At 38.1% G+C, this 105,215-nt stretch overlaps 3 protein-coding genes across 4 annotated transcripts; 1 reads left to right on the forward strand and 2 right to left on the reverse strand.

Annotated features, from left to right (window-relative positions):
- Window positions 1-1,359: 1,359 nt before the first annotated feature.
- Window positions 1,360-80,493, reverse strand: UMAD1 (UBAP1-MVB12-associated (UMA) domain containing 1). Its single transcript, XM_032111332.1, is given in 5 exon segments — window positions 1,360-3,122; window positions 19,829-19,870; window positions 19,873-19,916; window positions 73,349-73,467; window positions 80,444-80,493. Coding segments are annotated over 4 exon segments (426 nt in total). The 5' UTR covers window positions 73,431-73,467; window positions 80,444-80,493; the 3' UTR covers window positions 1,360-2,864.
- A 16-nt stretch (window positions 80,494-80,509) lies between these two features.
- Window positions 80,510-84,127, forward strand: RPA3 (replication protein A3). The gene is made up of 4 exons (XM_032111343.1): window positions 80,510-80,689; window positions 80,936-81,010; window positions 82,943-83,051; window positions 83,548-84,127. The coding sequence occupies exons 1-4, from the start codon at window positions 80,591-80,593 to the stop codon at window positions 83,628-83,630; spliced, it is 366 nt and encodes a 121-aa protein (XP_031967234.1). The 5' UTR covers window positions 80,510-80,590; the 3' UTR covers window positions 83,631-84,127.
- A 2,414-nt stretch (window positions 84,128-86,541) lies between these two features.
- On the reverse strand, window positions 86,542-99,335 carry MIOS (meiosis regulator for oocyte development). Of its 2 annotated transcripts, XR_004240658.1 has the most exons (12): window positions 99,251-99,335; window positions 96,974-98,340; window positions 96,678-96,776; window positions 95,505-95,762; window positions 94,501-94,670; window positions 92,784-92,849; window positions 92,029-92,187; window positions 91,114-91,266; window positions 89,755-89,959; window positions 88,555-88,684; window positions 88,178-88,343; window positions 86,542-87,725 (listed from the first exon to the last, which is right to left on the reverse strand). XR_004240658.1 is itself a non-coding variant. In XM_032111272.1 (11 exons), exons 2-11 carry the CDS (start codon window positions 98,268-98,270, stop codon window positions 88,247-88,249), a joined length of 2,634 nt encoding a protein of 877 aa, XP_031967163.1. In that variant the 5' UTR covers window positions 98,271-98,340; window positions 99,251-99,335; the 3' UTR covers window positions 86,542-88,246. The 2 variants fall into 2 exon arrangements, 1 of the variants encoding a protein (XP_031967163.1); XM_032111272.1 differs by having other exon boundaries at window positions 86,542-88,343.
- Between the last annotated feature and the right edge of the window lie 5,880 nt (window positions 99,336-105,215).

Consider the following 105,215-nt stretch of genomic DNA (forward strand, 5'->3'; position numbering starts at 1 on the left):
TGGAATTGCCCTGTCATCAGCAGAAGAGTCGCAGTTACTCAGGAAGGGAAGGAATTACCCCTAGGAGCTGCACTTCTGGTTCCTCTCCTTACCAGGCTGAGCAGAGAAAACCTAAAGCAAGATGAATTATCGTGTCATAACAAAAGGGTGGTTGTGGGGAGGAGGGCAGTTTCTCAAGCTCCAGTTTTATGCTGTTGTTCAGAACAACCCGCTCATCTTGCCCAGGAGGCTTCTTTAGTGCTTTTGTGAACATAACAGGTTCTCCAGCTAAAAATGCAATAAGCTGTGTGTTATTTTGAGATACTGTAATTGCTGTGGTGAATATGCTCTTTACATTTTTCCCCTTAGGTGTTTTAGGGTGAGACCCTCTCCTCTGTGACCACACAAGTGTATATATTTGCTGACTGTCGTATCATGGTTTGGATCACACTTCACAGAAAACAGCAGAAACTGGATCTGTAACTACTGCCTTGACTGACCTGCTGGACATGGCATTGTCTGGTTCCATTTCTGAGTTTGTCACCAGGGAGTTGTCTGTAGGAACTATCTCCCAGTCAGCCTTCTGTCAGGCTGCTTTGGATGCAGTGGTTCTTTGATTTACCTTTGAACACGTGCCATAAGGCATTAATCCAATTTTAGGGACGATCTCAAGCAAGGGAGAGGTTTGAGCCCCAGCTTGTACTAAAGAGAGGACAGTCAGGAGACACATTCCCAGTACTCTTGCTCATTAGTGGTATTTTGCTGGGTGTAAATTTCACACTTTACAGGGGGTGATTAGGGATGAAGGCCAAATGTTTAAACCTACTGTCCACATTTCTCATCATAGTGAATACAACCTCCTCCCTACTCTCCTTTGCTGCTCCTTTCCTTTTGAAAGGACAGCTGTGAGTGCAACAGATTTCAAATCTGACAAGATGTAATTATTTTAGATAAATCGTCTAACTTTAGGCAAAAAATGAATGCAAAAAATTACATGCCAAGTCAGCTAGCAAAGAAATAACCAGTATTGTGAGTTTGTTTGGTCTTCAACAGTGCTTTACAGCTCTGCTTCTAGACCAGCTGAGTTGCAGAAACATTTCAGAGTCAAAATGGACAACTTGAATGGAAACACCCTATTTGTGGACTGATCAAATTTTTAACTGTTGCATATAAAATAATCACTAAAATTATTTTAGTGCTTTTGGGTATGTGTTAACTAAAAAACTCAGAAAACAAAACAGTTCTGAACAACTTCATAAAACTAATTCTTCCTTCTAGGAGGCCTGAGTACTTCCCAGCTCCCAGCCATACTGTTCTCCAAGCAGTGTCATGGATGCTACCTAAACCACTGCAAGTCACCAACACAGCACACAGAATCCATCAGATGAGAGTGTGATATATTTTATTAGAAGGACACCAATTTTTAAATGACACTGAAAAGATTTTCAAACTGAATTTCCAAGTTCAAGTTCCCATGAAAGCTGAATGGTCAGAGCTGTAGTAAACAATACAGGTGAAACCATGTAATAACTCTCACACATAAAAATAACTCATTATTACTTAGCTTCTTTTTATTGGAGTGCAGCACAAATACTCCCCTTGAAACAATAACTTCAAAACATTTAAGAACACAGCTGTCAAAAATATTAAATACGCACATTTTAAAAAATCTAAACCATGAAAATTTAACAACCTAAGACATATTCACAATGTAATTTCTTCATCATTTTACAGTATTTGTATCAAATACTGTAAGACAATCCAAATCTGAAAATATATGTACCTTAAGCTGCCACAGAGCGTAAAAAATATAGGAAAATATCCACTAACATTTAGCACAATATATATATTGTACCCCAAGAGAGAAAGCAAGTGTGTGCCACAGATCATTATTCATCAAAAATCATGATGTGACATCAGAGAGCTGTTGCTGGTGGAACAGCAGCCCTGGTCTTAGTCGGTAAAAACATGCTCAAAGCTTGTGAGTGGGGACACAGTGGTCTGTGAGAACGCATGTTTAGGTATTTAGCAGTTTAATTTAGTTGGATAAGAAACAATGTTATGTTTTCCTGTTGTTAAACATTGCCATCTGTACCTCAGGCACACAAATTAAAAAAAGAAGGGTGTGACCATTAAAAGTACGTGTCCTGAGATTTCCTTCTTCAGGGGGCAAAGAGGTTAAAATGGAAAAGCTGATCTGTATATAAATCAGGAACACATGTGGTAATGAGAACAAACAGCAGCCAACAGGCACGCGGGGACAACATCTCCAGGCAGGCACAAAACGAGATGGACAAAATACCATCTACTGGAAAAGGGAAGGAAGCAACTGATTTTCACTTTGAAATTGGAAAGTTTAACCAATTCCGTTCAGTCTTAATGATTACTTAAGGGCTTGTAATTAACTCTGAGTTTTAAAACTTGGTTTCACTGAAAAGCTGCCTGTCCAGTAGTGCAGAGCAGAGCAGCATTGCTTTAGTGTTAATATTGGTTTCTATCTGTACAAAATCAAGAGGTGATCTTAATATGAGTAACAGGATCTATGTGTTTTGTAACAAATTGAAATAACAAAACAGTTGAGACATAGACTTCCTCTTAAAGTCATGAAATGTTTGTGTCTGCAGCCTACCTACGGGAAGTAGATACCAGCAGCCAGTCTCCTACTGAGGCTGAAACACTTTTGCTTGATTTCTTTGGAAATAAATGGAATATTTAACATACTAAGTTATAGTTCACTTAAAGCTAAGAAATATATCACAGTTGTGAATAATAATCCATTTGATATACCAGTGGCAGGCCCCCAAAATATTAAGTCAATTAAAGTAAGTCTTTATCTTCCCTTTAAGACTTGTTCCTTGACAGAGGCACAAGAAATAAAGAAAATATTATGGATCACAAAGCACTGAATTTTCAAGTGTAAAGTCATACCAAAATCTTGATAAATTATCATTGATGTCGTAGGTGAGCAGTCGGTCAGGAACGTCACTGTGGGTGCCCTGCACTGCTAACACATGTGGTGCGAGGGCAAAGGGGACGTCGCTCAGGAGGTCTGACATGAAAGGGCTGCTTTCCAAAGTCTGACTCCTTTGATTTCCCACCTCTGTTCTTGATACAGTCAACTGTGACCGGTGCCCTGTATTTATCTAAAGAGAACAGAAGAACAGAAATTTGCACACTACAAATCAGGCAGCTATGGCTTTGCACTTAGAACCACAAGGACCTACTAGTAAAGGGAAACAAAACAAACAAACAAATAAATAAAAGCAGTTTCAGAGTTCAGTTTAGGTAGATCTAAAATAGCAGTTCTTAGTACATGTTGATATAATTCTTTGGCTCCGGCTGACCAGAATTAAGGCTAAAACAAAAATAACACTTTTTGTAATGATTACTGAGATCACAGAATCACAGAATAAATAAGCTGAATTGGAAGGGAAATTAGAATCATTGAGTCCAACTCCTGGCCCTGCACAGAACACCCCAAGAGTCACGCCATGTGCCTGAGAGTGTTGTCTAAACGCTTCTTGAACTCAGGCAGGCTACCCAACATTACTCTGCATTTATGAAACCCATAAGGCTTGTGGGACTTTTTGTCATTATGTTCAGTCTTGTTTAGGGGAAATTACTTCATACAATTCCTTTCATAAACTGATGAAGCTCCATCTTTTGTTCCCCCTATGACTTTCCAGAAGTTGTCCAAGAAAGGCATGACTTTCACCATTAAGAACGCTCCTATCCCAGTTATTTCAAAGGATTAATGATGTTGCTTTCCAGTGTGAAATAGAATTGCATGACTGGCTGGTAAGTTCTATTATATAGGGAAATATATGCAGTGCCAAACATGTCCTTTATAGAAAAACACAGTTAAAACTTAAAAAAACCACCAACAACCCAAGAACCAAAACCAACAAGGAAATAAAAAAACTTGCCATACAGAAGTAGTCAACACAATTTAGAGAATAATGTTGGACCCAATAGGCTTGCAAGCTTTGATCCTGACCTACCAATATGACCTTACTAAGTGTTTATCCTGAAACCTTTACCATTTTAAGAACAAAGAAAAGACTATTTACTCTGCCTCTAGAAATCAAATATAATTTGTTTTACTATTTGTAGCAATAAGATCCTATGCAAACTGATACCTCTCACATTAGGCACCCATAATGATGCTCCCGATAACAGGCTCTGAGCAACCTGGTCTAGTGGAAGGTGTCCCTGCCCATGGCAGGGGAGTTGTAACTAGATGATCTTTAAGGTCCCTTCCAACCCAAACCACTCAATGATTCTGTGATCTCTAGGAGCAAGATGTTTGTTATGAGGATTTCTACTTTGACACATACAGAAATATTCAATAATGTGTTCGAAAGTGCCTAACAAGTCATGTCAGAGCTGTGAACACAGACAGGAATGTCTGACTTTGATGAAGTCCTGACTTCTTCTTTTCAACCCCCCCCCCCACTCAACATGCAGCCAGAAAAATCCAAAGCTTACACAGCTATTAGGGAAGGCAGTGCACTGAAAGCTTTAAACACTAATTTGGTATTCACCTGATCATAAGAGTGAAATGGATCCAGTCATATGGAGGTTGCTTGCATCCATGATTTTTAGGGGTGTTGTGCTGCTCAAGATCTGACCTGTGCTGAAGTTGAATGTCACAGATCATGGCTGTTCCAGAGAACCTGAGGGTGTTGCTGTCTGACAGAAGAGCAGTATGGGTGGTAGAGTGGTGCTTTGTCTTCTTGCCTGGAGTATTTAGCCAGGCAAAAAGAAACTCCATTTTCTTCCCAAAGAAAGGACTGGCTTTGACTTGAACATGACCTGAGTACTAGTCATTCCTTACACAACCCAACATTTCATCTGGTAGGGCAGATAAACCAGTGTTAAACCTTCTATTAACCTGCCAACAATGAGTCAACAATGACACAAATAATCTTGCCAGCCTGTGTCACTGCCAGCACTTGCCTTGAGTGGCAGTGGACGCGTGCTCCTCCACAGCCTGCTGGGACACGAGGGTTAGTGGTGCTGCATGCTCTCAAATGGACCTCACTTGGAAGCTTTTGTTCATACTCACAATGATTTGAAACCTAAGGCTTAAGATAAACTTCCCAAGATCTGTTACTATCATGTCACAGGATAATAATGTAAAATTTCTGAAGGTTAAGAAGTTCATTAAAAGGAATGACTGCTACATACAGCTACTAACCTTCCTGGTTATGATCCAATGTACAAGAGGAGCAATACTCTCCATGCTACTGTAATACTGGAATGTCTGTTACTACACAGTTCCTACAGCGACAGTTTACAGGTATTTCTTTATTTTCCCTGGCTTTCCTTTTCTCAGTTCTCCATTTTCAGATGTGGTTAACAGCTCTTCAGAAAGCTACATGCAGCAGCAGAGGCAAGAGCTAATAGAGAAGATTTCTTTTCTTCAGTAAGGGTTTCCTTACTGATTCTGGTATCTATAGAGGACAGAGAAAATAGGAAAGCTGGCAGAGAAGTCCAGAAGATAGCCTGCATAGTTCTCCTACTCTAACTTTATAAGCTGTGAGCAAAAAAACATGGCCGATAGTACTGTAAGTTCAGAAAAAACCCTAAAACCTCTTGTACTTTTATTTTCTAATCAATATAGTTATCTCCAAGATAAGATATAGTTATCTCCAAGAGGTATTAGCTTCTATGGCTGCTCATTGATAACACTTTGAGAGAAGTCTTCCTTCTTGCCAGGGCCCAAGGTATGCATCAGAACAAAAATCATAGACATCTTCTGGTATAGACATATTATCTTGCTAAGCACACTGCCAAACAATCAGAACATTTATTTATGTTAATATTTATCTGAAAGAACGCGCCACAGCACTTCAGGCGAGTCCCTAAATTCATTGCTGCTGTAAACTTAAAAATTTCTCTTAATTTCTACTCTGCACAAATTTATTACATTCCCTCTTGAAAGAAATAACTTGTGGATCATTTACTGAGGTGCTGGTACTTGCTTGTATTACATCGTTCCCATATTCTGAAGGGGGCCAGAAAACCCCAGATGAAAACCAGGGTTACATCTAGGAATCAATTAAACTAGATCTTCTAAGACCTTTCTGCCTCGCTCCCCTTCCAGATTTCAGGGAAAAATGATCCCTCACTCACTGTCCTATTCCAGTCATTCAGATGATAATCAGAAATCCCTAGAATCTAATGTTTATTTTGATTGGCAAATTATACTTTTATGAATACCTGTTTATATCTTAATTGTCCCCCAAGCTGGGTGAACACAATTTACAATGCAAATTAGACCATCACGTGGCAAAACTAACTTCAAAGAGGGAAAAACAAGTCAGAGCAAGAACAAAGCATCTTGAATCTTTTTTCCTCCATAAACCTTACATTTGTTAGAATGGTGCTAAATGGGCAGACCCAGAAATTAAAACCCCTTCTGTACACAGCAGATACCATGTACTGACAGTGACACAGCAAGGACCAGCTTTGCTTACTCCCAAGTCCCACTCCATATCTGAAAGCAAGACTGCAGTAAGGAAGGATGAATTACATCAGAATTATTTTACTGTGAAAGCATCATTTTACTAAACTCAGTCCCTGCATACTGCTAGTGAGGCTCTTAATAGTCTTAACAGGTTATGATACTATTTGAATAGTCAAAAGAGTATCACAAAGAAAGCCCAAAATGGTTGAGATAAACATAGTACAGGTAAGTCAGAAACAAAGCAAAATGTCAGGTCAGTTTAACAAATGCCATAATTTGATCTTAAATCCAATAATCTTTGGGTCTCAGTTTACTCAACCCCTCATGAGGAGGTCGTGGGCCTAATATGACAAGATCAGTTTACAACAGAAAGGGAAAAGGAGTCTAGATTTTCTATTTCAGTTTCACATTTAATCCACTACTGTCTCTCCCATGAAAACAGTTATTTTTAATTATCTTAAAAAGCTTGCATTCTCTTTTTAATTTATAACAAGTCCCATTTTATTTATCTATATGAAGAAAAACGTTCCTGTCCTGAAGAATTCAGGTAGCAAGAAGTAATTTTCCAGTTCTCCCTAGTGCAGTCATCACAAGCAGTCACTGCCCTTTGCTATGCAGGGCTGTTTCTGAGCATTCCTGCAGTGATATTTAGATGTTGGCCTCCTGTGCAAGACCCTGTCAAACCAGACAAGTTTTTGTGCTTCCAAAACAAGAAGATACCCTTTACATGGGCTAAGATGCATTTTGTTCCTGTGCTGGAGAACCCACATGAGTGAAAAGGCCTTGCTGAAGCCAGCCTCCCCAGCAGGCTTCCAGGGAATGTGGTGAAGAACTGGACACTCTGGTAGGGAACACCAGTCACCCATCGGTGCCGAGGTCACCCACACTGCTTCCAATGCAAACACCAGCACAAAATGATGTGATGCAACCGAGGTCAAGGTTAGGAAATGGCTTATGCTTTATGCATGCATTCTTCAAGCATATATAGAACTGCAAGTCCTAGAGAATTTGATATTGCACATTAGTCACACTGGTTTCTACTTAAATGCCTAACTTATTTATCCAGAATACAATCCATTCAGAGCATATTATCTGGACATTAGCTAAACTAAGCACTGCCAAATGCTATGACACACAATCCTGTTATGAGAAATATTAATTGAATGGACCGAGAAGATCACTGATTTACATTTCACCATACACCAAGGAGTCAAAAAATCAGTAAAAATTACATAAGGTACGGCAATAAAATTTAATTCAAATAAGCAAGGTGTCTTCTACATTCTTGGTTTGCAATCCAAAAGAACAGGGATAAAAGAAACACTATGTAAATATATATAGTAGCTGGCCACCAGATACTAATTGTGCTCTGATAACAATATATTATTTTGAAACTAACCAAGTATAAAATTATCCTCTAAAGTAAATGATTCCTTTTTTCTCTTCTTAAAAAAGATGTTTCTCAGCTGTTTTTAAAAAACGTCTAATTGGATGCATGTCTTTGTATTTCCCATAAAGTTTGCCAAGAGTCTCGTAAGGAAGAAAAAATGCACATTTTCCAATGTACTGAGAAGCTGGATTTACAGTGCTCTGAAGGAGAATCAAAGATTAGTGCCAGCATTATTATAATCCAAACCCTTGAACAAGGTTTTCTATCAAAAGTTATTCATTTAAAAAAATTTACGCTTTCTGTAAAAAAAGGGTTTTTTTCCAGAAACAGATCTATTTTTCTTTAAAAAACAGCCTTGAGAAACAAACAGTATCTTCAGTCTGCACTTTCAGAATATTTAGTAAATATCCAGCAATATAATACTTACAACAGACACCTGCTAAGCTACTGGTGGCAAAGAATTATCTGTGTTTCAGGCAAGTTTGTGGTATCACAGGAAACAGTGCATCATAAGGTATCTATGTAGTAATTACTGATGTACCTGGAAATGGAAATTGTCATATGGGATTGTTCCTCCAATGTGTTGGTTGATACTTTAGGATATTCACTGGACCTCCTCAGAAAATTTGTAGGAATTCTGGAATGAGTACCTCCAATTGATGACAACAACTCACTTTTCAAATAAAAATGGTAATGGCAAAGATGAACAGAGGGGGAAAGAAAAATTACTCACAAGGTTTGTATTCAAACATTTAAGCTAGGGGAAGAGAATCACAGAATCAATTAGGTTGGGAAAGACCTCTGAGATCATCAAGTCCAACCTACGGCCAAACACCACCTTCTCAACCAGAGCATGGCACTGAGTGCCATGGCCAGGCTTTCCTTAAACACCTCCAGGGATGGTGACTCCATGAAGTCCCTGGGCAGTCCATTCCAATTTTAACAACCCTTTCTGTGAGAAAGTTCCTTCTGATGTCCAAAATTCCTTCTGATGTCCAAACAAAGGTCAGTAAAACCCTGCTGGCGGTGGGCAAAGTGCACAACATGATAATTTCCAAGTACCAAAAAACCCCCAACCCAAAACATTAACAAAAAACCACCCCAACACACCAGTAAGTATGTGACCTACGTCCTTACAGAACTGTAATAAGGAAACAAACGCACCTGGACAAGCACGATACAGATGCCTGAGATGGTTCAGAAAACCACGTGTGAATAATGAGAGCTGCTATTCTTTCAAGGTTCACTTGAAATTTTAGTCAGCCCTCCCCTCCAGACACTCAAGAAAAAAGTTATTCCTAGCTGGGAGAGCAAAATTAGATGTAAGAAGAATTGCTGAAGACCTTGCAGTAGCTTTTTGCTATATCCAAATTTCTTCTGGTTGCTTGCTTGCTTTATTAGCAGAAATGCAGTGTCTGGGATTGTAACAGTGGCCAAAGATTGGTGCTGTCAGGGGTTGCAGCAGGGCAGACCTACAGGCTGAAAGCTTCGGGTTGAGTCCTTGGAGAGGCTTTTAAAAGCAAGAATGGTTCTCAGTGGAAATCAGCTTTCCCATTTGCTTTAGGCTCTTGTTTCCAAGCTTCTTATGACTCTCATTTTGTAATACAGAAGTAATTTGTCTTTCTTAAAGAGCTCCTGCTACAAGTTTATCAATATTGCTCTTCAGAGTAAAACAGAACCAATTTTATAAATAAGAGTTTAAGAATATTTTTACTAATTTGTGACATACATTTTAGGTATTTTTCTTTCTCCTCTATAGCATGCTTTTCAGCTGTTTCTTAACTAGAAGGAAATCAAGGTCAGGTTAATGCCACTGAAATCTTAAAGAAAAGAAATTCTAAAGAAACAATGAAAAGAGGTTCTGACATTCTATAGATTTTCTTTATTACAGCAAAGCTCCTCACGGAGTATCTTGGCCTGCAAAGAACAGCTGGGGAATATTCACTAAACCACACTTTCAGTATCAACAGTGATGTACACTTCTGGATCCTTATTGGCATTAAAGCAATTAGGAAAGTGTAATTACCAGAACAATTCTTTAGTGTAAACTTGCTGTAATTACTATGTGATTCTTGCCCTCTCAAACAGCCATAAAACTGTTAATCTCTGCAGAGGGGAAGAACTGCAAGGTTGCCATTTGAACTCTGGATACTCCGAATGTTCCATGGTTAACGTGTGTTACCTTAACTGTCCTAGTAAGTACTAGAGATGCCCATGAGTTTTATTTATGAGACACTTACAGAATGTAATTCTACCCAGAAAAGTATTCTTAAATACCACAAAAGACTTCATATCTAGTGTCTAAACCCACTACCTCATTTTGTCATCCTAGAAGAAAAAAGATGATTTTCTTCGTTACCAACTGTGCAAATTCAGAGCAGTACGAGATGAAGGTTCTGTTTTCACTCAATCCCCTATAATAACAATATGTCACAGGAAATATTTTGAGGGGCATTAGTGATAAATTTAGCAAATATATTGAATTCAATATAACCAAAATTGTACAGTGATTTTTTATTTCTTATTCCTAACTCCTATTATTTATTTCATTCAGTAATAGTTTGAAGAAAGAGAACCAAAACATCTCAAATGTGGGCATCTATAGTGAGAAACTATAACATTGTGAACAAACTGGCATAAGATGCAACATGAAAAGAAGACTGTAAACCTAAAAGAAAACAGAAACAAAAAGGAAGCAGAAAATGTTCTAAAGCTTTATTAAAAATTTTAAGTCTTAATTTCCCACCATTAACGAAAGTAATTATGCTCCTATCTTTCCTTTTATCCCAACCAATTTCATCACTTTTGGGTCTGATAATTGAAGACCTGTATCAACACTTACGCCTTCTCAATAGCAGGGTTCCTTTCCTTGCTGCCTCCCTGTTCCTCTCTGGAGGCCCCTGAGTTTTAGGGCACCATCGTTACAGGTGAATTTTGGACAACAGTCCCCTCTGTAACATGAATATTGTAATAAAAATTATCTTAGAAGAAAGAAAGGGGTGTGGGTTCAACAAGGAACAGTTTATCTAGCTCCTCTGTTCCTTCAAAGTACTATGCAAGCTATTCATAGCAAAGATCTCAACATAATAAGCAACATGAACAATATTTAGCACGTTGTGCTTCTGCCACTGCCAGGAAATGGTACTAACTAGGCCAGATTTTTTTTCCTTTCTTTCTGTAGCAGGTATGCTGGAAGATTAAAAAGTTAATGAAAATTACTATAGTAAGTGAACTGCAAGCCAGAAGAACTGTAATTGAAAATGCACACAGCTCTAGACATCCAGCACCGCATTCCACAGCCACAAATCAGAAGAGAAGGACAAGACAATATATTACAAAATGAACAGGCAAGTCTGATAAATGCTGATAATGGATTTGTTTTGTAACTTCAGTACCATCCAGAAGCACAAAGTATTTTCATTTATTTTGCTGCTATTTTCATTCATGATGTAATGCAAAACTCAGATAACTGACATTCAATATAGACAGAGAATATACTAAGAAATTAATTTAATACAAAACTTTAATTGCATAATTTAAAAAAATTTAAAACTAAAAACCAGTATTTAAATATTCTGTTTTAATTTAGCAGCTACATTAGGTCGATGTAGTTAGTGACAAGAAGATGTGGTATTTTCTCTACTGCTTCAAGCAAAAGATATCCTAAAGACTTTTGGGACGTTGATCTCCTGAACAGCAGAAGCTTAGACAAACTGGGTCTCTGCATTTATGTCTCTCTACCTCTTGTTCCCCAGCTATTGTAGAAGCTCCAACAGGGTAACCTGCTATGGTAAGAAAAAGATGACAGCTGCTCTGAGATGGTAAATGCCCATGGAGCAGAATGTCTAAAAAGAGGGCTAAGACTGCATTCTCTCATTATTGTACTAAGTGTATGAAAATCCAAGGATTTGAATGCAAAAGAAAGCTGTCTACCAAAAAAAAAAAAAAAAACAAAAAACCAACTTTGACAAATTAACATAAAAAAAAGTAAGAAAATATTTAGCAAACATAGTTTCACACAAAAATTAAGCCAATACATTCTTCAGCAAATTAGAGCAACTAAAATTGTGTAGATCAGAAGGTTGTTTTGTTGTCGGTTTTGGGTTTTTTTAAGAAGAAAAGGAAATCTCTCCTTGAGTAACTGAGGGAGTCAGCAACATCAATGAAATATCTCCCTAGAATGTCAATATCAATGAGAGGAAAAAGAGGGGTAACAATTTCTGTAAGAGGAAAGGAAAAGGAAATTATCTTGGATTTGGTTTTCAGAAAAGAAGATAAATAGAGTGAAGAGAAAAGAATTACTAGTCTGAACTCAGGTGAATCTTCTTTCAGCAATACCTGGGAACAACATCCTCAGCCATGCTTTCAAGAGTTTTGTTAAATAACTAAACCCCTGGATCTTAAATGGATTCTCACACAGATGCATGAATAAAAATTGCTGTACTAAGTGATATGTTCTGAGGTTTTTATCATGCTGCTTAAATTCCAAGCATGTGGCAAGACTAGCAATATGTCATGTTTACAAACTTAAAGTATTTTAATGCCAAAAAAAGTGAATTAAGCAAGTGTCATCTCACACAACTTTCCACCTGCTCTCTCCGCAGAGATTTGGGTCAGTAAGAGAAAGGAAGGATGGATATTTGATTTTAATTTCCTCCATAAACAGTCTGTAGCTGGAGCACTTGTCAACACCACCTTCAGTAAACAGGTTACCAGGAGCCAGAGTTTGTAAAAGCTTCAGTCTACAAACAGCAACAAAACTGAGTTGCTCTCAGCACCTACTGATCAGGATTTTCCGATTCAGGAATAAAAGTGTCATGACTCTTTAAGCAGCAAAAGGCAAAATAATTAATTAATTAAATAAAAATAAATTAATACTGGTCCACCTCTTTTAAATAAGGTGGCCTCTTTAACCTTCCTTGTTCTCTATGGATGGAAAATAATTGGATCACAATGAAAAAGAAGAAGGGTACATTTTTCTTTTTTTAAGATAGATCTGTTTTTATCTAGCAGGACTGCTAATCACATTACAACTCTAGAAATGCATTCTTAAAAATTTTAGTACTGTGGAAGAAAAGAAAATTGTAAACAAATAACTTACATTTTATTTTGTATTTTTAAAAAGTGCTTTAGAACAAAATTTGAATATGTGCTTCCCAGTGCACAGTCTTTCACAAAAAGAACAGGAGCTGTGTGACACTGAACTGTGCCATAAATCAAATCCCTGGACTGCCCCCAGTCATTTGTGGTGAGTTTTGTGTTTGGTTCTTCTTTTCCCTCTGAAAGTGGCAGTGCAACTAAGCTAAAGACATTGCTGTTTTCCTTACTTGGTGTTTTGAGTAATTGTTAACGAGCTGCCCTACACTACAGTCTTTCATCCACCATTTTATGCTAATACATCATGTTGTAAATATCACTGTACCATATTTGCACACAGTCTCATTGAGTGATGTATGATCTACATTGCATTTTAGATCAATTTTAATATTTGGAAAGCCCAGAAGGGTTTCTCCTAGAGGCAGGATGACTGACTGATCAATTTGTTGACAGCAGCAAACTGAACCAGCATTACTGGCTTTTATTATGTATTTGGGCAAGAGATACAGGATAATCAGGAGTTTTATCTGGGATTAAGCTAGTCAGAAGATCCCAAAATTAGAGAAAGGCTAAAAAATGTGATGGGAACATCTGAGCATCTAGTTTGAGCATCTCTTGCTACAAATAACCAATCAATGTAACTGAATAAGCAAAGTAATTAAATCAAACATATAGCGAGTTTCTGCCCAAACTAAATAGGAAGGTATGCAAAGTGTGCTTCTGCATACACATGCCTTGATCACCATTTGGTGTATACATCCCTTTACTAAAGCCTGGTTCTTCACGTGAAGAGGCTGCAAACCAGGCCAACTATACTATTTTATTAACTTTTTACATGTGGGTACATACTTTTCTGTTTATAGGCACTGAATTATGAAAATATACCATGCCTGTGTGTCATTCTTTTCCTACAGGATGTCATTTTGTCTTCTGTTGCTCAAACCTCACAAATTGTGCAATCTGACTGCGGCACTGACTCTGGACTCCACAGGCAGGCTGTGGGAGAGGGGGATGCTCCAATCCACTCGTTGTTTTTACATGTATTTGCTGGCCAGACAGAACATTCATGTCCCACCTTAGAGGTCTGTAAGAACTTCCGCAGTTCTTGTACTGAAATCTCAGCTGAAGTTAAACAAAGAGTTTAACAGTACTTCACACTTGCAAAGTGCTACAGAAAAGTGTAAGACAGCACTGCATTACATTTTTTAAAATTAACTGTTTCCTAAGTTCAGAGAGGAAGTTGGTGACAACCACGTCAATTCACATCTCTCAATTTCCATTCAAGTTCCCTATATCTAAAAATATAATGCTTTCCTTTTAAAAAAATTACAATGGACGTAGTATTAATGATGCTACTGTGATTGCTAAGTATCTGAACTAACCCCAGCTGTGTATTATGTTACACAGACAACAAGTCCAATTATTCACTTTAGAATTGAGAAAAACCCTACAAGGTGATAGTCTTGAGAAGCACCCTCGGGTCTTACTGGTTGAGCCTTGCTCAACAGCTTGCACAAATTGCAGTTTATAAAATGTTGTTTGTGAGGCCACTGCAACTAATCCTTTACGACATGAGGAGCAGACTTTCTCGCGGATAATCATGTTGCTTAAATTTTGCATGTGTATGTACGTATACCTAATATATTTATGCATAATGTGCATACAAACCCTCCCCTTCCCCCTGAGTTGTCCAATTGTTAAGGGCAAACAGAAGCCCACTGGTCTACATGTTCTGGAGATCTTCCTAGAATGAAAAGACCTCTTAAATATTTTGGTAAATTATCAAAGAGATAGCAATATGAACATTAAGATATAATGAAGCTTTACGAAGTAAATATATTATTGCACAATAATAGTTGTAACATGTAATATGTGTACTATGCAATATTTGATTTGGTTTTTAGCTGAATGGGCTATTTACCTTAGTTCTCAGTAAGATCACAACCATATCATGTGCCTTTCTTATCACATGGCAGCTCTACTTCATATGCACTTTCCATCTGTGGCTGCACATGGACTCCCCAAAGAAGTCCCAGCTATTTACTATACACGCAAAGGATGAAGGAAGCTAAGAAAGCTGATGTCCATTGCAGCTGCCAAGGCTGAACATGAGTCATCCTTCTTTAAAGGTAATGTTAAAACTGCACTTCTTACAGCTTATGATCATGCACGACAGTTGAGTAAAATATAAGATCTTTCTTCTAATGGTACCAGCATTCAGAGAAGAGCTTGATGACTTGCTGCAGACAATCTTATTCCAGTCCCTCTAAGAGTGGATAATTTCATTAAGTGATTATTGCTTACATACATAATTAAGAAGAGAGAAAATATGGACCAACATGCTTTAAGGGTTTTATATACAAAAAAGAAGATCTTAGAGTTAATATGACATATGACAAGCAATTAGGCTAACCAGGCCATGACTAGAATTCTACCTTAAGAAAGCTTTAAAAAAAAACCAAAGAAGCCAAGTTAAGCAACAACATTTTTGATAGATATGGGATTTTGTCAAAAGAGAGCAAATTAATCACAAATAATGTGATCACAATAATTTTGAAATATAAACCACTTTTTCTAAAGTAAATGTAGGGGAATTAAACTGATGCAACAAATCTACCCCAGAACACCCTTCCTGCAATTTTAAATATGGGCCCCCCTGAACCATAAACCAAGGGTTAATAAGTGAACAGAGACATGATCAGTAGCAACTCCTTTTCCAGTAACTTGTAAAAATAATCCAGACAAACTTGAGGAAAAAACAGTCAATAATAGGTCTGACAGAAGCAATTAATTTTAATTTAAAAAAAAAAGGAAAACAAGATAACAGTAATATTATTCATGCCCTGGAATTGTATCAGCTGATCTGCTCTAAAGGGTATCTTAAAAGTCTACCAACTTCAGCAATACTTGTTAATTTCACTAGAAGGGTAAAAAAAATTAAGTTATTTTTCCCCTACTCTATGGATTCTCACCTCTCATTATCTCTTCCTTGATATTTTATATCTCATAGTATTTCTGCCTTTTCAATTAACTCATATGTCCCCTAACGAGATATCTAGGAAACTGTTATTTATATCCATTCAGAATCCTTATACAGCAGCTGTATAAAGGATAACTTTTATGAGTCAATGCCAATTCAGACATAAAAATATTTTTCCTAATTTATTTAGATACTTGCCCAAAATGGTGCACACCTGTTTCTATATGCATAAAATCATAGAAAATTTTAAATTTACTTCAGGAACCATGGACTTTCTATCTGCTGTGTTCTAAGCTTCTAACAGAAAATTATGAAAAGAAAGGGCACAAGAATCATAACAGAACTATTACAATTCATAAAGGAAACTAAGTCCTAAGATGATAAGAATCACAGCAAGGTATATAATTAAGAGTGGCTATAACAACAACATATAAATTAGATAATTATGGATTAAGCAATCCCTTGGGGGATTCTCTCTTGCCCTAGAAAACGTGTAACAAGCTCCTTATATAGAAGGCAATAGCTATTAAGTATTTGAGGGAGAAGTAGGACTATAAGGAAAAACAAAAGGAAAAAAAAAAGAAGACACAGCAAGACAAAAATCCTAATTTACAATCTAAAGATGGTTCTCATTTTTGGTAGTTTATTTTAATACACTTACTGGTCCAGTTTTCCCCCATTAAATCTGCTGACATCTGTTGGCTAAAGAGCGCATGTCAGATTATCCAGAAGTGCAAGATCAAATACACATGAGCCGCTTCTTAAGGTAACAGTAGGGAGATACAAAACACTGCAGCGATTACCAGAAATGTAATTTTTGTTGTTGTTGTTTCTTACATCAATGTAATAATCCCAGGTGTCCTGGACACCAGACATACAATAATCTTCATAAATCCTAATTCAAAGCCATACCATCTGTCAAAAATATTTTTTATGTTTCCTAATAGATATGCTACATAATCGCTCTCACAGCAGGGCAAAAATACATGGTTGCACTAATTTGCTTTACCAATAGAATAGCTCATTATCAAAAATAACCCCACCACATTATTGGGCTTTCTAGCACTCTTCATATATCAAAACTAACCTTTCCATTCCACTGTTTTCTATTACCTCAAATTCCCAATGAAAGCAGAAGATTGAATTATCTGGAAATTGTACGGTAATGATGGAAAAATCACAAGCATAAATAAACCCCAAACCATAGTGTATCTTTCTATTATGATTGTGTTGCAGTTAAAATTAGAAGCTTTGTATTTCATGATCACTAATGTACTAATTTAGTCACTAATAAGACTAATTTAAGTTCTCGGCCCTGCAGAGCACTAACCGTTTTGGACCCAATCCAGAAAAGCACTTAAATGTCTCTGTGACTTTTAGTTCATGAGCCTGAAGCAACTTCAGAGGGATCAGACATCCTTGATTAGGCCCAGAGTACTCACTACCCTGCTGGACAACATGTCCCCCTAGGACTGACCAGCATCAGGAGATGACCCTCCCAACCCGCCGTCCATACTCATGGAGATGGAGAACACACTCCATATGGGATTGTTCAAAGCAGGAGCTTCTGTCTGAAGCAGAAGACAAAATGTTTGGGCTAAAGCTGGCCTTTGAGAACACCCTTCCTCCAAGAAGTTTTTAAATACCTGCAATTCCCCTAACACGCATGCAATATCCAAACACCTGAAAACAATGCCGACTGAGGTACGGCAAGGTTACAAGAGGTTCTGTTATAAGTTCCTAGATGTGGCAAGATGATCTTGATGTAAACTTCTATTTCTGCATTAGTTTAAATAATTTATACAAGATTATACAAAAATACACACTTGACAATTCAGTGATTGTACAGCAAACAAATCCAATAGTACCTAAGAAAATGGGAAATTCCAAAGATGGTGGCCATTATCAAAAAATACCCCAGAAGATAATTTCTTCAAAAAATCAAACTCAACTTCATTTCCCCTTTGAAAATCCATGAACAAAGTGTTACTTGATTCTTCTTTAAATCACATTTCCAAAAGCACTTTTCATATTCCACAAAGTTTATATCTAATAAGTAGTGAAAAAGTTTATATTTAAAAATAAAAGCAGGTTTCCAGCAATTGATGCAGTTGATGAACTAAACGCTCTTTTGTTAAGTTCTGCATGACAAATATCTGATGCCACTTTGCAGTCTAACAACTATATTTTAACATACTCTTCTATGTTTATCAATAATTTGTGGTCTAATACTAACAGGGTTATTATTACAATTGATGTTCTATGTCTCTATGACATATTGAATATGTAATACAATGCTTTTCCAGTTTCCATAAATTGGTAAAGTTCTCCCATAAATTTACAAAAATATACTCACCACTGCAAGGAGGAATATTGCTTTCCTAATGGCCAGAATTATCCATTTAATTTCCATGATTCACAATTATTCTACTTAATTTGAGAACTTGAGAATTCCTTTGAGTAAATGTGAAGTCCAAATACTGAAATCTAGACTGGAATGAATTGCCTAAATAATACCAAGTGCTGGATCTTAATTTAACTTACTCTGTCACAAGCCAGTTCATAGGAGTATTTTTATGACATATAAGTATCGTAATAGAAAGTTGAAAATAAATCTTTGTTTCATTTTCCCTGTAATATCTGCAATTTTATTTTGAAAACTTTGCTTCTTCTCTCTAACTCACAAAACTTAAAATCTATACACGTTCCTCTTTTCCTGAAATTCCAAAGAACTGAACAATAACTGGCAGTTCACCCATCCCCAGCAAGAACATCACGTTAAGGGAAACTACGTTTGTCCAGTAGGTAACTACAACATCAGTTAATTATACTGCCCAGATCTGCGGGACTTCAGATGCAAAGGACCTCGGCTCAGACATGCATGGATCTAAAGTCAGACTAAAACTTTGCAATTAGTTGGAACTAATCGCTTAGTTCACACTTCCACACTATCAGAAGGCAAACCACTCATTACTTACGACAAATTAAAGATTTCTGTATAGGACACAGTTTTAAATTTTAAATTAAAAGAGAAGACTACAGGCCACACATACATACTGACCACTCTTAGATATGGAAAAATTGTCACACACACCTCTACTATACCAAGGGACTTATCAATAATAAATATTGAAACAGCATTGAAAAGAGACAGATAGACACATATCTCACCAGTACCAAGGTGAAATATGGAAAAAAGAGAAAAGATAGGTTAACCAAAAAAAAAGAAGCACCACAAAAGCACAAAAAGTCCAAGCCAAACATCTCTCAGTCACCTTGCAAATATCTAAAATTATATGGCAATGGAAAACAGGCTCATACTTGGTACAAAAACATTTTCAGAGTACATGGAAAACAAAATATGTGTACAGCATATGCAGAAATATTCTGAAAAGCCCTCGCCTGTAAACATGTATCAACTAAACAAAAGAAAAAGAAGCCCAGATTTACAGCCACACAGTAGAGAAACAGAAAGGAAACACACAATAAAGACAGAACTCACATGTTTACAACATGTTACTCATAATGGTAGTTGAGGAAATAGCTGACTTATGTAAATGTGTGACATTTTCCATCACTACTCACCACACTAATGCTTCTATGCAATTCATTAATATTCTAGCTACAGTTTCATGCTTGCACAATTCAAGTATAAAAACAGATATTCAACAATACCATACAGCCCAGCCTTCTGCTATTTCCTTTTCAAATCCACAGCAGTGGGCTTGTTATTATTGCCATCTAATTAGTAGTGGTGCTGCTTTTATGATAGATGACAAGGAAGGCTGAGAGCCACTCAGCCAATGGAAGATGTGAATGTGGTGAAACCATCTTCTGCAGGACATTCACGTTTCTTAAATGAACTGCTATGGAGTTTCATCATGTGTGCATAAGGAAAATAGTCTCCTACCTGTGGAGGTTGATTGTACATCGGTCTGGTCTCTGGAAATAGAAAGTTTTATCCTTTGAGTCTCGACTTTGATCATCAACTGTGTCACCTACCAAAGTAAAAAAAACCCCTTTTAAATCACTGAGATCCTTCATATTTTACATAGAGTAAGAAAATCTCTTCAGTCTTCCTAAAATCAAATTATACCCTGAGAAAGGGGGACTCGGTTGCCACATTTATATTTACAATTTTGAACACGAGTAAAGAGAAAAAACATTGAGAAGTGATCTGCAAAACCCAGGAACAAATCTATGTCAATTATTTAAAGGAAAAAATTCATGGGGAAAAAAGGGAGAAAAGAAAAAAGCAGGGCCCCTATTTTTGCACACTTTAGGACCATTAAGTTCTAATAATTAGCAAAGGGTACATAGCAAAGTGACTATGTAGTGCAAAGGAGATAACCAGGTGCATATCCATCACATTCCAATCCAATGTCAGGCTAAAAGCACTGTTACTCTATCCTCATTCATAGCCTCATTTCCACACAGTTGATATCTGTGCATGAGTGCAGAAAGAGAGACAAAGCATTCTGAGAAATGGCCTGGTTTTGACTGTATGGGGACAAAGACTGCTGGGCAGGCTGGGCACAGATCTCCCCAATTGCATACATGTGGCTACCTCTGCCCAGGATTTTACCAAGAAGACACAATTCAGTTTATCCCAAAAGCTGCAGCTGGCACTCATCACAGCAATAAACTAGAGACAAGATTATTTTCACCTTTATTTTTAAGACAAAAGGTACATTATCAATTTTATTTAAAAGGTAGAGGTAGTAAAAAAAAGAACAAAACCAGAATTTGTTTCTCAGATGTTGCAAAACAAACATCCACCTATCCTATCTTCTCCAATTTTCTTTGTCAATGGGAAAGTGTACCAGAAGTTGTAAATATTTTGCAGATTATCTCCTTCTGCTGTTAGTACTAGTCAGTAAATAGTTAGCAAAAGCACAAAACTGAGAAAGACTGAAGATTTAGATACGTAATTCTGGTTTTATTTTTATTTGAATGCATACTGCTTTCTGTAATGGAGCACTTTCAAAATCTGTATCCTTAAAGAGTCCTATAGCAACAATTCAAAATGAAAAGGTTCTAGTTACTGTAACTGTTAACTTCTTTGTTAAACCAGTGGTTCTGGCTCTCCTGTTCCATTTTCTCCAGAGGTTTACTTAGAGGCTGTGCACCAGGCAGAAGCCTTTGGAAACAGCAGCCAGCTTCTGCCTATGCCCAATTAGGCTGGAAAGCCAATGATCCAGGTCTATGCATGTTTGTTCCATACTATCATGGACCCCCTGGTCTAACCAGTCAGGTCCTCAAGTACAATGCAATATTTGGTAAAGTTTTCTATGAAAACAAGCACTAGTATCTAGTCATTGTGTCTGCTTTTAATACCCAAGTATTATTCCTAGCTGTGTATGCAGAGAATCATCATCATCATCATCATCATCATCATCATCTTTGTCACAGGTCTTTAATGCTTATTAATTTCATTAATTTCATTCACTTTCCAAGACCTTTTCTGGAGTTGAAAAATGCTGCTTAGTAAGCTAGTAATTCTCTACATAAAATACTCCAAAGGACTTGTATTCACAAGAGCTCTTAAAAAAAAGGGGGTGTGGGAGAACAAAGGAGATGGGGATTCAGCTAATCTTCCATTCCACTCCCAGTACCTTGAAAAACACAATGTGTAACACCTATAAGATAATGAGGTAAATAACAGTCATGAAAATCACTAATATTAAACAATTAGTTTACATTTGTAATGAAGTAGAGGCGTGCAAACAAAAATTATTACAAGTCTTGTAAATGTACCCTGCCTCAGGGAGGTGTAAAAATGGTTAACAGATACACAAAGAGGGCAGTAATGCATACTTTTAGTACACTTGATGTGGCTGAGACTGCAAACCAGTTTAAATTGTAATAAATTTAGGCTAGATCAGTTTCTCCAGGAGTAAAACTACTTAAAACACTTTGAACAACCTAAGGAAACGGTTTCTCTAAACAGTGGTTAAAATCCAAAGGACTTCAGAGATAGGTTGAAGAAACATCTGTTGTGAATGGTTTCAATCATGCCAAGACAAGGAAGATGAATATTTGTGTTCCATTCTAGTCCTACATTCCATGAACATATAGGAGGAAAGACTCCACAGGATACCCTTCCCCAAGATCAGGGAACTTAGCTGTCTGATGAAGACTTGTGAAGGTGCGAGTGCACTGCAGCGAGTTGGACAACGACTGACCAAGCGTATAAGGGCAGCGCTCTGTGGGCAGTCGGTACCAAAGGGACATACTGGGTGAAGTTGGGTGTTTGCATAAACATACTGAAAGAGTTACACCAGAGATTCAACAAACACAGGAACCAAGGTTTTACTCCTTGTCTTTACAAACCATTCCTGAGAAAGCACTCAGAAGTTTTAATATGAAAAAAAACACTAAAAAACCACAAAATTCATGTGTGTTAATGCTACCCAGAATATACCTTTTCCCTGTGATTAGTTTTCCTTAAGATGAAAAGAGTCTTGGTTTGTAATCAGGACCAAAAGGTCAAAAATGATCACAAGAAAGGAAGAATAACGCATTTAGAGAGAAATGAAATTTTTTACTTAGAACTTTGTCATCCAGCTCCCAAAGTTCACAAGCTCTTAAGGAAGCCAAAAGTAGGAATACCTATCGTGTTTCACAATTCGAATTGCCTCTGTAAAACTGCACTTTAATGCAAAGTTTTTCTTTGTTAAAAAAAAAAAAAAAATAGGGAAACCCCCAATACCTTGCCAAATTATCAGGCATATGGTCCTGCAAGGATAAGCCATGACTCTTCATACAGACTTTTATTATTTGAGTTAATGGAATTATAACAGTGTAGGCAGCTGCCAAAGACACCAAGCTGTCTAAGACATCCAGTAGGATGGAATATTTTTCCAGATAAATTGGTATTTTCAGTGTACTTCTTTCACTGGTTTCTATCTCAAATATTCAAACAGATTAGTCATCCTTATTTCTACTAGCCCAAATAATTAATTAACTGTGACATACCTCCTCAGCTCTATCAATTACCAACCCTATCTAGCTTGCCATAGCTGTTTCATATTGTTTAGCCACCCACAATTTTTCTTTTTGTTCAGCATGCCTTGGTTTCCCATTGACCTACAGTCTAATCTCTTTCCTTAACTGGAGGTCATAGTTTGTCTTCCCTCTTCAGGCTCAGCCTTCAAAATTCTTCCCTCTGAATGTGGGTTTTCCTCTTCTCCTGTGCAACCCTGCAATCTCTTCCTACCCACCTACCAGTATGTGAGGAAGGGAGATGATGCCAAACACCCAAACAGAATAGACATCCATGAGAGCACAGACCTTTGGGTGCAGGAACTATGTGGGTTTTTTTGAGCACTTCAAACATTCTGGTTGATAGCTTTTGACTGGGAAAAAAACCCAAACAACCAAATCACCACTCCTCTCCAAACACTAGGAGAAAAGCCCCCACAAACAAACCCAAACAAGTCCTCTTAAACAATCTTGATGTAAATAGGTATACAATTATATTTTTGCCAATTCAGTTTGCTAAGCAACTGAGATCAGGCTCTGAGAAAAGATCACAAATACATGACCTTAGTAGAAAGGGCCCCCATAAAGTCTTTCATCAGAACTGCAAATATGTTCATAGATAAGGGCAGGGACCACGGTAATCACCTAGCCTAGCTTCCTGTAAAAATATAGGCCGTAAGATTTCTTGAATTAATTTGTTTGAACTAGATCAACTTTAAAGCTATATTTTAATCAGGAGATAAAAGACAAAATTATTTGTCTTACAAAACAATTAGATTCTGGCTCATACACTCCTTCATTTAAGCATTGTGTAAATTTTAGTCCTAAAACTCTAGAAAATAAATCTAAGTCATATATCAAAAAATGACATAGACTGTTTAAAGTCTCTAAGAATTAGAAATGAAGGGCACCTCATGCAGTGTAATATGGTCTAAGTATCAGTAGCATTATCTGTAATATGCAGAACATTACTGGAAAAATTTATCAGGAAAAAAATAATCATGCTCACTGCTGTAAAATATTCCCTTCCTTACCAATAGGAAAATACTTAAAGTTTGAAAAGAAAGTAGTAGGCATATTTATCCTACTGTCCAGATAAGTTTGTATTTCAAATCCTCAGTCTTGGGAGGCTGTTTTTAAGTTATATTAAGCCTCTTCCAGGCCCAAATAATCACTGTTGCACTGAAAGGTCAGACATACGTTTCTGCTTTCACTAAGCTGGTGCTGGATTTACACCAACATTCTCCAAGTTCCACTGGTATATTTTTCCAAGAACTGCAGCCAGGTGTTCCACAGGAAAGAAATACCTAGTCCAGTCCTTAGTATGTACTATGTATATCCTCCCTCAGAACTCAAGAGTTTTTGGTGTCTTCAGAAATCTGCATTCAGCTGCCTATCTGGACCTCAGCGAACTCTCATATAGAAAGGTTCAACCACAAGTTTGGCTTCTACTCAACAAGGAAGTGGTGTTTCTATTTATACTCTTTCCTTTTCCAGCATTTTGTTAACCTCAAGCTGTGTAGTCTCTTGATCAACAGACAGCATTTAAAAGCATAGCCCACCCTCAGTTTAATAAATTAAAACCAATTGTAAATGTATTTTAGAATCTTTTATAATGCAGACTGCCATTTGTCCTGGCCTGTGCAAAACTCCTGTGAAACACTGAAGCACGTACAACACAGCAAGCAATAACTAGCTACCAAATACATGGATTTTCAAATGTCACCTTCAGCTTCAAAAGGAAGACAGCTATTTTCCATTATACTTTAGTTAGTTGCTTAACTCTTTGTTGCCTGTCATTATCTTCTATATCCTGCATAGAGATGGTAAGAACAAAGAATATTCTGGCTTCTACTTGGCAGCAAAAAGACAAAAAGTTTTAGGAGAGAATTAGTAAGATCTGAAAACAGGAGAGATTGACTCTGTGGAAGCATCAAAGTTTTACTACAGTTTCTTTTCCCTCTTTCTTACTCATAAATCTTCCCCTCTCTCCATGAGATAAGGAAGAAAGGCCGGACACAGCAATTTTAAATTACCCTGCTCCAGGATAAACAAGCAGAACTTCAGGCTTCAGTCCATCAATACTGACAGTGCTTTCAGTCTCAGTAGGTATTTAAGAAGTACTGTAATTCTCTCTCAACATCTGAGTCTCGGCACTCTCTGTGATCCCATTTCCATGCAAAGGGGTTTGATAGCACCACTTTTTCAAGTCCTGCTCTCCTCTCAGCCTCCAGGCCTTTCAGCAGGGATGAAACGTGTTTCTGCTCAGTCTCTTCCAGCCCTGCTTGGTTCTCCAGCACTCACCTCCAGGGTCTCACAGCTTCCACTTACCAGCCAGTTTCCACCCAGTGAGTGAGCTGGGGACTGCACTGCAGTGGTGCCAAGGAACCTGGATGGCAGTACCCCAAACATAGAATCGTGCTGATTTTATGGGATCTAGACAACTACCAGAAGACAGGGAAGACAGAGGGAAGACCCTTAGAAGCACCGAACGGTTTGGGTTGGAAAGGAGCTTTAAAGATCGTCTATTCCACCCGCCCCGAATGGATTGTACACAACAAGCTGTAAGTAATTTAACAGTTTCCATTGGTGATCAACACATCAACCAATGATCCACCAGAATCAAATAAGGCACTGGCCAGTTTGCTGTCCTCTTCAATGGCTCATTGATCAATTGTTGGTTCCTCCATTTTTTTTAAAAGAGGGCTATCACTCAGTCTAGTATTAGTGCTATAAAACTACATATTAATCTTCATTTTCTTCCATGTGTACATGGCCAAGACATAATAGCCTTAATATATATAGCTGGCAAAACAATGAAGTCATCCTAGTTTCAGGTCACCTCATCCTGGTTTCATATTAAAGCTTTTCATATCAACAGCAGTTTCATTTCAACAAGCTAATAATATCCCCTAAAAAAAACCCAATATATCAGCAGAAAGATTCTCCACAGCTGCAACTTCCAGCAAAACAAGAGTTTAAGAGTTTATGCTGCATAAGGGTGACTGAGAAGGAAGTCTGTGTAAGCCCATGCTAAGGCAGAGGTCTGGTAAGTGTTTGGCAGCCTTACACTGAGTTTCAACGGTGCATTAAGAGGTTCTACAAATAAATCTTTGATTTGGAGTAGAACTTAACCAGTATCTTCTCTAATTCTCCCGATGAACCACAAGAAAAGTCTATATAAACCCTGTAGTGAGAATCCTGAAACTGATTTCTTCAAACTTGTAAAAAGGCAGGGGGGAATATGTAACAAGGTAAACATTACCCTGAATGGTTTTGCATTTGCAGACATGAAGCAACGAAGTTCAGCCCTTTCCCAATTAAGAAGAATAGCAAATCCAGCTACAGCACATGCCACTGAAGATTGTGGGAGTGGCACTCCACACTGCCACCCAGTCTGATTTTGGTATCCTGTCCTTCTGCAGGCAATCTTAATGTAGAGTCTCCATGTTCCTAAACAATTCTGTCAGGGTCTTCTCAACCTGCATCCCACTATCAAGATCACAGTGAAACCATAGATTTAAAACTTCCCTAAGAAAAATTTTGTTTCCCCAAACAAAAACTGTTCAGAAGATAGCAATAGAAAAACAATATGAGAGGCTCCTGTAGAGTTTCCATATCCCAGATCTACATACTTTTAAGTTTGCAAAAAGTGTTTTATTTCTGTGCTTTTCTGTATTTCCAACTTCTTAGAAGTTTGACTTCTTTCAAAGCTTTCCTGAATCCTATAACAAAGGACCCTTAGAGTTTAGATTTAACTCCATCTCCAGCCACTTCACCGAGGCTAAATCATTCCAGCTCCTCTGACCCCCACTGAAAATACTCTTTTAAGAGGTGCCCAACTCTTTCAGAAAGCTGGTGAATCCAAAGCCAAAGCTGTGTAACAAAATTTTGGTTGGAAGGAATCCTGGAGATCACACTAGTTCAGCCTCCAGTTAAGCGCAGGGCTAGCTTCAAAGTGAAAGGAACTACGTACCTCAGGTTGTCTGGCTGAATTTTGAGGCTCCAAAGACAGAGATTCCTCAGCATCTCTCAGTTTTATCTATCCCTCTACTGTATGTTACCTTCAGGTTCACAGTCACATTCAAAACAAGCTGTAGAAATTTGTCCATGAGCCACATGTTATTTTACTTCGGTTTCAAGTTATGAGACTTTCATGTCAAGCATAACGAAATGCCAGGAATTAATCTCATTCTGATTTTCTGGTGTGATGTATCCGTGCAAGTACTTTTCATCCCTTATATGTGCATGCCAGCCTTTCTCAGTAGTCCACCAAAACATGGAACCCCCTCACCACAGCATCTTTCCAGAGATCTCGTTTTTCCATTTTGCTATTTGGAAATTCTGTTCTAGAGTTCATTACCTTACATGCTGCTGCACCTTTCTTATCTAGTTGTGCTATCAGAGTGAGCAAGTGATGTGACTTACCAGCTACTCAATACAACCTTAGGACTGAAGCAATCAACAATATAGATCCAAGTAAGGGCTTATGAAATGTTCAGTCATTTTATGACGAAAAAGTTGAAAGAAAAAGCTAAATAAGAGAAATGTACATCCTCTAAGTCATCTGACCCAAGATTTGTGCTTATCTCTGTGTGTGTGCCAGTGCCTCAGGGAAACCTCAAAACTATTCATTACTGTTCCATGTTCAACTGATACTGTGTGGATAAGCCCCCCATGTATCTATTGTATGCTGGTATTTATCATGAACATTGGCCCTAAAAATAAGTATCAGCAAATCTGCATGGAAGGCATAGATGAGATGCCATAGGCCAGTCTCTCCATGCATTAAGTCACAGTTCTTGACATTCCTAGAGAACCTCTAAATCTTCCTGTCATTCACTTCATCTGTCAGTTAAGCCCCTCCTCTTCATATCAAAACAAATGTAATCTTCCAAGGCCAAGTGAATCACACCTTTCTGGGGAAGCAAACCATTTAATTTACTTTTTTGAAAAGAAAAGTTTTATAAACTGATTACCTCTCTTTTTATTTTAGACATAATCATTCAGTGATACCTGATTGTCATGGTCATCTAGACCAGCTTAATCATCCCACAGAACAAGTACATTATTCTAAGACTAGGAATAAATCAAAAAATAACTTAAATTTTTAGATACTTAGAACAGTTTAATGTTAATTCATATAATCTCTTTCCACTTTACTCTCAAATCTGCTTGCTGGTAGTGGAAGAGGTCTACACTTCACATAATCCAACTCTGCTGTATCAATAGGCTGGTGTGCAACAAGTGCAAAAGAAGCATCTGTTTGCAAGCAAAATTTTCTTCCAGGATTACAATCTTCCACTAGACCATTTTTCCAAGGGACGGAAATAAAGACAACATTGTTTCCCTTTATTTGTTCTGTTTCTGTTGCCTAACTTTCTCCTGTTTACCTTTGAGATAATAGAACAGTCACGATCTTCAAAATCCTTCCTGCGTTTTCTTATTTTGCTTGTGAGGATGATAAAACGTTTAATCTCAAAACAATAAAATTCTTTACCTTCTCAGTTCCTGATGAACAGCAAAAGGCTTTGGGGAAACGTCAGTAATAACAACAAACTCAGAGGAAGACAATAGCACAGCTCACACAGAGTAGCGCTGGCAAGCAACCTCCTCTTTAACATGTTTTAGCAGCATCATTTCCTTGTCACTACTTAATCCCATCTATAAAACCTGTCTCAGATTACAGGCTCAGTTGTTTTCCAAAAGTAAATAGATATATTATAACATTCCACTTTTCACTATGAAATTAAGATTATTTTGGTATCCTCACTTAACTATGACATTAAAACTCCCCTCCTCCTGTTTTATTAATGATGTGGTTCTAAAGGCAATCCTGTGCAGAAAGCAAACAGCACACACTGGAGCCCACTTTGATGAGGACAAAGATTTTCCTAGCACTTAAAAACCTGCTGTGGTCTGCCTGTTCAGTCTCTTGGTTACACTGTGTAACGTGCATTTCAGTAGGTCCAACATGCATTAAAATTATTTGCCTGTCAAAAACTGAGGTGCTGATAGCCTGATATTTACATACGAAGCTTGCTACATAATTGTAAATTATGTTAGAAAACAAACAATGCAAATTTAAGCTGGTTGCCTATGGAATGAGATTTACATGACCAATCTTCTGTCCTTGATAACATAGGAAAACGTTGTCAAATGTAGTTGAATCTGGCACAGAGATAGAAGGCTTGGAGATATTTAGATATTTACAGAATATAACCATCTGCAGCTGGGTAGTAAAAAGAGACTAGGAGTAATGCCCCAGCTGCAGAAAAAACCCATTGCTCTGTTATTCTTGGCCTGCTTGGTCAATTGGCAAATACTGCTGCGTTTGGTCATTGGGAATGAAGGGAAGGCAAGAGAGGCCACTGTACTAAAGCAGGGAAATGCTCAGGGCTGTTCTAGAAGGGCAGAAGGACTAGGGAGATCCTCAAGGAGGTCCTTGATAAACTATTCCGGGGAATGCTGTGTTTTATTCTCTCTTGATAGCATTTTGGCTACTTGAAACAAGAAATACATTTTTTAGAAAAAGGAAGAGGGGGAAAATCCCACCTAAAGTTTGTAAATCAATCATTCAGTTGACTCATATTACGGCCACCTTATATCTTTGTCCCATGATGCACTGAAATGAACTGATCATCACATACAGCCTTATCCCAATAACCAGCCCTCATGTGAGAAGCTGCCTACAACATTCATGTTAGCTGTTATGAACCTTTTGTCTTCTAGAAGCTCTGAAAGTACCAGAAAGCTGAATTAATACTTTGTGGGAGAGGAATTGATAATAGGACAGAACACTAATTTAAGGTAACTTTTATGTAGCATAGTTATGAGAAATCTCCACAGTAATAATCATTTCATACCCAAATGCTACTATCCTCTCAGAGACATGGAAACCCCTGAAACAAAGTTAAGCAGAATTAATCTAAAACATAAGGACCACACACAACGTTTTATAGATACCCTGAAACACACTTACGTCTGCATGACATACACACACAATACAACTGATGCAGAAAGTTAAATCACAATACCTAAGATTCTCTTAGAAGGCTACTGTGGTTCCAAAAAGATTCCCTCCCCACTTTTTTTTTGGAAGTTATTTTCTAGACAGCAGCCTGGAAATCTTATGTCACTGTGACTACATAATGTCAATTCTGAGCAGAAAACCTTATGGTACATCCACTGCTGCTTTTGCATTTCTGACACATGCTTGCAGACTATTCCTGAACAGCATGGGGTTTTTTTTCCCTAAAAAGTATAAATTCTCTGGATTTTTTTGTAGTAATAAGCACAACTTTATAAACATACCTAAAATTGGTACAGAGAGGTTTTAAATATTTTAAAAAAGGAAAACCTACAGCCAAAAGAAATCTCAACAAATTATTCAATAGGACAAAATATCTCTGCTTCCATAACTCCTTGAAAAACTGCTTTTGACTTACACTGTTAATTCCTTTATATTAGTACCATCTTCTAATTTCAGACTTATGAAGGGATCTGAAACTAACCAACCAAGTCTCCTCACAAACTAAAACATAAATCCATTTACCCTGTCCTGAGAAAGGACAGAAGCCTGCACAGTAGCTGATCTTTGGATCAGACCTCTCTCATGAATAACCAGCTCCACAATGATGATTAAAGGACTACTTAATTTTATTTATTTATTTAGAGCACATAGGTCAATAATGTGGATTAACTAGGATTAAAGTGTTATTTTCTGCTAATTTTTGTGCTTTAAGCTGGTTTAGTATTTCTGGGGACTTTATTCTAAAGCCAGCTTTGTAGAAGAAACTGCACCACAGAGCTTCTGGATTACTCTTGACTTGTGTGCAAACAAAATGGAAATGTTACATATTACAACAACATATTACTGCTAGATTCCTTGACTTTAAAGGCAACAACATGATTAGTATTAAATATTCACAGATTTTTAGTATGTCTGGCTTCATTACTTTAAAACCTTTCTACCTATTCAACTGCATTTTTGCATTACACAAACATAATAGTACAGATCTATTAGGAAAAAAATTTGAATTATCACCACAAAAAAGAACTAGAATAATTCTTTAAAAGTATCCAAAGAGCAGGGCAGAAGTTATTTTGGGGAGGAGAAAAAGAGATGAATAAAAATTCCTGAAAAGAGGAATTTGCTTTACAAAGTCTAAAAAAGCCCCACCACATTAAAACACCCATTTACAAAGATTAAAGATGTAGAAGTCCAGCTGATACGTTTTTGGCTGTATCATTCAGTGAAATGCCCAAATGTTTGCATGTACACCAAAAAGTGACATTAACACTGCCGACAAAGCAAAGAGAAAAACCCATAATAATTGTGCAGTACTTGAATAATTCATTTTAAAGAAAAAATCTGCCAGGACTCTGTACTATATTCCTTTTATATGTGGAGAAAATGAAGAAGGCAGAGCAGCTGTACGTTTTATCATCAGCTGCTCATGGTGTGAAACTGAGGGCTACAAATGCTTATGTTAAGTTATACCTACACTGTAAATCAGTGCCTTCCCTAAACTCTACATTGAAATGGAATTTTCCAGCTGAATATCAAAGATTTCAATTTGCAAAAAAAGTAGAGCCAAAGCACGCATGTAGGATCATGCCAGCTTCAAGAGCACAAAGGCAGATGGGCAGTTTTTAAAAAAGAGCATTTCTTTTTTCCTGACACGGCAACCACCCACCCACTTCTGCAGAGGCCCTGGGGAGCTGAAGGGGTGAGCCATGGTAGATTTCAAATTCTGCAGCCAAGGTTTCAGTGAAACTCCAGGCTTATGGGCACTTCAGATCCATGGTGATGTGTAAACTACATTAACAAGGGCTACCAGATCTTCTGGTAAAAACTTCACAATGTACAGAGATGAAGGACCACGCTCTTGGCTCAGGCTTACAAGCTTGCAACGCTTGGTAGACTACAAGTACAAGGGTTTCTGAGTTCCTCCAAATGCAACAGGCAAATTTTCCCAGAAACTAAAGTACAAAGTTTTCCATGTTCTGAGGCTCCTTATCCACTTGCTCAACATCAAGCTCCCAGACAGGTCTGCCCTGCACATGTAATTTTTCTGCAGAACTTTTTCATGCAATAACACGATTAGAATAGAATAAGTATCTGTTTCAAAACACTACACACCGAAAACAGACAAGGCTACCCTACAAAAACAAACTGCGTACAGCTGGTAACTCCCTTCTGGCTACTATTTGAAGAACTGTCAGTCAACCTGTAGTGTGAACATTATTACCTAAGGGTGAGCTTTCACAACATGGCTGAGTCAGGCTAACAGCGCAGTGCTGCCAAAGGGAGCAGTCCTGCCTCTCCTCTCAGTACGGGTGCTCCTGCTCTTTCTTTTGTGGTGGCCCCCAAATTCTCCCAAATGCTTGTGAGCCACCTGAGCTCACTGAACTGGCTAAAAAAAAAGATAAACACATACTCCCTATTTTGCTGGGTTAGTTTTCTGCCAGCTTAGTGAGCTAAATCAGAGATGTCAAATGAGCTAGCTGGCAGAGCTGGCACACAAGTGATGGAAAGTAATCCTGCTTCCAGGAGCAAGAAGCAGGGTGACCCTTTCTTTAGACAGTTAAGTGGCTCAGCTGCCCTGTGGAAGCCTACCCTATCATAGAATCAGTCCTGCTTTCCACCATGAAAAAGCAGGAGACAGTATTTCAGATCTAAATGTAGTCTTCACTCCAGACATGAGACAAATCAACACGGAAAGTTTCAAAAGTGTGCTAGACCTCACATATCAAAAACATGAAGAAGTTCTTAAAACCAAGGAAAAAACCAAAACAAGTTATTATATTAGGAAATGCTCATTTTTGTGATTACCAGTAGGCTGTAGGAAACTAAAGATTAATACATACTCCTAGTTTTCCTCCATTTTTTTCCTAAGGGTTCAACACTGCAACTAGCTTTCTGTCTTTTGCTTTCTCCTCACGAGAAAGTTGCATTCATTTTCACTCCATCAGCCCCAGGGAATCAGACACTTAGTACACAATGCTGAGTTGCTGTGTTTAAGAAGCCCTCTGTGGATGCAAACTGTATTAGTCTGGATGACAGCTCTTTAGGGACTTCCATAAACTAGCGTGAAAAACTACCATGGAGAAAGTAATTTTATGAAAAACCTAAAATGTGGCTTGGTCAATGCAAAGAATCCATCCAAGTATTTGAATTTCTTGCAGATATTAAAAGTAGGTGAGGTCATACAATTTTTGTAAATTCTGTTTTAAGATGCACTGACCTGAACCCTGAACATGAGGAATTTTGTGAAGATGAGACCTGAAACAGTCATATTGATATTCTTTCCCATTCCTAGCCATACTCCTTATCACCTCCTCTTTGAACTCAGTACTCAGAGAAAAGCACAAACTAATGTCACCCTGATGTCTCCCTACAAAACAAGCCAATGAACCAACCCATCCCATGCACACAGGGCTGTGTTACCACATACTGATTCAACTGGCTGCAAATTGGCAGATGAAATTCTAGGTCACAAAGACCTGTACTCCTGTATCTGATAGGCAGCTGCTACAGTACATTAATGGTTTTTCACAAAACAAGAGAGAATTAAGTTTCCATTATGCAGTTACTGCCTTATGTGTGCTCTACTCAGGATCAGATCACACTGAAATTTGCCCACAATCATCACACAGCCTGATATGTAGAAAAAAACAGAAGGAAAAAAAAATCCAGGGCTATAAACAACAGGACACCATTTTCTTCCCCAAAGATACGGCTCCTCTCTGTAAGACAACTAATTTCATATGTCCTTTAAGAAGAGGTGAGGACAACAGATTTAGTGACTGGAGTTTTACACACACAAATACTGCAATAGGGTAGAAAATGTACATGGTTGACAAATGCTGTCAAAATTTGTGACCTGTTTTTCCTCTCCACTCTGAGCTGTTTGCTCCTGCCATTCCCCTCCTCCATTCTGAGGGTAGTCGGGCTCCTTAGGGTGTCCACTCCTCTCTCTAAACCACAAGAACTCTTGCCACTGGCTGAAATTGCTCTCACCTTAGTCCTGGTTCCAGAACTGGCTCCCTATCAGATATCTGAGCAATGAGACACTCAGAGCCGATTGAGCAGCAATTGAGGATGCATTTCCATTCATACCTCCCATTTCCGTCTTCCCTCTTACCATACCTGCTCCATCACTCAACCCCTTTGAACTAATTCAGCTTACTAGAACAGCACAACACTAACCCAGAAGAAAGTTCACAAAATTGCAGAAGAATTAAATAGCTAAAGAGTAGAGTCTGAAGCAGAACAAAGGGACTGGCCCTCCTTCAGGGTGACAAAAGACCAGTCCAGCTACATACAGAGCTAGCCTAAGACAGGGTGATTTTCTCAACAGAGCAACTATTTCTGCATGCAATATGATCAGCCATGTTTAATTGTTGCCTGAATAAAGGTGATGTTGTGTGAGACCACGAGAGCTCATCTAATCACTCACCACCACTAAGAAAGGGAATTTCTGTTCCCCTCACTCAAAGGCCCTTCCCTTGCACTGACTCTGACAAAAAAACGAACTTTCTGCTTATTAACCCATCTTTTTCTGGGAATTGAGCCAATTGACAAAGTCCAGCAAACACCAGAGCTGAAGCAAAGTAAGATTCACTGAAGTGGAGGAAAGTAGGACCTTTGCTTTTGGGTGGTGGTGAGCTGATAAAATCTAGATTATCCTCACTTGCAAAACCACTACTGGCCAAAAAACTCTTAAATGAGGAAGATCAGAAATGGGAGAAGACAACATACAGGATTTCGCCTTTGAGATACCCCAAACTACTTAACTTTAAAACTTTGCGGTTAGAAAAAACTCCTTTGCATTACTGTTCTGCCCCAAAGGGATTAAATAGGAACAAAGGCCTGAAAAACAAGCAGTCTCAAACTTTCTAAGCAACGTGGAGGTTAAAAGATTGTGCCTGTTGTTTGTCAAAATGCAGGCGTAGTGTACAAATGCAGAGAATGTTTTGGGCTAACTTACTGGGAAAGGGGAATAGCTGCAACATAGATCTCTAAGGTAGGAGATCAGGCTTCCCACACAGGTATTGCTACCAGGCTTCCCCAAAAGGTGCCCAGGAGGCACCTATGTTAAACACCTGCTCCGCATGCAGGGAAGCATCTTTCCACACAGTGAGTAAATTGGAAAAATTGCTCTCAGATGAAGACATCTTAAGTCAAACACTCCTATAAACAACCTAATCCATTATTTCTTCACCATCCTCCAACACAAAGGGTACACTAAACCTAGGCAGCTGTTCTGAAAGTTTGCCATCAGAAGAAGAGCTCTGCTACAAGAAGTTTCAGACATGGGATGTGAGCATGCCTCTCAGATCACCCCAGCAATTGCAGAGATTTGGGAAGGAAGAAAAGGCTCTGGCACCTGTTAAAAGAAGGTCTAAGAGAAGTATTCTGAGTTTGTCTTGCTGGAATTTGTTTCTAAAGTAATAAAAAACATTGTGAAAATTAACTGGACTACAAGTGTGTCCTGAAGGACAATTTCCTTTTCCCTACCTGCTTCTATAATCAATTTACAATTGCAGTTGCAATCAAAAGTAATGAAAATACAATACATCTTTGAAATAGTGTATCTTTATTTTACTGTCCCAGAATCCCAAATAAACACTCAGGATAGACCACAGAATCATTACCACTGTCCAAATAGTCAATCAAACCTTTTCAAAACTTTGTCACAAGAGTTCTCACATTTAAGAAAGGGGCTCTCAGTTGCACAGACATGCTTATAATTGCTTTCTTTCACCATCTCACTTCTAATGCTTGGGTGTCAGGTGAGTATATCCAAAGCTCAAATCCCCAGAAGCACACCAGAGAATGGAGTTCAGAAAACAACCTGACCACCTCTTGATCTAGCACATGTGAGCTTAAAACATCCCTACCACCGCTCTCAGTGTTCTCAGAGGTCCAGCAGGAACAGGATTATTTCTGATCTCAGCCCACATGGCATGGATTTACCTACCTGTATTGACCTGAAACCAGGCTGTTCTTGTCTGAGATCTGCATTACCTACAATCCTCATAGCTTGCTTCCCACAAAACTAAGTGTCATTTGTTCTAATCGGTGCTAAGTGAACCAGAAATGAGAGAATGGCAGGGATCCAGCTGACTCATTAATACCAGTGTAACGGATTAACCCGTTTACATTGTCTTCCCACCCCCCCCCCAATTAGTCAGCATCAAAGAGGTTTGAGACTGCACACACTGGAAACATAAAATGGGACAAAGTGTTTGAAAACAAAGGAAGACATCTAGGAGCAACATCATATTCTGCCACAAGGCCCCTTATCTTCCTACTACTTAGGAATAGGGTTTTTTTTAAAGTTAAGCTAAACTTTATTTTAAGAGCAGCAAGGAAATGAAATAGCCCGTCTGAAGAAAGTGAAACATTCTGATATTAATAATAAATCCATAACAACTTGTCATGTGAATGAAAAGTGTATAGTTCAGCATGAAACATACAACTACCCACTCCAAGTTCAAAATAGTTATTAACTGTGACTATAAAATTACTACAAAACCTTAAAACTTTTATTTTTTTTAACATATGGGCAGCACTTTGATTTGTGATGCGAAACAAGATACTTTTGACTTAGTCAAACTGCTATTTGGAAAAATCCCTTCTAAAACAAACTGTCAGTCTGAAGTTTTACTTTATACAAGATGGAGCACTTATTTTCACAATACTTACCTGCTTGAACAAGTTTTTCTAAATGTGTAACTGCCACCAAAGATTAATGACTCCCCTCAGTGCCTCCAGTGGCCTCCTATTCAATTTGATAAAACACAAGTATCTTTATTTCTTAAAATAAGCATCTGTATGAATGTGTGACATGCATACCTGCATTCCAACAAACAATACAGCCCAGACAAATTTAAGAAAGAGACCTCAACTACATTTGCAATGGTGTTTTCAGAGAAGTGCGGCATTTCTCATGATGCAGTTATATACACACTTCGCCAAAACTTGGATTACTGTACTGTATAACTTGAATGCTAATGCTGAAGATTTAAACCCTGGTTTATGCAATATATGCTAGAACATCACTATACAGAAAATGTTTCATCATGGTAGTAAATTCTTGCCTGTATAAAAGCTTCTCATCCTTTTAAAAATTCAGTTACAGTTTAGTGAATATGCTGCTTTTAAGACATCCATCCAGCATTTATATTTGCTTCACATAGTGTGTCTCAATTATACTACAGCTGTCTCTCAGGGCAGAGCTGGCCATCTCCATCATGAACAACCACCACAGAATCTGAAGTTCTTGATTAAAAAGCAAATGGTTTTGTGAGCCAAGCTAAAACTACCGCAGCTGCTCCATTTCACAAACCAAGCGCCATTCAGCTGGGAAGAATGGCACCGACTCTGAATTGTTCTTCCTGAGAGTTTTCACAATAAAAACAAACCACACTACTTCCAAATTTTAAAAGACTGGGGGGAAAAAAAAAAAAAAAAGTCTTCACTATTCTGGAAACAAGTGTTTTCTTTTTACTCAGAGCTTTTGATTTCTACATCAATGTTCCTCTATGAATAAAAAAACAAAGCTAAAGCCAACCCCTCCCCCAGGCATGCACACACCACACGGCTTCCTGGAGATGCTTTTCATGACCATCTACAGCAAGTTTGCAGATGTATTAAACAGAAATTGCAATGCTTAACTTTAAAGAAAACCCCAACAACCCAAGATACTGGTAATTGATTGATCACTACTGATGCTGTTAAATATTATGGTCAGTGACAGGACAAGGAATGGAAATAATAACAACAAAAACAACTATTATTATTATTATTTACATACACTAACACAATTATAAAAAATTGTAATTTCTTTAATCAAGACAAAATACCAACCAACTCCTGATTCCTTCCTCTCCAAAAATACATATTTCATATTCTACAAAATATGAAATAAAACAATCTTATTCCAACAAAGGTGCAGCAAATGAAGTTGCAATATGGATTTTGAATAAAAGCCATGTTTAGTACAACTTACGATGCACAATGTCTGTATGTGCCACCTCATTTTTTAGGTAACCACAACAAAATGTAAGTGTTGATAACAAAAAAAACCAGTAAGACACCCAAAACATACTTACAGAAATGCTGAAATAGAATTTTCTTCTTCTGAATTGAAACCACTTTAATGAAAATATCAGAACCAAAACAATTACACAGGTTTCCTACAATATCCTAGTATCACTTTCTTGGTGGTCAGGCCAGGAAACACTTTGCACGTCAGTTAAATTTTATACTTCAGGGATACTGAATGGTTAGTCAGATTTTTGGTGTTTAGTTATTTGGCTATATTAAAGTTATTTGACATCCTGGCTGAAATAAATTGGATGTAGCTAAAAAGAGTTCCCATTTTATTTGAATGAAAATATTTGGGAGTTTTCCTCAAGCTTATGTTGACTGACTGATGTAAAAATAAGAATCAAGTCCTTAAAGTTGTTTAAATTCACACATTTCCGAGTAACAGAAAAAAAATCTGAGTTGCTTTAAGGATTTTTCTTTAAAATATTGTCTGTAGCTTTCCTATGACTATTTCATTTATTTTGCCTTTATCCATACTGTACTTGAGCCAGATTAGAAACACCAGGCTAAGGATACACCAGACATTACACAAGGCTTCACTATATTACAAATTTTAGCATACAAAAAGAGTAAAACCCAAAAACTTTGTCTACCGATTCATTCTACTTTTAGAAGCTGGAAAAGGTTTGATTTTGTGTTGCAAATTAATAAAGGCTTGAAGGTTAATGAGTGGTTTAGGCTACAAATACCACTGCAACATTTTTAGAATGATTACAAGCAAATTTTACACATTTGTTGGATATTTTAGATGAAGTCTGAAAGTAATAACTCAGAGTAATGATCTAACAACACTGAATAACCTTTGACTATATCTTTAAAAATATCTCAGTATTTTAAGAACTTGGTAGATTTGTCTTTGTAAGCCAAGACACTTGATATGAAATGGTTAACAGATTTGTAAATTGTTTTTACAGGATCTTTTTTAGTTGGTTCTGTAAACAAAAAAGAGGCACTCTTAAATATGAGACCAAGTAAATGTTTATCTGCAAATTATAGTTACTGATTTCAATGGGAACACTACTTTCACTTTCAAAACCTTGTATTTCACAGTACAAGACTGATTTGTTTGGGGCTTTTTTGATTGTTTGTGGTTTTGTTAGTTTTGTTTATTTGTTTTTGTTTTGTTTTGTTTTTCTTTAGACAAGTCCTGGTTTCCTGTCACAAAGTTATTGTGCTACTTCCAAGCTGTTTGGATTTTGGGTTTGTTTTCTTTTTTTCAAGTCTTCAAGGCAGTTAAATTCAGCATAAATCTCCAACTTCTTGAAGCAAAACTATTTATTTCATTTTGTAGGTTACTCCTTAGTACCTGACCAACTTATGTTCACTTTGGTAGGATTGCATATAAGACAGCATAAGTTGAAAATGCATACTTCTAGGAGCAAAAGTTAACAGCTTGAATCTACATTTGATTTTTGCTGTGCTTCCAGCTTTCAATTTCACTATTTGAGAACAGGGAAGATGCAGGTTGTCTGGCAGACAAAATGGCAAGGAAAAGTCTGCCATTTGTTGCTGCACCCACCAAATCCAGGATCAATGGACCTGATGCACTGGTGTTCCTCAGCCCTTCCTCCGACATGCAAATGTTTCTGGAATTCAGGTGTTTGTAGAGTTACATGCACTTCCTTAAACACCACCCCAGTTAAGAGATAGTATTTAAAACTTCCCCCAGTTTCCTGCAATTTTCAGTCCAGATTAAGAATGAGAAAAGTGAACCAAACCAGGTTCAATACGCAACAGTCCCTCCCTTCAGGCTGGTCTTCTAAGAAGAGAAACCAACATATTTCAACCAAATGACACAAGGATAGGAGTCTCGAATATTATTACATCTTCACAGACTTCATGAACGAGGCAACGGTGCCGACAAAAATTAATGTTCTGTCTAAAGAAAAACTTTCCCTAGAAGTCAGGGCTGCAGTAATTCTGGCACTCTCAGAAACAACAGTGTAGTTTCTACTCAGTAACTTCTTTTTGTGTTCTATTTTCAGAATGACTAACATACAAGGAGCAGGGGGGGAGTAAGGAGGGAATATACTGAGGAATATATTCAAAGTTTCTTAATAATTTCTCATTACACTAGATATGTTAATAATGCCTACTTGAAAAAGTTCTAGGATCCTTGCCTCCTCCAAACCCTCCAGTAATTTTACAGGGACAAAGTTACTTATTTGCTGGCTGTTCTCCTGTTTTGAATCCTTTTTTTCAATCATGGAAGGGCCAAGACCTTGTGAGCAGAAAAAAGGCTCACATGAATTCATCAGGGAAGAGGGTGAGGGGGAGAAAACCATTACAAATTTTTAAAGAAAAAGTCTTCATATGGAAGACTTGCTACTCCAGCAACGTTAGTAAGATAAATCAGGTGACATTCTTTAAAAACTCAAAAGAAAGCTAGTAAGGAGCTCATAAACTAAAGTAAAAAATCTAAGTGAAACCTCAAAACCCTTTTGAAGTAATATTTTCAAATATATATTCTTCATAATAGTTGCTTAATTTTTTTTTTTTTTTGCACATTTGGATGTGCAAAATAAAAACTAATCCCAGTCAATATACTTTCAGAAACATCAAAATGCATTCTGCATATACAGCAGCCATTGTTAGACATTTAGCAGGTCTGAAAGGTTGTATTGGGCATCACAAGGACATAAAATACCTGCTCTGAAATCTCAACTATTTAAGATTGACAGGGATTTTGTGACAAAGTGCAAGGCACAACCTGCAAAGTCTAAATCAAAAATAAGATCAGAATCAGAAATAAGCAGTTCTAGCCATATTTCAAGAGGAAAAAAACAAGTGTTTGGATTCAATTCCCACTTTGATAAAATACCCTGGTATTAATGGAATCAACTGCATATTATCATACCCTTGTTAAGGAAGTAAATCTAGATAAACGTTTTTAAAAAGTTAGATACATTATCATTGTATACTATGAAAATGTATATGAAAAGCAATAAAATTCCAAGCATTTTACTCCCACTTGGTATTACTATATTTTAAGGTTGAGCTCTGACTGAATAATCCAGCATTAAAACCACTGAAATCACATGAGCCCTTTGTTCTCAGTCATCTGCACTTCCATTAATTTGGAAGTGGCAGTGCTGATACTGATATTTGAAAGAGTATAGTAGCACCAGTTTGAAAGGCTACAACATGGTTTTCCATTACAAACCTCTTACAAAAAAAGTCCTTTTCAGTGTGGACAACTGAAAGAAAGAGGTAATTTCAAGAGGCAATAGATATGTTTCAGTAGTTAAACACTAATATTAATAATAAGTAGATATACATGGCAAAGGATCACCAGTTTCTTCTTAGTACAATGGAATATTTTCCACATTGCTTAACGGTAAGGTGATAGAGTTGGGTGGCTGTTTTTCCACGCAGTATTTACACACATTTGTTCTGAATAGCTAAGTCTAGAAATATGCCCTGCAAGTGGGAAGCTAAACAGCTGGAAGACAAGACCAAGAGGCTGAACTCAGTGGCATACCAGGGAAGCAGAGAAAAGCAAAAGCACAGTGCCTTTGGAAGACAAGCTTTCATGTGAAGACTTTTGTCTATTTTATGTGAGTCACCACACTGGACAGGTTTCCACTTCAAATTTCACAGACACTCATCACCCAGTTTGCACAGTGACCTCCGTTCTCCAGCATTAGATTCATGGCCAAGTGGCTTCTGCACATTTTCATATATATTTCTCACTAAATCTGCAGCATTTCAGAGAACTGGCAAGGGCTGGTCTTACTACACGCACATTTTAGAGGTCAGAGAAGTAACTAATACATAGAATCAGCAAGGTACTGCCTGTAAGCCCCCACTTAACTAATAAAACATTCGTTCAGTGATCAATTTATGTTTTAAGTCTCCTCAGTTTAATGAGGCAATGCAAATATGAGGCTGCTAGATTTGGAAGGGCTAAATGCTTCTTTAAAAATGCTTCTATATTTATGGTACAGCAGAAAAATGTACAATATTTCTGCTTGGTCCCATGCAAAATTTAAGGCCAATGGGAACCAACATTTGGGAAGACCATGTTCCTTTGGACTATGAGACACATCTTAAACAGGCTTTTCTTGATGGTAATATTTGTCTTTGACAGCTACTGTGACAAAAAAACCCACCCTTTCATTCAATACCTTCTGTCTTCTGGTGCTCTTAATTGATCTCTTCTATGCATTTTTATCTTCCAGTTATGCCACTTCCTTTTTATGCTCTTGTTAGTACTTTCCATCTTTGCTCAAGTATTTATTCAACAGCAGTAGAAAGTCTTTGTGTTTTTACTGCAACTCAACACATGTGACCTCTGAATGGTGTCTCCAGCTGGTTTTACAGAGTATTTACCTGAAGTAACATTATTCAGTTTCTTATAAATTATGCACTAAGCAGTCATTCACAGCCTGTAGTTTTAAGACAGCTAGGCCACAGTAAGACTTCACTAAGGGAGCTGGTCCTTCAAACTGCCTGTGCTCATCTGACACTTCAGTGAGACACTGCAGATTATTAAGCAGGCAGGAAACACCAAAGCACGTGTGTGGGTGTGGGTGGGTGACTTGTTTTTCACCAGCTTACTGAAATGAATCAAATCACCAAGAAATCAGACGAATGGCTAGACTGAGTCAGGTGCAAGAGAGAAGCAGCCAGCCCCTTGCAGTGGCAGTGGTATGTTAAATGAACTCCCCAGTCCTATCTGCACCTTAAGTGGAAGCCTCTTGGGCAAAGCACCATGAGATTATTCTCCCATTAAACATAAATTACCGCTCCTGGTTTTTTAGACAGAAGGATGTTTTAAGAATGGCCCTTGAAGTCAGTCCTAGACTGTGCCTCAGAGCGAGGGTGTGTGAACACCGATGGACACTTACTGGAGATCAACTAAAAATCAGCAATTCACTGAGCTCTAAAATTTCATCACTTATCACACAGAATTCAATACTGCTTATTGCATAAAGTTTTAATATGCAAACATACCAATCAAGAAGCACCAGGTCTTTGGCAGTTGAAGTCAGCTATTTTATATTAAATATTAGTGATGGGTATCTCCAGGGACATATATGAAGGTTTGTTTTAAAATTATCCACAGGTAGAATGTTTCTTTAAAATTCTCTGCAGTAGAAGCTGCTGGCATTTTAAAACTGCCATGGCAGAGTAGTATCCCCATGGAAAAAAAGCCCAAACTATTAGAGCTCTGCTGAAAATGGAGTAGGGGAATTAAAAAAAAAAATCCAAACACTTTATTCATATCCACTAGAATCCAAATTACTTTTTCAAATTGCAGTCTGTGATTTAGTACAAAATGTCACATTGTGTATACCCTAAATTTCATTTGCCTTTGACTCCATAGTGTCTCAAGATACCGGTACTTTTTCAGCCTTTTATTACCAAGTGTTTTGGGGCATTCACAATTTCCAAGATGTTGCCACTGCTTCTCATCATTACATTTAAAGTACTTCTACAGTGGACAAATGTCTTAAAACACTGCAGAACAAAAAAACACAGTTGGAAACATGCAAACCAAAGGCAAACCAGTGAAGTTAAACATTAACTGTTGGACAACATCTGCCTGCACGTACTGGGCTGCAGCACCACCACATTAAGCACGTTGCGCTCCGTGTATGACTGTTGGACTGCATTGCTGTGTCTGATGAACACTGTGTTGCCGCATCAGCCCAGAAGCAAATATAAAAAACATCGAGAAAACCACCTACTCAGACCGATTTATTTTACTTTTTTGGTGCTCTGAGTAGGATCACTTTATTTATTTTCCAACAAGTCCATATTCCTGTTGGCAACATTCCTCTGTGGGTAAAAGAGGCAAAGCAGAGTCAAGTTGTGTTCCCCATATCCCTGTTCCCTCCTCATCCACTGTTTCTGGAACTGATTTACATTAGCCTTCTTCTCTCTGTTTTAAATGAGGCTAAATATTTCCTTCCCCCCTCCCACCCCCGTTTTTGAGTGGAGAAAGAGAAGAGGGAAGGAATTGAGGGGTTTTTTCCAAATAACCAGGGGAGTAACACCAGGTTACACATGCTTTGCAATAAGGCATTCAAAATACTAAGTAAACAAGAGTAAAAGCAGCACAATCAAAGCCCATGGTATCACTAGCCAACTTAGCACAGCTATTAAAAATCTACTGGATATGTATTTGGCATCAGACTTTCTCAAAATAACCCCAATTCAAAAAATTGCTAAGCAGATCCCTGCATGCTCTGGGGAACTAAATGGAAAATTGTACCTTTCTCAACTGCCCTGACATGTGATGTTTGGAAAAGCTTTAGAGAAGTAAGCCAGAAATTCCAGATAACAGGACATTTCCAGATAATGTTATTTCTTCCCTTAATTGTGTTACTCTTGAAATATCCTTGTATCCTCTCAAGGGGCTTGATTCTGGCCCTAAGAAAAGTCATTGCCTTTCGTATGCAAGATCATACTATAGGAGGAGAAAGCTTCTACTGTTTATATACTGAAAATCTGCTTATTACAGACATCCACATGATTCGATACAAGAAATTCAATGGAAGAACCTGAGTTGGAGCCTAGTGCATTTACATGGTTGCCAAAGCTTTCTGGGAGCAATTCAAGATATTTAAGTAGAAATGCTGAATGTTTCACTATAAGACTTAACTTTATTACAAGAGCTTGAGCTCTTGATTTGCTTATAACTACTTTGTCTTTGCATCTAACACAATGCTGCTGTGCTGCTCTGTTTATCCATCTTAGATCACTTCCATTATTCTGGTACTGAGGAAAAGGAAGGGAAGAAATATTAATCATATCCTTACTAGCGAACTCTGAACTGATAATCTGAGTTTTTTACAGTTAGTTTGAGTAATGATGGCTATGACTCAGTTATCAAGCCTACGATTACATCCTACACATTATTTACCACAACATACATATCCAGCCAAGCTTTGTATATGTGCTTCTTTTATATAAAATACTATAATTCATATACTACATAAAAAAAATTAAGTCTATTAATTATTACAATATACAGAGATAGATTTCTTTGCAAAGAAATATGAAGTCAGTCCCCTCTGGTTTTTTAACTCATAACTTCTGATCTATTAATTGCCTCGGTTTTGTGATTCTTTGTATAGACTTTATGCTGTAGAAAGAGATGATGTTTCTTTGTTAAATGCTTTGCTGTTTCCTGTTGTGAGAATTTAATTGACTGTTACTATTCAAGTCCTAACAAAACAGCATTTCTACTGTCCTTTGCTAATTATGCCTTGCCTGCATTTTCCATAGGATTTCACACTACATTTGTTTTTCTACTTTATATTTTAGGGCAGCTTATTTGTAAGAATGTGCATTTATGTTCATATTATCTTGACCTAACAGACCAGATCTGATTGCTTTTTAAACGTATGCAAATAATTGGCTTGGAAACAACACAGAAATACAAGTGCTGCGTTTAGTGTGTGTGCAAGAAAAGTTAAATTGGGCTGGCACTTTAAATAAGCTCAACTTGCCAGTGTAAGGGCATGTTTTGCTTTGGGGCCAGTAATACAGTGGACCCATCTTTGGGATAATAACAATTATGTCTATTTATCTCACAAAAATAAGGAGCCTAACCTGCTACAGAACCCTAATAGTAGATTGTATTAAATGTAAAATGGTGGTCAAGAAAGAGTGAAGGGGGAAATATCCAAGGTGCCCTCAATATTTCCCCATATGGTCTCAGACAACTACCAGAATAGTCCAGTTGGTCTACTGATACTCATGGTTAGTAGGAGATATTACCTCGGCCTATAAAAGTTGTTCTGCCTAAAGGCAATTTACCAAACAAGCACACAAAGTATGTAAAATAAAACATACATGAATAAAAAAAAAATCTGGAAGACAAACTTTATACCAGTTACTGAGATCAAGTTACCTCAGACTAACAACTGTTCAACATTTCTTTTGAGAAGCAGAGAAGGAATACAGAAGCTTTCAATATAACATGTAAGTAGTTCTCATATACTGTTGTTTAGCGAGAGAAATCTGAACTAAAAATTCAAAGACTAATCTGCTTTTGAAACACGAGGCAAATTCAATTAAATTTCTGCAATTTTAAGTTCAAAGACATTAGAGCAAAGGATCCATAGTGTAAGGCAAAGATAATTTTTAAGCACAGAAAACAAAATACAGTCACATCTTAGACATTTCTATTTTTAAAAAGGCTGTTGTCATTAATTACAGCTGTTAATACAATGTGTATGGATAAACAGTTAACACAGTGTAATCAAGCCTTAACTTCTGTATTTCTTGAGGTTGCTTCTCGGTTCCATAACTGACACCATCTGGCCAAAACCTCAAATAAGAGTCTTGCATGTTATTGCAGTAAGGGTATGTGACACCAGCAGTCCCCTTCCCCACTGCTGCTGGTCACCAACCCTGAGGAACAGCCAGCAGAAGAGACCCTACTGATGTTCTTCATCTCTTTTCAAAGCAAAATGTTAGGCCTATTTGCACTAGAAAATATTGTGACTATGACTTGGACGAAAATTAGTAATAATTAGTCATGTGTGGGAAAAATTACAAAAAAAGTCTTGAGAGTTTTCAAGACAATTCCCATAATTCTGCTCTCTGGAACATGTACACCAGGTTGCCATTTAGCAACAACCCCCAAATTTTATTTTTAGATAAGAAAAAAGCTCCAAAATCTTTCATATTTTTCTTGATTTGTGCAACTCTTTACCTACCTGTCAGATGACAAATTCTTGGCACAGGGAGACTTTCCCTAATAACTGCATCGTAAAACTGGCTAACAGACAAAACAGAGTTATTACCAAACAGGAATTACTACTATGCAATGATATTGTTTAAATCAGAGGTGAAATTTTATTACAAAGACTAAAGGGATGGGATGAAAAAGAACAATAAGTAACTGCAGCTGCAATTTTCTGAAGGCCATGTGCAACTTTTTTAATTTCATTCCTAAAGTGAAAAATGTCTTGCTTTGGCCTTCAACATGTTCATGTTTAAAGGAGGAATTAAGCCAGTTTATTACCTTGTATTTCCCTGTAATGGAATGTTTCTTTTCAAGCTTTAGTCCCTGTACTAACAAACAATAAAATCCTTATCCCCCTCCCACCCCCCAAAAAAAAGCATTTTGCTTCAGCAGGGACTTCAGAACTAGACGCACAGAAAATAATCCAGTGTCCCTTCCTCTAATAACTAGCCAGGAGTGTTCAGGCACAGCATAATCACTCCTCCACTATACTCAGCACTATTGCATTAAACTGTAATTTAGTTGATCTACTTCTGGGAGTCATTTATTACATTCCAAGTCCTGTGGATAGTGATAGGGTCATAAATGGAGCTATAAAAAACAAACTCTTATCAGCTGGACATCTATTTCTACTACACGAAAGTTTGGTAAATACAAAGATTTATTACTTGAGCAATGCTCTATGAGAACATTGTTTATTCAGTAAAGTGGAGGTGATTTTTCTTTCATTCTGCAGTTTCCTTCATTTGCTACTTGCACACTGCTTGAAAGTGGAACTGTTTACAGACTTCTAACGTACATGTATTTCTCAAAGTGAGATTTAATTCTTGACAAACTGATACAGTTTCTTAAGGCATGTCTGCACAAGATTAAAACTATAGTGTCCTTATCAGCATAGTTTCTTTAGGTTGGTGAGCAGTGACAAGCGAGAAATGCTACCTGCCATGCACCTAGTCCCCTGCTCTGGGATCAGTGCTTTGTGAATGCTGACATTTCACATGCAAGACTAGATCAAAGCCCAAATCTTTATATTGTTCAACTAAAACTGTACATTCTATTATGTGTCAAATAGAAAAGAAAAACTCTGCTTTTTCAGTTTCAAGGAATAAATTATTTTTGTTGTGTTTAAAAGAACTTTTTGGTAAAAACAGATTTGGAAACAATCTGTCATTTAGCAGGAAGTTGGAATCAGCTGACTAGACAAGTGAGACAGTATTTTTCTTTTTTAAAAAATCCCAAAATATTTATTTTACATTCTTCAAAACATCCCTACTGTCACTGTAAACAAAAGTATAATACCATGCATATAATAAGTGTATTAATACATACAGCTTCATTGACATTTAAGAATCTGCTCCATTTTTGTGATACTAAACAAAGCTGCAAAGTACAAATATATGATTAAGATCTGATTTGAAGAAATGTGCACAAAACTAATTTCATGCAGTAAATTTTATAAGTAGAAAATTTTAAAAGCAATTCAATCACTCCACTACTACAATAGAGCTCTTATATTTGAGATGGGGAGGACTCTCCCACATGCAGACATGGAAATGTACATAAATTCTATACCTGCACTGCCTTTGGTTACCTTGAAATATGTTGTACAGCTCTGAAACATGGTATAAGGAAGCAGGTAGTTTTAACTAGGGTTTTCCTACATATAGCTCTGTAATTTTGCAAAACTTACTATGAAGCAGAATGTCCCAGCTTTAAACTGTTCTCTGTAACTCCTTGAAATCTTTACAGTTAACCAACACAGGAAGAAAAACAGTTCTAAAGGATAAGCATGTACTAATCTTTACCCAGTTTAGTGACACCCTAGTGCAACACTAAAAGAAGAATTAAAATGAAAACAAACAAAAAACCCCAAACAAACAAAAAACAAAAACAAAACCCATCAATAACAAAATCCCCCCCCAAAACCAAAACAAAACCAAAAAAAAAAAAAAATCAACCAAAAAACCCCACTAAACCAACAAGAAAAGATGCTGCAGGAAAAACACCATTACTTAACCATCCAAAAAACTGACAAAGTGAACCATAAATTAGTGGACAATTCAGTTGGTATGATTTTTTTTATGGAAGCAAAACTTCTGGTTTCCTACCAAGAATTTTGCAGCTGCTGAAAATATGTTCCTTACTAAGAAACCAGGGTTCATGTTTGCCTAAACCCATGCTGGGACAGAATTTTGCACTTACTGAATATTCTGAGATCTCTACCTCCTCATTGATTTAGCCTGACACATATAGCTGGGTAACACCAAAACAAAGAAATTCAGTAAGAGCAGCAAGCCACATAAGAGAGCTAACTACTGAATAACTATGTTAGTGGAATCAATACTAGTCATGATACACTAACTTGAACTGATTTTTCATTTATTTTAAGTATATTGTCCACTTAATTCTAAGATATATTGCTAATTACTTTTTTAAATGATTTTTAAAAGTGATCAGTTTACAGATGAAGGACCACTACTGAAAACAATTCTCCCTCGCATTGTTGCCTACACACATTTTCTGATTCACACTTGTGAAAAAGAGAAACTTGTACTATGAAAATTCACACAACTGTAATAATTATTTTGTAAGAAGCACTAGATTTTCTTCATTGCATGTTTGTTTACAAAAATGCAGTAAGGACACACATGGTCTATGGGTTTACCTTGAGGGCTGGTTTCACAATCAATTTAACCAACATTAAGTGCAAGCTGCAGCTGAAATCCCCTCTCTCTCCACCCGCATCCCATCCCAGCCAGGCTGCATCATCAGCCTCAGGCCAGACACTCAGTGTGTACCTGATTAGTTGATCAGTTCCCTGATCCAACTTGTGTGCAGCCACACCAGCGATGTTGGCACATGAAATGCATGTGGCTGCCACTTTTCATGGGATACACATATAGACGTCCATGGAACTATGGACTAAAAGAAAACCATCTGCCAGCTTATCCCAAAATAGCACGCAAGATAGCAAATGTCACAGAAAATATCAAATGCTATATATAAATTGTCATATATGCTATTTGGAAAATAATATACTGATTTTCTTTATATAACCTCTCTATCAGCCCTACAAGCCTTTTACAGAAAGTTTGACATTGTGTGCACAAAAATCTTACTAAAAAAACACACATCTTATGAGGAGGTCTCTCATTTGCTTCATTTGAATTTAATTAGCTGAAATCTAGATTCTAGATGTCCTATGCTCATAAAGTATCAAAAGTGTCCCTTATTGTCACACAACAATGAAAATTCCTGTTTAGTCTATTACAGAGTCTGTATTGGGTCACTTAAGTTATCTGTGTTGTTGCTGATACAAGCGTTGAGCTTCTACTGCAACAAAAATGCCCTGTAGCTGAGTCCTGACCTGTTGAGACAACAGACAGATACTGAGTTTAGTATTTTACAGAGATTTGGACTTCATATAAATTGCTGTGACAGAAATAAGAATTTTCAACATTCAGTCACTTGTTTTCAAGAGTATACCACATGGATGTATGATTAAAAGCCAAAACAGATCTTAATCATATAGCAACACACTACAATGAGTCATTGAATACAAATGTCAACAAACGAACTCAGTAAAGTTAGTTTATTTTTAGTATGTTGTTCAGGAGCAGCTGAACACAGAAGTGAAAGAGAAAGATCAAGGAGGAGGATCTGTGCTAGCTAAACGTACTTATCACAGGATATACTGAAAAACTGATGTGGTTTACCATATAAATTTATAATTAAAAAAAAACCCAACCCAAACATAAAACTCACTAATTGGGATATAAGTCTAAGAGAGAAACAACTGGTGATGAGAGCCTGGATTCCCCCACACCTCCCGAACTAATAAACTTGGTCCTTGATATCAAATAAATAGTAAAGAATCAAGATATTTACCAAACACAGGTTTAACAATTACAGATAAACTGGAGCAGATCTCTGCTATTTGTCAAAGAACACATCTTTTGGACAAACTAAGAAAAAAAATTCGAACACCAAAGAAGTCTTTCAAAATATTCTACATCTGCAATTTTAGTTGTTCTCCTAAAAGTCAGCAGCTGACCAGAAATACCATGGCAAAAATCAAATATAAATACACCTGGCAACTATTTACAACATGTTGTACACAACTTTAATATTTCACCTTTAAAGTTGATATCTACAGGACTTTCCAGTTAATGGAAAACTTCTCATAAGACTTCTTCATCAAGCCCTGCCAACCTGGCTAATTTTGCTGTGCTATGTTAAACAGAATCATGTTAAATATGATTTTTTTTTTCTATTAGTTATTAATATGAAACACCTTTAGACCAAGACAAAATGGAAATTACTTAGTCTTAATGTTAACAGTGTTAAAAATAAATTTTAAAGAACATTATATCATCTCCAGCAAAATATTCCTACTTTGAACATCATGATCACATCTGTCTAAACTGAGTATAGTTGTACCCTGGTATCAGATCATATAGCAGGAGAAGCCCAGTCTTTTCCAGTTCTCTCAGTCAAGGAAGTTTCCATATCCAGTATATTCAGCTATAAAACCTGTGACTTTTTTTTTTTTTTAAGAAAGTGCTAAACATATCCTCAAGGAAAAGTCAACATTTTATTTTATTGGCAAGTCTGTACATCATCAGATGTTAATTTCTTTTCTATTCTGGACAATCTACAGACCTGAAGTTTGGACCAGAACTGTTGACATTGTTAATACAAAATCAGAAGATTCCAGGTAAACAAGTAAGAACGGGAAAAGACACACAGATACTCTACTGTTCACAGATACTCTACTGTGGTGTACCTGGACAATGTGAAGGATCTACCATTAAAAATAGAGATCTATAATGAGTTGGAGTCTACATCTAAGTAATTTTTTCCCACTTCTTCTGTTTACTAATGCATAGGAAAAAATGTTAAATACTAAAAATCAGATTATGTGTTCTAGTCACTTGATTAATGATATGATGCAATAAAATAATTTTTAAAACACTCAAAAAGCACAACTCTGCTTTCAGATTCTAAAGATGGAACACAAAACTGAAGAAAGTTTGTCATGACATGTGCCATTCAGGAATGACAAACTCTTAAAATTGTTTGAATTAGATCCTTAACTTTAAGGAAAACTCCCAATTTCAATTATAAGGATTGACTAAAAATCATCATTTCTGAGAAAATTATACCAGATGACAAGAGATTTAAGAAAACTTACTAAGCTAACACGTTTGGAACAAGACTGATGCCCAAAAAAGGCATATAATAGGACTTCCTTTTCATGAACATGCTGAAAACGACTGTAAAACTTAGTTCAAATACAGCCTCTCTGTGTTACATTTTACTGGACTGACACTATAAAGGAAGTTACAGTATAATATCTGTAGCAGACACTAGTCAAAAATAAATTTTTTTTCACTTCTATTTGGCTCTTGAAGCTAAAGAACCACCTCATCTCAGGAGTCTTTTAAATCAATCACTTTCCAGACAGGAATGAGACATTTGCCCTTGAGACTGAGGATGTGCCGATGCAGCTCCACGCTGACAAACAAGCTCCTCTGCCAACCCTTCTCTGCTGGCAGGAGTCACGGCAGCTCCAGGCCGGACAATGCAGCTCCATTACTGCGTCACTCACGTCAAGGCAACCAAACCTTTCCTCCCAGCCAGGTCAGCAGCTCAGGCACAGCTCAACGCTGTTGCACTTTAAAAAGTACAAAAGTCCCATGTCCAGACAACCTACCTAATTCAGGCAAAATGAACCAGGAATCTGTCTGGACTCATCAGACCAGACACACTGAGGATATACCTAAAATTAAATCAATCGCAAAGTCCAAAGGCGAGCCAGGTGGAAAGGTTTAAGAAAACCCATAGGAATATCACTACCATCCTCTTTCCTACAAGGTTTTACTAAGGCAAGCCTACAGAACCGAAAAGTTAAAAATACAGTGATGGCCTTGCTCTCCATTCAGGAGTACAAGAAACCACCCACCACTCCAGTATTGATTCTGACACACAAAGGTGTCAACATGGTATTTGTACTCTCAGGTGCAAAAGGCTGGCCTGGGCACAACTCTGCTGCCACAAACCGCTCCTCTTCCTGCAAACTTTGGTGTTCATCTCCCTCTGGTGGACTGTGTACACAGAGGGGAAACAACTGCTCCACCTAGAATAGCTCCACCTAGAGCTTCACCCTCTAGGATACGAACACAACTCCATTTGCCTTCCAGTTATTAGGAAATCCTCACCTGAGATGCACCAGCAGGCAAAACCAGCATGACCACTCCGAGTGGGTTCTGAGACACCAGTGTAGCCAGCATGTGGCCAAATAGGCAAGTGTAGCTCTCTTGCTCTGCAACTCCCTGAACACTTAAAAACTCCAACTATTTTAATTCATATACATAGATGTCTCTCTGCTTACCTGCTGTGCAATAGAAAACAGAATGAGCGTTCATTTTGTACTCAGACAGAATGAAATGGAACAAGGTATGAAAGACTATCTGTAATTATTAGAGACCTATCATATGCAATCTGGATCAGTAACATGAGAATGTAGAGACCCAGCACGCCTAAGAGACTTTCTCACATTATTGAAAGACGCCAAACATCATACTATCACCATTGCCCAAATGTTAGTATCAACTGAAGCGCAAAACCAAAGGGAAAGACAAGTCAATCAACCTTTCTTGGCTGACACTAAAATGAAGCTTTGGTCAGCAGAGCCAACAGAAGCTCTCAATGCCAGACCTACACTCAACCTTCTAGACCTACTCAACACAATCCATCTCATGAATTATTGCAGCTCCCTCATTTTTATACTGAGCATTTCCTTGAATTGCTTTGCCAAATTCTGCACAAAGATTTCAGGAAATGGGCAATCGTTTGGCATCTGCTCTGCCCTTACTCAACTATTCTATTCTATTATTTTCTAGGCCCCCCAAATTTAGCACTGTTTCCACAGTAAAAGGAATACAGCAATATAGACAAAGTACATGGAGGAACTATTTTGGTATCAAACCAGTTCTACCAACGGCACTGTTTCATTCTCACAAGTCACCATGGTGAACAGAAACTGAAAGGAATTAATGTCTTCTCCCCAGTCAGTTCGTACAAGCTAAACTTGCCACTGTAAACATTCAGGGTGGCAACTGCTTTGTTCGCCACTTGGGAATTCTTAAATACTTACATTTTACTAAAAATAAATTTGAAGGCACTGTCTATAGGAAATATTAACCACCTTATCTCACTGTGTCAAGTATACAAAATTGTTTCACATTCTAAAAACCACTTAATCATACTGAGACTTTGCAATTCTTAGTGAAAGCTACCTTGTTCAACAGGGAGGAAGGAGAAAAAAGACGAGCCTGCACATGGAGTAGAAACACAGATGACTACTTTTTTTGGAGACTAACAGTGTTTTTTGCAACTTACAAAGTGTTCTAACTTCACGTGAGTTTGCTGATAATTAGACATTTTTCATGCTAGCATTGGAGTAAGTCTTCCAGCTTCCTCCAACCTGAATTCACTGAGGGACACAGTACTAAATTAATTGTGGAAAAATGCATCTGTATATTTAAAGGCATTATGTCAGTGTTTTCTCCAACAATGCCCATGGACTAAAGGATCTACTTTCTTTAGATGACACTTGGCTTTAAAGTTAGATGGCTCTGAAGCTATCAAGCAATACCACTGCAGACTTGACTTCTTTCTTCTACTGTGTTCCCACTTCATCCATCTATTCTCAATCACCTTCACTACAATTCCAAGTGGGAACTTTTGTTCTTGGGAACGATGCAGTGGCATCCTGCTCACAGTTAATGGAATTTTTAAAGAACATGCTTCTTGGTTTGTTTTTGGTTTTTCTTTTTTATGTTTCTCTTGTATACTTGCCTTTCCTCCTGTTTAAAGGACTCCATTTGAGCTATCAAACCATTCTGGCATCTAGCTAGCATAAATATTTACAAAAGCAAGCAACTTTTTTTTTTTTTTTTTTTTTTTTTTTTTTTTTTTTTTAATGGAAAGCTATGTCCATGAAACATCATTGGTTTATCATACTCTTAGGTCAGCTTCTGGCATATGGTTGCTCTCAGACAGGTTCACTATAGTTGTTTCTACTCAAATGAGTAAGCTCACTAGTGACAGTCTTTGAACTCACCTAATAAGATGATTTTAGGGACAGCAAAGTTCCCATCCTTATTTCAGCAGAGAGTCACCCTGATCAATCTACATTCCAGCGTATTTATTTCAGTGCCTACCCTCTTGTTCCATTGTTTTCAATGTCTTGCACACATTCTCATCTACTTTGAATTTCAGGATTGTAGCAAGTTTCATAACAGGAAGGCACACCCCTTAACATCCAGCTTTTATATGGCTAGGTGGCTTGTCATCTTCCCCTGGCACAGGCACAAATGATGGAAAACTTACTTGCCATGTACAACACTGAGAATCAAGTCCCTGGGAACAATCAGTGCTAATGTTTTCCACAAAGTCAGTCCTAATGTTTTCCACAAAAGTAACCTTTTTGCAGCTTTCCTGAAAGTTACTTTCTTAGTAACATAGAGGCAATTACAGTGTTGACCACTCTTTATAAAACCAAGTAGTACAAAACTTTATTTTTTTTAAAAAATGGCTTTTGCAGTTGGATGGCCTGTGTGTTTCCCTTTGTTATTCATTAATAATTTTTGTGATCATTGGCCTGTGTCAATTAAGCTTCAACCAAGTCCCTAAAAGAGAGCTGCTAAACCAGATCAGCTCAACCAAGGGTTAGAGGGCTGTGAGCAGCCTCTGGAGTCAGCTGCTACCCAGCAGGGCCAGAGCCAAGTGCTGCATTAGGTTTGTCTGAGGGTGGCACCATCCTGTGTGTTGGCTACCTGGATTTGGACCAGCAGGCCAGCTAGTCCTGGAAATGCCATTCCTTTCCAAACCATGAAAGGAGAGATTTGTGGGAGAAGGGATGGGACTGAAGGAGGGTAAGGGAGCAGGGCTAAGGCAATAAAGCCATAGAAGAGCAGTCTCTATGGGGTTTGCTCGTAATGGAACGAGTACTTTTGGAAGGTGCTTTTTCTTTCAGAGACCTTGTGTGTGGGGTGTTATTGCAGCCTACACTTATCTGACTAATAAAATGTATGATTTTCATAGCTAGTTAGAAGAGAGCAAGTCACACTAGTTTAGCAGATGATGATACACACAGAAAGCATAACCATCCTCTTTAAAATTTCCACTTTTCACCTAAAAAATAATATTAAGTTAGAACTACAGTAAAATAATTTTTATCTGATTAGCTTCCACTAGAAGGACAAAAATGAGGACTGAAATCTTTAATTTTTCCTACTAATGCAGAAATGTACTGCTTAGTTCCCAAAATAACTTTTTAAGGGTTTAGCACAAAAATATATTACATTCTTGCATTCATCACTATTATCTGCAATTATTAAATTCCTTACCTCCCTAAAACAAAAGAGCCAAACATGCCCAGAATGTTTTCACAAGGTGGGCTCTATTTTATAGTTAAGTTTCTCAAATACAGACACCACTCTGTGTTTTAACACTGCATTTTTAAAATAAAAATATAACACTCCACTTTTGGTTACATCATGTGTTACAGTCAGTAAGGCATATGACAAAAATAAATGTGGAGAGGAAATGAAGGTATTTTCTAGAACTATTTATAGTAATCCAGTCATGCTGAACTGATTGTATTTCCTCCTATATTGAAAATGCACAGACAGCTGCATACAAAATACATGTCATCAACTTTCAGCTTTCATCCAATGCAAAAAATAACAGGTAAACATACTCCTAAGTAGACTATCATTCCTTTCAGTTTACACACAGAAACAAAGCTTTACTGTGGTCAAATCTTGAAACCAAGAATTTGAAGAGATAATCATATGTCTCTGTGAAATACATTCGCATAAAAGAACTCCTAAAGATTAGGCTTGCTTTCTTAAGAACTTTATTTTCACATTGGTACATTTGTTTTCTTGAAAACACTAGACACAAGTAAATTGTGGTCGACATGAAGTTGTTTTTAATTTTTTTAATTAAAAGAAGCTGTAAAACATAATTATAACCTGAAGTTTCCCCCACGTGTCTGGAAACTGGCCAAAAGCTATTGGTTTCCATGAGATGTAACTGTTATGAACAACAGAAGATGAATTTTGAACAGGGATAGCTAATACTTTCTATCATGTCTTGGTAAGATATGCTTTTTCTATCTGTCTACCTCTTCATTTTAAAATCTGTTAGCATTGGGGCCAAAAGGGCACTCTACTTTACATGGGCAAAGGAACCTACTAGACCAGCCACCTGAAATCAGTTAGCTCAAAGGTAAATCAAAGACGTATTTGGTGCCTCTACCATTTCCTCTCATGTTCTAAGCCATTAACAGCAGACTTAGTTGCAATGGTTCCATCATACACAATGTTTAACATCCTGGAATTGCCCTTTGTCAAGAGGGCATGATCATGGAAGATGCTAACACACCTGACTCTATCCTGGTATTTTCTCATTGAAGAAGAATAGCAGGATACAAGAGTTAAATGGTGCTATGAGACCAAACCAGTTATTCAGTCTTTTTTCAGCCTTTTCCTGTTATTTGACTGCTTGAGAATCCTCCCCTTAGAAGATATCACAGGAAAAAGTCAAGAACTGTGGAGCTCCACTTCACTTATAAACTCCACATTTATCTTTGAATCTTTTCCACTTTAATACTACGCTGAATTTACCTCTGCTGCACACACTTATTTTAATTGAAGCTATTCTTTCAGTTCACTGTTCAGAAAGCAATTAATTGGCAATAGAAAAGAATATACATATGGATTGCTAGAAATACTTTGTTCAGAAGCAGGTGGTGTACATGCAATAAAGTTTTAGTAGTGTTCTGTAAGGATCAATTCCACTGTCTAGTGTGTATGCTAAGCACGGGGGAAAAAGTCAACATGACCCTCCCATGCTAAAATATGGATGGAACTTAGAAGGGAAAAAATGGTAACCAGCCATTCAGTTTACAATAAAGTAAAATATAACAAAGCCTCCCCCATCTGCAGTGCTGCTCCTTCATACTGTACTTATTTGATCTATCTACAAAGTTTACATCTAAAACATCCAAACACTTCCACCCTGACTGTAGCATGAATTATGCTCACTAGCAAGAGAACCTCAGGTTTACCAACAAAAATAGCTGTACATAAATCCACCGTGAAAAAGTAGGAAGGCCACAGATATAACCCCAAGTAAACTCATCCTAAAGGTTTGATGGGAATCTACAAACTGTTCCTGAGCTGCTTCACCACATCTCTGAAAGACTCCACCATGGTTATCTTCAGGGTGTATAGTAATGTGTACAAATAAGATGTTTCCATTTAAGAACTAAAATAACTTTTTACTAGCAAATGGGGAGTGTAAGAATATAGAAGACTCTTCCTTGGGATACCTCTTCGTCCATCAAGTGTACAATCTGAAATTCTTCTGTCATTTCATAATAAATATGTCAGAAGCAAGGAATATCTAAAGGTAGACAGGATTTTAACAAATGGCCAACGTAAAAACACTTCAGGGTATTTCTGCTTCTGCTTGACTAGCATTTCAGCATGTTTCTAAAGCAAGTGAGGTCACATTACTTATCTGTTTACCTGTATGTTATACTTCATAACTAGGTTTCATACCCATAATTCAATTTATAATTCAGAATACGAGTTCTAGTTGGAAGCTGTTGTTTTGGAGGGAAGAAAGAAGGACAAGGACCCTGTAACATTTTGTTCTGACCTTCAGATGATTTCTGGAGGTGGTTTATATAGCATTTATCCATTTAGTTATCTTAAATAATACACTTAAAATCTGACCTCAGAAACTGCCAGCTTTTTTCAACACTGGTTCTGTTCTTTTGGGTGGTTTCACAGTAATGAAAAGCCTACCAGACATAAAGTAAAAGTAAAAGCAAAAGTCAAAGAATATCCCCACAGTACACCAGGTATCACCATCTGCTTGCAGCATGTCAGCGTAGCACATGGTTCATTCCTCTCAAAAGGGCAGAATAGACTGGACTCCTGAAACACTACATCAATCAGCTGGTCCTTAACACTGCAGGTATCACATCAGAGCACTTATGCCACTTAAAGTCACACAGACAGACAACAAAATTAAGTGTTGGTCACTCTCCAGTTGGCAAAGGTAACAGAGAGTCACATGAGGAAAGTCATCAGTAGTAGAATGGAAATAGCAGGAGTAGACTGGAAATAGAAGGTTTAAAACAAGAGCCTCTTATAGAGTTTGTTCATTTGTACCCCATGTTAAGCCGGATCTCTAGAGTCAAGATCAGAAGTGCCTAGACATGTTCTCACCAGAAATGTCTTAACTTCATAATTCATTCCCTGCACAAGAAGTTCATTGACTTTAGCTACAGAATGTAAGCAAACAGATGGCTTATGCTACCAGGAATGTGCTGAAGACTTAAATATAAACCCGGAGGATTCAGAAGTTTCACTGGACCCAAGAGAAAGGGTAGAAAAAACAGAGAAAGGAAGTAGTAGATAAGACCACTTACAGTTATCACACCTTCTGAAATAAGAACACAAAAGAATAACACAGACATCCTTCAATTCACATCTGAGTCATCAAATAGAAAACATTTCTTGCTCTAGAGTATCTGTTACGAAGGTCAGTATGCAAGATGTGCAGCTGAAAGATACCTGCTGATGTTAAGCAGGTATGAGCCTGTACTTCCAGTAAAAGATATAATGAGAAATTGAGGGGGAGGGGAGTCTTTGAAACAGAAAAAAAAAAAAGCTTTGCCTTTTTGTTTTAAAACAGAAGACTGCAAAAAACCCCAAACACAGCAAGACAAATTAGCTCAGGAGTGTAAGGATAAAGACAAGACAAACACTATTGGACTATGGCCCTGAACAAATCTAAACCAACTTCCACAGCAGCACTGAGTGCTACAGGTTTTAAAGAAGCAATATGCAGGTAAATAAAATTTTAAGAACATTTAATCTGAAGTCCTCAATGACTTCTTATAATCAAACTTGAAATTAGAATGTGCTGGACAGCTTTCACTGTACTATAAAGTTTTACTTTTTTACTATAAAGTTTTACTTTACCTAGTTGATCAAGGGAAGCCAGTCAATGCAATCCTTTTGGATTTCAGAAAAGCTTTCAATACTCTCTCTCACAGGATCCTTCCGGAAAAAATGTCCAGCATTAAGCTGGATAAACACATCATACAATGTGTGAGAAGCGGCTCAGGGGTCAGGCACAAAGGGTTACAGTGAAGGGGGTGACATCAGACTGGTGACCTGTCACTAGTGGGGTTCTGCAGGGCTCCATCCTCAGCCCTGTGATCTTCAGCATCTATATTAAAGACCTGGACACAAGACTTGAAAGGATACTAAGCAAGTTCACAGACAGTACAAAACTGGGAGGAGCTGTTGACCCCATGAAGGCAGAGAGGCCCTGCAGAGAGACCTCAACAAATTACAGAACAGGGCAATCACAAACAGTATGAAATTCAACAAGGGAAAGTGCCAGATTCTGCACCTGGGATGGGGCAACCCTGGATGTACAGACAGACTGGGGAATGAGAGGCTGGAGAGCAGCGCCATGGAAAGGGACCTGGGGGTCTTGGTTGACAGAAAGTCGAACATGAGTCAGCAGAGTCCTGGCAGCCAGGAGGGCCAATGGTGTCCTGGGGGCATCAGGCATAACATTGCCGGCCGGGCAAGGGAGGGGATTGTCCTGCTCTGCTCTGCACTCACCTCGAGTGCTGGGGGCAGTTTTGGGTGCCACAATATAAGAAAGACATTAAACTGTTAGAGTGTCCAAAGGAGGGCAACAAAGATTGTAAGGAGCCTTGCAGGGAAGCCGTATGAGCAGTGGCCAAGGTCACTTGGTCTGTTCAGCCTGGAGGAGACCGAGAAGAGACCTCATTGAAGTTACAACTTCCTCATGAGGGGAAAAGAAGGGGCAGATTCTGACCTCTTCTCTGTGGTGACCAGTGACAGAACCTGAGGGAATGGCCTGAAGTTGTGTCGGGGTGGTTTAGGTTGGATATTAGAAAAAAGTTCTTCACCCAGAGGGTGTTTGGGCACTGGAACAGGCTCCCCACAGAAGTGGTCACAGCACCAAGGCTTACAGAGTTCAAGAAGTGTTTGAACCATGCTCCCAAGCACACAGTGTGACTGTGCAGGACCAGGAGTTGAACTTGATCTTTGTGGCTCCCTTGCAACTCAGCATATCCTGTGATACTATTATTTTACACAGAACAAGATCCCATTTTTTTTACCAACCAGCACTGTCAGCCCCCTGGGAGGGCCAGGAGCCCGTGCCCACTGGATCACAACGCCGGCAGAAGGAATATGCGCAAACAAAATGCACCCTCTTCCACCAAACAGCTGTGCCTGCAACACACTGTCCAGCAACAAAGTAGGGCTTTTTAAAATCAAATTTTGACAGCTAATGAATGCATTCAGGGCTGTGACAAGCTGAATATCACTTAAAAGTATGATGCTCAATTATTAGCTTCCTTCTTTGTTTTCAACGTTTCTTAATGTTCCTGAAAAGGTACTTCAGTGCAATAGCAAAGACTTGCAAGTATAGAATTAGACTGCTGCTTATGCTACTTTAAATGAAAAGCATATTATAACAAAGTACGACTCGTTTTCTTCACACAGTATGCATATTTTGCTATCAACAAGATTAGAATGGCTAGGAGGCCTACAAAGGCATACTTGAAACAATAATCTAAGAAAGCAGCTGTCTTAGAAGCCACAAAATGCATTAGGAATCTAAATTCATTAGCTGTCACTTCTGCACCAGTGTCCTGCATCTGATCAGGAAGCAGCTTAACTCATGTCTCCCCTCACATCTCCCACTGCACGTTTCAGGCATAATGGGCACATTCCCCTTGCTTTAATTTCCAGGGAAAAGTGGAGCAGATCCTGCTTTTACTGTCACCCTCTAAGCCAGCCCACTCAAGAAACAATGGATCTGAGATCTGGTCCCTGTAGTCTGATGATATTCAGACTCCTGGCTCCCACAGGGAGCTCTCTCAGTCAGCTACACTTTAATTTCCTTGGGAACCTTTCTCCCCTTCCTTTTGAAGCTGGACCTGGTTCACCCAACAAGGAAAGGTTGCCCAGGACAGAGGTAAAACAAATCAGAACAAGTCTGAGCCTGATGCCTAGAAGTTGGCAACATATTCTGTCTCTTTGTGCTGTTTTGTTTTTTAAAAGCTTTAGTCATTTCATTTTAAGAAATAAAAAACCACCACACACATGGGCTAGGGAGCAGAGATCAGTATTCCCATTTTCTTACTCACGGGCCACTGAAGTTCAATGACTCATGCAGTATCAGAGAAGCTCCTATGTCTTGCATTTTTGAAGTAGAATCACTGTGCAGCCAGTATAAACACTGGCAGTCCTCTCACTGGACTTTTAGACTTTGATGCTGGAAGATGTGCATCTGACAGCACTAAGCCTATGCAGAACTGGAGTTGAGGTCTCCTACTTCTCAGATGAATGGTTGAATAAGCACAAATACACACCAAACATATTTCAAGAGGAACATGCTGTAACTTCAGCTTTTGGTTTTGAATCAAGTGGACAGATGTGCTTGAGGTATGGTGCTTTGATTCAGACACTTCAGCTCCAGAGCATACCTAGAATCCAAGCTTATTGATGGTCTCTGTTTTTTCCAGTAGGTCATTTTGGGTAAATATGCTCTAAACAGATTTTGTAAACTAAATTTCAGAGATGCTTAATTCTACTTCTTGGTTCACTCTTTCTGATTTTTTAAAAACACAATAGATGAGTTGAAAACTACTACTTGTTCTTTACTGGGCCTCACCTTTGGGGTGCTCAGTGGTAAGTAGAAGTAAATTTTTGTAAGAGCTGGTACATCCAACTGAAGTTTATATTCAACTGGAGTCAGTATTTAGATCTAATGAAAGCTCTTTGTGCATCTTTTTATAAGAGCATTGACATAACTTGTGGGTTAGTAAAAGAAAACAGTTTTAACCAAAAAATATCCTCTCCACAAGTCTGCCTCCTAATGAAGGGTGCACTGGTATGTGTATTTAATATCCATCTTTTAAAGATAATATTGACTGCTTTCTGCTACAATAGCTTTTCTAATGTTTTTGCAAATCAAATCTTCCACAGTCCCACCCTTCTGCAAGACCTAGGGATGAAATAATTCAGAAGAAATCATGTAGGCAAGTTCCCACTGAAAAATAAAATGGCAAAGAAATAGCCATTAAGTTCCACTCCATCCCTCTCAAAAAAACCCTGAAGTTTCATACCAACCTAAATAAGGAAAAAAATGAATCTCATGGGTTTTAAATTGTTGCTCTCCCTTATTCACCTAGGAGTAGAAAAACTATGAGCTTAAATTCTGAACAATTGCAGTATACTGCTGGTCCAGACAGATCTCAGCAAAAGAAGATTTAGAATGACACAGTCTAACAGCAAGAATCTTTTTTTGGTTTGCTTTGTTTTGTTCCAGGAAAGGTCTGTGACTTTGGATCATTTTAAGGAAGCTTGCCCAATTTAACTGAAAAAAATTGTATACTGCACATGGCAGTTACAGGCTCAAACCCCTCATCTTTAATCTGGGGGTAATTGAAAGAGAAAAACAAACAAAAACCACAATAAACCCCACAAGGAACCAAACCACCAAAACAAATGAGCCTCACCACTCACAACTCAATACTTCCACTTGTGAGAGATCTCCCTAGAGTCTGTACTTGTATTCTTACAGACAAAATACCAAATCCATATCCATCTAATCCATATTCCTCTAACTTCACCTAGACACCCTGACAAAAACAAGAAGGAAATGAAGAGACTGTACACATCTGCTGAATGAATTTGAAGTCCCACATTTATTTCAATTGCTGGGAAGAGGAAAGAGAGAGAAACACACTGTACCAATATTCTGAGTTGAACCAACTTAAGCTTTTGAATGATTTTCTGTCCATTATAATTTTTGCCCTATACACAGCTTTTGTAGCAAATAACCATGCGTAAATTGAGGAAACAATATACAGAATTAAGACTGGGATTATATCCTGTAATGTAGATGGGTAACTACTACCAGCAAGGTGTGTGCTAACAGATAAACGAACTGCACAAATGAAGCAGCCCACTACTCTAGGGGGTATTTGTAGTCTTCTTTATTTTTTACTGTCATTTAGGATATCCCCATGACAATGGAAATAGCACTAATTTACTAAAATTAATGGAAATTTCCTAAAAGATATAAAAAGCACAAAGTTAAATGATCATGTCAGAAAATAAAGATTACTGCATAATTTTCCAGGCTAGCCATGGTCAATGCTGTAAGCAAATGCTTCTTTTTGACTGAAGGGAGTAAATTTCATTGTTGTCCACACAACCCTCATTTGTGGAGAAAAGCACTATGTAAAAGCTGAAGATCATTCAGCTCTGTGAGCAGAGATCAGAAAGCATGTTATATCTTTGGCAACCTTCAAAGACGTGTTGTGGCAAAACCAGACGAAATAGCACTGAAATGCAGAACAACTGAATGGATAAATCCCCTATATCCTTTAATTTATTTGGCCTGACTGAAAGGTACTCAACTAGTATACCAAGAAGGAGCAGCTAAAGAAAAAACATCTTTATGCACAAAGTGACAAGCCATCTTTCATTTTATAAGTAAAAGCCTTACACTTATGGTACTATTTCACATTGAGGCCTATGACATGACTGATTTGAAGCACTTGTAAAACACAGAACACAACCTTCTTGAGTTTCTTTATAATATCTAATTAAAAATAAATAAGACACTGTATCTTTGGAAAAGTAATTTTTCTTCTTCCACTGGAAAAAAAAGTACAAAAACATTTATTTGCCAGAGATAGGGAGGGGTGTGTGTAAAATCAGTTCAACAAAACATTTCCTCCCGAGAAAATTAACACTGATTAACATCTGTAGAAGTCTGAATGACTCCAACCAGACAGGCAGTGATTGCATGAGCTAACAACTAGGGCTCTCTTTGCAAGGAATGATCATCTAACTGTGCTGCAAATTGCTGAAAGAGGGACTTCAACCTGAATTTATCACTTGCCAGAACAGCAACTCGTGCTCCTGCAACACATTTTTCACCTCCTGTTTTTCAGTTAGCTCTAGCTGTAAGTCCACTGTGTATAGGTAAATCAGACTTGGCCTAAAAATATGTTCTCATATCCTGAACTATTTTCTTTGCATCATAAAGCAAATAAACTTTTAATTCTAAAAGTGATTTAATGACCAGCATATTCTGGGAAACAAAGTTTACAACCAGCATTTGAAAATCCATGCTTTTATACTATCTTTTACAGTTTTTACTCTTTATTTACTCTGTTTTTACTCCGTATTGCTGCTCAATAAGCAATAGGTATTTTCCTTTCTTATATTTCAACTTCAAATTGCTTTAAGAATGCTATATAGGCCAATAGACAATGGCACTGCTACTAGAGAGTGAACTTCTATGTATAGGAGCAAAATTGTCAGAACCCAGGTGCCAAAAGTGATCACCCTACTATAAGAAAGGTTAAAGAATACAATCTCAACTATGTAAACACCTCCTTGTAGACCAGTCATGTCCAAAAAATGTCTTCATCTTTTCTGAGAAAAAATTTCTAGCAAAAAAAGGATTTTTTTTACTTAAGCATATTCTACTTCCATCAGTATTTGCAAAATTTAAAATCAGTAGGACCAAACCTCTGAGGAGCCCTTTGGAGACCTGGATTGTAGAAAGTGACTATTATACATCAAGTCTGAAGGCAGTTAATATGAAAAACAGGAGTGCAACTCCAACCAATATTTTCTTAGAGGGCTGGCAGCAAACTGCCAGATGCATGTGTGACCTCAAAACAACCTTTTGCCAGATGCCTCTTTAACCTCTTACAATTACATCAACTTCTAAAAAGACTGCTACATTTTACCATTTTCTTCCTTTGGTTATGCAAATTAAGAAGATGTGCTTAATAGACAGATTGACAGTGTTTGGTGCTGTGCATTTTTGTCTCTTAAAGCCCCAAAATAAAGCTGTCTGATACAGCAGCACATAATTCTTTCTAGCCAGCATTAAGACAACTTAAACAAGAAGTCTTCATCTTCTTTCTTTTTTCCTCCCTTAAGTCCATGGTCAAAACCAGGTAACTTTTTGAGATAGTTGTGAGTTAAGGGGCCAAGATAATATTCAGCCAAAGCAAACAGTGAATCCCTTTAAATACTATTTACCATTTTAAAATAAATAACCTTTTCTTTCATAAAAAGTATGCTGTACATCTTATGTTGCAATCAACAAAAGCCAACACAACCATTCATGATATTCAGATTCAAAAATGGCCTGTATGCTAATATTTTGAGAAGGGCATTTTCTTCAAATTTAAAAATAATTAAATTCATAGCATGAAAACATCATGAATATGTTCCACAGGCTCAAGGCCTAGAAAAAAAAAGGAAGAGAAATTATGTGGAATGAAAAGTAAGTAGGTCATGTATACTAAAATGTTAAATATACTAACATCTGATTTGTAGCTGAGAGAACTGTTTTTAAAATCCAAAGGTGTGTAAGTAAATGAAGAAATGCACAGTCATTTGTCAACAAAAACATATTTTGATGAGGCATTAAAAAGAAAGATTCCTTTTGCTGTATAGAATCCAAGAGGAAAAAAAATGCATTTCCTTTAAGAAATATAACTCCTTATACAGCAAAACAATGAATTTCAGTTGTTCTGTAACCCAGATCCTTTAATCTGCATAAGAGATGCTGACTGAGTTCACTCAACCAAATCACTACTGGCTTTCAGAATACAATCAACACATGCTTTTCAACAGTATTAATATAGCATGAAGCTTGTGCTCCTAATTATTCATGTTTTTGCATTCTGTTTTTTCCCCCTGCTGTAAAATATGCAAATTTACTTCTTTGTGTTATTTAGGTCCCACATGGGCCTCAACAGATCTGTTTGGAACGAATTACAAGCCAACATCTAGATACATGCTGTCAACATTTCAAGCTTCATTGTTTTTATTAGGTTGGAATGTCATTATAGATTTGATATTAGGCTTTAAAAAGCTTTTTATAAATCTCTTGAAAACCTACAGTCTAATCAAATGGTGCACTGATAATTACTACTACTGCACTTTTGTGTGTGAAAGGGGGAGAGCAAAGCCCTCCGAGCCCTGAATCCGAGGGAAATCCCCATCTAGCGGCACCACTGAAAACGGCAGGTTGTTTTTGTGCAAAATTAGTCCCAAAGAGAATTAGTTTGACTGCATCACTGAATGAAGCGGAGACATTACCTCCTTATGCAACTAAGGATCGGTAACAGGAGAGGACTGTTTCTTCTGAATTCCTCTTCCTCCCTTTTCAATCAACTCTGGCTGCAAAATTCAATGCCCAGATGAGCTACTGTGGTTTTTAAGCATAAAAACCATAAAGAAACATTTCAGGAAATGGGTCACTTTAAATACTGTAACTTCTTAGTGCGCATCAGAAGTGTTCACTTACAGTGGCACAGGCTAATACGTATAAAATATTCTTTAGATAAAAAATATTAAAATATATCCCCAAATCTCAGATTATTATGAAGTTAGTATTAAATATTTTAACCTCGAAACCCATAAAAAACCAGTAGGTTGGTTATTCGAAAACTACAAGGTTGGAAATAACTACACAAGCACTTCCTGTTATATTAAAAAAATAGGTAATGTAACCCCATTGATGCAGAAAATGAAAGGACGTTACGACACCGCTTTTTTTCCAACTGGCACAATGCCTTGTACGTTTCTTTAATGTAATAGTATATTTTGAAACACTACAGCAGCCCAAGCTTCCTTACTAGCACCACTAAAAGCTCCTTAAATATTAATGAAAAAGCAATGTAGAGACTTTCAGGGACTTACTACACATTACTACGAACTCCTAGAAAACAAACAGCAGCAATAACACTAAGATTCTACAAATCTCTTGATGCATTTAATCTTTGAGCTGTGTATGCAGAGGGAAGAAAGCAGAAAAGTATTTGATTTGCAGTAATGAACTAGTATGGGGGTAGTCCTTTGTTTCAGGAGTATCAGTATATTAAATTTCCCTTTCATAACAGATTCACTCCAGAAAATTTATACATACATACATTTCTCTCAGAGGCAAACATTTAAGGAGTTCTTAAAAATATATGTAGAGATCTGTACTACTAAGATCAAAATGGAAACAGTAAGGATCCTAGTGTAAGGCCTTTTTACATGTTGGGCAACAGTGGGGGTGTTCCTTAATTCAAATAAGCACTTTATCCAAAGTACCCCAAAAACTATCTGCATGAAGAGTAAATTTGTGGCAAAACAGAAACTGCAATTTGGGAACAAGTTTATGTAAAATTGTTCCTTGGAAAAACAGTCCAGATTTCCAGAACTAAAGGCTGACTTGGGTTGATTATTTTACTTTTTTGTATCTTCACTACAGAAGATTTCCCATTTGTTAAGGATGTTCTTCTGCAGTATAACTGCAGTTAACAAAGGGAGATATTCATCTGGATGTAAATCATACTTTTCACAGTTTCACTGATGAGTGAGGATACTCCTGCCTACAGATGAGGATGGTCCTGTAGGAAGGAATTATAACACTGACTTAACTCAACAGTATAGATACTGAATACATCAGAGGAAGGTTAAAGTACCTCATTTAAAATAAAGCCAAAGTTCAAATGCATTGCTGAGATTAAACTTTTTAAAAGAGTAAGTCATACCTGACCACCAAAATTTTAAGATAATAATGTCTGTTATCATCCACTATAATTTATCAAACTCCTTGCATATTCTTTTTGCAGCCCATTATGTTCCTCACTTTGCCACAGCAGGTTGCAATGATGAATTCAACAATGTCCTACTTCTCACAAGAAGTTCCCAAATTTTCTACCTTTCAACTGATATTAGTACCAGTTCTCGTCTACATTTTTAATAAGGAAGAAATAATTGCCTTATACTGTATTTCATCTCACAGGATGAAAAACAGTAGTTCCCACCTCCTTTCCTGTGATGTTTTAGATGCTGGTGCAAGCCCGAACACATTTGCTCTGTAGAGTTTCTTCTCTTCAGACATCATCATTGAAACAGAAGGGTTAACTGAACAAATCCAAGACTCACTTAAATACCACAGATCCTTCTATTTATTTGGAAGAGATTTCAAAACATTTCTTATGTCTAGGACTATTTTCTATTGAGAAGAAACTTAATAGGCAAAAATCATGCTTGCTCCAATAGTGCGAAATATTAACAAATAAGTGTTAATCCAAAATTTACTCCTAAATTCTAGATGGCCTTCCTAAATGGATCTAGGAAAGCACAGTAGAAAGAATGGAGTTTGCAGTGCAGAAGTGTACATTCATTACAAAATTCCCGCCAAACTTTCTTATCATGGCCATAGGCTCCCTGTGTCTGTGACAGTCACTCTACTCTGATGAGAATCGTGTCCCTGTTCAGTTTTCCTTAGGTACTTACTCATTGAAAAACTCTATAACAAAATTGCTGAATCTCAGAAAACAACCTTTGGGTGACACTTTAGTGCTCCCTATAAGTACCAATACTCCCTACCACTTGTTAAGAGGTCAGCTCCTGAGGCTGAGAGCAGAATACTGAAATGACAGACATTGGCCAGTATTGAAAACCCATGTTAATTTACATCCAAAAAATTGAAAGAGAAATCTGTGCTAAGTTCAGGGAAGAAACAGAAGTTAAATATGTTTAAAAATCAGATTTGTCAGCACCTGCAACTCAGCTGCTTCTCCAAACCATTTACTCCATTCCAATATACAGCATAAAAAGATCCCTGAGAGAAAACCAAACAAAACCCAACAACTCTTAAATCCATGGAACAGACTGGCCTTTAAAACACAAGTCAAAAGTAAACAAAGCCTTGAACTCAGGCATGGTCAAAGCATCAGATCAAGAGCTCCTCAGAGAACTGTGCTGCCTCCAGACACAGTGAGAGACAACACAACCATCCTGGCTGTCCTGCCCCAAGCGCACCACCGGACTCAGCAGCCCCTTCCCAGTGCCAGCGCTTTGGCTCTCTGTGCCCATGGCCAGCACAGATGGCACAGCCTGAGCACATCCATCAGGGGCCAGGCAAAGAGCTGCGGGAGACACCTCATTTCTTGGTCCTTGCCAAAAGCACCCTGCAGGGATGCCTGGGAACCCAGGTGATCACAACCCTCTGACCCAACTTCCTGGCCTGGCCTCAGATGTGCCTAATCCCTGCAGACCTGTCTGGCAGTCACGGTCTCGGCTGCCTCCGGTCACTGTCCCCAGACATGCTGTGGTGTCCTTGCTCAGGTAGCACGGGACTGCACTGCTCCTCAGCGAGGTCTCTGCCCAAGGCCCTGCACTCCTGGCACCCTTGCTCAGCTGCAGGCTCAGCTGGTGGAGCCACCAGCATTTGCTGCTCCCTCACACTGGCTTACTGCAATTTGGTCTGGGAAAGGAAACAAGACTTTGCACTGGCTCTTAAACTAAACCTGAAAACAAAATTAGCTTCCCTTAGTCCTTTTGAAAGAGGACATATAGAACAATATTCTAATTGATTTTAGTTATTTATAGGATTTTTTTAATGATGAGGGTGATGAGACACCGGAATAGGCTGCCCAGAAAAGTCATGTTTGAAGTCAGGCTGCACAGAGCTTTGAACGACAAGATCTATTGAAAGATGTTCACGCCCATAGAGGCAGGTTGAACTAAAGGATCTTCAAAGGTGCCTTCCAACCCAAACCATTCTATGATTCTATGATCTTTCAGCTGCTTCAAGCAAAAACACTCACCACCCACCCCAGTGGAACCATCAGCACCATGAGGGTGTTTGCAGAGTTTCTGGTTGTCTTGCCAAACACATACGGAAAAGCAGCATTGCTGTCTCAGATTTTCAATGCCTGATCTTAGACTGAGATTAGGACTACAAGACACTTGGATGTTTGAGATTGATGGAAGATTTTTAGCTGTGTGCCAAACCACATTAAACCTGTATTTTTCTCTATGGCTAGCAACAGTAGGAATGAATAGTAGGTTGGAATTTATTTTATATAAGCCACGAAACATGAGAAATTCCTTAAGTACTACTGCTCTCTGAGATTCCCAAGCTTAGTGAAAATTACTTGTTTTCTTAATTCTGGCTTTCAAAATGTGATGTGGCTTTCAGCATTTGTGATGATCAGGAAAACCTCTGAAATGTTTTTCCATATTTCTGCATTTCATTCACTCATCAAAACCAACTGCATGTGTTATGCCTATTTCATAAGCCTCTTCTCCCTTTTCAGAGTAATAGTTCTGCTTGTTATAGAACAAGCACCATTTTTACAGCTTCAGGAAGAGATGAAATGACCAGTATCCGGAAAATAAGTGAACTGGTAGTTAGACATAAAAATGCTTTAGTCTCTGGTAGGAAATTATATTTTGTATTTATTTTGTAGAGAGGGAATTACAGATTATTTTTTCTTGACTCCTACACATGCAATATTTGCCCCAAAAGCTAAAATAGAGAATTTCTTTCAGCTACCAGGCTGCAAAGTTGGTTTTGTTGATTCTGCTGTTTTTATGAGTCACCTTTCTAGTCAGACATTGAATTCCTAAATGCATTGATACTTTACAAGGAAAGGTAGTTTTCAAATATAGCAATTTATAACAGAACTTGGAGAATTTATCAAAAAAAAAGAAAAAAAATTATCCTCAGGATTTGAAAGGGCAATAGCTGTGATGGAGCTTTCTCAGAAAAGTGTTCCATTTTCTTCTCTCTTTTTCAAATACCAGCTGATACAGAAAGATTCCTCCCATGTCCACAGGATATTGGTGAACTAGGCTTTTTGTTCTTACATGCTCTGAATGAAAAACTGGGTTTAAGAACCAACTTAAAACACAAGAAATTAAATTCCCACTCCCTCCGAGAGTGTTCACTGCCTACAAGAGTGCTCACACTAATGGTCCTAGAAATCTACTACTGAGATGTGTTAAAGATATTTACTATTGGATTTCCAGAATATTTTACACCAGTTTAGAAAAGCTTCAGAACATTCCATCTGAGTAACGAAATAGTTACTAACAGAGTGGATAAGTGATGTGGTTTGGGTTTTTTTTTTTTTTCCACTGACACTATCCCTAGACAAGAACACCCCTTCCAGATAAATATCTACTTAAGTCCTGACCCATAATTCTGCAACTACATTTGTCTTGCAAGACAGTGATATGCTCCACTGATAAGGCTGATGGCAGCTCTTCTGCCTAGTACAGTCCATTTCATTGCAGACTGCTAAATTAACTTCCGTCTGAGCAAAAAAATAATAATAAATTTAAAAAAAGACTCAAACAAAATTGATTGTTCTTAAGATGATATTTAACAGATTAATTTTATGTGAATTTATGTGAACAAAGTTTAAATAGTCACTGACAGCATTTCAGGAAAAAGGAATGAAGCTAAATTGAATGCAGAATCAGGACCAGCAACTGTGGGACATAGCAACATTTGGGTGCAGAATTCTGCCTGTTACAGAAACTGAAATGCTAAATGGTCTCCAGACTTTTGGGGGATGATGATGTGTCTCCTTTGACCCTTCCACAATGCAAATGATGGAGTGACTTGATGTAGCCATCAGAACTGGTGCAGGTGAACAAAATCTAGTGGAAGCCAGACATTAAGCATGACAACGCAGTCACAGATGTGAAACAGATTTGTTCTAATGGAGAACTTTTGCCAAAAATCTAACTTCTCCTCAGAAAGGGCTCCAATAGTCTCTCATACTGTTAGACTTCAATAATCTAGAGGCTTTTGTGACTTGAAAATGCTCAAGAAGAAGTAACGCTTAAACAGAAACACTGTAAGATTCCTGATAAGAACAAGTCGGTAAAACAGAACAGCAGAAGCTGAATATCGATGATGACAGATTCACAAGGAGGAAAACAAATGGTCAAAAGAGAAAAAAGAAAAGGATCAGTTTCAGCATAACAGCGATACTTTTTTTTCTCTTCCGCACACTTAAGCCAACCTGCAAAACTTTGAAAGAGCTTGATCAAAGCTCAAAATTTAGCCAATTCACAGGAGTGTATACTTCAGATTAGTTTTTGAATAACAAGAAGACACTGAAAACCCTAAACTGCTTAATTTTTATCGAACTAAGAGTAAAATTCTGAGACAGCATTTATATTCACCATGACCAGAAATGCATAGGCACTTCCTGGCTTCTAATATAAAAAGTCTAGGGGTAAAATGAAAAGGAAGGAGCCTGAATAAAAGCCAATCCTTTAACAACTGCAGAAAGATAGTCACTTCCCACAACTCTAATCATAAAGCTAGAAGCCTAAACTTTGACCTTTCTTGTTTTGTAAGGATGTAATTTCTTCCCACTCAGAGCATGAAAGGGAAACAAAAAACTACATTTTCAGTGCTCCTGAATATGAGTTCGGACCTATGTAAATAAAACTTCAGCTATTTACTCCAAATGAGCAGACTAGAAAAATTAACTTCATCAGGAAAAGTAAGAATACTGAACAATTCTTATAATGGCTTTTCTTAACATTTCATTTAGTCTAAGCATCTCAAAGAAACTTCAAGATCAAAATTTCAAAGATGAAAGAATCACTTTATACAGAAGCACCACCTACCCACAATAACAAATCCATCTGCTTCTCTCTCTGGCACTGTAACCTTCTTTGAATCTTGGCTTTTTCGGAAGAAGCTGAACATAGTCTCCTTGGGTTCTTTCTGTCTTCTAAGGTGTTATCTGAAATGAAGACAAAACATGTTAAATAAATAGATGGTAACAGAACTTACAATAAATTCACATAACAGACCATAGGTATGTAGTAAGGCCACATACCCAATACTACAGCTAATCTTTATCGCCCAACTTGAAATATCAGGCATTTTTGTGTCAGACAGATTACCTTGTTGATGTAGCAATTTACTTCAAAAGGCAAGAGGAAAGTGAAGTACAAAAGGGTTTTTCTACAAAGTTATGGATGGAATGGAATCATTAAAAAAAAACCCCAAACCTTCAACTTCTCTAAATGAAAATTAAAGAAGAAAACTCCTTTCAGCATTTATCCAGCATGTTTCCATATTTTTCTGCTACTCTGTATTGTTATTAGACAAACTTTCTCTTCAGAGATAGCGGTAACTATTTTCAGTTTCCCAGTTTGCAATCTTAAAGACAGCCTAACAGTTGAGTACATTTAATTAACAGTTACCACTGATTTCCTTAAAAGAAACAGCAGTAAAATCATTTGTAGCAAATTTTTTGCCACGGTAATTCATTAAAGGAATCTTCCAAGGCAGCTAAGAACTCCATTGCTAGAACAAAACAAGGAAACAACTGGGATAAAAACATGGACTGCAAAAGAAAATGCTCAGTATCCCCTCTTTCTCAGGACTGGAAGATTACATAGAAGCAATTCTGAGTAGCTTAAATAGGACAAAATCATACTAAAAGCCCATGAAGAGACCCATGAGGGTCCCTTGAAGGCTGAACTTGGACCCCTGGACAACACCATCCTATGGAGCAGCCTGTGGTCTGGCTGAAACACATTACGTGCTGGACACAAAGAAGGTTTAAATAATGGCATGTGAAGATCTTCTCTATTAAAATACTCATATAAAATTGGGAAAAGTGGAATAATGTCATTTCAACTTTGAAACAGTTTGAGGAGCAGAATCCTGATCTATTTTGCAGACAGCAGCATGTTAAGGAGAAGAGACTGACAAACCAATAGCAACATCTAATATACACCTCCAACAGAGGAAAGGACTCCAGAGTGAAGAATTAAAGAGCTATACAGTGTCAAGTTTCAGTAACATTATTTCACACTAAATTTAACAAAGAAGAATCTTTAGAATGTGGGAAAGAGTGAAGAGTGCTACTGTGAAATGTGCAGATTGAAAAAAAAAAAAAAGAAGAAGAAAGATAAAAATCCTGGATTAACTGTTTGCTGGAATTCTTCACTCCCCACCCAAATATTCATAAGCAAGACTTTTTTTTGCCCTGGCCAGGGATCTGTGGCAACTCAGTACTGACTATTCATATAAACTGCCTAAAATTCTGCTGTCACAAGCGATCACACACTCCAGAAAGTCCTGTATGAAGTGTAAGCACTGGCTTTCATGTATAAATAGATCATGGCAAAAGCAGCAACTATTCAAACTGTGGCCTGATACCTGAGACTTGAAGACTGAATACCCCACAGCCTGGCCAGCTACTGCTTGCTTATGCTGCCACAGTGCAACTTCTAGCCACCAAATAAACTACATTAATGTACATGAGAACAGAACAAACCATTCTGTGATCCAATCCCAGGAATACAGTAATTTTTTAAAAAATGTTATTTAACTGCACTTTATTCCTTTTTGCTTGTTTTCCTACCTTAGCAAGAGAAATACTGGTATTTCCAGTTCCATGGAGCTTACACAGTAGAAACTCCTAATTATCTCATTTATTCCTTACCTTCCCCCACACCCAGGCTCAACACATGGCGCCAGCAGCATATTCCTTTTTCAGCCCTCAGGGAATAAGTCTTCTCCTGCTACCAATTAGGGTTGTCAGTCCCATAGCTCAAGTGGTAAAAACCTGTGCTGTAATGCTCAAGAGTCAGGTTTCTGCTCCAATGATGTATGAAGGAGAGGCAGTTGTGGAACAGTTTAAAATGCAATTTTACCTTCATCCTAAGTGTGCAACAACAAGAAGCAAAATCAACTTGATGTGCAAAATCTTACAGATAGCTTTGGTAAAGGCTCAGATTCCAGACAGTCACTTGAGGTGCCAGAGCTGCAGTTGCTCCAATCACACTTTTTTCTCTTTTGAGATCTGCGTTATTGTACAGTTTTCAGCTCTATCACATAATGTCCCCCTTCTCTTCTTGCACAAAGAAAAGCATCTTAATCAGTACATACATGGCACAAAAGACTTGTATAGGGAACCATGCACTTCTAGTCTTTAAAATCCTGCATACTTAACATACCTAAACTTCACTGCTTAAAAGACAATAGGCATTTAAATTCAGAGTAAATTAGCAATCAGGACAATTTGATCTAGCCAAATTAATGTTACAAGCACTTTCACATACTAGATTTTTTTACTTTCATTGACAGTATCCCAATTTTTTCTAAAACCCACAGAATTCATCTTATCTACATACATAAGTGTTGATCTTTATTTTGGAATTTTCAGTTTCTGAAGCAGCTTAATTCCACTGCCAGCAGCATTTCTCTAACAAAAAACAAAACAAAAAACCAAAACCAAACCAAATCAAAATCAAAACCCACATATAGGTTTGCTTGAAGCAGAAAACCAAACAAAATTAACAAAAGTACATCCTAAGCTCAGGCCTCAAGTCCTTATGCTGTCAAAATCACCAGTCCAGCACTAAGAAAATAGTACATGCTGTATTTTGTGACTGTGAATGTGGGGAGGCGGTACAAAAAACCACATATTAAAAAGACCAACATGTTTAGTGAGGCTGTTTCCTTCTCTAAGAACCTCTTAGAAACAAAAGTTGTGCTTGTAGATCTCGGCTCTTTGAAAGGCATGTGGAAGAAAGAGTTCACCAACCACTACTTTCAGCATTTTGGTAGCTTTGTTGAATACCTTATTAAGTATAAACTAAAAAAAAAAGAATTACTAAAAAACAGAGAGGGGGCACAGAAACAAAAATGAGAGTTACATACAGTACAGCATAGGTAAGGGAAAGACTGTACACAGGCAATGCAGGGGCACTTGTGATATTTGCTCTTTTAAGAATCTTATCAACTGTGCTACTTCAAAAGTAACCATAAATCTCCCCAGCAACGGGAAATGCAACCACTAAATTTCTTGAATCACATGTTAAAAACAGAACAAAGCCCCTATCCAACAAAGAAACACAGAGCTGAATGGAAACACTCGTGCTCTTGAAGATAAGGACACAGTTTAAGCACTTGCAGAATCAGGCTGCAGTTTTACTACTTGTAGATAAGACGAGGTTTCAGGTAACGAAAGCTCAGAACAACCAGCTTCATACAAGCTTCATTTCAGAGTAAAAATTAAACCTGAAGTTTGGGGACCTGGACGCATGGTCACACAGATTTGAGAAAAAAAGCACTTAGTTGGGTTTTTTTTTTAACGCTGTCAGCACAAAATCCCAGAAAATGCACCCACCATTCAGAGACAGTACCACATTCCTGCAGTCATTGCTCCTATACAGCACAGCACTTTTCCCTTACAGATGGGATTAATTTTATTTCCATAGGAGACCTGAAATTGAATTCACTGCCTAAAGATAAAAATCTCCCTTGGTAGGAATATGCAATTCCCTTCCCGCTCAGGTTTCTCTCTCACAAAAAAAAAAAGTGAACACAATCACTGATAGTTAAGAATAATGCTTTTGGCACGGCTTCAGTCATTAGCAAATAATAAGCTCTGAGCTACAGCAATTCTGTGAGGCTGCAAAAAATATTTTGTCTTTCTGTGAGGCTCTGAGAACATACGTGGCACTGGACAAAGATGAGTTACAGAGCTGCACAAAGGGGTTAATTTATTCCTCCTGCATTTTGTCAGTCTCCTTTGACAAGAACTATGGGCGACCTTTGAGCCAAACCAATATGTTAAATCCAATAAAATTTTTCTATGCAACAAGGATCTTGGTATATTTACCATTACTTTTCAGCCTTTCCTGAATGTTAGCAATACTGGAGGAGAATCATAATTTAATATTAAAAACACCAAGATGCAGACTAGGATAAAGAGACAATGCCCAGTAATACAGCAAAGCAGAACTGCAAGTGGCACTGCCAATAATTACATAAATGATGAAACAGGGACAGAAGAAGACACAAAACTGACCTTAAAGAAAGAACCAGAATATTTCATATCTAGCAGTTTAAGATACATAATCTATGGAAGAAAAAACCAGAGAGCGTCGGAGCAATTCTCACTTCCATATTACCATCTGCTGTGATTCACCAATAAAGCAGCAATCAGAAAAAGAGCAAGATGTTTACAGCCCTGTACAATCCTTCTTATCATGAAAACAACCAATTTAAGAGTCAAGAATATGCATGTTGAAAATATTTCTCTGTGACACCAAAAGAACAGCTTAAAAGCTTTTGGACTAGTCTAAGTTACTATGTGAAGAAGAAGAAAAAAAAAAGGACATATAATTTCTTTTCTCTGGCATTAACATTAGTCATGTTTTTTTAGTTCATATTTCTTGAAAACAGAAGAATGGAAAGTATCACAAGAAACCCAAATTTTAAAGAAATGGATACATGTATAATGAAACATTAACAAAGATTTTTTTCTGTATTACATAACATGTTAGTATTTATTTTTAATGTTTTTATAAAATTTAAGGAAAGCAGAAATACAAGAACTATACAACCCAAATTACCATAGTACAAAAACACTTGAAGAGGCTGAATCATAAAACACCAGCCACAACCAAGTCAGACAATAAAAGCACAGGTGACAAAAACAAAGCCAGGAGTGAAATAACAGCACTTAAACTGATGTAAACATTCAAAACCCTGAAGACAGAAAACGCGAAAAGAGAAAGCTAGGTGTTAATGAGACACAATACTCAATAGGCTGAAGCCTACTGTTTTCCCTTCGAACAATTTTCTTTTGAATGAAAACCTTCAACAGCTGCTAAGTGTGATACAGACACGCGTTTGTAAGAACTTGTACAACATGTTTTTCTAGCCGCTGACCCTTCAAACCCCTCAGCCCTAGAAGGGCCACTGTGCAGCAGCCTGCTGCACCTTGCTTCAACAGCTACATTGATGAGATCTCTCCTTTCAAATCTCTGAAGATATGCTATGGAGATGAGGATATTCTCTTGCAAATAAAATACTGAAAAGGTGACTGTCACGGTGACACTGAGGGATGACAACCAGCTAAATGTCATGTAACATTTAACTCCAGAGCACTCCTATGTCACATACTGGTTCTGCACAGCTTCTGGCAGTAGCTTTTTCCTTCGAAAGCTGACACAGGCTGCTGCCATAGAACAACACTACCCCAGCCAACTAACAAAAACCACTTTGTACTGCTTAGCAAGCTGAACTGGCCCGTGGCTAGTCAGAAGAGACAGCCAGCACATGGACAGTTCTGTGACTGCCCTTTTAAGCCAGAGCAGAGTCAGATTTTCCCAAATATTTCCTGAAACACCAGTCCTGGAAAAGAAAAGGAAATCACAGAACCACAGAATGGCTACAGTTAGAAAGGACCAGAGGCCACCTTGTCCAACCCCCTACTTAAGCAGAACCATCTCAGACCTGGTCGTTCAAGACCATATCCAGATGGCTTTTGACTATCTCCAAGGATGGAGACCCCCACAACCCCTCTGGGCAACCTGTACCAGTGCTTGATCACTCTCATGGTGACAAAAGTGTTCCCTGATGTTCCCTGAGGAACCTCCTGTGTTTTCAGTTTGCACCTTTTTCCTCTGTTCCTTTCACTGGGCACGACTGAATAGAGCCTGACCATCCTGCTTACACCCTTTCTTTAGGTATTTATATTAATAAGAGCCCTCTGAGCCTTCTCTTCTCTAGGCTAAACAGTTGCAGCTCTCCCAGTCTTTCCTCATATAGAGGATGGTCCAGTCCCTTAATTGTTGTTGTGACCCTTCTTTGGCCTCTCTCCAGTGTGTCCACAAGTGCCCTCGTACCCAGCACTCCAGGTGCCCCACCAGTGCACAGCAGAGGGGAAGTAGCAGCTCCCTCGACCTGCTGGTAACACTATGTCAAATGCAGGCTGTGATATGTGAGTCGCCTTTGCCACAAGAGCAGTTGGGAGGAACCTCTCCATGCCAGGGACCGATTGGGAAAACATATGGAAAAAGGCACGATGCATGGCAAGTGCTATATCCAGATGCTATCGCTGTCTTACATACATCAGTTGTTCTAAACCTGGGGATTGAGCACAGCTCAATTTCAACGATGAAATAAAAGGAAATTAATAGAATAGAATAGCTGAGTTGGAAAGAATCTGCAATGATCGTCTGGTCCAACTGCCTGACCTCTTCAGGGAGGATCTTAGAAGCTAAAGCATATTATTAAGGGCATTGTCCAAATGCCTCTTAAAAGCTGACAGGCTTGGGGCATCGACCACCTCTCTAGAAAGCCTGTTCCAGTGTTTGACCACCTTCTCAGTAAATGCTTCCTAATGTTCAGTCTAAACCTCTTCTGGTGCAGCTTTGAATCATTCCCACATACCCTGGAATACCAGGCAGAAGAGATCAGCATCCCGTCTCCACTTTCCCTCCTCAGGAAGGAGTAGAGTGATGCGGACAACCCTCAGCCTCCTTCTCTCCAAACCAGACAAACCCGAAGTCCTTAGCTGTTTCTCACAGGACATTCCCTTCACCACTGCTTCAGCTTTGGATGTAGCTGCAGAGCCCACAACTACACAATATTCCAGGTGAGGCCACACCAGCGCTGACTACAGCGGGATAATCGCCCCTGTTTGCACTGTGCTTGATGCACGCCAGGACGCCTTTTACCCTCTTGGCTGCCAGGGCACGCTGCCAAATTACACCTGAGGGGACCCACTATCTGAAGGGAGAGGGAAAACGCCGGGGAGGGGAAATATGGGGCGATTTAAAGGACAGGACAGGGCTGGAAGCTGACGGCCGGCTCCCCCCGCCACCCCAGCGCTCGGCCCCCGCCGCCCTCCCCGCCGCGGCAGCATCGACAGCCGCCCCTCCGTCAGCCGCCCCTCCGTCACCCACCCGCCCGCTGCCGCCGCCGCCGCTCTCACCAACCTCCGCCTCCGCTTCCGGGTCGCCTCGGGCGGAGGGGAAGTCCCGCCCCGACCGCCCGTACCCGGCGCTGCCGTCCCTCCCTCGGTCCGCGGAAGGCGGGAAGCGGTGCCGGCGATGGGCGACATCCACGAGGTGCCGCGGCCGCGCATCGGCACGGGGCAGCTGGCGCAGCACATCGGGCAGCCCGTCTGCTTCGTGGGGCGCGTCGAGAAGGTTCGTGGGGCGCTCGGCGGGGTCTGGGAGCGGGGATGCGGCTGCCCCGTCGCTCTGTGTGGAGAGGCTGGCGCCGTCCCTGGGGCAGCTCGGCGGCTCCAGCCGGCCTGGGAGCAGGGCGGGAGGCGGACGGAGCTTTGCGGGAAAGAACTGGCTGAGGCGGCCAAAGCTTTTCTGTGACGCTTCCAGGTGCCTTTAGAGCGCACAGGCCTAATGTCTTTTGTAGACTTAAGTGTTCTTTTGTAGATTCATCCTAGTGGGAAGCTTGTCGTGCTTTCGGATGGACTCGGCAAGCATACGACTGTGGAGCTGAGCGAGCCTGTAAGTTACGGAATGCTTTGGAAATCATGTCGCCTCTTGTGGATTCCGGAGGTTTTGTCTTTTCTGAAACCTGTGCATGCCTACCCTGTTTTGAGTTTTTCCACCTGTATTTCATTGCCTCTCTTTCTTGCATCTTTCAGCTAACCTGTAGCTCTCTTACCCATGAGCTGCCTTGGTCTTTATCAATTTTCAGCTGGTGTTAAGAGACAGAACTCGTTCCTTGTCAGACACATCCCTTTTTGGTTATTTTCTCTTACTCTATTAGTTGTTCACAGTGTAATATATTCTGCTACGTTTATTAGTTTTACTGTAAATTCAGTCTCCCATTTTCTTACTGCTTTTATAATCAAAAAGAATATGGTGTTTTCAGGAGTTTTTTAAGTTAACATTGCTACATTCTCTTAGAACACTTGTCATAGCATTTCAGTAAACTCCATAGTTAGCTTGAAGCATTCTTTCTTAAAAAACCCCTAAGCAATTAATGCAATGGGTGTAAGATATAATTAGAACGGCTGAACGAAAATACTGCTTCCTTTGTTATCACCTACCACTGAAGGAGTAACACTTTGGTGTTTTCTTCTGATTCTAAGTATGTTTTTTCCACCAAGAAATGTTGTAATTAAAGAATTATTTTAATTGTGATGACAAATGCTCTAGCTTGACTCAGCGCATGTGTATATTTACATCCTCTTCTCTGAATGAGTTGTTAAATGCTGAGAAACCTTGCCATCTCCATGGGAAATAATTGCATATGGTACTCTCTCTGTCTTTCAAGACAAGAGTCTGTCCTTGTTGATGAAAAATGCAGTTTGATACAGAAGAGTTTTGTCTTATAAATTGAAGATTGCTGACTTCAAACCACAACAAAATGTCTCATACCTGTTTCTTGAGTTTGTGAAAACATTTCCTGCCTTGGGTTGTTAAAAATTCAGATGTTAGCATCTGACCAATGATTCTATAATTTTCTATAATAACAGTGTAAGTGCTTGAATTCCATAAATGCAAAGCTGTAGTGCTGGGCACTTCAGTCTGTGCTCCACTGCCTTGGGAGAAACTGGTGTGTGCAAAAAAATGAGGCCAGGTTCATCTCTCCAGTTCACCCAATGTCAGTGGGGAAACTTCTAGATTTGCTAATCAAAATGCTTTCTAACATTTTTCCCTTTAAATATATTTCTCTGTTTGTGCATGTGTAGTTCACTCTTTCAACCCCAAAATTATGGGGAGGGAATTATTCCAGAAGACTTACTAGAAAGTGAAAAATAAGACTTAGGTATTGGAAGAACATTACCAAAATAGTACTGCACTGTTAAAATTTGTATCTTAAAAAACAAAGAAAATGTTCAAGCTATATTATTTTGGAGTAAGATAGAATTTTTAGCCTTTTTTTCCTTTGTTCAACCAAAGGCTTATTAGTGTCAGTATCTTTGTATTCTGAACACTTACTGACAGATTACTTAAGAAATAATTTCCAAATATACCTCCTGAATGTGGAACACTGGAACTGCTCTCTGGAGTGTGTGATACCTCCTTAGCTCTTACAGAGTTCTATAACTGACACAGGTTTGAATGCAGTGCTTTAAAATCAGAATTGTTCTGCTCTCTGTGCCCTAGACTAGTCTCTGTTCAGTGACTAAATGACAGTTTTATATACTTACAAACTGGTATCTTTCCTCAGATGCTTCTTCATATTTTTTGTTTTGGCATTGACTTGGCTATTACAAAACCTGTAAATCTCTTAGTGGATCAAGGTTTTTGTGGGTTTTTTTAGGGGGAAGGGTGACAGGTCTTTTCAGTAGTACTATATTGTTTGACATGGAACAGAATCTGTCATGAACAAACCATCAGTTGTGGAGAGTTCCTAGCTTAAGTGCTGTGCAGTAAAGGCAGCAGCTAATTTAGTGTTACTGATTTCATTTTTGATGTGTTTTCTAGCTGGATGAGGAGATTTCAGGGGTTATTGAAGTGGTGGGAAGAGTAACAAATCAGGCAACCATCATGTGTGCATCATATGTCCAGTTCAGAGAAGATAAAAGTTTATTTGGTGAGTAAGAATATACATTACGGCAAATTCATTTTGAGTTCTGAACTCATCTTCAGTAAATAAGAAGGGAAAGCCTGATTACCTTTCCTTATGGACAAGGTCTTTCTTCAAGCTGCCAGATAAGGAGCAGGGTGTAGAAAAGAAGAGTGTCATGAGAGAAGTTCTGTACCAAATACTGTGGTTTACAGTTGAACTGTAGGGAGTGACTCAAAGCTGGAGCCAGTCTAGATCATTGCTGTGGCCAGATTGTTCTCCCACTCCTGACCACGTGGTTCTCACCTTGCCCTGAACCTTGTGTGGTAGTGCAGCTAGCAGGCCTAAAAATAACCTTCCAGAAAACAAGCAATGAGTGTTCCTGCCTTGGGAAAATGGGAGCTTGAGGGAGACTGGGATCACTCAGCTACACTGCTTTAAAATAACCTGTACTTAAATGTTATCATTGACTTGTGGGGAATTGAGCTTGTGCATCATAACCATTTTCTTTACCCTTTTTCAGATCTGGAACTCTACAATGAAGCACTAAAAATTATTCATGAATTCCCTGAATACTTCCCGTTTGGTACTAGGAGGAACACTTGATTTTTATTAGCATATATTTTGAGCTTCTAACAGTACTGTGGTTTCTTGCCTGACAGCATGGTAACAGTTGCATTTATTTTCAACAAATATACTGAAAAGACACTGTTACATGTGCTAAGTATTGCCTATGAAGAGTATTTTCTTTGCAAATGTATTTATTCAGCAAGGAGAACACTTTGTGAGTGTCTCACTCACTGTATATATTTAACCCTTTTGCATCTATGAGGAGTGTTCTGCAAGATTAGACTTGTCAGAAACTGAAATTTTATAAGCATCCTTTTCTACTTGGTAGAGGGTCTAGGATACATTACAGGAAACTTGTATGGAAAAAAATTGGTGGGGTTTTAATATAAAGATTTTTGATTTAATTTGCTTTGATACAAATTTGTTGAATGGGGGGGTATTTTGCATCTTGAAAATTTATCTTCAATAAAAAAGATTCACTACATTTAACTGTTCATGTCAGCATTAAATGTTAAGAGTGCTATTTTCAGTGATATGTGGCGATTCCTGTTCTCTTCTACCTGACACAGTTAAATTTAACAAAGTGGAATACAAGGTTCTTGCCTTTGCACTGATGCTAAACACTTGGAAGATGTCTAATTAGGCTTGGGGATTTCAAGCACAATTGACTTCTCATCACAACCTTCATTCTTGGTTGGAGTGTAAGCAGCAGTACCAGGATTCAGCCAGCTTGTCATGGTGACTAACCATAGGAACTGCCACACAGTCCCAAATTTTGTTACTATCCAGACTACTTACAACACTTTGCAAAATGTTTGCATCACTTGAGGTAACACAATCAAAGTAAAATTGAAATTTGGAAATATTCTCTGGGAATTAATGAAGTATTTCAAAGTATTTTAAATAAGCCTTAGCCACGTTCATTAAGCTTTTGTACAAACAGGTTTCAGGTTTAGTAGCTAGATTTAATAAGTGCCTTAATAAGACTGCTAGCTTTGTGCTTATTTATAGACATCTCTCTTTTTTTCAGTCAAGGAATATGTTTTCAAAAACTTACACATTGAGCTCACTACAAACTGGAGAGATGATCACGTTAACAGGGGAGCTATTTTTTTCTCCCCACCTAGAAGACAGACAGTGACACAGTTACTGTCACTAGGAAGGAGGTCTTCTGAAGTAGGAATCAGTCTCCTACAGCAAACAGAACAGAAGGTCCATGTGGCATGATACCATGCTCTGTCACCAAATTATTTTAGTGCTCAGTAGAATCAAATGTCATTCTTAATAACTGCATGCATATTTTCCTAGCATTTAAAAATATTTTGTTCCATTCTGCTTTAGAAAGTTTGTATTTTGTGTGTGTACATAATACTCTGTAAAATGTTATGTACAGTTAGTTACCCAGACCACCCATGCCCAATGGAGCAGCCTGCCACTAGATGGCTTTAGCACTTCACAGAGACCAGCCTGGGGTATGAGGTCTTGTGAGGGAAAGTTTGAACACACCAAGTGGGAAAGACTGGTTTCCCTTTGTCAGTCAAGACTCTTCTTGTTCATGCAGTCCTGCAGCAGTGAAAGGTGGCTGGGCAATCTGTACACAACTAAAAGTTTCCCCTATGCGCTTTTTATTCATCTGCTTCTCTACAGAGGCTCTGTGAATAAATGGCCTGTCCTGGCTATGTGGCTGTACAAACCAGACAGCAATGCAAGGAATTGTAAAACATTTTTGGTATTAGAGTAGTGCTCAGGTCATATATGCATTTACCAGCATAATTTCCTACATTACCACACGGAAAACTGCCAGCCACTACAGATACCAAGGGAAAGACATAACCATGGGGCCTGCTGTCAACTAGCCCTGATGGTTAACAGGGCCCCAGGCATCACACACACAGTGAAAGGTGAGAAACTGCCAGACCTCATAGATAATAAAACGGGAAGTAGGGGCATCGTGGGTCGCTGACTGAAGGGGAGACACCAGGGCAACCGTATCGTAAACACCAGAGAGGGATGTCACCAAAGCCAGTGCCAACAGCAGCCCAGTAATGGAAGGTGTGAAGAGGAGCTGGTGAATTGAGGGAACCTGGTAGAGAAGGGGGTACGAAGTGAATGCTGTAATCAAAACAGACTTCTACAAGTTTATGCTATTTGGAACAGGACTGCTCCCCCTCCACTCATTACTGACTTCTGAGACTTGGTACCTGTTTGCTGGGCTCTTGGCTCACCCTGCTCTGCTGTCCTGGCTTGGGCATGGACACGTGCACAACACGTGTAGTGCTCATGAGCAAGGGGCCTGTGTGTGTGATGATAAAGTGCTTCTGCTTAATCAAGGAAGGGCTACAAGGCTGGAGCATCTATGAAATTAAAACAATGAAATGTAATCAGCATGAGCCACAGGATCAAGACATTTTAGCATGCAAGGCCACCTTCAGCAGAGTTGAGCTGAGATATACCAGGCAACAGTAAATGTAGAAGTAACTGCAGCTAATAAAATGTTTGTAGCTACACTTTTTGTTAGAAAACAAGAAATCACCCCCAGAATTACAGTTTTATTAATTCTAAAGCAAAACAAGGAAAAAAATCTGGTAATTAAAAAACATACAGCTCTTGCTTTGTAAATTTTGCAAACAGTGTAATTACTGACCTGAAAGCCTGATTACTAATTGCAACAGCCAAAACTCACAGTGATACTGTGCCAGAATATGCATATTCTTAATTCAAAACATTTCAAAGATGAGTATTAAGTAAAGTGACCACGTAATTTAACTTGATAGAATTTGACACACAGTTATAGTCGAGGTGAAAACGTTATAGATGATTTTTCTTTACATAAGGAAACGAGACACTTTATATTGGTAGTTGCATTCACCTCAACATGGAAATTATCAGGAAAATTTATCGAATGATACTACACAAGAATAAAAACCAAACACTTGACACTTACAAATCCTAATTTCCATAAAGCAAAAGCTTTATTGCCTGTATTTATATAAATAGGGTATCATACAGTAAGCCCCAGTTTACATTTATAAATGGAGAACATTTTGAAGAGCTCTTCAACAGCAACATGAAGTGTGCAAAAATACTGGAAAGAGAAATAAATATTCTAAAAAGGAAAAAAAAGGAACTGCTCTCCCTCCCATGCCTAAAAATATCAAGTACCTCTTAGATTTTTAATTTAAAAAAAGATCTTTGCCAATTTTAGATCAAAATAAATGCAGATGCATTACAACATTAATACTAAAACAGAAAATATAACCCAAAGTCCTGCATGTAATCTTGTACACCCACAGAAAACACTTCCACATATTATCTTCTTGAAACTACACTAGAGCACAGAGAATCAGTGGTATATTACAATATATTCTCTTTTAAAACACCAATTTTCACAGTCCTGGCAAACAGTACCAGTTTATTGCTAGCATTCCATTTAGTATTTCATAGCACACAAGTGTTGAGTAACTCATATATTGTAAATAAACACACACCAAGTAAACTGATGTTATTATCACATACCTTAAAACAGGTTTGGTTTTTTTCCCTAATTTGTGTGAATTTTGTTGCCTACAAAGTCAAGGACAACAATACCAATTAGCTCATAGTACAGTATTAGCAAAGTATCATTGACGCTCTCTCAAGTCAATAAATAATCTTAATTCCAGCAGGTAACACATCTAGAAGTACTCTGACCAATTACTTAGAATTGCACAGCCTTTTGGGAGCAGATGAGTGTCCACTAGTGACCAGAAGCAGGATTTATACAGGTTGATTCCATACTTCCCAGTATATTTCTGAAGTACAGGGAAATGCTGATTATCTCGAAGTCTGCAAATACTTCTGTAGTCAAAACTCTGCACACAGTTTAAAACTTATGTATTTACAAGTCTCCAGTCCTTGAGATTTCAGACCTTCACAGTACTAAGTTAAAAAGTTATCAGATACAACCTCCTATAGTTTACCTGCACTCTGCACTGAAACAGTCACATGACTTCTCAGGGAACTCTTCTCTAGGATACAGTCATTGCTAGAAGAGAAAACCCCCACTCTTTAGCATTAAAATTTGCATCAGCTAGATATGTAGGCTGGTTAAGTAAGAACCTGAATTGCAAAGACGTTGCTTTACCATAAAACCTGGGAACAGAAAGAAATGGATTTTTCATTAAAAAAATCTTTAGAATACAGTTGACAGTGGCACTTTGAATGAACTTATAAGGAAACAATCATTTGCATACAAGAGAGTGTGATCAAACAATGAACAGAGGAATCCACAGCACCACTTTGCCATCTTCTGAAGGACACTTTTCAAGTGTTTATTTTGAAGGTCTGCTTTCACAGCATATAAACTCAGCTTTGGGGCCAATCAGCATTATCCTGAAAACTTTTTTAATAAAGGTCTTTGGATTTTAGCAAATCCAAAGAGTCCACAATTCCAGGAGTGCTTTTCTTCAGTCCTCTGTATAAGGGCCACACACTGTACCTAGAGGCTCACTTCAGGAATACCTGTTTCTACCAAGCACGGTCATACACACATCATTTTACTACTCTGATAGCAATTTATTTTTTCACAGTAAGTCACAAATTACCTTTGTCTAAAATATATGCTTGGACTATGATGGACATCCATTAGAGAGCCACACATTTTCTAATAGTATTTATGCCTGGACAGTCTCTGCTGGAACGAGATTCCCTGTTGTATCCAGCTGCATACACTTACAAGAGCAGGCAGAAACTGGGCACTCGGTATGGTCCCTAAATAGCAACAGCCAAAAAAAGAAAAGAGGTAAAATAATTTTGCAATTATACATTTAACTATGTGCAGAGGTGTAGTATCTCAGAAAAACTCAGTAACATAGTTCAGTTTTACTATTTAAACTTTATAATGATAGATACAGGGAAGGAGGCGTGTTCTACTCAGTGCAGCACACATATGTAAAATAACAAAAATTTAACATCGACTTACCTGAACCAGCTCAGCATATGACCAGCATGTCCACCATGCCGACAGTTGTGACACCAAGTAAACCAGTTGTTGAACTGGGCTAACTTCTTGTCTTTGCTAAGATCCACTTTTTCATCTGACTTGGATCCTCCTGTGCAGAGAAAAACCCACCCCCACAAATATGGCTGTAAATCATTACACTTCATTTGTATTTCAGTTCCAGCAACATCACTAAAATAGTTTTGAAATTAGGGATATTGTGTGAAAAAGCAGCCTGATTTTAAAAGAGAAGTCAGTAAAAATATTAAGACATGGAAGAATGTCAAAAAAGAATTAAGACTGCTGAGCTGTTGCTTCACATCTCATGGATGTGCTAAACTTGCCTATTAAACAAGTTTTACAGACAGAATATCCTTCAATGGTGATTTATGCTTTATTGATTTACATTCCAGTGAATTATTGGGCCTATTCTGCTGCACATGAAATCTTCTGCTTTAAAAAAAGAAAATCAACAATATCTAAGTTATGAATTGGAACAAGTAAAATATAGAAGTCATAACAAAGATCAGTAAAAGAATGAGAAGAGATAAATAAACATGACAACTGTACAGCTGCTCATGGCTCTGTAACAAGACTGACTTAAAAATATGGTCAAAATCCTTTTCATTTAGACATTATATAATGCTGAGCCAAAGGCATTAAGAACTAAAATATTCTAGTCATAATATCTCTTAGCTGTGACAGCCTGACCCCTGCTTTCTTTCATCTTAGTAACAGAAAGCACACATCTCTTCCTCTTCCACCTAAAAATTAATTCATTTACATTCGAAGATTTGTGTAGCATCCCTACAATTAATCTCAAGAAAACACACTCCCTATTTCTTTCAGTTGTAAAGCTCACAATACTGACCTCCACAATACTTGGATCTCTACATCTATCTAACCATGGAATTTGACTGACAATTTCACAGAAAACTGCCAGAACCAAGTAACTATGCATACTGTCTGACCCTTAAGAATTGAAACAAAGGTTTCATCATAAAATTAGATGGTATGTAAACAAATTCTCAATTATGATCCTTCTCCCTTCAAAATGATGAGTATGAATATTTACAGTATAATCACAACTAGAAAAAAAAAAGTGCAACAGAAGATCTTCCAATAGGAACTACTAATTTAACTAGTACTGTAGCTGAATAACTAAAACCCACTGTGTCATACCTGGACAGCTGGAAACTGGTGTTCCCATATTGATCAGGCAAAGTGCGCAGCGGGGAAGGGGCTTACGGCAACCAGGGCAGCTCGTAACTTTTGACTTGGTTGGTGAACCGCTGACTCCATATTGGCTAAAACCTCGCCCCTGATGAGGAATAGCTGAACAGCTGTAAGAGATTGACTTCCCACAGAAATTGCAACTCACAAACACCTAAAGAGAACAAATGCCCATTAATTTTTTGGTTTGGTTCCACTTTTGCTACACCTGTGAGTGAATCCATTCAAGCTAGTATGTAATACTAGTAAACATTTATTTACCAGATATTCTAGAGAGTGCCCTGGAAAGCCAAAGCTACTTGTGAAGGAGTTTTTAACATCTTGGCTTATAGATGAGGCACACAGCCCTGAGAAATAGGCCTTAATTATGCTCACTTACTTCAAAAGCACATAAAAACATGCACAATTGTTAAAACTTTGAAATACATTATTTAAGATAATAAAAGCCGTATCTTGAGTAATGGAAGAAATTAGGTTTATTCTACTTACTATATAAAGTCTGGTCTCTCCCTCCTTACAGTCAGATGACTCACACTACAGTCCCCAACATAAGGATTTCCCTAATATTGTTTATCTGCATCCTTCACAAGTTGTGACTTGATACCAAGGAGCACATATTTTAAACTCTTTAGGGGCTGTTTATGTTAACCACATAAGGAAGGAGCAGTAAACTCAACTCCCTCCCACTTGGAACAGCTCTGCTTAAACAGCTGTGACTGATAAATGAATTCAAAACCAGCTTTCCTCAGAAACTCCCAGGCCCCAAAGCCTGTAATGAACATACTTAGCAGACATAAGAGAGTAAATGGTAAGACCATGTTGGCTAAAACTGCCACCAGATGTTAAGAAGATAGCATTTGGGAATGGCGTTAGTTTTTGGGTCAGCATATGTTCAGAACTGATAATGAAAGTTGCTGCTGTTCACTTTAGAGTCAGGTTCAAGGGCTTCAAAACAGCTTTGAGTTTTTTCAATTAAAGGTAATTTGAACTAGTTCCATGGTTTCAGCATCAGTCTCACCCTGACACTGAATTCAGCTGGATGATACATCTCTGATGTATCAAAAAAAATCAAAAGAGTTTCCGGTTTCCCCAGAAGTAAAGTGTTGATAAGGTTACAGTTTCTGAAAGACCTGTTACTTGAAAAAAAAAGTGACACCTCTTTTTATTACGGCAAGCTTAGTTGAAATCTTTCTTTTGCACATAAATCCTCACGAAAACCCAGATATGGCCAGCAAGGTTTTTTTTACGGAAGTACCATGCCACATTCCTTTCTGGACTGGTCATACTTCATGTAAGTTTTATATTTACCTGGGCTAAAGGCTTTGAGCTGGGATCCAGCTTACTTCTATGGATATCAAATTCTGCACGTTTATGCCAAAACCTCCAAGCATCTAAAAGATTCCTGTAGTTCTCAATCCAGTACTGAACCCTTTCATCCTTAAGTACATCTGATGGAGAACCCTAAAGCAGGCAGGAAAAAATGTCAGCTATACACTGAAGACACACAATACATATTACTCAGTTTTTCAAAAACCTTTACAAAGTGTACTACAAGATATAATAAATAATATAGTGTCATTTATCCTGAAGAAGATGAATTTTCTGTAAACTGTAATGTGAGTTTGATAAAGATTTTCTTCAGTTTCTCTCTGGTTGAAAATACTTGTGCTGCCATGTCTTCCTAAGAACTTACATCTGTGAGATGAAGGATTTGAAAGTTCTGTCACATATCACAGTCTACATCACTGTCATGATTGCATATGCAGTTAAATACACTGCTGGCAATAGCTGCTACTGTGTAATGGCCAAGGTAAGCCCCTTATAAAAAAAAAAAAACAAAAACCCAAAGCCTACAAACAAACAAACAAAACCCTCACCTTTGTTCTCTACCAAAATCCTGAAAGCAAAAAAAAAATAATAAAAACATCAGGAAACACACCAGCAATAAGCAGACAAATGGGTATTCCCAGCTCAGCTAGTGAAAAGGACTGATTTTCTTCTGTCTCTTTCCCCTGCTATCTCCTCAAGCTATCTCAACCAGAGAGGGTGAAGACACATGCTTGTTAGTTAACACTGAGTTTCCGATGACTCCACAAAAAAAAACCCAGTTGTCCCAATTTAGTACAGAAAATACTTCTTAGTTCACAAAATTCAACACTATGCTGATAAAGAAACTATGTTTAGTTTTCCTCCATAAACTTTATTTTGGAGTGAAACACTAACCTGTAGCATGCAATAGCTTGCTGTCTGGACATCTCCAGTTCTGTCAACATAACTTTCCATCAAGTCAACTCCATCTTTTGTCAGCCCTGTTAACAGTATTCCCTCCAAATTCCCAGCCTCTTTCATTTCATTTGTCAGCTTTTCAATAAACCTGTTGAGCTATAAAAAATATGTATGAAGAAATATATAAGTAAAAACAGTGTCTGCTGCTAACAGAATGCTGTGTTGCTGGATGTTATGCAGAAAAAGTTAAATTACTATATTGTATGACAGTGCATGAAACCACATGTTTATACACAAACTTTAAGCTTCCTGATAGAAAATGCAAAGAGAGGTTATGTGTTCTTAGAATACTTTGGTGAATTTAAAATAGAACATTCCTGATGTAAAACCAAACCTTAATTTGAGAAAACATTAAAGCCTGGAAATAAATACTGAGTAAGTAGAAATATCATCCAGTAGAACAGGTGTACAGTTGATGCAATTGCATTTAAATTACCATGTAATGAATACTCACAAAAACTTCCAAAACAACAATAAAACCAATAAAGCCCCCAAACCAACAACCAAATCAAAAATTGTGCTGAAAATACAAACTAAAAACCAGATACCATACCTTATATACTACTGTGATAAGAAAAAACAAATCACTCACGACTCATTATTTCTACTGTTCACCCCTCTAGCCCAGTTTCTTCTGCCTCTGAATTAAGCCCAGTATAAAAGTTTGTTTAAATGTGCAACCACAAACTTACCTGAGCATCATTGAGGAACTTGCAAGCAAATGCCACTCTGTCTCGTACAGCTACATTATTTTCATACTTTAGAGAGAAAAATGGGAATACCAACATCAGACGCATGTTTCCATTTTTCCAATACATTGTAAAATCAGAGCACTTGCACTACCATCTAACAAATACAATGAAATTGATTGTGTACAAAGAAAGCATGACATCAGGAGAAAGCTAACTCTAAATATCAGCTTACTTGTTTGTACTCAGATACGGGTATCAGAAGAATACTGCAGATACGGGAACAATCTCCCAGGAAAGCCTGGTACAACACATCCTACAAGGTTTATGAAACTCTACAAAAATAAACTTTGCAAGTCCTGTAGAGTACTTAGTGCTTCCAGCATGTATAGCCAAGAGTCCCACCAAGTCACAGGAAGAAGAAAAACAAATCAAGCTTCCTTTACTATATTTACAAAATAACTAGCCTAACCACTCCATTCCTTCCTTAAATTGCAAATAAAAGTTAACAAACAAAGCAACAAAACACCCCAAGCAAACACAAAGTAAACACCCAGAACAAATTTATCATAAGTATATTAACACTTGAGCTTCAGCAGTGCATCAATATTTACCTTCTGCTTTTTAATCATTTCACTAGATGCAACACTGAAGAAAAAAAATACTTCTCTGTATTAATTCTCACACTTAGCTGTGCCCGTATTTTTCCCTCCTGATATTCTCAGATTAGAAATTGTGACTGACACTGCCAAAACAAGATGCACTTGGCAAAATCTCTTTCATTCAAATTTTAACAGGTTTCTCACTGAAGGAAAAATTAAAATTAAAAACAAACAGCACCTTATCATGTGGAAGTTGCCAGTTCATCAATAAAAACCCCTATAAAATTACTACCCAACATCCAGAGAACAACAATACTCTCTCTCAAAGACAGAAAAAAAAAAAAAAAAAAGATCCAGGTTTCTCTCCTCTGGGATTCTAACCATTTTTGTTTTTCATTACCCTAAAAGCATCAAATTGTGACAGCTTCGCTTTCAACAGCTTTGGGCCAACTGCGCTGCTGCATTACAGGAGTCCTCTCCTGGGCTAAATAATTCCTACTGAATCAAGTATTTCTACTGTTCTCTAACCAGGAATCAAGTATGTTAACTCCTCCAAAGGCTCAAACTATCTCATGATTAAAGATTTAGTTTGCCTTTTAAATGGTAATTCTGTATCAGTTTCAGAAGACCTGGAATATTCTATTTACTGTTTCAACACAGTGAAATTATTTTAACAAGTAAGCAAGGGAAAAGAAAATATAATTCAATGCAAATACAGCTTGATGAAAGTCCTGCAAACTCCCCTGCATTTAGTCTGCTTTTTGCAATTCTATTATTGATCTCTCTTCTGTTTCTTTCCACTGTTTATATTATTTTGATAATGTATTTCTAGTGGTTTAATAACTCCATACTAAGAATCAAATTCCTCTAAAAAAATGTGTCAACTATAATGGATATTTTGGTTGTTCGTGCATGATTTGTTTACTAACATAACATTCACCAAACATGTAATGTCTGTTTAGCAGAAAGAAATGCTATTTGCCAGCACCAGGATAAAAGAATACATTCTAATTTGATCAATTCTTGGAGTATATAGGACTCCCCCTACATATGTGCATATATCTACACGCTCCTATTGCATAAAGAAATTTTAACCTAACATAAAGAAATTTACTCACCAAAACACCATCATATGAACCAGACTCACTCGTCAGGAAAGCAAACATAGCACACAAATAGGGATTGTTCAATTGCAGTCTTAGAGTACTGCACATTTCTCTCCAAAGTGAGTTCTTCTCATCTGTGTAGCCTGATAGAGCCATTGCTACTACATTAAGGTTTAGATCACCTGTTTTATGCAAAGCAATCAGTGAAATAATATTATTCAAGTTAAAGACTTAAAAAAAATCCAGTTAAAACTGTAAATAAAAGCATCCATCTGAAACACAATGTTTGGTCAGGATGCAACACAAAATGCAGTAGAATTAACACTACCTGAAATTAATGTGCATACACTATCATGTATAGTAGCTTCTGCTTTAAATGCCTCTGTTCAGGTAAGTTAGCACCTACATGCATGACAACCTCTTTAAACAACATCACACTGCTTGTGGTATTTTGAAATAACTATCATAAAAGATTTTCATTATCATAATTCATATCCACAGGAAGTGAAAAGACAGGAATGTATATCCAGCCATCGTATGACAGACCTAGCTGGAGGATGGCAATTTTATATAAAAGTTTCAAGCTAAGAAGTTTCCTAAAAACGCAAAAACTATTTAATCTAAATACTCATTCTGTCAGAAAATTCAATTTTATTCTTAAATTTGAAAGTAGCATGTCTTCACTCTGAATCCTCCCTATGGAAAGCACAGACAGACACTCTTTCCCCCAGCAATTCCATCGAAGTAAAAAGAATCCCTAGTTCTGAACATATGTCTTTCTGGGTTTTTTATCAGTATGAAATTCTGAAACATATGATCTATTTTAACTAGACAGTATGGCATATGGTAGTCTGATGAGTGAAATATCAGGATTTGCCAAGCTCCAATACAAGTGCTTCAAGTAATAATTTCGTAATACAACAGGCATCTCTTCCCAACTATCTTCCGTAATTCTGTTAACAGAAAAAATCTAATGTAATACAGAGCCAAAATAAAAGACTAAACACAATACACACCTTTTCCTGAGGAAGCCCCTTTATTCAGAATTTGTATTGCTCGCCGTATGTCCAAGTTGAAAAGTGCTACAGCAGCAGCTCGCTCCCAGTCTCCTTCCTGTTCCAATGAATTTAGGAAAGGTTCCACATCTAAGTCTGTTCCCTTCTTTATCCACCCACAGAGCTGCAAAGCCAAAGATCTCTCCTCACTCAGATACTGAATAATATCTGCCTGTCTATCAGATCCACTCCTGCTGTGCCTGAGGTTCTCTGTTGTTCCTAGAAATGGGCAATAAGTTGAATTATGCTTAAATCACAATTTCAATCGCCATCACAACACAACACTTTGATTTCAATCATAAAGCAGGGTACAAAAGCTGAGTATCACATTTTAGTACTTCAACATTGCTTAAAACTCCATGGTAAGAAGCAGCAACCACAAAATTATTTTGATCTGCTAAAAATTATGCACCTAAGCTTGACACATATTCATCAGTCTTTTTTCTTTCTTCTACCATTTGTTACATTTGACAGGAGTTTTCAGTATGTTCACATTGAAGATACATAATACAGGGTCAAGCATCTGCTCTACCAGTTCTCAGCCAGCATCAATGTGTTAGAAGCTTTCCCACCACTGAAGACTCATTTTTTGCTCCAAGGAGCGTATTTATTAATAAGACATATATTGAAATCAGAAGGAAATATTCAAATAATAAATTATACTAAGAAAAACTTCAGCGGGCATGAGAAGCAGAATGTGACAAACCAGGGGTGATCACCACTTCAGAACAGGCCAGCTTATTTAAACATAGTTGTATAAATGTACTTAATACACTAGCAGTGACAGCAAAGTCACCTTTCTAGAACTACAGCCTGATGTGGAGCTTTGAAAAATATAATAGTTATGCAGGGAGCAAGAATACCTAGTGCCATAGTCAAAACTTCAAAACTCAAATGTTTGAAATAGTTCAAAGATTTTCCTCTGAGGATACTATGCTTTTACAATTACTAACTTTCAAAGAACACTGAAAACTCTGGAAATTACTGTTAACTTACATTATTAAAACACAAACAGAAATACTTTGTTTCAATATTTTTAAATAGCATCTTTGAACAATTGCCAAAGACAACGCATGAGTGCGTCATTTTTCAAACATTATACAACAGTACTTAGCAAAGTTGGAACATTCTTACCCAAAGATGACTTCACAATTGATTTAATGCCAGCATAAACTAAGGGACCTTTGTTTCCTGTAAGTTTTTGATCCATATCTTCAGTATACTGCTTCATAAGTATTTTCATGTATAGGAAGCTTAATTTTTCCCAAAAAATGTTTTTAAAAATTTAAAGTCACATCCTGTTAAGATATGCAAAGTATTTACAGGATGTTGCATTGTATTTAAAGATTTTAATGCATTTTATGTAAGTAGTTTACATATAAAGGTATATTACTTCCTTAGGACAAAAACTACAATAAAATAAAGGATATAATGCAGAGTGTACCAAAGCGATTTCAGCTGAGGATCTTCATTTCCAGCTAGGAGGTGATTTCTCCAAACTTGTTCGGTATCAAGACCATACCGTGACAGAGCTCTGAGCCGCATTTTGGTTGCTATATCTTTTTCCAAGGAACTAGCCTTTCCTTCTTCTGTACACTCATACAAATGTCGTCCACAAGCCCACATTAAGGATGTCACTGGGCTCCACGCAAGAGAAATTCTTTCAAACACTGTGAAGTCAGACATAGTCCTGTTGGGAGTCACTACTACCATTCGATTTTGATTTGTGGGATGCCAGGCAAATGAAGCAATGTAATTTTCACATGGTTGGACACTTCTTTCAATTATTGTTGGCTCAGTTTCATCTCCAATAGGTGTGGGAGTATGCTGCATGTCATACAGTCTAATGATATTACTATCCCTTGTTAAAGTAGCTAACAGTCCAGTCCTTGTTGGACACCATGCAACTTTTGTTAAGGGTTTTGGTTGCTCTGTCAAGGTCAAAACAGGCTTTTCAAACTTTCTTAAATCCCATATGGCAACCTGACCTTCATAGAAGGAAGCAACACGATCGTGGAAATAGGGATCAACAGTCACTCCTTGGACAGCCTTGGTGTTTACAAATATTTTTTGGCTTGTGTTCCTAAGATCAAAGATAGCCAGATTTCGATGCATTCCAGCCAACAGCAGCTTCTGATCCCGTGGAAGCCAACAGAGAGACAGACAAGCATCATTCTGTCCTAATTCGTACAGTGGTTTTGTTACTACCAGGCCTGCTTCTGCATCTCCTGCTGAAAGCCTTACTTTCTCTGTAGCAACTGCAGTCTCTGGGGCATATTTGCTGCTGATATCCCAGATCAGTACTGAAAAGTCAGCCCGATGTTTATCTAAGCCAGCAGCAAGCCAATTGCTATCCAGTGGGTTCCACGCGAGGGTATTGCATTGCCGGGCGTGTTTGGGAACAAACTCTTTGCCTATCAAATCTTTAGATTTTGAGTTGTGATCTTGCCCGAGGCTGGTAAGTACCACTCGGCCATTGGCCTGTCCAACAGCAAGGAGACATTCAGGATCATACTTGGGATACCAAGCCACACATTTCATGTACGGTGTATCTGAATTTATTGACAGTAGTGTAGCTGTAGTTTCTTCCGACAACCGCAAGGACCCTGCCTTGAGCTCTGAACTTACAGCAGAGTCAATGTGATAAAGGCTCAGTTCCGAATCGCACACAACAAATCTGTCAACATGGTGTGGGGCCCACAGGATATCAGGTTTGGAGCCACTCATGGCTAGGGTAAATTGACACACAAATTAAGCTCTGGTAAGAAGATTCAGGTGATATCCATGCATATGGAAACTGTTGAGAAAATAATTTGTAGGAATGTTATCAAAACCCAAGTTCTTTTTCAATCTGAAATAATCATTAAACCAACAAAACCAAATGACTTTTAGCTCAAGGGTTTAACTCATGACACACTTCAAGCCAAATCCTTAAGCCTTCTCCTCACAGCACATGTTGTTTTTGCTGGTATGTATGTACTGAGACAGAACCACGGCCACCTACGAACTGATGACAACAGGATTTGCTGTGTTTACAAACTCCACACCAGTATTAAGCAAGAACACATTACCCGAGATGCGCTGTGTCAGGGTGTGCCGCTGGGAAAGCGCCACTCCCTCAAACATCTAGAAAAGAATTTCCCTGTCTAATTAAAAAGTGACAAAAATTAGACTCTGTCTGTTTTGTCTAAAGCCCGTTCCACAGCCTATAAAGGCTTTCTATCTTGGAAGATTTCAACAGAAATGCATATTGTCATCTTACTGTACAGCTCCTAATCCCAGCTCCCGCCCCAATGCTACCACGTCTCCGTTCGTATCTGGCCCAGCAACATTCAAATAGGCACATTAATGTCAAAACTCCATTCACACTTTCGGTAGCTGCATGCCCAGAATCACTACACGTGCCTACACGCCAACAGACCCCACAGATCCTATACACCTCTTCCATCACTCTGGAAAGGGACATGCAAGATTCGGAGGTATGAAAAAACAGCATTATTTAGTCTACTTGGGCCGCCTCTGTGTGCCTGCAGGCCACCGCCCCGCCCGCCCCCGCCCGCCTCCGAGGGGGCGCAGGGCCCCCGGCCGCAGCCCGTTCCCGGCAGGAGACACGGAAGGCGGAGGCGGCCGCAAGAGCGGACCGGAGCCGTGAGACCGCCACCCTCCCACGCTCCCTCCCTCCGTTCCCGGGCGCGGCAGCCGCTCACCAGCCCGCGGAGGCCGCAGCCCGGCGCCGCCAGCCGGCCCCGCCGCCCGGGCAGGGGGAACGGGAAGCGCAGAGAGCTTCCGGCTGCGCCGGGGAAGCGGAAGCAGCGCCCGAGGGGGCGTTTCCGCCGGGCGGCGCCGCGCGCGCGCTTCCGGGCCCTGTCCGCTCTCCTCCCTCCCATTGGCGCGCGGGACGGTCGCGTGCCCCCCCCGCAGCGCCCCCAGGCGGGCCGGGCCGGGAGCGGGGAGGGCTCCGGGCGGGAGGGAGCCGGGCAGCCTCGGGACCCCGGCAGTGTGCTCTGGGGTGGCCCTGCTGGAGCAGCGAGGTTGCACCAGAGCACCTACTGCCGGCCTGAAACATTCTGCGGTTCTGTGTCCACAAAGAGCATCTAATAGCGGCCCTCTGCCATGGACACCTCCCAGTGTACCACGTTGCCCAGAGCCCCGTCCAGCCTGGCCTTGAACACTTCCAGGGATGAGACATCACAGCTTCTCTGGGCAGCCTGTTCCGGTTCCTCAGCACCCTCACAGTACATAATTTCTCCCTCATATCCAGTCTAACCCTCCCCCCTCTTGCTGGGGACCTGCTCAAACAGCCAAAGTACGGGATTTTGGGACTGCATACCATCTCTGAGCAACTTCTTCCAGTATTTGATGACACAGTAATGAAATTTTCTTACATACAAATTACCTGAAAAAAAAAAACAAAACAGTATTTCCTCACTCCTAGGTGATTAGGATTTTACAACCTGTTTTTCTGCAAGCCATGGAGATGTGAAGTTTCACCTTTTTCCTTTTGTTTTCAATGCGCTTTAAAATTTTTTGAAATAAAAATTATAAACTGAAGTACTAATTAGACAATTTCAGATTCTCTCAAAATAACTTCCTTCTTCATACAGAAACAGTGATATTTGGCCTGGAAATATTTAAATACCACATTTTTAAAGTTTTCTTCAGCGCTGTTAGAGTCAGGACATTAGTTCCTTACTTTAGGACATTAGTTCCTTACTGCTTCACTTGCTTCTTTTCTCATAAAAGAAAGGAAATGCATATACTTTGCCTTCCTTATTGAATATTTTCCTACTTTCTCTTTTGAATTATGGCATATAATTTTTATTGGCCTTTCCAATGTTTTTTATAACTTAGCAAAACATTTTAAAGAAAATGTATGATAAACCGTTGTTCATCCATCTTTTCAATAATCTCCATGTATTCAGTGCCTTTAGTTTAAAAATGTGTTTGAACATGATTTGTGTCAATGTCTGTTGTCTTTTTTCTTGTCTCTAAGCATAGTGGAGAATTTGTGTTATCTAAAGAGCTACATTTTATGTGTTAAATTTTCACAGGGTTCATTAATTTAGGCCACAAATGTCATGTAATGGTGCAACACCTAGTTGTTTTTGATTTCATTGTAATATTCTTTCCATTTTAAGAGCACTTTTCCTCATAGAACAGTTGTTTTTTTCCTTGGTAACAGTAATCTTTAAGAGCTCAGCAGTTGTTTTAATAAATAAAATAGGCCAAATATGTGGAAAAATGAAAAGTAATTCAGATTAAGTAGTCTATCATATATCAAAGGAAAAATTGGCAGCCTGGATTTTCATGCTTATCTGTTTCATTTTCATCATTCCATTTCCTCTGCTGCTGTTGAAGTGGAACATAGTGGCTTTTTCACATCTGTTTCAAATAATCACCTGGAGGTTCTTTTTATAACAAAGATGAAATTCAGTTTGTGTGTTCCTAACATATTTCCATGGGAAAGTATGGGAGTTCAGTTTATAAATGTAGTTAATACTTGCAGTAATCACATCATCTAACTTTGATTCTAAGAGTAAGTTTTTTAGGTACTAGAGAATCAGCAGCTTAACTGACATCAGCAGCTGAACTGTCAGACATCTTACTCATTTCTTGAGTCCTAATGATGGTCCAGATACACAATTAACAAATACACAAGCTGCAGAAGAGGTACTTCCTGTGTCTTTGGCACAAGAAATATTCAGAGAAATTTAAAAATGAAATATTATATTTTGAACCAGTAAATGCTGCTACTACAATGACAGGTGCAAAGTAAGTTAATAGAAACACAAGAGCTATTTGGTGTTTCAGAATGCAAAAGAATGTTACTGCCTGAGAGACCACTGTGTCCCAGATCACATGAACTGTTGGGACATAGATGTTTTCTATTTGATCATTCTACCACACGCAGAAATTATATTTTCTATGTTGATCTCAAAATAAATACTGCAGCAGTATTTCATGAGTGAGGTTGTGAATTCCTCTAATGTTTCTGAACCTTTTAAACTCTTGGATCTTTGCTTCTGTTTTCCATGCTCTGATTTATCCTTTCCATTTGCATGTAGCTGTCTCCACATTTGTGTCTTTGTCCAATAGCAGCATCTTTATTTGTAAATAATACACAATATTTTCTTAGTTTTGAGGTTGTACCTAATTTTTAATCTCTTCATCACCATTGCATAACAGCTGCTTTTTATATTTCCTTATTCCTTGCAACTGATATGGTAAAATAAACTTACACATTTAAACCCCCAAATCATTAAGGATCTAACTCAGCTTGACTTTCATCAAGTCTCATTTTAATCCTACATTTTTTGACCTCTCAGGCATTGCACACATTTGTGATCAGTCCCTGTGATATTCCTTGTAAGATCTGCTTTTTTCTAATGTGAATTTATATGTGACAATTGTTTTTATGCAGTTATATTTTGAACTATTTTCAGCAATTTATCTTCATGGATGATGTATTTTCTTTTCTTTTTTGTTCTGACTGCGAAATATTCCAAGTTTGCTCTATGTACAAGTCTCTGAGTTCGTCAAGAATTTTTGATCGTGTAAAGGCTTTGTACAGTGGAAGCTCCATTTTGAGCTTATTTTCTTCTTTAAAGATATGTTAAAATTCGTAAGAGATCAAGGTATACTATGGTTAGTTAATATTTTTTGAGATATTAACTGGAAGCTCTTTTTTCCCTACAACTTTGTTATGCTTTTTCATATTTGATTCCTGGAAGGCTGGCTTTTCATTTAGTTTATGTTAATCTCTGAGATTTGTTGTATTTGTGTCATGTCTGGCTACAGGAACTAGCCAAAATGGCTAAATCCTTTCAGGAATGCAGAAACACCTAAATACTGCCAGAGGGGTTTTTTTGTCTATTGCAATGCGATGTTAACACTGATTTTTAAAGACATGTCAAATACTAATTTAGTTATTTAAGTCTACTGCTGCTCCTCCCTTTACAGAAAAAGAAAAAAGTATATATTCTGTCATTGCTATTTTTAACATTAGTACTTGTTTGGATTATGGTTACTTAAACTTGCAGAAGCTGTTGCTTAATGGAGCCTAGCAGACTGTTTCAGATGTAGTGTTGTACTCCTCCATGCCATAATGCATACCCAGTAGTATTGCTTTGTCTGATTTTTGGTAAGAGAAGAAAGTATTCTATACATAGGGCGTTTGAAGCTGGAGTTCATACTTCTCAGTCTACGTAAAATACATGTCTCTTTAAAAAGATTCTAAATTATACAGATTCAGCAGCATGATTGCTGAAGTTTTGGGCACAGGTTGCAAGACTGTTTCCTCCAGGCTTTAGTATTTCTACTGAAAATTCTTTTGTTTGCACAGATCATACTTTTGTTCTTTGTGTATGTTGGGATTATCACTTAATTTTATACAATTTCACGTTAAAAACACAATGCAAGTTACTGTATTCAAATGCCATATATTTTCAGGGTGAAAAAGGCTGAGAGGATCCAGTAGGTCCAGTTGGCCCACCAGGTCTTTCACTTTGGTCATTCATTAATTGAGGCATTCAAAATAAAAAGCCTTTTAAGTAAGGAAGGTGACTCTTCTTTTGATGGCAGAATGGCCTTTGTCAACTGCACAGGCTTGGATAAGACTGAAAAAACTCCCAGTTTCACTTACTTCATTAGTATTAGTGGTGGTTGCTGTACTTGTTATTCAGTGGGATGTGTAGAAATGTGAGCAGGGGAAATTGAAATAAATACAGCAAGAATTTCACAGGCACATTTGTTTTCTTTTGAAGATAACGACTTCATTTTATTAATTGGAAAACTGATCTGTGGAAGTTTAGAAATTAATGTCCTAGCTAATCTTTTTAGGGTATCCAGGCTCCTGAAAGAATAGCTGGACGAAAGGGATCACAAAGTTTGAGTGTTCAAAGCCCAAAGGTAACCTGTGAAAAAAATACTGATTTTAGAAGGATAGAGCAGGAGATATATGTGACAGAGGACCAGGCTTTCTATATGTTAGAGCTCATATTCTCCTAGGGAAACTCATGAAATAAAAGGTAACTCTTCAGTTTTGCTCACTGTAGGCTGTTAGAGAACTCCTTTTGAGCTGTATCATATGTTATGATAACCAGAAACATAGAGGATTTACAAAGGGTTGTTTAAAGAATTTGAAAATGAAATATGCTGTATTTTAACAATATTCCATGTTGCTGACCAAAGCCCTTATTCAAACCGTCAATTTCTTGTAGCCACAAAGTGGCTACACAATGGATCCTGTAATGGCTGCACATTTGGCCATCTTTGCTTTAAGCCATCAGTGAAGTAAAACATTTACACAAATAATTCTAAGTTGGAGTTTTGGAAGTCTTTTGGTGTTGTGGGTTTTGTGGTTTTTGGTTTGGTTTGGTTTTATTGTTTTTTTTTTCTTTTTTGGGGGTGGGGGGTATGTGTTTGTCTTTTTCTTAGGGACAACAAAGTGAGCCTGGTCCAAACAGGACTGGAATTTCAGGAATGGGACTGTCAGGAAGTAAAGTGAATCTGTTTTAAGCAGTTACTGTTTTAATCCTTGCTCCGTTTACTTACAAATATAAGTAATAATTTACCTTTGTACTAATGCAAAACACTTCTCAGGCCAGTGCTACATAAGTGATGCAACAAGACTGTCATTTCACTTCTCTGACAACCTAGAACTGTACTTACTTCAGCAGTTCATACTGCCTTGCCAGTACATTCACTTTTAGCTTTTATTAACTTTGCAGTACTCAGAAGATCCATGTGATGTACTTGATGCCTGAAGAGGCCACCCTAAAAACAGAGATTAGACAAGAGTAAGGGAATAAAGGTAGGTATTTTTTTGAAGGGCCTTCAAAGGTACACCCTGGGGAGCCAGAGGCTACTGCCAAAATAGACCCCAAGTTGGACAACAGGTCACGAGTTCTTCACACTTTCATAAGTTTGGTTCATTTGCACATCAGGGTTAATTCTCCAATTAAAGCTTCAGTTTAATGATGTAATTCCCCTCAGCTTGCCCCCCTTTCAGAGACTTTTGGTTTACACATTTTGGGCCTAGGACAGTCTGAGTGTCCTTGGAGAGCAGCCCTGGAGAGGCTTTGTTATGTCTACCTAGCACAAGAGAGCAGAAGTTAACAGGCTACAAGAAACTTCAGAGTTACACACTAGGCAGTACAGGATTTGAAAAATATGAAAGTTAAAACCTAAGGCATCATACTGGTGCTCTCAATCTGGGTATCTAAAAGAGAGGAATGTGTGAAATGAGTATTTAGAATCTCAGGATCAGGTAGGAACTAAGGAGTAATACCAATTCTTCCAGAAGATATCCTCCCTCCTCAAAGTGTTGTATCTTAGTCTTTTGATAGCTTAGTCTTTAGCTTCCACCTTCTATTACAAGGGCACAAATCTTTTGCCCAGACAGTAGCCTCCTTTACTAGGTGTGTATAAATGATTAAATGCTGAATGAGTTGCCCGGTATGAAGTACTGTCATTACTATCATTATGCATTATCATGTAGATACACCAGAGGGCAGGATTTAAATAGCATAAATATCTTCATTGCATAAATATTCAGCAACTAAATGATCCTTTTGATACACTTACTGCAATCTGGTTTTAAGAAGGCAGATAATCACAACTTTGCTAACACAGTGTATGAGTAACAACGGCACTGAATTAAGACACATCTAG

This window comes from Corvus moneduloides, chromosome 1 (genome assembly GCF_009650955.1).
Source record: "Corvus moneduloides isolate bCorMon1 chromosome 1, bCorMon1.pri, whole genome shotgun sequence".
NCBI classification, from domain to species: Eukaryota; Metazoa; Chordata; class Aves; order Passeriformes; family Corvidae; genus Corvus; species Corvus moneduloides.

Excerpts from the sequence above, each read along its gene's own strand:
- MIOS (XM_032111272.1), bottom strand. The coding sequence starts at position 98,270 with ATGAGTGGCTCCAAACCTGATATCCTGTGGGCCCCACACCATGTTGAC. Across the intron at positions 88,685-89,754 it reads ACCAGTTTCCAGCTGTCCAG|GAGGATCCAAGTCAGATGAA; the intron begins GTATGACACAGT and ends TTCTCTGCACAG. Across the intron at positions 88,344-88,554 it reads CATATGCTGAGCTGGTTCAG|GGACCATACCGAGTGCCCAG; the intron begins GTAAGTCGATGT and ends GTTGCTATTTAG.
- RPA3 (XM_032111343.1), top strand. The coding sequence starts at position 80,591 with ATGGGCGACATCCACGAGGTGCCGCGGCCGCGCATCGGCACGGGGCAG. Across the intron at positions 80,690-80,935 it reads TCGTGGGGCGCGTCGAGAAG|ATTCATCCTAGTGGGAAGCT; the intron begins GTTCGTGGGGCG and ends GTTCTTTTGTAG. Across the intron at positions 81,011-82,942 it reads CTGTGGAGCTGAGCGAGCCT|CTGGATGAGGAGATTTCAGG; the intron begins GTAAGTTACGGA and ends TGTGTTTTCTAG.